At 40.5% G+C, this 102,769-nt stretch overlaps 2 protein-coding genes and 1 long non-coding RNA gene across 5 annotated transcripts; 2 read left to right on the top strand and 1 right to left on the bottom strand.

Annotated features, from left to right (window-relative positions):
• Window positions 1-309: 309 nt before the first annotated feature.
• chst11 (carbohydrate (chondroitin 4) sulfotransferase 11) lies at window positions 310-74,848 on the bottom strand. 2 transcript variants are annotated; one of them, XM_008401508.3, is made up of 4 exons: window positions 74,506-74,848; window positions 25,460-25,545; window positions 2,926-3,155; window positions 310-2,027 (listed from the first exon to the last, which is right to left on the bottom strand). In XM_008401508.3, exons 1-4 carry the CDS (start codon window positions 74,606-74,608, stop codon window positions 1,403-1,405), a joined length of 1,044 nt encoding a protein of 347 aa, XP_008399730.1. In that variant the 5' UTR covers window positions 74,609-74,848; the 3' UTR covers window positions 310-1,402. The 2 variants fall into 2 exon arrangements, with proteins under 2 accessions (XP_008399730.1, XP_008399729.1); XM_008401507.3 differs by having other exon boundaries at window positions 74,491-74,842.
• On the top strand, window positions 68,855-70,715 carry LOC103459713 (uncharacterized). The gene is made up of 3 exons (XR_532797.3): window positions 68,855-69,491; window positions 69,627-69,701; window positions 69,836-70,715. It is a non-coding gene; the product is annotated as an uncharacterized LOC103459713 (long non-coding RNA).
• Window positions 74,849-84,072: 9,224 nt separating the features above from the next.
• On the top strand, window positions 84,073-88,874 carry nfyba (nuclear transcription factor Y, beta a). 2 transcript variants are annotated; one of them, XM_008401509.3, is made up of 7 exons: window positions 84,073-84,219; window positions 85,591-85,684; window positions 85,761-85,891; window positions 86,964-87,161; window positions 87,239-87,317; window positions 87,797-87,879; window positions 88,332-88,874. In XM_008401509.3, exons 2-7 carry the CDS (start codon window positions 85,591-85,593, stop codon window positions 88,362-88,364), a joined length of 618 nt encoding a protein of 205 aa, XP_008399731.1. In that variant the 5' UTR covers window positions 84,073-84,219; the 3' UTR covers window positions 88,365-88,874. The 2 variants fall into 2 exon arrangements, with proteins under 2 accessions (XP_008399731.1, XP_008399732.1); XM_008401510.3 differs by lacking the exon at window positions 84,073-84,219 and adding an exon at window positions 84,243-84,510.
• The last annotated feature ends 13,895 nt before the right edge of the window (window positions 88,875-102,769 follow it).

The following is a 102,769-nucleotide window of genomic DNA, read 5'->3' on the forward strand; positions in this document are numbered from 1 at the left end:
TCTGAACCTATATGAGGGCCCTTCTTTTTCAGACCTGCTCTCTTGAGCTTCTCACAAAGTTGATCTTACAAATTTAGGTAAGTTAAATCCAACGACATCCAGAACTTCTTCCCTGGCTTGTTATCTTCCAGCTGGGACAATGGATGTTCTTGTCAATCTTTGTAAACACAGCACTGAAACCTCATTCTACATCACTTTAAATACCTGGAGACTGCACACACAGCCGGCTGTGCTACTTGCTGTCTGAGTAAAGAAAAGGTTTCAGTGGTTCAAACGCAGCTTAAATCACTCTGAAGTCAGACAACAAAATCAATTAAATATGTTTTTATTATTGCTGCTTGCAGCAATGTTTCATAAGATAAACAGAAACAAAACATAAGAAAGACGACAAAAGGGTAATCTTAATTTACTTAAAGACGTGTTTGGCTGGTAGCCTGGTTGGGTGTGTGCCTGCTTCTGTCCACTGGGCCCCTATGAGGGGCATGGTGGCTATGTGATCCAGTGACTGTCACTCCTGAAAACCTCATTAACTCTCTTTTCTTTAAGGTACACCCAATCACATTCATGCATCCCGTTCTTTAATGCATCCTTGCTGGTTGGCCGGTCTGATCAATCTGTAAAGAACTTTCAAACGTCATTGATGCGTTGATGTCTTTTAAGTCGAAACATTGGATGATCTGTTCTGCCAGCATCGAAAACTGGAAATAAAACTGACTTTGGTAAAACACTTGACTGAAGGCTACACCGCTGTAGTTACTGCCGGTGAGTTCATGGTGGTAAAATAAGGAGCCGTATATTATAAGGCACCCTTGAGGATGTGATAAGCCAATTTTCCTTTGACATGAATCTAATGAAATGGTTCATAGGTAAGGGGTATTAACTCACCATGCTGACAGGGCAGCACAGGACAAGAACTGCTTTACAATTTGACGGAGTTTCTTAGATAAAAGGGGAGAAGGGATGAGCTTAGCTCTCACAATGCATTGGAGTCAGTGTGTTAGGCTGCTGTTTGCTCGGCAGAATGTGAGGCAGCCTCTGATGTAGAGAACATAATCAGAAGAATCCCTCGATTAAGTTCATCTTCTGAAGATAAGTTCTTCTTGAAGACCTGCTTCACCCAGACATTTCAGTTTTTGTAGGTGTTAGGTCCTTCAAGCCCGCTTCCTCCTCCAGTCAGCGCTCTGGCTCTGCTGACTGAACATCCTTCAGCTTATGCTCACACAAGCACGCTTTCCTCTAACCTTTCGGGACTCGTTAAATATCCATTTGCAGACACAACACCAACAAAGCACAACGACAGTTTTTAAAAATCAAGTTTTCTTCCAAAATTTGCACTTCACTCTTTTTTTTTGCCCTTCTGCAAACAAGGCAGCCATTGTCAGAGTACCAGCTCTGCTGTCATTTAGTCCAGCTTCAAGTAGCTGGGTATGGAGTAGTTGAACATGAGGAAGTCCATCTTATAAAGTTGGTAGAGTTGGACCTGCTGTTGAGAACTGATATTGCTGAAGAACTGAGCGGTCATGGCGTCTGTGGTACGAGTGGACTTGGCGTAGCTTGGGAAGCGCAGGGAGTCACCAACACCCACTAGCCGCAGTATGTAGTTTGCATCCTCTTCAAGGGTCTCATACTTGCCCACCATGTCATAGTGGATGTGACATGGGTGACAAAGCTGGTAAACTGTCTGCCAGTGCTCGTTGAGTGGACCATCACGCTGTGTGGCTGGATCCACCAGGTACTCGATAAACTCTTTGAATTTGACATCAGCGCCATTGATCAGGGCGTCCTGGGTGGCATTCTTGCGGTAGCGTCTGATGATCCGGGTGCCAAAGCGCTTATGGAAGGACGAGTTGTACTTCAGGGTGAACTTGTTGCGGTAAGCTGAGACCAGCCTCTCAAAGGGCTCACGGACAAACAGGAACTTGAAGTAGTTCTTGAGGCGATGGTTGATCTCAGCAATGCTGTACTGATTCAGCGTCTTCAGATTGGAAGGGACATGGGCCTGATTGGAGGGGATTTCCATGGGGTCACTGTACAGGAAAGGCACAAGGACAATGAGACGGAATTACTGAACACGCCACATTTGAACAAACAATAGACAACTGAACATTTAAACATAAAAAAAATACAGACACTGATTTAAAATAATCTCAGATGCATCTGATTTCTACAAGAACCTTAAGTCCACCTGTAGTAATTCAGTTGAATGGACATTTTTATCCATGATGTCTCAGAATGGACAGTGCTTAGAGAAAAAATCAAGCAATGAAGTTAAGAGAGCTGTGTGTAAACTTCAGAGGCCAGATTGTGTGAAAGCACAAATCAGGCAAATAACACAAAAAGCTTCTGCAGCACTGAACATCCCACAAAGCACCGTGGTATCTGTTACATGCAGATGGGAGACGTTTGGAACCACCAGGCTGTCCAACCTGAGCAATCAGAGTAAAAGGCCTCAGCCAGTATGGATCTTTTTAGACTAAAAACAGGCACTGCTCTCCATATGGCTAACAATAAATAACTGTAAAGGATGGTGGTGAGACTACAGCGGTGTTTCATAAATGACTCCTGCTCAGGAGTGCTTGGGACCTCGGATTAAGGAGAAAATTGATTTTTCAATGCAACATTGACCCAAAGCACAAAATAACTCAGGAGGAGCTTCTGGGGAATTCTGGGAAAGTCCTTGAGAGACTCAATCAGAGTTTGGGTCTAAATCTAATTCAGAATCTCTGGAATTTTGAATTAACTGAGAACAAATGAAAACATGACCCAAAAACAGGTGTGGCAAACCTTTTGAGGCTCACATCACTGTGTCACCAAATTAGACTGTGACCTTTAGGTTCCACATGTGGTGAATCCTGCATTCTTACAACACAATGCCTGAACTCCAGTATGACTGCAACCCCAGAACCATAAAAATGTGACACCCACCTGTATTTGCCCCGGCCTGTGAGCACCATCATCACGCGTTTCCAGTTGGTGCAGGCCACCTTGGGGACATAGCAGTAGATGAGCTCATGGTCTTCGTCCACCACGAGGTGTTTAAGGTCCCCGGGTGTCAGAACTCTCCGCTTTCGACTGAAAGCGCTGTTAACTCTGCAGGACTCCACCACCTTGTCCCTCCTGGCCTGATGGAGGAGAGCAGCTCCTGATGGGTCCAACTGGACCATTTATGGAGAAAAAGAAGAGAGCAAGAGAGAGATATACATTTAATCCAGAGTAGGAAAATAGTAGAAACCCTTTAAAGGTATTAGACACCAGAGAACAAATCTTAAAAGCATATAGTAGGAATGTCCCAGTCTCAGTCCCAGCTTTGTTCTTACAAATCTAAATTCTCCAGCAGAGTCTTTTTTTTAAATCCTACATATTGACATGAAAAAGAAAGACTGTATCAACTGTTTTGTTTCAACTTCCTGTCTGCGACAAATAATCTGTGTAGAAGAAACACTGCTTCATCTGAAATGTTATCTAGCTTGGGACACAGTCACAGTACTGATGTAGACCATGACATAGTGATGAAGGATAATGTGTTACTTTACTGCACTTTAAAGACACAGAGGTGTTCGTCATACACATGGCCTCTGATTTTATGAACTTTAATGAAGTATTGATCTGGAATTTGATATCAGCAAACAAAAACTGCTTATCAGGAAATAAAGATAATACAGTATAACAGGCACAGTAAAAACCCTTAAGGCTCTCTAGGCATTGATGGTCAGCAGCTCAGCTCAGTGATGTGAAAACTCATGAAAGCACAAAACAATATAACTGGATGGTTCTTAGCTTTGGAGGCAGCCTTCCTAACTTATGCGTCCTTAGCTCTAGTTTAGCAATGAACTCTTAGTGTGCTGCATGTTGGGAAAATCTCTAGGATTTCATTGCCAGCATGCCTGATCTAGCTGTATTTTATTATTAAAAGGGCTCCTCTCCTTCCCTGTAATTCAGGCTCTTTTTCAAGTTCTTCCACCCATCCATTTTCCATACTTATTGTAGAAGATGGCACCTGTTAGTGCAGATCACTTTTCATTTGTGTAGAAAACATGATTTTAGATTAGACTCCCATTTATTATAGTTGTTTTGAACCTGAATCTACAGTGGCCCAGTAGGGTCAACAAAAAGCAAAAGCCACTACACAAAAATAAAAGCCACAATGGAAGCTATGCTAAAGTGAAAGTTATAGGCTAACTTCTGCTGGAGCTTTTGTCAGACTGGATGTATTTAAGAAAAGAATACATTTTTTCTGACTGTGTGTTTATTCTGTCTCAGAAAGGGTGTCGTGTTGGACAACAGTCTTCTGTACAATCCAAGGTAGAATCTTTTTTAATTCTGTTCGGGTTTTCTGTCACTGCACTTTAATTTTCAGACACATCAAAATCATGTGCCTGGAAATGTCCTCAAAGTGTCTGATGTGGCAGAAACCGTTTGGACTGGGACTTTAAAAGGTTAATTTTGATTAATTAATTACACAGATTTTATTGCGTTAAAAATACTAATGCAATTAATCATAATATTTTTTCCCTACAAAGGTAGCTGGAAGCAAAGCTGCTTCTCTTGGCCCAGTGGGGTTCAGTTTTGCTTAAAAAGACCATCTGTTTGGACACTAGAAGACATTATCGTAGTGATCAAGTTGTGCTGTCAGAGACCTGCTCCACAGACCTTTCTGTCTGGACGGATGTAGTAGTTTATATCTACTTTTCAAGAATTTTCACCAAACAAAAGATGAAGCACCCTTCTGAAGCACACAGAGGATTATTATTAAATAATTATTTACTGTCACTTACAGAGTCATTAAAGTTCTAAAGTTAATGAAGTTAGAGAAAAAAGGAAATGGAAGATGGAGAAGGAAAGGTGACTGAACAGCCAGACAGATGGACATGATTAAGCATTTTCTTTATTCCTCTTATTTCTTTATTGACTGCATTCCCCCCCATATTAACTCATGCCTATGATGGAAATATTGATATTAGATAATCAAACCCATATTAAGTATTCAGTATACATAGATCCAGCCACCTGGAGACACATTTCATATTCACAGTGAAGGCTGTAATGGAGTGTGGGATGATGGGAGTTGGCGGATGCAGATGCAGAGGAATAAGCAGACAGAGGCCAGCCTGAGGGTTCTGCATCCACAGCGTTTCCTCCTGCCTCTCTCTGCCTACAGGTCACCGTTCCCCTCCAGGGCAGGTCCTGTTTTCCATACAGAATTTAAAACGATTATACCATGACCTGCATGTCTTCTGCTGCATGCCCTTCCAAACAACAAGTGTGGCCTTTCAGCGATAACATCTACCAGGGCCAAACGGTAGCTTATGACATAAACCACCTGGCACTGTGGACAACGGCTATAAATACATATTTAGGAGGGAAATGTGTGATGTGAATAGTTTGGGGGAAAATCCATTTCTGTTGTGTGTTTATTGGATGGTTTTGGTACAGTTCTAAATGTGGAACGGCTACGCTTCAGAAGCCGTGAAGGAATCAGTCAAACACATGACACTAAATCACATGTCACTGAACAACACTGGGAAAACTTACACTTCACGGTTGGCTTTCACTACTGGACGTCTGGGACAGAGGTCAAAATTTGACCTCGGTATATCCTCAGTGGTAACCTATCTGTGCTTTTCCTTGGAATTTAACTCCAAATTATTGCTGGAAAATTAATTCAATTCTCATCTCAAGGCACTTTACAAATAAATCATTTAGATTCAATCATACGTGCAATTTACAATAGTTATAGTACAGTGTGCTCCATTAACTATTCAAATAGTTTCAAAAGTTTCTATCTAAGGGAAGCCAGCAGGTTGTTTCAAATCATTGACTTGTCAGCTTGTTCGCAGATCTAGAGCTTGAGAAGCTGGAACACTCAGACACAATGCTAAACACAACGGTTAGCATCTGCAATGCAGCCAATCCAGGTGCAGCTTTCATTTTCCTTGGTGCTGATTGTCTGTAACCCCAAGAGTGGAAATAAGGAAGACCCTGGATGCCACTTGTAAGATGGTTTCAACATCAAAAATAACTCAGGGAATGTAAAATGTACAGTTGTTGATATCATTTATAAAGAAGGAAAGCTGTCCAAACGTTGCCTCCTTTGTTAAAACATGAATTAGTTTTGATTACATTTTTTGGACAAATTTCACAAACCACACCCAGGTCAGAATACTGTCAGGCTAAAAAAAAATCCAAATCATATCATGTTCTGATGAAGTATTTCACATTATTAATTATATTTCTAGTCAAAAGATGCATGGATGCAATAGATTGACTGATAATAAATCTATATTGTGGTGCAACTGGCAGCTCATTATAATTCTTCTCATAGTCTCTGAATAACAGATGATTCTCACTGTTTAAACCTGAGGTGTTACTGAGCAGCAGATTCAACTGCTGCACTTTGGAGTGTAGACTCAATGAGCCATTGAGTCTTAATTCGAAATTAAAATAATTCATGTCAAATTGGTAAACAGAAGTATGCATTATGGTGAAATATGTGACAAAGATTAACTTATTAATTATTCCATAGGACAAAGCAATACAGAGTCAAAGCACACCAATATTTCCATCTCCAAATGTTTGAAAAAGTCCTAACTAGAGTTTTTAAAGTGGCTCATTTATGATTCCAAACTTAATTTTAATTAAAAAATCTAAAGATCCTTTAAAAGCAAATATTTGGCTGAATTCAGGCAGAAAACCAGACGCCACAGTGATGAGACTCAGTTAACGCAAATGCTTGAATAAAGTTTTTTTTTTAAGGCATAGGTCCTACATTCAATTATAAGATTTAAGGAGAAATTAAATTTTCTCACAGGGCTAAGTTTGTATGTTTGTTTATTTCCCCCTAAGTGACAAAAATTGCTTGAAAAGTACTTTTTATAATTGCTTGTGTTATCTGGTCGGTGACCTTGACTACAACTCTGCTACTGGCTCCTTGGTTGCCTGTCCTCTCCCACCCACCTTCTTTCCATCCCCTTTCTGTTGGATTTCTTTAAAAATAAAAGCCACTAGTAGCAAAAAAAAAAGTGAAGTTCATGTTATGTTAGGACAGGAGACAAGATGTTTCCGTCCCTGAAATTATGATGCATAGAATCACATATCTAAGTCTAAACCATGTTACAGAGAGTAAACATAATAAAAATATGCTTTATCTGTGGCATTGTTCATTAAAATGGCACATTTCTAATGTATTAAGAGCAACTGGCAGCTCAGAGTTCCCATGCACCACATACCGGTGAAACACCGTTACTGCACCCATCGTAACAAGTAAATTATTATTATTATTATTATTATTATTATTATTATTATCCCATAGACATTTAAATGCTCCTTTTTCACTTTTTTTCACACACCAGTGGGCATCACAAGAGGTTTGTTTGACTCATAGACCGGCCAAGGTCATGTTGTGGTTCCCCTGACATTTGCTCTATGCCTGTTAGGAGATGGAACCCAAATAACAAATAAAAATGGGTGGGCGGTAAGTGGAGGGGCCAATGGTTCCCTGGCCCCTCCTGTTAAGCTGCACAAATCACTGCCAGTTCAGACTTGCGGGAATAATGCATCTAGTGCCCACAGATTAAGTTTTTTTTTCACAGCGCATGCTCACTGCGTGCTATTTTTACCCTTAGCAACAGTTGCCATGCTGCTTACAATGACGTCATCAGCATGACTTCAAATGATGTCTGTGTCATGAGGCCCTTCTGAGGATGACTTTATGATGTCATAGAGTCCATGACATCACCAACTGATCAGTTAATTCTCTGATCAGTTACCACAAATCGGTTAACAAGTCAGTCAACTCTAGATTCATTTGGACGTTTTAGCTCAGCACAATAAAGATGAACGACGAAAGCCCAGAGAGAGAAATGGATGTGAAACCTAAGGTTTCTTTTTGGACGAAAGTGAAAAAGACATTGTCCAGCAAAGTTCATCCTGGTCAAAGAAGCCCAGATTACAAAAAGAGAAACTTTCTCAGTGAACTTCTGTGGGAAGTGATAGAAAAGGCTGCAGATGGACCAACTCTGCATCTTGTCCGACAAGTCTTTGAGGAACAACATAGCAAAATTTTGAAATTGCTTTTGAGAAAAACTGGAGATATAAATGTGAACGTACTCTCGGAGATTTCAGAAGAACTTGGTGAAAGGATTTTCCAGAGTCTTGCGAGAGATGCATTCCACTTTGCCAGTGGACTGCATTTAATCGCACTAGTGGAACACCCAGAAGGACACCAAGTCATCGTGGAAAAATTCAAAAAGCATCTGGAGAATCCTGTTCCTAAAGAGAAAATGTTCACGTCTACCAAAAGAAAGATCCGAAAGACTTTTTTTCCAACTGAAGACTTGTACGCAGATGAAAACTGCCTGAGTGAAGATTATACTCAGGCAACCATGGACCCTGAACAATTTTTGAGGGACGCAAACAGGATGGGATTCAGACGTGGAACAGAAGATGAAAGGAGAATTATGGTTCAAAATATTCTATGGAGATTGATTTATAAGTCCAGTTACAGATCTACCTATGGGCATTACAAAAGGAAGCACACCGAACCGGTCCAGAGAAAGCTTGCTCCAAAAATATGGAAAGAAGTCAAGGACATAGATTTTGTCTTTTATGACAAAATGGAAAAAAAAGCCTGCCGAGACATCCTGCAACTTCTGTGGGGCAATGAAGACGCAGTTAGAGAACTGCTCTTCAAAATGATTAAAAGCAACAACCCAATAGTGATTCACAAGGTTGTGGAATGCTTTAAAAGAACCCTTGCACGACCGAGAAAAATCAATCTCAAAGACACCTTTCTCCAAAAGGCATGGGACCTCATCAAAAAGGCTGCGGGTTGTGGAGACAATCCAGATGAAGAAGAGAGGCAAGAGCCCACCAAGAATGGATCAAATGTTGTGTTTAGTCCACACTTAGCTGGGCCTCTAAATTTGGTCAACTCAGAGGTTGGTACTGACTTGGAGGAGTCAGGGCCGAACTCAGAGTCAGGACCCGCCTCAGAGTCAGATCCCGTCACCGAGTCAGGACAGACGTCTGAGACGGGACCCGTCTCAGAGTCAGGACCCATCCCCGAGTCAGGACCCGTCCCCATCTCCGAGTTAGGATCTGTCTCAGAGTCTGGACCCGCCTCAGCGTCTGGACCCGCCTCAGCGTCAGGACCTGCCTCAGAGTCAGGACCCGCCCCAGAGTCAGGACCCGCCCCAGAGTCTGGACCCGCCCCAGAGTCAGGACCCGCCCCAGAGTCTGGACCCGCCTCAGAGTCTGGACCCGCCTCAGCGTCTGGACCCACCTCAGAGTCTGGACCCGCCTCAGCGTCTGGACCCGCCTCAGAGTCTGGACCCGCCTCAGAGTCGTGGCCTGTCACCGAGTCAGGACAGAACTCTGAGACGGGACCGACCTCTGAGACAGGACCGACCTCTGAGACGGGACCGACCTCTGAGACGGGACCGACTTCTGAGACGGGACCGACCTCTGAGACGGGACCGACCTCTGAGACAGGACCTGCCTCTGAGATGGGACCTGCCTCTGAGATGGGACCCGTCTCCGAGTCAGGACCCGTCCCTGGACCCGTCTCCGAGTCAGGATCCGCCTCAGCATCTGGACAGACCTCTGAGACGGGACAGACCTCTGAGACGGGACCTGCCTCTGAGACAGGACCGACCTCTGAGACGGGACCGACCTCTGAGACGGGACCTGCCTCTGAGACGGGACCTGCCTCTGAGACGGGACCTGCCTCTGAGACGGGACCTGCCTCTGAGACGGGACCTGCCTCAGAGACGGGACCTGCCTCAGAGTCGGGACCTGCCACAGAGTTATGACCTGTCTCTGAGTCAGGACCTGTCTCCGACTCACGACAGACCTCTGAGTCCTCATGCCTAATCTCACCAACCTAGTGACACCTTGTCAGAAGTATCAAAACTGTTCCTCAGAAGAACTTCGCATCTTACCAGAGCGGATGATTATGGCCTTAAAGATTGCTTACAAGTTTTCAACCTGAGAATACCGGAAACCATTAGTCATCTGTTGTTACAGAGAGAGAAAGACGGGTAGATTAACCCGAAGAATCAGAACTGGAGGCCGAGGGAACGATGGCCCACTGGGAGGCTAGAAGGGGTTCGAAGAAGAAGGAGAGAAGGTGGGGGGCTGACGTATCGTTAGAGAGGAGGGGGAAGCGAAGGATTGAACGAAGGAGAGACATTGTGGGGGGGCTAGTGTACGATGAGAGGTACACTAGCCCCCCCTCAATGTAGAGGTAGATGTGAGTGGTCAAAGAGGGTGGTGCTGGTCTAGCGTACCGTTGAGTGCTGGGGGGGCGGATGGACGGCGAATTGCAAGAAGGGGGAGGAGGTTTGGCTGCAGAAGGAGGGGGCGAAGGAGAGACATTGGGGGGCTAGTGTACCATGAGAGGTGCACTAGCCCCCCTTCAATGTACAGGTAGATGTGAGGGGTCGTAGAGGGTGGGGCCAGTCTATCATACCATTGAGTGCTGGGGGCGGCGGCCGGACGGAGAATTGCAAGAAGGGGGAGGAGGGTTGGCTGCAGAAGGAGGGGCGAAGGAGAGACATTGGGCGGCTAGTGTACCCTGAGAGGTGCACTAGCCCCCCCTCAATGCAGAGGTAGATGTGAGGAGTCGAAGAGGGTGGGGCCCGTCAAGCATACCATCTAGTGCTGGGGGGGAGGGGGGTGGGGGGGAGGCCGGACGGCGAATTGCAAGAAGGGGGAGGAGGTCTGGCTGTAGAAGGGGGGGTGAAGGAGAGACATTGGGGGGGCTAGTGTACCATGAGAGGTGCACTAGCCCCCCTTCAATGTAGAGGTAGATGTGAGGGGTCAAAGAGGGTGGGGCCGGTCAAGCGTACCGTTGAGTGCTGGGTGGGGGGGCGGCCGGACAGCAAATTGCAAGAAGGGGGAGGAGGTCTGGCTGTAGAAGGAGGGGGCGAAGGAGAGAATTAATCCCCCCGATCAACCTATAAATCCTATTTTATTTATATAATTAGGGCTATTGTAAACAAATATTTTAGTAATCGCGTAATCTATCGATTATTCTTACGATTAATCGAGTAATGATATAAAAAAAAATTGACAAAATAAAGTTTTGGTTAATCTGGCATAACAGCAGTGTTAGTATCGGATATCAATATCAGTCCAATTTTTCATTTTTGAGCTTCCCTAGCAGTTACTTTTTTGTTGTTTAGAAAACTAACCTGTAATAATAACAACTCGTTTTCTAAGTTAATCTGAGAAAAAGTCATACAAAAATCTAAAATTAATTTCAATTTAATAAAAAGAGGCAGGCTCACAAATACGCTTATTAAAAATATCTATGATTCAGCTTTTAGTTTATGTAGTCAGTCAGTAGATGAACTATCACGTTGCCCCATACATGTCAAGCTTTGAGTTTGAGAATATGGGAAATGTCACCTGAAGTGGTGGTGGGCCATAATTTAACAGTTTGTTCATGTAAAATTATTGGGGAAAAAACTGTTTAATTATGGAAAAATTCTGCTGAAATTCCATAAAAAACAAGAAAGTGTACTGGCAGAAATTACCAGGATATTTCCCTATTTTTTCATGGAAAACTTTGAAATAAAATACTGTTAAATTACGGGAAACTTCTGATGGAAATTCTGTAAAAAACACTGAAAATATCATGGCAGAGAATTAACAGGACATTTTCTGTATTTTTTTTTTTCAGAATTTCCATCAAAATATTTTCCTTATTTTAACAGTTTTTTTTATGTCAAATTTACCAATATTTTGTTAACCCAAAACTGAAATTCTCTCTTTTTACTCTGTTTTTTGTGATGCATTCACAAACTTTTTAAAAAACCTTGGACATTTCCAAATACCATTGAAGTCTGTATTCTATACCATATGTTAATTATAGTGTAAAATATATTACAGTTAATGTATTTAATATATTATTAACATAATTTTGAAACAAAATTAAATTCTAAGTCCACAGGAAATGTAGTTGTAGAACACAAAACACTTAGTTTGAAAGTATCTCATGCAAAGTGATGTAAAAATGAAACCATTCTACAATCAATTTGCAGACTTTATTTTGCAATTTAAGACCATAAATTGACGTCATCTAGTCTTTATAACTAACATTTACTATTATGTATTAAGAGCTAAACATATTCTTGAGCTTGCTATTGTTTATCTTCTGTACATCACAACTAATTTATTGCATTTTACTATACAAATTTTCAATGTATAAATTAAATGTAAAGCAATCTCGACTCTAGTCTTTGAAGTCAAATAAACAGTTTTGTTAAGTTATTACTATAAGATGGAACATAAAAAAATTGCTTTTGAACATGAAAATTATAGTTGTAAACAGGATCAACATACTTCAAAATAAATGCCGAAAGTCAACCATTATTTTTATGAAATACAGGTATAAATATTTTGTTAAAAATCAAATGCTACATAAACCCAGCCGGTAACACTTTACTGAAGGCGGGTGAATAAGACTGACATGACACCGTCATAAACATCTGTCATGGACATGAATAAGTCTTCATAAATATTTATGACTGTTGTCATAAAGCGTCATTCAGTAAATCATGACACTTTTAATACAAAGTTGACATTATTGAAAATGTCTTTGTTTTGACAACTTGACATTAATCTAGACAAAATGATTAATGATTGATTAATAGTATTCAGCAGGTTGTTTTCTAATGTATTAAAATTAAATACGATCGGTACACTTAATGATATTAGCAATTAGGTAATCCATTCAGCAAGCACTTTTACTTTTAATACTTAAGTATTTTTAAAAGCCAGTACTTTTTTACTTTTACTTAAGTACAAATGCTAATGTGGTAGTTTTACTTTTACTTGAGTACATTTTTGTCTGTGTATTTGTACTTTTACTTAAGTACATTTTTTGAGTACTTTCTCCACCACTGGTTATCTTCATATCTCACATTAAAATCAGTCTGACAGACACAAGTGTAACAAAATGTAAAGTAAAGAGGAAATACTTTTTTGCAGTGCAATAACAGAGAGCAATGGTATTAATATTCTGCCCAAAGTTCAAAGCAGAAGTATCACTGATCCAGTTAACCAGGATATGAAAAGGAAATACTTCTGATTGGTCAAATATGTTCGACTGGTTTTCTGAAGCGTTCAGTGTGTTTTCCCAGCAACAGAGGCTGAAATCGGAACAGATGATAAACATTTTTAACTCCTGAGGTCTGCTGTTGTCAGCTGATTTTTTATGCACAAAATAATAAATTTAACCTACAAATAGAGAAACACTGAGAAAACATCACCAGGCAAACACACAGGTGGAAAGTGTAATCATTTAAAACATTATAATTAAACTGAACCCTAATGAGAAAAGTGGAAACTGCAGGGATCCGACACGATATTCATAAAACTCCATTCATCTTAAGACAGTTCTGCTTTGCTCGGGCTCCCTATGGAGAGACAGAAGGAAGAGAGAACGAGAGGAAGGGAGGAAGAGAGACAAAAACAGAAAGAAAGAGAGACAAAAAAGAAAGACAATGAATATATCCAAAGCTGGATAATACTGTAATAATAATATTTCCTGCGTATGGAACGATGCCAGCATCCTGAGCCATAATAAAATGCGGCTTTTCGGCTTCTCTTTATCCCGGATATCAAACTGTATTTCATGTCAGGCCTTATGAGACTTTTCTTCATGGAAACATGCAAAGCTACAGAATCCCTCCTTTGCGTGCCAACACCAACGCTCCTGCCTTTTGTCCCGCTTCAGGAATAGAGAGGAGAAATGTGACAAAGTGTGACGGATGGAGAGGAAGGCCTCGCTTAGCGCCTCTGTCACTTCGCCGCTGTTCAGACGCTCATCACTCCTCGCCTGTTCACGTCAGCGGGAAAACATCAAAAGCCCACAATGGCGCTAAATCTCACAGCAAATAGCAGCTTTGTTGTGATGAAAATCTCCCCTTTCTTTCACTCGGAGGCATAAAGCTATTATTCACACAGATGTGGCAGCGAGCGCGCAGCCCTCCATCCTGCAGCACAAGGCTGTAATTAACACGAGGGGGAAGCGGTGGGGTGGGATCCTGCTGTCGCTCTCTCTGCCTGCTTGTAGCGCCGGCTGCTCCGTCTCCGATTCTCTGGTCACTTCAGATGAATGGATGTGGGCAGGGGGAGCAAGATGAGAGGAGAGATGTGTCGATACAGTTGTGATGGAGGTCACGACCTCTGGCGTGTCAATCTGTTTCCCATGGAGGAGCGGAAAGCATTACTCGGCAATTTGATCGCACATTTGTGGCATGGAGCAGCAGCCAGCGCTGAATAGCAGACAGCAGCGGGCGCTAAAGCGTGACTGTGAGAGCGACTAGCTGGTCAGAGGTTGAGATTAGCAGCTTCCCCGCATACAGAAGCTGCATGTTGATTTAGATATAACACTATGTGTGTCGAACCTGCTTCACTAAGGTACTCTGAAGAAGTATTCACCTTGTTCAGACACAAACGTCAACATATTTTTTGTGGAATTGTATGTGTTAGACCAATAAAATGCAGTGTGTAATTTTGAATTAAAAAGAAAAAGTTCCTTTCATCCCCCTTTACTCTGATGTCCTTAAAAAAACACAGTACAGTATGAGACCTAGTTGGCCTGGCTACTTCCTGTACAGTTCTGACTGAGTTTGAGCTATTTTTACCAAAAAGTGTATAAAATTCAAACCCGGCGGTGAATAAAAAAATATGAATCACACAAAAAAATCCTAGTAAATGCACGAAAATTTGTGACTGAAGGGGCGTGAATACTTCTGGACAGGTTCACTCTGCCTGGGGAATTTCAGATGGAGGACCAGGACAGAGAATGAGTCTGTTCACATGGAAACCTGAGCTCACCTCCATGACCATCACTGAAAACACAAACAGGACGTCTCCACTTCATCACCTGAAGTCACAGCGCTCACCTCCACCGTCTCGTCTCCTCACCTCATGTTTACTGTTGAAATGTGAGCAAAAGTGATGAGATATGCAGAATTCTATGCGTCCGTATCTCAAGCATTCATCCCCCTGCCAACGCTGCATTATTCTCTGAGAGAGCAGCTCGGAGTTTGAAATATGATCTGAGGATCAGCGCTGACCAAGGGTGGTAATGAAAAGCTTCCTTCTGATCCGCTGATGGTTGCAAAGGAAGAGAGATTAAAGAGGGGAGGTGAGGAGTTTCCAGAACGATAGAAGCCGGGGAGGGCGAGTTTGAATCTATAGTTTTCAATAACTCCAGCGGATGGACGGCTCACTGGGGTACATCTAATGTAAGATTAACTTCATCAAAGCAGACAAATGGTTGGGCCCCTTGGCTTTTTGTGAACCAGTCAGCTTTACTTTAGATAATTAGATCATTTATAATCTGATTCTTTTAGGAGGTAGAACTATGCACCTTTAAGCAAAGCCAAGTCGGAGTTTCTTATTCCTGAAATATTACACCAGTAAAGCAAAAGGAAGACTTTTCGACATCGTGTCCTAATGGGCCCTTTCTGGCTGCCCACTCTGGCAGAGGAGTGAAATCACCTGAGAGGACAACTGAAAAGTGCTTTTTCAGCCAACTTCATGTGGAAAAACTATAAAATATATATACATTATATTTTATGTAATGTATAAATAGATGTTCTTTTTTCTAAAGGGATAGTATTATGTACAATTGAATTTTTTTCTGAGCTGTATATCATCATAATGTTATTTTCACATCAAAAACAAACCTGAAGTGTTGCCTCGATTCTTTCATACATGTTTGAGAAGTCCTTCAATCTCCATGGCAACCATTCAGCTGTGTAAAAGGCCTGGGTGGAGCTAACACCGCCTTCAAGCTGCAGCTCCTCCTCAGAGCTGCAGCTTCTAACCTTCTGCCTCACAGAGCAGCCCTCCATCCTCAACTTCTCCACTTGGATCCTTCAGACTAGCCAGCAGCAATTAGCAAACACCTGGTGGAACTTCACATCTCCTGAGTTCATCATAGGAGCTACTTCTCAGTTCAACGCTGGTAAAAATGTTTAACTGTTGTAATAACTTCCTCAAAGGGGATTTTCAGAAAGAGCAGGAGGTTTTAAAGAGACAGAGGTCCAATTTCAAGGGGTTAAATTACAAAGTCTAATTTCTTTTGAGTTATTTGATAAGTATACAAAATACAACCCATTTAAATATTCCTCTTGCTCCAACTTTAATTGCTCAGTATTTGGAAGAGTTGCCAACATGGAGTGATCAGCATCATTCACTTCCTCTGCAGTCAAACTTCAACCTCAAGTAGACAGACTATAATACTAAAACTGACATTCAAATGGAGAAATTGAGCTCAATGGGAGAAATCCCAGACAGAGCACTGAAAGGAGATGAGAACTGAGCAGAATTAAGTAGAAAAGCGATGGCCAAGCAAAGTCAATTTTACTCCTTAAATATTTCCTGATTGGTTGTGCTAGATTGTTCATTGTTCAGATTGTTCTGCTTTTCTTTCCGGAGTCCACTCCTCTGTCTATCTGATACTAAAAAAGACAAAAGATGGCCTCAGATTTGTATTCACAGTCAGAGTGGAGAGGCTGAGGGGAAAATGCTGCAGCTAAATTTGTATTCCATTCAGTTTGGAAGTTGGTAATGTTAGAGATGGGCTTTTTATTTAGTTTCCTCTCCCAAAACAGTGCTCCGTCTCTCTCGCACTAGTGCATTAGCTGTGCTCACTATCTATCTCAACAAAGATCGATAGTGTTCATCAAGGACCTTTCTTCCTCCCATACTGAGCAGACATTCATGCAGCGGCTGGGATAAAGCCGCCAGTGTATAGCGACCATTCCAAACATGCACCTGGACTTCAGCGGGGCAATACCCTCACCCGAGACTGCGTAAAAGGCAACAAGGTGAGGCGCTGCTGTAAAACCTTAACAATGCTAACAGTTTATGAGGCAAATTTATCCTTTCCACCGGGTCAGGCAGAACATTAACTTTCCAATCTGGCATTTATGAGACGCAGGGCCACACGAGAGAGAGCACCTCCAGACTCGGCGGCTAGCTGCTCACAGCGCTTTGCAGGAAATGTTTGCTTAGCTCTATTTATTCAGAGAAATGACTGAAAACACACGTTCTCTTAGAGCACAGCCCCGCTTCTTATTTATGCAGCTTCACAAAACCATAGCATGGGAAAAGCCTCAGCAGAAGCAGAAGCATTTCCCAGGCCAACCAGAGTAAAAGTGCATTAAATAAAGGGCTCAACAAGAAGACCCAACAAAAATCAAAGCTCCATAAATTTCACTCACTCATATATTACACTGTGTAGATGCATTTCTCAGAGTGGCAACAGAAACAAGTGTTTCTTTGTGTTGATGAAAAACTCAAAATGCAGTTTGTGAGAAAATGACAAATAAAACAGAACCAACTATGGGATTTTTATGACATGAAGGGGGTCTGCTGAAAAGTCTGTCCTGTGCAGCACTTCAGCGTCTCTAGCACATCACTCTGATGAGGCATCGGGGTGAACAGTCTGCTGCCGGGCCAGGTTCTGGTTCTGATAGAGCCTTCTTCATGGTCCCCACACTCCACCTCCAGAGTCTACAATCTTGAATTCTAAGTGTGAAATGAACTTCAAGTTGGGACAAAACCATTTTCTACAATATATATATATATATTTTTTTTTTTTACCTGAATTGCTTGAAAAATAACATTTTGATGATATTCTAATTTATTGAAATGCACCTGATAACAGAAACATTTCTGCACTTATTTTCTATGTGATCCATCCATCCATCCATCCATCCATCCATCCATCCATCCATCCATCCATCCATCCATCCATCCATCCATCCATCCATCCATCCATCCATCCATCTTCACTGAATCTTTTGCACATTCTTCCCAGCTGACGTTGATGCAGCTCAATCATGAAGTAACCAGATTATTTTTCTGCCTTGCCTGGTGTCCCAGAACTCAGCAAAAGTAGAAATATGAAAGCAGAGCGTCTACTGAATCTTGATTTGTGTGCTGATGTTGCATAAAGAGAAAGTGAGATGCCAGAGGCTAAGAGCAAAGGCAGCAAACCTGAACTCAGAAACACACCAGCTTGTATCTCTGTCCTCATTATTTGATTTCCTGTCATCCTTTCACAACTTGTTGGATTGTGACCAAGTCTCAAGCAGACTGTAGTTATACGTTGTGTGTTCCCATAGCTTCCATTCCCTCATCTTTTCCAATCTTAAGGTTATTTGATATCTTTGTAGTTATCATCATTGTTACTATTTGTAGTTGTCGAAATCGTGCTTCAAAGCACCATACTGCAGGGTTATATCTTTAAAAGATCTAAACAATGTAGAGAAAGCTAACAAGGGCCCTTTAGACACACACACACACACACACACACACACACACACACACACACACACACACACACACACACACACACACACACACACACATGGGACCCACATGGGTCCAGTATAAAGCAGGGTCAGTGAACTGGCTGCGGCCTCCCCAGGTTGAATTACCAGCATGGGTGTGTCTGGGTCTTCGGGTCCCACGGTAACATTAAACCTGCAGACGCCACCATCTCAGAGTAATGCCCGTCAGAAACGCCAGCATGGCTTTGTCTTTCAGTCTGACAAAACATTCAGGAGGAACAGCGCAGTGAACAACAGAGGAGCAGATGTTGCATCTGCAGAACAAATGGAAAACTCTCCTGCTGATCACTGCAGGCTGTAGCTCACAGTGCTGAGGCTGACCTTGTTCATTCCTAGATCTCAGTTTAAATATGAACAGAAAACCATCAGCAGATGACATCATCATCAGAGCTGAGGCAGATTGGTGGGTTTACAGCGACTCACACCTTAAACCTTTTCACATTTTGTTACACAATAACCACAAACGTCATACTTATCCTGGGACTTTGTGAAATAGACCCACACAAAGAAACACATACCGTATTCTTTGGACTATAAGCCGCTACTTTTTTCCCCGTTTTGAATCATGCGGCTTATAGCCCGGTGTGGCTATAAGCCGCGGTTCCAGCTTTTTTTTTTTTTTTTTTTTTACTTTGTGGGTGCGGCTTATAGTGAGGTGCGCTCTATAGTCAGGAAAATATGGTAATAGTGAAACAATAGAGAAATGATGCACGGTGTTTCTGGAAGCAAAAATACAAAAACCACGGTGTGCACATGTATTCAGCTCATTTTAATCTGATGCCTCTAGATAAAATCTAGTCAGGCTTTTGATATTCAAAACCAGGAGATAATTATTTGAAGTAGACAGCCAAGGTTACCTTGGTAACCATGGTAAGCATGGAGGAGTTGCAGAGCTCTATAGCTCAGGTGAGTGGATCTGTTGTCACAAGCAACATAGGCGACACAGGAAACACGTGAAAGAAGGTGCTTAGGATTAAAATGTGAATTGAGTTTAGGTTGGGTTTAGGGCTAGCAGGTTAGAGGTTATGGTGGTGCTAATGTTACAGGTAGGATAGGGTCAGAGTTAGGGTATAGAAATGAATGGGAGTCATAACGTTTCTCTGTATTTTGCTGAACATGTGTGTGTAGGTGTGCATGCATGTGTGTGTACACTACTGTATGTATGTCAAAGGGAACAGCATAATAACAGGGTATAGCAAACAGGATAATGACAAACTGCCTGGACTTTCCCTCTAAGTCATCAAAGTGTTTCATGTGAGTCTTTTACTCATTTTCTCTGTAGATCCAGAGTTTAACCCCCTGAGTTTAACCCAGAGAGACAGCAAATCTACCCAAACAGACACAGAGACAGAGGTTGACCCGCTCAGGGTTTAACCACTGATGGACACACTGCTCCTACCCTGATGCAGAGACAGCTGCTTGATTTGGAAGATCAAGGAAAAATTGACTGGATATGCAGGCTTTTAATGGCCGTCTAACTCATGAATAGCAGAATACTGATGAACTGATGAGTGAGACATTATATCTCTCTCGTGCTTTAATATTACATCAGTCATATCAATAACTCCATCGTACCATGAACTACCTGCAGTATGCCATCTGCTTGTATCATTTACTTTTATTTATTCATAGCTTTGGGAGAAAGACACATTTTTAAGTTCAGTTGGCTTCTGAGTGCAAAACTATTGACAAAACATTTCAGACATGCTTGAAGTTGCTTGCATACATTTTAGTTCCACCCAATAGAAATAAACAGACTTGTTACATAAAGCCACTTTTCTGCTTTATGTCAGAAACGCCAACATTTCTGATGGCGTTGTTGCCTCAGCAGGGCAACAAAGACCTAAACGTTCTCTGATAAGAGCAGGAGAAGAAGAAAAAGAAAAAGAAAAAGAACAGATGTTGATGTGATTTCTCACAGAATATCAAAGCAATTTTGTATTCTTGTTGATGCTGAGAGATAAACTATCCACCCTGGGGAAACAACAGCTCTGCTCTCACTGCATTTCCTAAAAACAAGAGCTGCTACATTTCTTCTACCTGAAGAAAAGAATCACCACAGCATGATGCTGCCAGCACCAGAGAGATCCACCAGGGTGATAAACGGCCAGTTCAACACAGAACAGATCTTCACCAATCTTACAGCCTGGTCAAGTAGAATGACAGGACAAAAACCAGCTGAAAAGCAGGTGAACATCAGAAAGCCTAGAGAACTGTTGATCTATGCTGTGTAAAAAGCTACAAGATAGTCCAGCACAGTTTGACACACTCCTGACTCCAGAGTCGATTCGGACTGAACGGCACGTCAATCTGACACAGGCCACGTTGCGGGAAAATGCAGAGTAAATCACAGAAATGACAGTTGTCATCCATAGAAACCAGGAGTTTTGAATAGAAAACCTCCATAGGTTGAATTGTGGATGTGACCCTGACGTTCACAGGGACAGAGCTGCTGTCTCATCCCGTCTGCTGGGTGATGCTGCAGCACAGCTCTGCCTTCAGGTCCGAGTTATTAATCAACAAAGTGCTTCATTTATGAAGCAGAAAACAGCTGTGTTTTTTTTTTCTGAACATGATTACATGTAATCAAACAAAAACTCAAACCAAACTCCTCCTTCACAGAGATCCTCCACTCCATGTCAGGTGAGCATCTAATAAGTTTTTATATCTGAATCATAAAGTCGTCTAGAAATCACTGATGAAGCTTCGCGTCTTATTTGAACACTGTAGCAGCTTTATAAAATCGGGTTAAAATGGTTGGAGAAAAAACACTTCCTTTTTACCTTCAAAAAAAACATCCTGGTCATCACTATGATGTGTAACCATGGCAACAAGGTATTGATTTTACAACAGGCAGCAGCTGATTAGCATATTAATACCTGAACTAACAACCCAAATCCCAGGGAAATTGAAAAGCCTCGGCTTTCTAACTATGGCAGAGATTTAAAGCAAAAGCAAATGAGGCGGATTAGCAGTGCTGGCCAATAATTTCTTCAGATTTGTTGGAAGACTGACTGCTACTTTAGATCCTTCCTGCCTGCAGCATCACCATCCACTACAAAGCTTTAAAGATGTTTAGATGTTGAAAGTTACACCAACTTTTAATTTACCTTTGGGATAAATGAAGTATTTTTAACTGAGTTGAGAAATCAGTGAGTTAATAAAACTTTAATTAAACTGGAAGAGTCTTTATTTTACAAAAGGCATAGATTACATATATCATAATATTATTGCTACTATTTAATTACAATTTAATAGAACAGTATACTAAGAGAGAAGTGACTTTTTTTTTAAAACTTGACCAGATCCTTAAATTTCCAAAACATTTGAGTTTTTATATTGAACTGTTGAAATCTGATTACATCAATTCCATAATTATATACTTAAGTTAAATTATGAAGAATGAAAATGGACTTTGGGAAATACTGAGACTGAGTTTGGAAAGATGATGCCCAGCTTCGGTTGTTCTCAGTCATTTTCTTTCTTGTAATCTTTAAGTTTTTCCTCAGTTGTTTTTGTGTCTCGCTTCTCTTTATTTATTTAGTTTATGACTCTCGGTTGTAAAGTAAGGCACTTTTATGTGCTGAGGCATAAAAACACATTATGTTTCAATTTACATTTCTTATTAAGAGCTCTTTATATTTTACTGCCCAACTAAAGTAACTCACAGCTACTTCAGTCTGCAGGTAAAACGCCTGGATTTTGCTTGAAAGTTGATCCAGACCTTCAACCAGGTCTATTGTGAAGCACTTTGGTCAGCTGGGCTAATCTTTGACTTGACTTGACTTGACATGGACCATATGGACATCAGTTCTGGATTTTTCAACATAAAGTTTGTGAATCCCTGCTGTAGCTCACTGACAGCCAGATGTAAAGAAACCATTTCAAACTTTGGCACATTACCAAATATCTGCACCAAGATGACAGTTTTTTTCTCAACCTACATAAAAAGAACCACAGACAACGTATACAAGTTTTCAAACCAAGCTTTTATGAAAGGAGAAGACGCAGCGGACCGCTGCAGCAAACTGCCCACCTCACGTTCTGATAACTTTCAGTTTGGCTTTGCATTTTATTTTCACAGTAGGAAGAGATAAGGAGGTTCTGTCTCTGCACACAGGTCATCAAGTCTTTTTCTCATGAATACATTTTTATAAGTGAGTGTTTTTTTTTGTTGTTGTCATTTGTTTTTACAGTGGATAAAATCTTGATGAATCAATTATTAAAACAATAAAAATCACAAAAATGACTTTGGAACTACCTAAAGGGACAGCAGAGGTTTTAGCAGTGCATCAGCTGGATCTTTCCAACATGCAGTTTGGACTTCAGCTCACCAAAGCTGCTCACCAGGCCGGTTCATTGCATTTTCAAAGTGAAAAAGTGTGAAAACAGAAAAACGAAAAGATGATTCACTTCATGAATCATTTAAAGGGCTTTGAGCTCGATGCTTACACTGAGTACAAAAGCATGTTTACCACCGTGTTGCATCAGTTTCTGTGAGGCGTTGATACGGTGCTGGTCGGGTCGGGTCTCACCCAGACACACAGTCACACGTCTAATCTGACTATCCAGCTTTCACATCCACATCACTGTCATTCATGTTTCCAAATTTTAACCTAATTAAAAAGCACATGGAGAACATAGTTTACACGCCATTTTTTATAGGGAGATGCTGTACATTAACCTAATGGTTCTACCTTATATATGACCTGATGACCCGATCCAGCCATGCAAAGCTGGTAACTGATGCTGATTATCAAAAAAAGGAAGACTACGTCTGTTTAAATCGGCTTCAACAATCATAAGTGGTCAGTCGAATCGTTGCTTCAAAGAGAACAGAATCTTTTTGAAATTTGCAGTGAACAAGTTTGTTAGATCATGAGGCAATTTACCTTTGTATGTTACTGCAAAAACAATAAAATTGGGATTTCTTCATGTGTTCTGTGGCGTTCTGCACCGCCTCCTCCATCAAAGAGAAAAGCAGAGCTATCGTCCCTTTGAAATCTCTCCGCCTCTCGCCGCTTTCATCCTAACCTCTGTTCGAATGGGGAGAGCGAAAACGAATACATCTTCCTCATTTGATGCCCTGGTGTTTAAATCGTTGATTTAAAAAGCTTCCTGCGCAAACAAAGCCTCAGCAGCGTCGTGTGCTTTGGTTTAACAGTGGACTGACACCCCATCAGCTGCTCTGGCTCCTTCTGGCCCAGTGGCATCAGGGTTCCAGGAAGGGGAAGTACAAGAAACATGGGAGGATATAAACCAAAGTGACGGGACTGTTGGCTTGGCTGTGGGTGTAACAATCCAGACAGGTATTATCTCCTGGCACAGATGCACTCAGACACATTCCTCTCCTCACTGATTACATTTATTTGTAAAACACTTCAATTACTTGTCTCTGCAGCCTGATGGAAGTACCTGGATGCCTGCAGGCTAAAGAATAAAAGGCTCGACTTTATGGGAATTATATTTAGCACTATGACAGCAAAATGTGATTAACAAAAACAATGACTCACAGTTTTTTTTTTTTTTTTTAAGGTTGTTGTAATGACAGGAAAAGATAAAAGCAAACAAAATAGACAGACATGTTAATTAAAGTTGCTGAGCCCAACATTTTTTGCGATGGATTTTTTTCTTTTTAATAATGGATATTTTGGTTCGTGGTTTAAAAAAAAGCAGCTATGGAGGAGTCAGATAAGCAACACTGTAATAGCTTTACTCCATCAACAGGTGGTGATAAAGTCAACATTATCCGCATCAAAACTCAAAAGTAATCTGCCCAGCTACCCGGACTGGATCAGGTGAGTTCCTCAAAAGATGCAGCCTCTGAATTTGGACACACCTTGAGTCACCCTATCATGGTTGCCAGGCGACAGGACATAATACTGATGCAGCAATAAATCTAAATGTCAGACCATTTGAATCCATACCCGCTCACATTTTGCCTTTGTGTTCAACAATAATCACAATTCTTCCTTGATATTCTCTCATATTCTAAATATGCTATGATTTACATTTCCATTATCTTTGCTAAGCAACAGGGATTCATTACCAATTTATTGTGTCTTACATTAATATTTTTTTCACTTACATTTTAACTGAACACCAAAATAGACCTGAACTCCAACTGAAACCACAAAGTCTGGGAGTAAAAACCATCTTATCAAAATATTGCAAAAATATTCTGACTCTGAGTACTTGTCAAAGATCACACACTCACACACACACATACACACATGCATACAGAGGTAAGACAGGCAGCTCTCTTGACCGCTTACTTCAAGGACCCTGAGGAGTTTACTCAAGCTACAGTAACTCCCGCTGTGCACACAGAAACATATCAATGGGACTTCACAGGAGGAGGAACGTGTGGAAAAATCCTCCACAGAAAACTAGCTTACCGTGAGTCCATGTGCACCTGGACTAATCATAGCTGTCCAGAGGAGCACTTAAAGCTCCCTGTGTGCAGGGTGATAAATGGCCAGTTCAACACAAAACCGAGCGGCACAGGGTGAGAACGGGAAGCGTTAGAGGATAAAACCAGGATTGGCTTCAGAACGCACAGGGAAGAGGATGAGAGACTGACAGCGGATAACTTTGTGTTAACACCAGGAAGGAAGGAAGGAAGGAAGGAAGGAAGGAAGGAAGGAAGGAAGGAAGGAAGGAAGGAAGGAAGGAAGGAAGGAAGGAAGGAAGGAAGGAAGGAAGGAAGGAAGGAAGGAAGGAAGGAAGGAAGGAAGGAAGGAAGGAAGGAAGGAAGGAAGGAAGAAGGAAGGAAGGAAGGAAGGAAGGAAGGAAGGAAGGAAGGAAGGAAGGAAGGAAGGAAGGAAGGAAGGAAGGAAGGAAGGAAGGAAGGAAGGAAGGAAGGAAGGAAGGAAGGAAGGAAGGAAGGAAGGAAGGAAGGAAGGAAGGAAGGAAGGAAGGAAAGAAATTGTACATTGTGTTTTATATAGGGTTAAGGTTAATGTAAGGTGTTAAGGTTTAGGCTGTAGAAATGAATGGAAGTCAATAGAAAATCCCAACAAAGATAGTCATGCAAACGTGTGTGAGTGTGCGTGTGTGTGTGTGTGTGTTCTTCCTACCTGTGAGGGGCTGTAGAGCTCCTGCAGAGCGTTGCGGGACCCTTTCCGGCAGCAGCCGTCCACCACAAAGGGATTCCTCTGCATGACTGGAAAGAACAGAAAACACTTAGAACAAAGACTGAGGCAGAAAACGGAAAACTTATCTGCTGCTATTATCTCATTCAGTCATATACATTTATGATCACTAGGATTTCAATAATATTGTAATTGTTAAGTTGTTTTTTTCCAACTTCAAGCTGTCTGAACCTGAACGCAAACTGGATTGAAATCATATCAGGGAAATATTTTTGTGTGGTGATGGAGGTTATGGTCAACCCTAACAACTATATTAAAATATGAAGCTTCCTTTCTAAGATAAAATAAGCAAAAAATAAAAAGGTTTTAGAGTGATTGTGTATTCTTTAGAATGTAAAGATAGTGCATGGCAACCACAGAACCTTCAATTTTTTTTTTATTTTGAGTTAACAAAATAAAACAATTAAAAAACCATGTTAAGAAGAAAAGACACAAATTTTCTGCCGTGGATTTATTTGAGATAAATTATGCATACAACAACCAGGTACCCTTTCTCTAGAACTGTATATTCTTGCAACTTCCTTGGGTTGCCCAGAGGCACCAGGTGTTCAGAGCTTTGAGACATTAAGAGGGTAATGAGGGCTGGAACCTGACAGGAGCTGAACCACCTGGACCAACAAATCTAAAGACCTAAAGCCAGTTTATAGACAACCTTTTCTTTAATTGGTGGCACAAGACGAACTCTACAGCACAATGCTTCGTTACAAAGAACTCCAGTGCATGATGTGATCAGCAGAGTAACAGAGGAAACCAGTTCATCTGTCTGAATGGAGTCTCAAAGGTTAAAATAAAAACACACAGCAGCCTTGTTTTGTCATTTTGAATCCATCCACAGGTGTAATATGAAACTAATCAATTTTACTTTTCACAGAAATGTTTCTGTAGATTGGTGCTTTAAGTCTTATTTTGAAGTAAAAGGTGAACTATTGTGTTGACTATTTGTCCTGCTACCAGAATGAGGCAACACCTTTCAACTGACTAGATATGCACTGTAAAAATATACTAATAGGTTAACCATTAGCAACTAGGAAATCTAAGCTGGCCTCTGCTTCATAGCTTTCTATAATAAACCAAATAAACCCAATCCAAGAGAAGGCCTGCTTCACCACTTCTCTTGGATTGGGTTGTATTTGACGTCAGTCTTTTTGAAGCAGTTTGTGATTTATAAAACCTTTGGTGTATTTGTAGCTGGACCTCTGCCTTCCCACACAATTCTGCTCCATTCTCCTCTCCCCCCAGTGCTCTGGCTGGGATTGTTGTCTGCTTATGGTTGTAGTTTGGCAATGGCAGCAGAGGAAGTAGATAAAACCTTTGAGTCTGTGTTTGGCCACGCTTCCAAATACTGAGCAGATAAAATCAGAGAAAGAGGAACATAAGACATTTTATTGCTGACAAACATTTTGTGGCCCTGATCCCCAGTGTTGACAGCACAATTACTGTAAGCTTTACAGAGCTGGAACATTATGTATGTCACATCCAAATGTTAGCACGACTGGGTAAAATCAGATCCAATACAGAGGCCACGCCTCCAGCAATCAGTTGTTTCTCAACAGCCGGGGCCCCGGGCCCTCTGGACATAGAGCAAGAGGCTGGTTTCTACCAAGCTAAGCTATTTGTGAAAAGAAATTTAAAAAGAGCATCAACATTCCCCCTAATTGATCATATCTTTTTTTTATGTCTCACCTCATCAAATGTGTTTTAACTTATCATTATTATTTTTGAATACTAATCTTTAAAGCATATGAGGAATTTCCTAGGTCCGATATTCAACTTTCAACTCACCCAGCTTTAAACCCGAGCTGGAACCCGAGCAGTTCCAGCTCGGGTTTTAGCTAAAAGCTATCCTTTGAGGTTGGTTACCAGTTTAGACACCGATGTGATCTGATGCCAAGCACAAACAGCCTCCGCCGGCTTCAGTGTAACGAAGGAATATCAGCAAATCAAACATGAGATCAGCCCGGTTCACAGCAAACATAGAAATAGAAAAATTTAGGCCGTACATTTCCTAAACTGTCCCAAATTTGTGTCTTATGACATTTCATACCACCATGAATAATAACCATTACTGCAGGTAAGACGCCTGGAGCTACAGGGATGAATAATGAAAGCAAGCAGACTATATGCCAAGGGCAAAGCTGCAGTTCAGCGTTTGTTTGGCAGGATTTCAGCTCCTTATTCAACTCTATGCAGAGCAGCTGCTGGCAGCTGATCAGCAGGATTAGCCAGCGCAACACTTCCATTCCAACACACTTTCTTTAAATTACTCTGTGGAAAGATGATGAAGGACAGCACAGACTTGACAAGCAAGAGAAATACTAAATAATGATGGATGTTCGTCTAGCTTATGGCTGTGGATGAATAGGACTTTGAAAGTGTGGAAAACCGATGATGAATTTAACAAATGATACACATTTATAAGTCCGGACCATCTGTGGAGCTTTAAATTGTCCTGGTTTTTCATTCCCATCACAGAAAAAAGTGACTTGTTGGTAGGGAAAAAGATGAGTATTACTATGCCTGTCGATATCGTATTACTATTTAATATTTATGAAGTGGCCGGCTGATGTTGTTACTGCCATAAAATACAGTTTTTACATTTAAACTATAACCATAATTTAAATAAAAATATATTTTAAAAGACAATATTTAGACACAAAAGTTAATTTATGTATCTGTGATTTCAGAAATAATTTGATGAAATACAGAAACACCATGCAGAGAACTAAGGGGACATGACTGTATGTAGGTCCAACATCGTAACAGGAGATATGTCGGTATAAAATACATCAGGTGACATGAAGACAAGTCAGAGAAATGAAACAAAGACCCTGAAAACATTGTTCCATCAACTGCCTTTAATTACCCATGACTGGGTAAACTGAATGAGACATTTCAACACCTCCACCCCTTCCCCCTAACTGGTGCTCTACTGGACTCATGAATACCATTAAAGTAAAGGGAATTCCTTATGCTTAAGATGATTTGAGCTTCAGGACATGGTGCGTCATGCACCCGTTTCTGGATGTTAGCAAAGCTATGCATCCAGTTTCTACCAAGCTGCTGAATGCATGGACTGAAGTTTGAAATAATTAGATCTGATTTTACCCAATCACTAAGACCCTTATGCATATGTGCCAGCTTCACCATGAAGGCAGCTACTCTATAAACAACCATACCCCACTGTGAAAAGAGAAGTGTTGAGCTGATCGATGTCTTCGGCAGCGTTAAAATGTCTTAAATAGAATAGAAACAACCTTTATTGTCCTACAAAGGGAAAAAATAGGATTAAGCATTAAACCTCCTCCAACTTTATTTGTTCAACATTTTGAAGTGTGACCAACACGGACTGAACAGCAGACTACAATTCTAAAACAGTGAAGAAAATCAAAGTCATGTCCACCTAACTCCTCCATCTGTTTCTTGATTGACCAGGTTAAGATTCTACCGGAAAAATCAAACTCAATGGGAGAAATCCCAGATAGAGCACTGAAGAGATGATGGTGAAGACCATGACCGCTGGTGATGGAATATAGATGCACTACTCTGTTCTACAGCATATTCACAATGGACTATCATTCTCATCTATCTCCTTCTTCACTCTGCCTACTGTGAACCAGATGCCAACATGCTTGAACTGCTCCGATAAAGCACTCACCCTGACCCACAGCACTCCGCCTCTCTATGGGACAGAAAGCAGGAGTAAGGACATGCATAGCAATCACAAACAAAAAAGTCAACTACCCACAAAGAGACTCAAAATGAGCATGTGGGTGTTTAGAGGTTTTCCTCCAGGTCATTAAGGAGACCATATTCTCATTTTCTGCTAATGATCCATGGCTGATTTAGTGGCTATGACTGGACACAGATCATTCTGTAACCATGTTAGCTCGTGTTTGTGGCGAGCGTTCTGGGGTAGTCTGCAGATTTGCACATCTGCTGGGTAACAATGAGAATATCGGAACACACATTTGCTCATCTGTCTACGCATCATCACGATGTGACAAATCTGTTTACCACAAACATAAATCTGGATCTGCCTCTGCACCAAATATTAGCACAGTGAAGATCCACATCTTTGTCTGTCACATTTCCGTCTCATCAGGAAAGAATACGGGCAGCATCAGTGCAGATGAGAGAAAGACACTGCAGATTTATAAGGATTACTGCATGAGAATTAAAGAGCTGATTATGCCAAGGTTGATGCTGACCACAATTTTACTAGGTACCTCCTGCATGAGAACCTTGATCTGTCTGTTGGCAGGACTCTGGACCCTGCTGGGGGACTGAGCTGAGTGCTTGTTAGTGTAATGAGGCAGAACAGACAGTTATGACCTTCAACAGATGAGGGAGAGATAGAAGCAGCAACCAATGCCTCTACATCCTGCTGTACAGAAACGCCTGTGATTGATAGCCTCATCGCCAAAACTGCTCCTCAATGATGCAGTTCAGCACGTTGCTCTGCAGTGTCTATGCTGCCAATCGATGGTTCACACACAAATTAATGCAGTTGTGGAATATCTTCCAATTCCCTCACTCATTTGTGCATCATACTAAGTAGCAGTGGACAGAGCAAACCGACTGAATGACGTGATGAGGATTCACTGATGGGTTCCCGAGCTGCGGTAACGTCGATCTGCTGTGCTAACAACAACCGAAATATATCAGGTTGAACAAGTATGAAGAACATTATTTGCAATTCTCCCATCATATTAGCCCCTCGCTGAGCAACAAACTCGCTCCACTGACACGTTAAGCTTGTTAGAGAAGGACATCAGCCAGGTCGACCCTGGACGTGTCAAGACATCTGGACGGTATCTAAATAAGATTCATGGCCAAGACTTCATAGAAAAGCGTAGCAGCCGTCTGACCAGCAGTGTGCAGCAACAGGTGGGGGAAGGAGGTGTTAGATTGCTCAGTACAGATGCAGAAAAACTTGTTTCACTTTCATTATAGCAACTTTATTCTGGAGGATGATGGTTTACTCTGACCTGGGTAAATGGGCCGCGCTCAATGCCTGACATGTTTCTACGATATGTCCACCTTCTCTAATGAAGAGAAAACAGCCTTTTCCTCACATCATGAATAATCTGCCTAACACACACACACCCATGCACGAGCACGCACACACACACACACACACACACACACGCACGCACGCACTCTGAGGTAAGATTTAAATCCAATCTGTCTGCACAGGACTTATCTCCGTACGGCGGTCCGCTCTGATGCCTCCAGGCATTTCCTCAATTATACACATCATAGACACAGACAGTGAAGCAGACAGCTGAATATTTCCTGATAATCCTGTCTGAGGTCCGTCCGCTGCCTTTGACTAACAGAGAGTGAGTCCGTTCTAGACGCCCTCTGAAGGCACCTGTAGGATGAAATGGAAAAGCAGCCAGTAGAGTTGGGTTGGGTGTGGAGGCCCAGTCAGTCAACAGGAACACCAGGTTTCTTCCATAAGAAGCGACTGGCAACATCTGGCCTTCACCGTCCTCTCACCTGCTTGGACTGACTGGATTCCTCAGCTCAGAGTCAGCTAAGGTCATGGGAAAGTGGAAACTTTTTCATTTCTTTCGTGCTGACAGGTACTGCCTGAGTAAGCTTCAATGAAGCGAACGCGGACTAATAAATTACGGGATAATTACACTCAAATATTGGCAAACGTACAAGGACAGGTTTGTTTTCTTTCAGACTTTTTAGTTTAGATAGAAACCCTTGAGCTCTTTCTTGTTACCGTGCATATTTTGGATTTGGTGCAGCAGCCAGAACAGCACAATAAATAATGCAGAACCCACAAGTGTTATGAAGAGAAACACAAGATGTGAACTATAACAAAGATGCCCTTTTTTTACTTCCAGGGAACGTTTCTGAGCTCATGGTTTCAGTAAAAGCAGGGTGCTGAAGCTGGCTGTAAGAATGATTCTTTATGAAAATTCAGTGGTTATGAGATCGAAAAATAATAATTTAGTGTCATGTGAGAGATTTAATGGCCTTCTTTAAGCCTAAAGAACGTCAAGATTTCCAGTCTAATGATTTTTAAAAATATTCTTTCATCATTTGTACCAAAAGGTTGTAATGGCAAAACAATAATGAGTCTAGCAGAATATCAAAACTAATAAAAGGGACCAGTGTAGACAAGCCAATAAATCTAATGAATAAAGCCAATTAAGAGGCAATATGCCACAGAGCTCTGACTGAAAAAGCCTGTTGCCCTTTGGCTTTTAGCCCAGACTTATGAACTTGTGGGAGCAGCTGACTTCATGAGCTTCAAGTTTACGATTTAAACATCTTAAGGATGCACAGGTGCCTCCCATGAATACTCTTACTAATCAATAACAATGCTTAGAAATGAATTTTAAGTCAGACTAGCAAGGAAGTGCAAGGAAGTGCAAGGAAGCTAAAACAAGATAATTTGGTTAAGTTGCAGCTCTGGATGGATTCTGGGGAACCTCCAGGTAAGGAAGTAAAAACTAACCCAGACCAAAATTAACCGTTAGAATTCCAAAGGTTAAAATCACTTTTTCAAAGTCCTGTAGTGCCAGATAATAAATTTGGCAATCAGCACAGCTGATTTTTTTCCTCATGCCTTAATGGCTTTGATTCAAAATGAGGGTTGAACTTGTGTTAAAGTGGTTGAAAAGCAGGTGTGAAGTGTGGTGTACACAGAGCTGGTTTTCAGTGAAACCACGACATTTCATGATTATGACCGACAACAAATAGAGCCTACACCTTCTGCACCAAATGGAAAAACTGACTGGAACAAGAACCATTCCAAATGCAACTAAAAATCAACACGAGGAACCCTACACACGTTTCAGAAGTCAAACAGTTGATCTTACCTGCCACTATCAGCCAAGCAATCAAAGCTACCCACTAGCATGGAAAAGATTAAGCTAATTACAACTTCATAGTGACTTTGACTATGACGGATTTGCAACTTCCAACAGTCAATAAGAACCAGCTAGAGTGTTGTGTGTTCTAAACGTTTGCAGAAGGCAGCAGATCGCTAAGAAGGATTTACTTTAGTTAGTGATGAAGTGAGAGATCTTGAACTCATTACTATAAAGCATACTGAAGATCAGCAAAACGCCACTACAGAGTTAAAGCTCAGTCAGGGTTAATGTTTGGACTCTGACCAGGAATAAGGAACCTGTCTAAACAACGGCCAACCAGTCCTCTCTGGACGCTCCGTCAGATTATTACCCTGCGTTGCAATTTCACAGGCTGTGATTTCGCTCCATGCGCCTCATATACAACACCTACTCTGTTGAACTCTCAGAACAAGCCTGCAGCCATGCACAACATCTGCCACCATCTATCAGCAGAGGATTACGGGCCGCTGGAGGAGGATTAATTTGTTGCTAATCTTTACTTCTCAGCTGGAGAGAGCCCAACACACACCGACGCAACGCGACACACTGGGCCGTGCGGATCTAAACTCTGACATTCACTCTGGTTTTGTTGCATTGTGTGTGTGTTACCCTGTCGCCCTGCATGGAAAGAAATGACTGTGGTATGAATGAACAATGGAAGCCAAACAGAGGAGAGAGAGATGCACTGATTAGCGATGTTGGCACAACTTCATTAACCTAAGCTCTGTGAGAAAAGTTATTCAGCCCGAATGCTGGCTATTAAACCAATCAACTCTCGAGTGATGATTGGCTCCATGCAGGTCTTTCAAATTAAAGCACCAGATTGAATCACATTAATGATGATTACAGACAAGAGGAAAACACACAGGCAATTAAAACCCCAACCTCAGGCTCATATAGGAAGAAAGTACCAGGTAGTTCACTAAGGCAGACTTTAACTTAACTCTGTCTGCTGGTGGAGAGAAAACCTGACAGTATCAGAGAATATCAGAGACAGTTTTGTCATATTGATCTGCATAATCAAATAAACCATGAAGATTATTTTACTGCCAGTAAGAAAAAAATACCTACTTAATTAATCCAAGATGGTCCTTATTACAGATCTGTCTAGCTGCATTAATACATAGATGACAGTGAAAAACTGTTTTAAATAAATTTATAAACTGCTCATGTTAAAATTGTAATGATGTGAACATAAAGATAATGAACACAATACAATACAACAAATAAATAAACTGAGTTTTGTGTGCCATTAATGTTACAAATATAGTGTCACTAAACTAGAAACTAAGTGCATAAAAAACATACAGAGGATTCCTGTCTTCAGTATTCATGAAGTTTTCTTTGGAACTCCAAATTATTTGTGAAAAATCCACCTGTTTGGGGATTTATTAAAAAAGAATCCATCTTGAAATACCTCGACACACTCCTGTCTGACATTTGTAAAACAGCCAATCCAGAAGTTCCACTGAGCTTCCATGACAGTGATTGGCTGAAACCCCAAGAGGTGAGATAAGGAAGACCAGGGATGTTAGCTTCTGCGTCAGCACGAAGACAATTTTCACTGTGCGAATTAATGCATTTCAAGGTATATTTTGTGCGTAAACTATGAAACTGGACAACAGGAAGTGTTTTTAGAGTGGGGTGAGGGGGACGCTGAAGTTTGGGTGAATCTTTTGTTGGTGGCTGTGATTCCTCAACCCCCACCACACAGTGGGAGGGTGAAGGAGCTCAGCATGTTCTTCCAGACAGAAATGCAACTGAAAATCTGCTGCAACTCTTGAAACTGATTTATTTTGCCATGAAGAATGGACAATCTGAATATGAAAAGCTGGTATGAACATACTTCACAAGACTTACAGCTGAAATGACACTGAGGGTTTTATGAAGCGTTACAAAGAAACCTTAAGCACAGTTTGAGGCATTTCCTGTCAGGAATTTGCAAGAGATGATGGTGTATCGTTTGACTGCAGGAAAATACACTAAGTGGACATAATTGTATCTTTTGATGCTGATGGGCAGTAATCACCAACCAGACTCTCCAAACATAAGGACTCTGAGCGGGAAGCCTGGAGTACAACATTACTTCTACTGAGCATAAAATCAAACAGCTTCACTACCTTCAGTTCAGTCTGAATACATGTGGAGTCTAACCCCTGCAGAGACCCTCAGGAAACCCCACAGGAGGCTCCTCTCAACTGCAAGATATTTACTGGAGTGAAAAAGTTGCACCTGATCACCAGAGAGGAATCCAAGTTGGTAGACTTGGCTGGAGACTGAGAGGTGAACGCTTCGCAGGGCGACTTCATGAAGGAGAGGTAAATAGAAACTCTGTGAAAATAGTAGAGAAACTGCGAAAGTAAAAGTGGATGGTGGTGAGGGTGGAGAAGTGGAACATTTGAATGAACTGCAGTATGGTTCTGTTAGGTCAGACAGTTGCAGATTCCAAAGATTTGGGATGTGAATTTCCATTCTTAAACTAGTGGCAGGCCTGGTGGGTCAAACTCAGACCATATCAAAAATCTGAATGTTCTTAAAGGGCCGGTTGTGACAGATTGTATTGATAGAACCTATTAAATTCCTAAAATATAAAATAAGTAGCTGTTTCAGCATTCCACAAGTGTTTCTTAAAATAAAATAATATTGAACATGTTTTCACACTGATCAGTCCATCCAGGATTTTGTGAATGTTTTTCTTATAATCAAAATCACAGGTTTTGTGGTGCTAATTTAGAAATGTTAGAAATGATTTTTTATGATATTTGCACCCATGTTAAATGTGACTGTTTAACAATTGTGTCAGTCACAGAGTATAGCTTTTGGACAATTTTGAGAAAGAAAATCAGTAAAATCAGAAAAAATGTGGGGATCTGTTTGTTTTGTGTCAATTTTGTGGATTTGTGGAGAAACTGGAGGGCTGTATTTGGAATCTAGAGGGCCACATAAAAACCTGCGGCGGGCCAGATTTGACCCCAGGGCCTCGAGTTTGAAACGTGTGTGGTAGGCTCATACGTTTGCTTTTGTTGTATTTACTCAAAATTCCCTGCACCTACAGTCCACTTCCTGCTTTTGTAGCGGTCTCTGGTCTACTTGGTCTTTACAGATGCATTTGAATGCACCAGAGTTCACTTCAATCAAACTGAAACCCAAGTTTCAGATGGATGAGAGTTTACTTCTTTGGTCCACATCAGAGCTCCATTACACAATCACACCTCCCAAAATGAACCGGACTTTCTAGGCAAACGAATTGGAGTTGGATTAAAGAGAACCAAACGGGGTTGTTGGGAATGTAGCCTAAAAGGCCCTGTTGTTGGAAACTCCACCGGAACATATGGGACACAGTCCAAAACTGTGACAGCTCTGAACATAGCATTGCTAGAATATAGAGTAGAATACACACTCTTTTCTCATCATATGTACCCTCTGAGGAGAAGGGGAAAAAAAGGCAGTGTTCTCTTGCAAACACAAGAACAAGTATAGATTCCTTGTTCTTCATGTGTGTCGTGTTTAATAATTGTTTTCCTGTCATAATTATGACAAGAAAGTAGAAAACTGCATCTATTCCAGCTTTGTGTGTGTGAACCCTTTATGCACGAGGCTCTTTGACATATATGAACATTTGACAAACACACACAAAACCACCAGGATACAAATGGATGAAAAGACAGCAGGTGAACTCTCTGAACTTCCACACAAACGCCCAACGGGAATCACACCCAACACCTCCAACCTGCAAGAAAATCCAAGAAAACACGAGCTAAGTAAAGAAGAAAGGGATTCCGGGATGTGTTGGAGGCTTGTGATCCCTGAGACCTGACGGCAAACTGACAAGCTGAGATATGGTCTGAGAACATCACTGACCAGCAGGCGGGCGGGGAGACAAAGTCATCAGACAACAACAGACAGCAACAATTAGAGCATCTCAACAGGGTACAGCACAGCCTGATCCCCGGCTCCCCTGGTGTCTTTCATCTGGACTCCGGGGGGAAATGCATAAAACATCTGAAGCTGGAGAGCATCTCTCCAGCTTCAGATGTTTTATGCATGTCAGAAAAACAAGAGCTGCTGAGAAATTCATGAGTTTTTTTTTTTTTTTAATACCTTAAGACGACAGGATACGTGCCAATAATGGAGACGTGACGTCAAATAAGTTCTCTTTAAAATCCATTAGTCAAACCCTCTTTCATAAGCTCAATAAGAAATGACAGTTGATGTAATCGGTAGTTATTAAGTTTAATCCATCACTGAACCAGAACACCAATGACATCTGTAAGGTCTGCTTTGTAGCTGCTTGGTCAATTAATGTGCTAATAAAACTTCATCCTTCTCGCTGGTCTCTGGCCCCACTCTGCATCCATGAAGCCTCCTTTTCCAGTTCCTCTGGGGTCAGAGTTCAGCTATTATTTGAGGTTTAAAGATGTTAATAGGATGCTCCTGGTTGTCAATAAAACAAAATAAAACACTTTATGGTGGGCAAACATTGCCACTGGTTACGTATCATATCTGTCAATTGTAAAAACATAAGACTGAAAATCCTTCCAGCTGCACAGCATCCAAAGCCAGAGAGGGTAACTGTCTAATAACAGAGATGTGTTAGCAGAACTGTAATAAAGAAAACTCAAACTAAGACCACAGAGCTACTGCACAGCACAGACCACAAACATAAAAATATGTTTTCTAACTAGCTGCACAATTAAATCAAAGGTAAATTCTGAAAGTATATGTAGATGTATAAGTGTTACCTGATCGATTGTTTCCTCATACAGAAAAACTTTATTGTTTTTTTCTGAATACTTCTTGAATTGCCTAAAACTTAATTTAATTCAGTTTTTCTCAACCCTGGTCCTCAGCACCCCCCTGTCCTGCATGTCTTAGGTATTTCCCTTCCTCCACACACCTGAATTGTATCTCTGGGTGATTAACAGCCTTCTGCACCACTTGATGGTCATGCAATCATTTGAATCAGCTGTTCTGGAATAGAGGCACATCTAAAACATGCAGAGCAGGGGCATTGAGGACCAGGGTTGAGAAACACTGATTTAATTCATCCAATGAATAATATTGTCACATTGTAGTTTCTTCCATTTTTTATTTATTTATGAAAAACAACCCTATTCCTTTAAAAAATGTTGCTGCAGTAACAATTGTTTTAATTCAACATTTTCTGTGTGGATGTATTTGTGTCTTTAATAAAGGTGATGACAAAAGGTTTGTTGGCTTTATTAAAACGTTAAGTCCAAACTTCGCTACTGTACAAACAGCATTAACCACAGAAAAACATCCAGGTGAGTTTATGCTGCACAAAATTAAAACACACACAAACACACAGCACCGGAGTATTGTCGTTCTCATTGAATTACAGGACAATCAGATAGTCATTGTCATAAATTATCATTTTTCCTCCAAGTTTGCAATTATTTCATCAAAGCAGAGGTGACATTGCTGCAGCAGCAGCTTTTTAACTGTAGATCAAACATCCACGGCCATCATTTGTTTTGTGGGTCACCTAGAAAACCATCTTGGCTCTTCCAACTCCGCCTGGTTGAAAAGAAATTTGGACCTTAGGTATGTGTCATTCATAAAAAAAAGAAAGGAAATCATCACTCATCTATTGTGGTAACTAGAAACCACAGGGGTGCCATAATTGTTGAAAACAGGTGAAGTGTTGTGTTGTCCTGCGTGAAGGCAAAGAAGCGCGACGTAAAGACAGATGAGTCAGGCTCCAGCAGAGGAAGAAGGGACGTGAAGTGATTGTTGAGGAGATGAGTAATCGCTCCAAGCTGAGCAGAAGGAGCCAGCGCTGCTAAAAGCTCACCAGAGAAAGCAGAAGAGGAATGAGACCCAGGTGGAGCGATGCGGCGGCTGCTGCAGGCCAGGGAGGGAAGCTTTTGCTGCCAACAGCCTGAATCAAAGAGATCTCCAGAAAATTAACTGAAACTTATTTCCTCACACTCAGTGATTCCTTTGGGGTGTCACTTTTGTTTAATACATTAAAACATGATGAAATCTGTTGTGGTTTTGTACAGTAGAAGTTCACTTTAAAAAACGCTGACTGTGACAAAGATCAGACATGTAAGACTTTAGCGTTCTGTACTTTAGGCAGCAAATGGCCACTGAATTCATCTACAGTTCCACCATTAATGACCTGATAACCCCTGAGGGACACAGCAGACTGCATCACTTTAAAGAGTTTAAAAACAAGACAAATCTGTCTTTTTTTAAAACTGGCTTTTATTTGGCTCAAAAGTTGAAATTTTAACTTTGTTTTTAATCTCCTGTTCTTAAGCTTTTATGTGATGGTCTGTTTGTCTTTTTGATGTACTGATAGTTTTGTTGTCTCTGTTCCCTTGTTCTTCTGCAATCAGGATGTCTATGCATCAACTTGTTCATATGTCTATGTAGCTGTGTAAATTAAGACCTTAAAATGTCTTCATTTCATTAAAGTTTGAATTGAGTATGCTAATTATGGGTCCTAAATTTTGTCATGGCAGGAATGTTCAATCTCATATGATTTATGTAGGGTTTTTTTTCTGTCAGGTCTAAGTTTTAGTCACACACAGACGTACCGCTAACTAGCTGCTAATATTCCCTTGGCGGCTGGTTAACTAGTCTTCTTTTGTCTATCTTGTAAATCTTCTGCCGGTTGGCTGGAATCCGTTTGTCTTTGCCACTGGCTGCCTTCTGTTGTCAACCCATAAAATGTGTTAATTTTGTATATTAATAAAAATTATAATAAATAACTATACAAATAGTGTTAAGAACCATATGCAGTGTGAGAAACACAAAGCCGCTGCCAAGAGATGCACACACAACCCAGAAATGTCACTGTTTTGATTTAATCAGAAAACCTTTTTTATTATTTTAAAGCAATGCTGCTGTATGGATAAATTAGACTTTTCTTGGGTTGACATTGATTATTGAGAAATAATTCCACTGTGCAGCAGACCTTCAGAGATCAACAAGTATATGAAGCTGTTTGAGCTTTTCAGAGACAGGTACGTATGTCACTTTGTGTAACAACGTTTATCTGCCATGCAGAAGACAGAATCCCACCGGTGGAAACAGACTCAGCCAACAGCGACGGGTTTGCCAACGCTGCAGAGCGAACACCTGCAGGTTTACCGCAGTAAAAAATTTACATATTATTTTCATTTAAGCCGCTCTGCTCCTCTCTATTAAAATTCTCAGTTACAGAATAAGGTGCAGAAAGTATGATGATTAGGTAAAATGCACAAAGTTTAATCTGTAAACAGTTCTTTCAAAAATCTCTTACTTTACTATAACTAAGCTATTTAGAGGTGAAACAAATACTCAAGTAATGATTAACTGAGCAAATATTCATCATCTATAATAAATTATTCCATGGGAAAAAGAGATCATTTGTTGAATAATTTGCTTCTTAGGAAATATTACATTTTTGTCTCCCTTTTGTTGTGAAGTATTTATGAATCTCTTGTTTGATTTAGATACCAAGAAAAATGCAGACCATAATAAAGCAAACGGATCATGTTCTCAACAAAAACTCAAGGCAGGCGTCAAAAGAGCTCAGTGTCCCGTGGCTTTGGTCTCTGTCTGCTTATGTTCTTGAGTCAAACTGATCGGTGACATCTGACCTCTTCCATCTCAATGTGGCTCATTAGACACATTGATTTCAGCATAATTAAATAATCATCTATGTAAATGGGTCGATGAGTTCTGACTTCAGCACAGCAGCTTCATTAGGCAGCTTTGTCTGTTGACAGACACGAGAGAAAGGTTAAACTCAGACAAAACACACACACACACGCGCACACACCCACCCCCACACACACGCACACACACACACACACATACACACAGAACATGCTGACATCCAATTTTTCCTTAATGAACTAATCGGCTTAGAGCAAATCACCTTGACGTTGCTATGGAAATTCTGAATGAATGTTATTTTTTCATAGAATCATGTAGTGGAAATCCATAATTCCTTCCCGGCTGTGGTTTTACAAATACGGTGCATTTGTGTGAGAAAACAAAATTGAATGTATATTATTAATTTGATTCCTTTTAGCTTCAGTGCTAATGCAGTCAGAGCAAAGAAAAAATCTATTAGCATAATTTGCCCTATTTTGAATAAAATGACTCCAAACTGTTAATGAAATTGAAATAAACTTTTAATATGTGAGATACTAGATAATACTCTTCCTAGGAAATATGAATACAATTAGATTTATATCAGTGTTTGCTAAAACTGAACAGTTACATTACAGACCTGTTTTAAAATGATCTCGTCTTTTATTTTGACCTTCTCTTCTGACCTTGTATTTTAAACTGTCATTAAAAAAAAATCTTGGAGATATAAATATAGTTTGTCAGTCTGGTTGGCCATTTATTTTTGTCAATGATTCATAAACAATCATCATTGATTGACTTGTTACCTTGAAGCATTCTTTAAAGAATTTTGATTGGTAAAGAAATAAAAACAAAAACAAAAAAAAACGAATACGTATTCAGAATACTTAGTAGAAACTCCCCAAAAACCAAAAATGTGCTGCGTGCTACACTGTCCGTTTGGTAGGTGCAGATCAAAATTTTTTGTAAATACTTCAATATGACATAATATGTAATATTTAATTAAGCATTTCTGAGACTTTTGTCTCCATATTTCATGAACATAGAATGGCAATCGAGCTGATATGCTGTTGGTTTAAGTATATGGAGGCAAAGGGATTTCTTTAAACATACAGGTTGAAGGTAGAAATGTACAAAGTAGCAGTGTGTAGTTTCCAGATGGGGGTCTAAATATGCAAAATGGTAAACTGATCTGGAGCCTGTAAAGTTCATGTAAATGTTAAGCTATCTATAACCATCTGATACCCACGTAAATATGTCACAAGAGAATTGTATTGACTAATAAAAATTTGTCAATACAATTCTCTTGTGACAATACAATTCTCTTCATTCTCCAAAGGATTCTCTTTTTTTCAGATAGCATTTTTATGCTATCTGAAAAAAAGAGAATCCTTTGGAGAATCAAGATTATAAATAACCCTGACGCCTACAGTCAGAGGCCTTTTCATGATGCTGTAATACAGACTGCTACAGGAGATTTTCCTACTCACATCCATCACCATAGCAACTCTGAAGAAACTTGGCTGATAGGAATAACAGCATTTATTATCTCTTTTAGACTAATAAAGCATTTTTGAATTTGAATTCTTATCATGAAGAAAAAGCTGAGCTGATGCCAGAGAATTATTTATTTGTTTGTGGCTGAATAGTTTTGTAAAATGTGACAAAGTGTCATTGCTTAACCTGTATATTTTTTCTACATGATATTTCTTAAGGCCTAATTAATTCAGTATTTCTTTATTTTAAGTTGTTGGCAGATTTAGGATTATAGTTACATGCACCAAATTATTTTCATAACATTTAAGGTCAATGGATCAAAGACTCAACATGATTATAAAGTCAATAACAGCTGATCCAACATTAACAGGGTGGAGTTGAATGTTGGCTCTAGCAAAGTCCTTAATAGCCAGAATAGATATAACGCTGCCCCCGACTGAATGGAGCTTCTGCAACAAGCCCAACAGTCAATATGATGCCAAATGAGAATCAGTTAACATGATGGCCACTTTACCAATTAGTTTATTGCTTACAGTAAAAAAAGGCCAAAGCTACAGAGAAAAACTCTAAAACTTGACTTCCTGCTGCCTACTCTCCAGACTTGAATCCACTTAATAAAACCTTTCTGTCGTCTTCTTCCACCTCGTTTGGATGTATTGAAGTAATGCTGAGGTTTCACATCTGCAAGCTGAACAAAAGCACTCAGACTCAAGCTGTTTATTACCTGCACCCTGCAGTGAAATGCATTGTTTCATGGAAGGACCATCCCTCCCTCTACATCCCTCCTCTTCGTGCCGCCATGGTGCGCTGACACGTGGAACACCAGCACACCAACTGTAAAAGGGCATGAGGTGTTTAACTGTATGCAGACACGTGGTCTGCCTCTGGTTGAAGGTAATTGGGTTCAAATCCACAACCTCCAGTTTCAGCTGAGTGTGAGCGTTTCCTGCTGAGGCCATCAGCTTCACATCAGCCTCTGTTTGAATCTTTGCTGTGTCCAGACAAACGTGTTTGGTATGATGCTTCCATCTTCCTTGAAATGGCTTTGTGTGCTACTTTCCCTGACTTTTAGTCACAGTATGTCATCGCTATTCAGTTATGAATGCTAGGCACTTTTTGATATTCACACTATTGTGGAAAATGTCCCGATTAATGGCCCCTACTGTTGGTGCGATGGGGTGACGGTGGTAGGAGTTTGTCCTGCAATCAGAACGTTTCATCCCATCTATCAATGATAGACGTGTCCTTGCGATCACACACCTTGCCTGTTGTCAATACTTGGTGCATCCTCTGCCAGATTTCCCCCAGGCAGCTGAGGCTCACCATCATAAGTGTGTGAATGGAAATGACTGATTTCATTGTAAAACATCTTTGAGTGTCCTGATGAAACACTATGTAAGTCTGATTTCATTTATGGATGATTAAAGACCTTTCCACCGTCTTATCTGGAAGACAATGGAATGATTTATGACAGAAGATCTCTGTTCCTTCAGCGTTCTTCTGTCATAGCTACCATCAGTTGCCATCGCAGGAGAAGTGGGTAGCTTGTGAAGCTCAAGGCTCATCTTGCTACATCGTTATTCCAATCCTCACACAGGATTCCCAGGAAATATAGATTTTTTGACATTCACCCCAAGATCAGACTGCTCCAGCTGGCTATGCGTTATTGCCATAGATGCCATAGATGGCGGTGGCGGTGGACTTCCTCACCCACCTTCATAAGGTTGTGCACTTAATAGGCAATAATGGAGACGGTGTGTCTGGTTTTCTTGTGCCCCAGTCAACCCAAAATATATTCAACTGATGTGTTTCCTCAACAGACCAGTGCAAGTTCTATGATGCTATACTGGTTTATTGGTTCTTTGTTCAGCTGGCCGGCTTTTTTCTCCAGCCTCGTGATGTCACGGTTCACACAGGAACACTAGTGTGTGTGTGTGTGTGTGTGCGTGTGCGTGCGTGCGTGTGTGTGTGTGTGTGTGTGTTATGCAGCTGACAATAGGGTCTTTCTTGGCAGAAAGCCCTGATAAACAGCTCATCATTCTTGTGCATTTATTGTAAAAGTAGAGTAACAAAAGAGACAACCAACAGGGATCCAACAGTCTGCATATGCAAGTAGACTGCTTACATTTTTCTATTAGTTTTAGATTACTGAAATGTCTCTCCCCACGAGCAACAGACACAGACAACGTGAAAAATACACACTTCTCAAAAAATTCTGTTGTTGCATTTTATACAAGCTGCAGTTTAACTTTAATAAAAATATGTTTTCTCCATATTTGTTAAAGCTGTCACCATGTCGTGACATTTTGCTTTGAGACAGATAATCTGTGAAAACAATCAATCTTCTCCACCTCGTCCCCAGCTAGCTAAAGTAATACAACGTTCTTCCCAAAACAACCAATCAGAACCAGGAGGAGGGTCTTAGTGCTGTCAATCAACTTCATTCACTCACTGCTAAATGTGCAAATAGTGGAGAAACATTATGTCATTACAGGAAAATAGTTTATCTTCGTTCATTGGTAGCTATGCTAACTAGACTGAGCATTCACAACAGGCTATGCTAGCTGCAGCACAGAACAGAGCAAGGGAAGGAAGGATGAGCAGCACCACATGAGATTGCGATTGACAGCATTAAAACTCTCTTGCCACTGACTGATTGTTTCTAGATAGCACTGGGAGAATGCAGAAGACATAGATTTTTCACAGATTATCCCTCATACCATACTGTCACAACATAATGACAATTTTAACAAATATGTGAGAAAAAATATAAAAGTTACTGCAGCTTTAATTTCACTTAGGAGAGAACAGGTCAGGAGGTATATCCTGCTGCTGACTGACTCGTCTGTTGTTAAGTGGTAAAAAGTACAGGGCAAGTTAAATATATGAATATTTTGGTATTTTTTTTCCCTTAATTCATTAAATGCTAGTGAAATGGAGGCAAACAGTAGTCTGTAGCTAACTATGCTAAATGGTTGATAATCTCACACAGTCTACTCAACTCTGAGAAAAACTGAGCTATAAATTGACACTCTTGTCTTTCTCTCTCTCCCTCTCTTTACTTATTTTTCTTTTTTGAAAACCTGATTTTATAATTTTTCTTAGCAGCATAGCAGCTGCCACAGTCATTCTTATCTTCTACTGACTGCTGCTGACGATGCAGTGTCAAGCGCACCAAGCAGGAACGAACCATGTAATGAAAATCCAGGGGGGGTTCAGGGTTTTTTGGTCTGGGAATGGGAACATTACATTTTTACTGCTAAAAACAATCCTTGAAAACACAATATGATTAATTTTGTAACTGACAGGTCCCCAATTTTTATTTCTATGAACAAAAAAAAATAAAAAAATAAAATAAATTGTGGAGGGCCCCCGGTTGGTCAAGGCCCCTAGAATTGTCATCACTTTCCCCACCTATACCGCCCCTGGATGGATGTCTCGAACATGTCAGAATCTTAAGCACAGGTCATCATGAATATAATTCATAACTTTTTGTTATTATTATTTACCCAAATATTGAAGTTATGAGTTATGTCACAATGTGTTGCTGTACAGTCTGTATTTATTCAGTCATTACAGAAAGAAGGAAATTAACTGCATTGCTTTAGATATTGGAGAACATTTAAGCTATGTTTCAATATACCACAAGTCAACAAGATGTTCAAAATGTGCTGATAATTTGGAATAAAAATCAGTAGTAAAGATCCTAAAATTCATTTTAGATTGAGATTATAACATTGGAATGCATACATTTTCAGGCTTATGCAGAATGCCTGTCATTCCAAATCCTTGCACTAGATTTAGTGCCTCCAGCTCTCTAAGCACCCTTTGTTAGTTAATGTCAGCTCAGCATTGCTGTGCTGTTGACACAACACCTAAACCTACGTCACTAAGAGCGATACAGTGAGCCTTTGAGATTGGAGAGAGACGAAGAGAGGAGAGGAAAGAGGTGGAACAGGCCAATGACCGTCCGACAGAGGACAAGTATGTGTGTGAGGTTTGTGTCAGCGGGGTAGAAGACAGAGGAGGCTGCAGTATTTCTACCTGTCAGGAGCTAATACTCCTCCAGCGTCAGCCTTTCACATGAAGAAACGGCTTACAGACAATAAAATATCACTTCTCCATGCTGCCGGTCTCTTTCCCTCCAGGCTAAAAACACACTTTATGAGGTTGGGCAGAAAAAAGGTTAACAGCCAAAACAAGAGTGTTTTCCTTTTGTAACTTAACCCTTGTGAGAATCAGACCTTTGAAGTTCAAAGGATGAGAAATCGCGGTCAGCTACCAGCCAGACCGGCAGCCTAAGGTGTTCTTCTAGGATTGCCCTGGATTCACCTCCATCACTCTGAAAAACCTTTCTACCTCTGCTGAGGAAGAGAATCCCCTGTGGGCATGGTGTTGTAAAGTCTCTGATGCTGGTACCATGGTCTGGTAAAAACCAGCTCCTTGTTCTACGCTTCATTTCATCCAGACAGTCTGGACTCTGCTGTTCAGAAATGATTGAGAAACGTTATCTGCCTTGTGTTCACCAAAGAGACCTTGGAGGTCATGGATTAAGAGAAACCTTACAGCTCTTTGTCCAGTGCCTGGCTGGATGCTCAGTGCCAAACACAGTCTGGAACGGTCCTGTTTTACCCTTCTTGACTTTTCTTGACCCTTCCTGAACCTCCCATATGAACAGACCTCTCCTTCGCCTTTCCTCATACCGTTTAGCTGTTTTAGGGAGTCACCAGACCCAACCAGGTCATGAAGGCTCCCATCTTTAGCCACGTCTCCCTAAAACACCCCACATTCCCCCAAACGGTACGGTTCCTAAAAATATGTGATTGATTGGATACTGGGAGTATCCATGTGCTGCTGGGAAGTTTCCCACACTGCTTCATCTGCCAGCATGTGTTAAAAGTTTGCACCTAATTTTACTACTTGCCTGTTATTTAACCAAAGTTTGAGGTCAGTAGGGTAAAAGGAAACATCCACCCACATTCAAGTGGTCATACATGTGCTGCATATAAACCGTGATGATGACAACCACAGTTATTTCCATTCTGAAATCCTGTAATTAGTTAGTTCTGAGGTCCACACATTCCCTCAATATTTCTCATTTGGTTGTTTTCTTCTTTTTTCCTCGCATTTCCTACACTTCCCACAATGCTTTTTATCAACCTCCACAGTGTGGACTTGAAATCAGATGAAGGAGGACACACATCCACATCCGAAATTAAATAACAAAGATGGCCTCCAGTGCTGAATATAGAATGAAAGCAGATTTAACGACTAATTTCAGCACTATTGTGTGCTATTCTAAGTTCTTTTATTTACATTTGGTTGCAACAGGGAGTTACAATAAAAGATTTATAGACAAACATTAGAAAAGAACGATTTACAGTTTTTGTCCAATGCAAGTTCAAACATGGGTGTGTCGACACGCTTTTTATGGCCAGAGCTGAGGTTCAGCAGGCATGTGTAGAGTCACAGCTAAGCTTTGACCTTGTATGTACACACGGCTGAATACTCTGAAATTTGATCTGTTCAGCTGCGGAGAGAACGTGTAGGTGGAAGGAGCAGCGGGAAGAGAAGAAACGAAAAAATAACCGGTTTCACTTCAGACAAACTGAAGTCCCTGAAAAATGCCAGCAAGTCTGCAGCTATAAATGGCAGGTTTATGGCTGGATGGCTATGAGGCGCATGCAGTGCCACGTACGATTGCAAAAGTATAAATCTTTTCATGTTTTATCACATTCCAAAGACAAAATTCAGTGTGCTTTTGTTGGGATTTCAGACAAACCTCTGAAAGGTGTGGCACACATTTGTATTCAAGAAACACTCTGATACCGCTAAAAACAAAATCCAGTGTAACTGACTGTATTCAGATGTTACCTAGTAGACAGCATCATGAGGAAGATGGGGTTAGGCTATGAAACATCATCAGCATGGCAGTGGCAGCATCATGTTGTGGGGATTTTGTTTAAGCTAGGACAGGTCAGGACCAGGCCAGGATTCATAGAACGATGAATGAAGATGAATGCAGGGACATCTTGGATGAAACCCTGAAACACTCTGAACAACTCAAAGCCCGGGAGGCTATTCAGTCTCCTGCAGGCCAACAAATAGGAAGACAAGTAAGGAATACTGATACGTTAGACAAGATACACTTGGGCATGTAATGCAAGACTTAAACCTAATATTCACTGATGTTTCCCATCAAAATCTTACTGAGCTTGAGCTCATTTGCAAAGAAGGATTGACTAAATCTTTCTACTTGTGCAAAGTTCGAACATTAGTGACAACAAGTGTCAACTCTTGAAACTGAAAATGTTCATGTCTACTTCCCAATTATGTATTATAATTATAATTACATTTTTCTGTAATGACCACACCATCCAACCATTGTCTGTACCAGCTTGTTAGTGACAGGTAGTGGTGGGTTGGGTGGGAGGCTGAGCTCACCTCCACTGGTCATTAGGTAAGAGGCCAGGTAAACTCTGAGCACAGGACAACAGAGACACACAGAGACACACAGGACAAATAACTATGCACACACATGCACGTAATGTACCTAAGAGAAAGTTCTAGAGACCAGTGAACCTGACAGACGTATTTTGGATTATGCATGGGGACAACATGCTAACTCCAGTGGGGCATTGAGAAATCCAAGATGTCGGACAATTGATGTGTATTTTGACCAATAATAATGCAAATGATAATAATAATAATAAAATAGACGGTCTAATTATTTATGTTCTGCTTAACATACATTTATCAGCTGTATGTTCATGGCTGGTCCGCAGGTATTATACACAGAGAATTCAAAATGCATTAAAACACTTATGTAATATATGAATTGATGACTAAATGTTACAAAAAATATTTGCTTTTGTTTAGAGACTATAGAAAAGTAAATATTGACTATAAAAGTTCAACTTGCTGATCTGAAATAACTTTAAATAAGTTCTTCTAGGTTTATGGTGACTGGTGGGCAGTGTTTATATGAAAGTATTATTTAATGAGAAGGAAACTATTCTTGTGGAAATTTTAAACATAGCCATTGGGAGCAAACACAGAAGTCTTTTTTTAGCCAGAAGTAGTGAAATTACAATCTTTTTTCGTTCTTTGCCTGATCTTCTTCTACAGCTTTTTTTTTTTTTTTTTAGCCATACAATCATACAATCGTCTCTTTCTCCTTTGGTACCACGCATCATCTCAGCGATTCTCTCTCATCTCTGGGGTGTGGCCTTTCCAAATAAAGCTTTTGTGGGTAAACTCAGCTGCTGCGAGCAAGATCAGCTCCCTCCTGATGCACAGCTGGCCCCAGGGACTAAATATAGAGAGAATAAGGTTGAAAACCTTCAGGAGAAAGTCAGAGGAAGAGGCAGGCTCTAAGCCGGAGGAGAGGGAGAGTGATTTAGGTAAAACCCAAAAGACTTGTTTCATGAGAGGAAGAGAAGATAAAATAAACCTATGGGCAACAGAGCGAAATGCATCAGGTTTTACAATCCTGAGAGGATTTAAGAAGGAAAGCTAAGGTCAGTCCATACAGAGCTATCTATATGTGCTGTATAGCCTGGAGATAAAAGAATTTCCTAAATCATAACAGCAACAATGTCATAGTATCCTTACACTCTAGTGGGATTTTCTATTGTTGGGTTATGTGACTAGCTTAACCGTGCAGTTTATTTTACATTTAAGCACTGAATAACATCGGTGTTACATTGCTACAAACTACAGTATATGTGAGTATATTTGCTCTCCCATCTGGAACATTGAATTCTTCTACAGTAAATAAATGCAGCATCTAGACATTCAGACTGCTCAGTGAAGTCCAGCGTGGTTCTGTGATAGAACAATGAGTCCGGCCGTGAGATTTCATTAGAGGTCGTTAGTTTCGGAGATTCAATATTATCAGATCACCAAACTCCACGTGGCCTTTAGAGCAATGAGGGAAAATGTCATAGAAAGACTTCATGGCTGGTCCCTTAATTCCAATGGAGGGAACTGCGATCGAATGCTTTAGCATACCAGGACATTTTGGACAGTAGCATGATCCCAACATTATGGGAACAGTTTGGTGGCCCCTTCTTGTTCAAACGTTACTTTCCACAAAATCAAAACAAGTGAAAGATTGAGAAGTCTTTAAAGTTCATTTGTATATGAATATAATGCGTCTGCACAGTGGCACAGTTGGTAGCACTGTTGCCTTGCAGCAAGAAGATCCTGGGTTTGATTCCTGGCCTGGGGTCTTTCTGCATGGTTCATGGTGGATTCTCTCTGGCTTCCCCCCACAGTCCAAAAACATGACTGTCTCCCTAGGTGTGAATGTGTGTGGTTGTGTGTCCTATGTGTCTCTATGTTGCCCTGCGACAGACTGGTGACCTGTCCAGGGTGAACCCCGCCTCTCACCTGAAACATTCACTGGAGATGGGCACCAGCAACCCTCCTATAATGTTTATATCATATATACATTAAATCATGTACCACTGATTTAAAATCCTGAAAATGAGACCATTTGTTTCAATGACATTTACCTGTTTAAATAAAAGTGAAATAACAAAAAAGCGACAACAATGTGATCATCAAAAAAACAGACGTGCATAGAGGAAGATTAACAGTTTAACTTTATGCTTTACATGTGCAGCAGTCATATTGAGTCTGAGGTTTGGGTTGGTGAGAAACCTCAGATCATTGCTGACAGTATCAATTAGTTGTATTAACTACGCCAAGTTGTAGCTGACTTGTAACATGGAAATTCCAACTTCCCAACAAAGCAACGGTTTTGCTGATCTCCATTTACACAGCTGCTATCTTTACATCCCAGCAATGACACAATAACAATATCACTTAGTCTCATGCAGCACCAGGCGGACATTTAGTCTACGCTGGTGAAGATTCACTCCCATTGCGGACTTTGAAACTGAAAGTGAAACTGACAGCTTTCAACTGGTGATCGTCTGACCATCTGCGGACATTCACTGAGCACTGGAAATGAATGATTAAAAAGAGGATATGATGGTGATGATGGTAACGATTGTGATGATGGTGATGATTATGATGATGATAATGACAGGTTGATGGTGGAGCTCTTGAACGACGGTGTGGCTCCTCTACTTTTCAAATCTCAGTCAACTGCCTTTGAAGTGTGAACAAGTTTAGCAAATGTTAGGTTGCAATTACAAAAGCCATAATTGGTAGGGAGCAGAGAGGAAGTGCGTTTTGTGTGTGCGTGTGGGTGTGTGTGTGTGTGTGTATGGATTTAGCTATCATATTTACAACTTTCTGTAGCATAATCTCTAACCCATAGAAGACCGATGGGCCTTACCAGGGCCACAGGATGGTCCTGATGTGATGGGTCATATTTTGTTAGGGTTAAGGGTTAGGCTTAGAGGTAGGCTTGTGTGTGCATGTGTGTGTGTGTGTGTGTGTGTGTGTGTGTGTGTGTGTGTGTGTGTGTGTGTGTGTGTTTGTGTGTGTGCGTGTGTGTGTCCATACCATTTGACTCAGACAGTGCTCATGTTTGCTGAATGCTGACCAACACTGGTTAGGTTTTAGTGGGTTATATTGTTAGTCAGGCTGGGATTTTAATTTTGATTGACTATAAAGCATCAACAATTTTAACAAAATTAATCTAATTTTTTTTCCATCCAAAAGTTAAAAGAGAAACCTTTGAATCTGTGTGTCACTGACACACCAGTGACAATCCACAAATAACAGTGATGGACGACAAAGCTGCTTCTCTTTGCCAAGAATATCAATATGTTCAAGTTGTGGAAAGTTGAATGGCTAGAACATTCTGGTGGTTGAATAACCTAAATAAATTAAAAACAATAAGTGTCATTGTTGTTGAGCTCATATGTATTCAATAATTTAGCTGCAAAAATGGTTTTTGAGTAGAGAATGTTGCTTATTTGGTCAGTATATGTTTTCAATTAAAATGTCATTAATTGTGCCTTGCAATGAACTCAAATAAAAACTGAATGAAGTCCCACCACTAACTGTTAGTATTCCAAACCACACTGATAAAAAAAGAAAAAAAAAGAAAAAGCAAGCCAAAGATGCAACCGCTTAGTTTGTCTCTCGGTTTAAGTACATAACTACTCATTCCATATTTATGTTTTGCTATTTTAGTTTTTGTCATTAAACATTTTAAAATATTTATTTTCATTTTATTTTATTTCTATTTTACTTCTATCGTAACACTGCAATGTTAGCAAGTATCAAACAATTACATGACTGCAGAGTTTAGTCAGTTATGGAGCTCTGTATTTCTATTTGATTTCTTTTGAGATTTCTTTTAGAATTTTTCTATATTTTTTTAAGTCACAAATGAATCTGAATGTTCAAATGCACTTTGGGAGATTGACTTATTAATGTTGCCCTAACATTTTGATTCTAGTCTCTCCTAAGCAGAGGAACTCCTTCCCTGTGTGCGGTATCCGCTCCAGGACTTCTCACCACTTTCCTCTGGCCACTTCCCTCTTCTTCTGCTTTAGTTGCTAAAACCCCAGTGAATGACTTTGAAGTTGTTATGTGTTTGTAAACAGATAAAAACAGATCGGGTTGCGCTTTTCTGTGCAAGGATGTCTAAATGACTGTGCACAGCTGAGGAGGCAGCTCTAAACTCAGTGTGATGTCGGATAATTAATGCGTAGGGCCTCGTGTGACTCCGTGTGTGTGTGTAGTTGAAAATAGCCTCAAAATGAGCGGGTGTGCGGCATCTGGTTACAGCGATGTGAACTGAGAGGTTCAATAAATTTCAGTTTGTCTATATGAGCTTAGACGGTGCTTCGGTGGAATTCTATTTCTATTGGTGTGTGCGTGACTAACGATCATTAAGAGTTCTCCATCATCTAGTGCAGGATCAGGAGCCGATAGCGATGCAAATGCACGTTGTGTATTTCAGCATTTCTCACCTTGTTAAGCCCATTTTTTTCAACAAATATTATGCTGTGAGGACCCGCTGCTCCTTATGGGGCCCACAGGGCTCCATAAGAAGAAGTGCTGTTTATGGGTTATGGCTTACTAAAGTGTGTGTTTTTGATTCAGTGTAAGGGCTATTTTCCTAACAAATGCCTAAATAACATTGTGGACACTGATTGCTCTTTTTGGGGCCCAAACCCTGGAGCCCCATAAGAAAAAGTGCTGCTTGGGTTAGTGGTTAGGTTTAGAACTACGGTATTAATTGAGTTATGTTAGGGTTAGGGCTAGTCAGGTTATGGGTCAGGGTTAGGCTATATCAATGAATGAAGAAAGAATGGAAGACAATGCAAAGTCCTTCTGAAGTTAGAAAGACATAAAAATAGGTTTTCATCCCCATGTGCATTTAAGGAAATCAATTCCTCATTACGCCTGCCAATGAAATGAACCTATTCCGTTTTTGGCTCCCTCTATATTCCCTCCTCATTATGCTTCTGAGATTGTTCGCTTACAACAGCTCTGCTCATTAAATGGCTGCGTGGCAACTTTAAAAACAGCTTTCTTCTGTCTAGCAGTGCAAAGAAAATACTTTGCTCACATTAAATTTACAGACCGAGTGACAGATGCTAGAGTAGATTTTTTTTCTTTAGATGTGTCTATAATAGGCTGAAAAACTTGAAGCAAAAGATCAAAGTCTGAACTCTTCATAACGATTATCTCTGACCTTCTGGGCCACATCCTGTCTGATGACAGTCAATGCAGTTTTCTACCAGGACATTCTCAAGCACTCCATGCTTTATTCTACTCACAAGCTTCATGGAGATGCTGATTTCATTTTCCAGCAGGGCTCCAATGACTCTGGCGGTTCTGTGCTTAACGGGCCAGATTTGGGCCCTACGGCAAAATGATGAAGGGAAATAATAGAGCACAGAAATTCCAGTTATCATTCAGCCTACACAATACTCTTCGTCTCAACATCTCATCATTATCATCAGCTTAACATCTGACATGACATCATCAAGGATTTTCTCCTGCTAGGCTCAGATGTTCGTCCACTCGCTCTGACTCCTACCTGAACACTGTGCAGGTGCCATCTTTGTGTCTAAAGGCTGCAGGCTGGAAAGTCTACATGGTAAAGTCCACACTCAGATGGTAGCTCATCACTGAGCACCTAAAACATCTGGACAGCTCACTGGGCCCTCACCATGCAAGACCCATAATTAACTACCAGCTTTACTCATGCCAGTGAACTTGGTCTGATCTGGATGTAAGCCCTTTTCCTCAGATGAAAAGAATGTCAGTTTTCACTAGATTTTTGGTTTTTATCCGTTACCTTCCAACAGAGTTTTAGTCTGAGCAGATGCAGCTTCTTTCTGATGCTGATGTATGAAATGTTTCCCAGACCTCACCTCACTTTGAGAGCAGAACCACTTCTAAGCACGTACTGCATCAGTGACAGCAGAACTCTGCTGTCCACGGTTCTGCTGTCCAGTAGCCTGCCACCATCAGCGTGTGAATGTGTGTGTGTGAATGACTGAAATGTAGTGCGAAGCGCTGTGGGGTCCTCTGTACAAGCACAAACCATAAACACTGACCATCAACCAAGTAATGGTTCAATACAAGAGGATTTCTATACATTTAAATATTAATACTTTTCCACTGATTGATTATTTTTCAAAAACTTCTAAAACATCCTGGTTAGCTGAGTACAAATAATTTACCCTTTTACGTTGAATCATCCAAAGTCAGCTTCAGACTAAGAAGTTAAGGTCTAATTCATTTTAGTTTGTTTGTTTAGAAGTTCTGGTATCTTTATTAATTTAGACAGGTGCTATTTCAATTTTGTCTATTTAGACTTGTCAGATCCCAGATTAGACTATCTTCCATGAAATATGAGTTCATAAAAGGACACCCTGATATTTAATTTATTCTGTTGGAGTGTAATAAGAAAATAGTCTAAGAGGTTTTACAGCTCATAATGCTATGAAGCAAGCCTTACATAAACTTCAAATGAGGGAGAATAAAACTGATCAGTGGGTTTTACTAGCGCCCAGGTTGTTAAACGAAAGGAAAAAGTGTTTTTTAATTAAAAATCAACATAAAAACCATTACATTTAAAAAAGAAAAAATTCCGATCTCAGTTTTTTAGTCAGGAATCATTTTCCATAGTTTTCCTCTCTCTCTGTGCCTATCAAACCAAACTGAGTAAAGTTTGTGCTAGTTTCCCAGACTTCTAAACACAGTTAGGAACCCTGATAGAGATGTTGAAGGCCAATCAATTCTCAATAAAAGCACCAGCAGCAACGCAAATAACACCCTGTTAAACTTTTACAGCCAAAACCCTGAAAGGCTTCAAACGGCCTGCCTGTTGCTTTTCTGTCTGTTTCCATGCAGCCTAATGTCTACAACAAGACGCCAGAGCTCCACATGTAGGCATGATAAAGAAGGTGAAGTGTAGATTTGTTTGTGTTCCTCTAGAGACCGTTGCTGCTGAAAGCCATTATGAACAGGCGTGTGTTGCTGCAGTGGGTGTGAGGCTCCTTCCTCAGTGCACTCAGGAATCTTTAACGCTGGCTTCAGTTCTGCACTTTAAAATTATAGTCTGTGTAAAATTCATCCTAAAATAGACAGCAGAGAAGAGGACAGCCCCTTTTTCCTTCCCCAAAGCGTGAGTGTTTGTGAGTTATGGCTTATGAGCCAATGAGCTGCGAGACACGGAGCAGGGACCGGAGAAAACATCTGTCTTCTGCAAGTCGCCTCTGAAGCTGAGGTGACTTGGCAGGGAGACGTGTGGGAAATTGATTCAGCTTCACAGCCAGACAGGAACATGTGTCAGACTCAAGCATGTCAGAATTTGAGAGAAGATATATAATGTTAAATAGCGATGAGTTGTTGAAAGGACTGAGATCCTCAGACACCGTAAGGCACCGAGCAGAATCAGTAGGTGAGACCTGAATCAGAGCCAGCTGGTTTTGAAGATTTAAAAAAAAGTGACAATAGGCAAGTTTTTCACCTTTGTTATGAGATGACTATTGCGCTACGAGCCATTCAACAGGCAAAACACATGGAGTCCAGTGGCTTCATCTGGATCAGGATCTTGTATGGGACTGTTTAAGAAGGAGATTTTTTTTTCTGCAAGTATTTGCAGAGATGCACCGATCCACTTTTTTTAAACTTCCAATACCGATATCGGACGATTCCAATCTGATACAGAAAAACAGCAGAATTGACTTTTTTAAAACACAAACATAAATGTACTGAATTATATATTCATTTTCTAACCAGTACAGCACTCTTAAATACACCAACAGCTTCACAAGCTTGGTCAAAGGTAAAAATAAACTGCAACAATAAATATTAAATAATACAGCCTAACGTCGCTCAGAGCATAGAATTAGACTGAATACATCTGACGTTATGAATCGGACACATTGTCACAATGTAGAATTTGATGTTGAATTTTTTAAAAAAAGTTCAATTGAATTTTTTTCAATATCAGCACATATACATATATTGATATTGGACTGATGTTCCTCTGGACTGTTGTAGTAAGAGGTCAGGTCCGGTGATCCGAGCTGAGCTGTGTGGGAGGAAACATGGTGCCTGGAAAGACAGATCATTCTGTGACTCCAGCTCTGTCGAAGACATTCATACAGTTCATTTAAGCCCATAAACGACTGAGCAGCTTTGATGATGGAGTGCAGCTTACGAAGGCAGAATGCAGTCCAAAATCCATTTACCAGAGCCGTAATGAGTTAAGGCTGAATGTAAAGGGAAGTCATCAAAATTCCACTGAAGGAAAATAAACAGTTGCCAGAGAATTTATTTGTTGATTATTCATTTCTTCACTTATTTATGCAGGTGTTTGGTCCAAAGCGACTTGTGGGATTAATGTGAGTGGAGTAATTAACAGTATGACAGAGAAGAGCCCCCTCCTGTTGCTATGTCCAGCCGTCCACAAGCATTGAGAAAGAATAGCATTATGTTGTCCTGAGAGGGAGAGGAGTTTGGGAGGAAATGATCCGAAATGAGTCTTAGAGATCCTTCTGCCTGGTGTCAGTGATGGTAAGTAAGCAAGTCAATAAAAGGATAAAACGGTGAAAGAGTTCAATACATAAATTTGTAATTTATTCTTCATTTTTTATGCTGTATTACTCTGTTAGATATTCTGGTTTCTTCAAGTCTGATCTGCAGATTCAGATTTTTTACTTGTTGACCCATGAAAGTCCATAAAATACATGTTGTAAACATGTGATGCTTTCAGTTTAATAGGAAGACAGAAAGTTCAGATTATTAAATATTTGACGAGAAAACAAACAGTCAGAGCTGATCAATGGGAAACTGGCCCACCAACATTATCTTAAGATAAAAAGATAAAGTTAGAATAGTAATAAGCTACAATAATAAGCTCTTTCATCAGTTTGAACTAGACTGTAGAAATGTCTAAAATATTATTGTTGCTCATAAGTATTATAAATTCTAAAAATATTGAGTACCAATATATCAGACAAAGATCCAAATATGAAATTTTGCAGCGATCGGCGATTACAGGTGATCAGCAGGTCAGTAGTGAAAAAATATGACCTTCCTCTTCATTAAGGACATTAAAACTGAGAACCAACTTTCTAAGTCAGGGGGTCCTGAACCGCTGGTGGCCCCGGGCCCATTTGTGGCTTTGACTGGCCCTGGCTGCAGGCCAAATGGTACACATTTGGCCCTCTGGTGGACACTTTTGTAATTCCTTAGGATGAGGTCTTAAATTTAAAAAAAAAACTTTTTCTTTCATGGAAAAGTTTAGGCTTTAGAAAAAGATTATGACCACTAAAAAAAAATAAAGAAAAGAAATGAATCATTTTGAACTTTCATAATTCTGCTTTATTTCGAAAATGTCAGAGTTCTGAGATTGAAGTCAGATTTGTTTTGTTGCTCTAGTCAGAATATGTTTCTTTTACTCCCTGCGTTTCCTTTTGTTTTCTTTTAAATGTCATAGTAGTACCATAAAAACCATTTTACAGAGAAGTTTTTTGTTCTTGTTGCTGGTAACAGACTAAATGATTTTCTAGACCAACAAAACAGAAAGAATTTACCCAAAAGGTCAGTAAACTATATTACTAAAGCAAAAAAAAGAAAAGTCACATCTTTGTTTCATGAAAATATTGCATCTTAATTTCTTGCTGAACAGGAAAAAATACATGAATTTACATGGGAATAACAGCGTGTCTCCTGAGTACCTGCAACTTTGGGATTTTGGTTCAAGTTGCAAAAAAGTTTTCACACCTTTTCAGTCCCCAGAAAAAATTTAACTTTACAAAATGGGTTAAATTTTAAAGAAATCCATATCAGTGAGAAAAATAAAAAAAATCTGATCATTAATGTGGAGTCATGGCTGTGCAGTTCCAGGTTTCATATTTACATAGCTTTGAACTGCAGGTAAAGGATCATTCCATTCTGTATGAGTGGAGCTAATTATACATGCTGGAGTCAACAAACTCCAATAAAAACCATATTGGGAAACAGCAAAGAAAAAAAAAGTACTCTGAGTCTGGAATAAACAAGTCTCCAACTCAGTGTTGCTAAAGCCTGCGGGTTTTTACTTGACTGCACAGAGTAAACAAGGTCTGGAAAAAGAAAGAGTTTCTCACTCTGGACATCATCTCTTCTTCATCTGCTCACATTTCTGATGAGTTCCAACTCCCACACAGAAAACAGAGCGTGAATAGATTCCTACAGACGCACTCGCCGTCAGAAGTCACATGTCTGCTACACTCTGTTCAGAGGAACCCCCCCATCTCCCACCCAACACACACACACATGCTCACACACACACACACGCACACACACACACGCAACCCCCCCCCACACACGCACACACCCTCGCCCAGAACCAACAGGGACATAGCACTGCTCTCCTCCAAGTCCCGACTCCCCCTTCGCCATGGCAACCCTATCCCACCTGAAAAGCAATCTGGTCGTAGGAGGAAAGTGTGGAAGCATCTGCATTTGTTACCCCACTTCCTCTGCCGTTACTCTTTGTCATTCTCTGTGTCTGACACCCCCCTCACCCTCTCCCCAGTTCTATTAGCCAGCACCAGGTGCTGAGCCAGACATCATAAATATTCCCTAATCACCATCAGTGATGATTCATGAGGCCCACGGATACATAACCTTCAGGTGCATGCAGTCCTCCCACATACGCATGGAGAGGGTACGGATAGTCACCCACAGGCGCTGAGTGACTGATTACTTGCAGCTTCTTCTGGGCAGCCCGGTGAAAGCACCTTGGCGACAAACTGATGGGAGCAGAGGAGGGACAAGGATGCAACGGAAGGAAGGAAGGAAAAGAGATAAAAGCGCAGAGAAGAAGGGGGAAAGTAACAGGAGGAGCCAGAGGTGAGCAGACAGAGGAGGAAAGGTCCGCCACTTCATCGGGTTGTGAACCAAACATGATCCAAATTCTCCGTTTCCAAGCCCTGTTGCTTTCCACATGAAATGGCCCACATGATCTGACAATGTTTTTTCAGCTCAACAAAGAAAAACCACCCTGTGTTCACAAATTACAAGATGCACAAATTTGACCTAAAATCCAGAGTGCTGTGCATACGCCTTGGACTTTATACCACAAACACAAACTCCAGAGCAGTTTGCTTGCATTTGTATTCAGGCCACTTCCACCTTAACCCCCATTGTACTGCAGTAAACAGCTGCAAGTCTTTTAGTGTCCATCTCTACTGGCCAGAAACTAAATCTGTTGTCCATTCTTCTTTTCAAAATCTAAGTCAGTTTAGACAAAGACCTCCTGAGAGCATCTGGTGTGTTCCTCTGTTTTCAGATTACTGTCTGTGTATTAAAGTTCTCTAAAGTTCTCTGCTGTCACCGTTTTTATTTGTCATGCATGATGACATTTTGAAAAACGTGTTACAATGAGACAAAATTTGTGATTCCTGTCATTTCTTTTAGGTAAGCTGTTGCTTTTAAAGCAAGAAAGATAAAAATGGATTATTTGGAAGGAGTTTAGTGTTCTATTGCATCATGACCTGGTTTCATTACTTTTTTTGTGACATCACTATAATTTATTAATTTATCTATAAAATCAACTGACCATGTGGGATTTAAATGTCAACAGTAAAGTCTCCTTCACAAAGGAGCATTTTTTTTTCAAAATGGAAAAGTTTTAAACATTTTTTGGCCCACATCCACATGGAGACAGTGTTTTAGTAGACCAGTTTTGTTTTCTTAAAGAAACTGGCTGTACAGTCAAACTAATAATACATTTTAGAAAATAATAACATTCTTGTGTCGTGGGGAACTAAGAAGTTTCACTTCCAGTTTCAATCATCTCGTTTTCCCAGATAAGAAAATGGGAATATAACATCAGTTAATGGTTATTAAGTGAAGTGTCATTTCTGTAATATTTCTATGCCAATTATGTTGATTCTGAAGCAGAGGTGCAGCGAAAATGATGTGCGGGAGCTGTGCTGTTTATGTGCAGGAATTTCTCGTTCTGGTTTGTGTCATCAGAAGCTACAATGCTATACGTAGGAAGGTGATGTGGGAGCATTATTTTCTGATGGTATTGTGTCTTCTAACCCTATTAAAACGAAAAGCTGGTGTGTATTACAATGTGGGAGTTATTCCAAACCTCACTGGCCTTCAGAGAACAGCTGTAATTAGTCCCAGATTAAAGTAGAGACAAGTGGATTTGCAAAACGATGCAAACCACAAATGATTTCACATCATTCAGGTTATTTCTTATACATTATTTCACTAGGTGAAATATCACAGTTTTTTTCACAGTTCTTTTTAAATAACTATTTTGTCATACAGCTTAGTTGTTTTATAATTTCTTTTAAATTGTGATTTGATTGTCATTGTAAATTCTTTATTGCAATTTTGTTATTTTTCTGCTGTGACACGAATGAATAACATCTATCTATCTATCTATCTATCTATCTATCTATCTATCTATCTATCTATCTATCTATCTATCTATCTATCTATCTATCTATCTATCTATCTATCTATCTATCTATCTATCTATCTATCTATCTATCATATGATCCCAATAAAATGGCGCTTGTGGTTGCCACCTTTGCAGGTTTCTGTAGAAACCATACAGAGAAATAATGTAGAATTCTTCCAGATGAATCTGAAGAGGCTTCAGTGTGACAGCCAGGAATGAGATTATGCTGCAGAGGTATATTGCTATTTTATGAACATCTTAATCCCTTTTCCCACTGTGGTTCCCAGACACAGTTTGAATCCAATATAAATGCTGAAGCTGAATATTTACTCAAAGTGCAGATTAGGAATGACGTGCTTCTCTACAGCACAGACTGCAACAGCTTCTCTGCTCCATCACTAGGTGGGTGGTGCAGAGCTGGTTATTGCAGCATGCTTTGGAATAATGCAGCAAAATGCTTTTTTCCCCCAGATGAATAATGATGAATATGTGAAACACTTGTGGTTCAGACCCAGGGCTTCTCCAATCAGCGTTTGGTCGAGCTGTTGCAAAGTTTTAAATAGGAGAACGACGTGGTGAAGAGAACAGAAACTACAGGAGCTAAATACAACAACTCAATCAAACATTTACTGGAAAACAGATTTTTAGAGAGTATTCACACCTGACATGAACCAGCGTTCATTTCCCCCGTTGGTCTGGACGTTTTGTACAGCTGTGAATTCACTCAAGCGAACCAAACAACCAGACCCAGATCCACTTTGAGGAGGCCCCGGTTCACTTTCGAACAAATTCTGGCACAGTTCGGCTTGGATGTGAATACAGACTGGACTCGATGTGAACCGACGACAAGAAATATATGGACTTGTTCATTTTAGAGCTGCATGTGCTGATTAGACTCATGTCATACCTGATCTTCTTTATTCTGCTCTGTGATACTGCTGCCAGCATGTTGTGAGTCAGGGATCATTCAACATTCAGCATTCAGCAATGGCCGTCGCCCACATTGCTTTGTTTGCAAATTATAGTCTGCTTTCAAAGAAAGCACAATATGAAGGCAAACAGCACCAAACAAAAAAGATAAAGTCCGCTTTTGGTGCGGAAGAAATAAGAGAACCAAAGGACTTTAATGTGTGAATACACCCTTAGTCACTTAGTGGCATGGAGCCAAGCAGCTGTGGAAAACCAAACCAGTTCTATAGAACTAGTTAAGAACCCGGCCCTGTAGAGACCATCCTAACTAGTGTCCTGGTAAAGCAACTGCAGTGTCAATATTACACGTCAACAGCACAATTCTTCTTACCCAGCTGTTTATTTCTTTGGTTGTACATAAAAAAAATGAAAACAACAGAATTCACATGAAGTTTGCTCACATGGAATAAGCCTGCTTTCTGAGAAAATGAAGTCATCTCCACAGGCTCGTCAAATCACTGAGCAGCTCCGTCTTTATGGTTTACAGAGAGTCATGTGCATGAGAGCGCAGGGACGACTGCTTTCTGCTGAGTCAGGAAAATATGGAAAGTTTTGTTTGCTCGGCACTGCCAACATGTCCGCTTTGACCTCGCTTTAGGACCATGAGAGGACTCTTTGAGAATCCATCTGTGTGGCCAGCTGAGCAGGCTCTGTAATGCCATGCTGCACCATGGAGTCTGCAGCAGAACCACCAGGCCTACGAGCCAAACCAGCCATGCTGGCAACACAACCAAAGCTGGGGAAACTCCTCTAATGCCAGATGGAAAATTATGGAAAAGGGATATATGGGGGGAAAAGGAAGCAACATAAGAAAAAAAAGATACTTCCATTTTTTAATTTGGTGGCGAATGTCGAGAATTTTTATCTTTGACTTAGTCTTATATGCTCAAGTCCAAGTCAAGAATGTGCCTGGAAAGCATTCATACCAGATGGATTATAGGTTGACTGAAATGGCTCTAACCAATAAAGAATAGTCCGTCATAGTAAACTCGAACTCATTTGAATTTGTTTAATGGTGCGGTAGCATCAAGTCTTTAGAAACGACTGCACTGCTGGTGTTAATGGAACTCAGTCATGCCATGCCTTTTTAACGGATGTTGGAGAAGTCACAAGATTCCGACCAAAACTCATTCCTCAGCAGCCTGATGTCTTTAGGCTCTCTAAGGAAGACAGAGTAAGTCTTTCATTACTTATCATGCAACCAGCAGCATCCGTTTGTCTCCATCACATTAAAACAGCCTGAGGAGTTTGTGCAGACATTGATCTTCCAGAGTATTTAAAAGCTAAAAATTTTTTTTTTTTTTCAGCCTTGATCAATATCGTGACTTAGTCTTATAGTTCTTCCATGAACAAAAGAAAATTGTTCCATTAACTCTTCTGAAGACCGTACAGCACTCTGTTCTTTAGAGCATCCTAGTCGGGTTATAATCTATAACAGGACAACACAGAAACACACAGGACAAACAATCAAGCACATCACACACACTGTAGCTAAGGACAATTCAATTTGGAGAGAACATTTTCAAACACCAATGTGAGCTGAAAAAGATGTGCTTTTAATTGTAAAATAACTTCTACGAAATTTAGCACGCAGTTTTTCTTTTAAATGTAGCAGCAAAATAAAAAAATACATTTAATGTTTATAAATCATTTATACCTGCTAAAAATCCGATTTCATTCTGGCTGATCACTGGTTACCGATCTTTAAGAAGGCAGACCAGCCAATTCCAATTTGGCAGGTGGGCCGATTCTTTTTGTTGGAAATATTGCTAAATATAGCAGGAAAGTCGCTGAGTTGGTAACAACAGGGTGACTATTGTTAACTGCAAATGGGCAGACATGACCTGGTGGGCCGGTCTGTCAGCCAACCCTCTCACACAGCAGAGCAATAGAGGACAGTGGTTGAGTTTTAGGCCTTAGAGGCCCAATCATCCCAACAATAATTGGTTAACGACCAATCATCGTTCTCCCAAAATTAAGGAAATTGAGGATAATTAATGTAATTAATAAATTTACTGCTGCACCATTATATTCTATTACATTAGCAACAGAGAGAATCATTTCATTTGTAAGTAAAAGCAATTACATCATTTTTGTGTAAATACCACCAAGCCATGAAATGTCAAGAAAATGTGTCCCCAGCTGAAGTATGACCATGTTCAAAATCCACAGAAGTGGAGACGTGGAAACCCCTCCCAGTGGTTGTGTTTAAAGGAGCTTTTAAATTACAGATTCATTTGTTAACTCTGCATCAGTACACAACACTGAAATACACCAACAGGTTCACCAATTTGGTCCAACATGTAAAAACGATTTTCATTTGTTCAGTCAGAGCAGTCAGGAGTAGAACAGCCAATGTAAAATCAATAATAAAGAACGTGAAAACCTCAACAGCTTAACTACTTTGGTTAAAAATGTTCAGAAAGTCCAATTAAGAATTCCAAATATAATGTAAATTAAATAATGAAGCATGATGTCGCTCGGAGAACAAAGCATAGAATTAGAATGAATAGATCTGCCTTATGGATTGGGAACATTGTCATCAATGCCCAATCTAGAAATTTTTTTCAGTATTGGAACCTATGTGGATATTGATGTTGAATCAGTGAATCACTAGTAGAGATAATAATGTATAATGCACCCTGGAGATTTCATCCATCCATCCATTTTCTTACACCCTGGTCCCTACTGGAGTCGGAGGGGTGCTGGTGCCCATCTCCAGCTAACTTTTGGGCGAGAGGCGGGGTCACCCTGGACAGGTCGCCAGTCTGTCACAGAGCAAAGACAGAACAAACAACCATGCGCACACGCACACACACACACACGCACGCACGCACACACGCACGCACGCACGCACGCACACCTAGAGAGAATTTAGAGAACCCAATTAACCTGACAGGCAAGATTTTGGACTGTGGGAGGAAGCCAGTATTAATGTGCACCAAAATTTAAAAAAGTTAGTTTTGAAACAGACTTTGACACATCATGTAATGTTCTTCCAGAAGAGCTTTACGCATGTTCTCTCATGAGCTGAAGCAGACTGGCTGCTGCAGCTGATCGACTAACTAACCAAATATCAGCATCTTATACTTGAGTTATTCTATAAAATGCAGATCTGAAAACAACACACGTTAAAACTATTAGTACGGAGTAAAATACTGTAGTAAAATAAATCAGCTATGTTTAAAGACATTTTTACTTGCTAATGTGTGAGTGTGATGCTCAGACTCTGATCCTCAGACTCAAGAAAGTCCAGATTCTTTCTGTGTGAACTTAGCCTGTCCTTTACGTGTTTAAGTTCATGATCTGCCTCTGCACAATGAACTGACATGTAAAACTGGAAAACTGTGTTGTTGCCTTTAAATCTAGGGGTGTTCAACGGTTCTTTTAGTAAGAAAGATCTTCTCTTCTTGTAGACTATCCAGATGTCACTGCGGAACATGAAGTCTTACACATGTTAACATTGTTTCTGTTTAGTGCTGAACAGGGATTAGTCTAGTCACATGCACACTTGGGGGGGAAAGATTAGATCTATTTGGCACATTTCAGTCCTTGCCTCAGGGAAAACGACTGAACATAAGTCGGATGGGTTGCAGTCAAAACATCCATTTAGCAATCTGACTGAGTTGAGCTGCTGTTTCCGTGGCAGGCAGATGCTCAGGCCTGAAAAGGACTTTTCCTATCGTAAATGCAACAGCCTGGGTAGAAATCTATTAACAACATGAACACTTTTAATGAAGAATAGTTGGATTCCAAATGTATTTGTTTGCAGCTAAACAAGACTCTCTCAGGGTGTGAGGTCCACTCAGGCCATCTCTTGAACAGATTTTCCTTCACCTTTTTAAGCAAACAAAAGCAGAAAATGAAGACTGTCTGGTAAGTACAATCATATGTGTTATTCCATCAGTGTCTCAGCACGTTTCACATCTGCATGCAGTTTAATTTTAGAGTCTCATTGCAGTCGCACACGGTTTCGTTAGGTAAGGAGAACCACAGACAGTAGACTCCTGTTCTCCAGACACATGTGGGTTTCTCAGACGGGAGAAGAAAGCGGGGGTGACTGCAGATTTCCCTTGCTGAAGTCCACTGCTATGACTCCGCTGTGAGACATCCAGCGAGTGTGTCTCTTAATGCCCCCAGGCAGGACCGGCTCACTGATGACGCAGACTTGAAGTTATCAGGATTGCAAAAGTAGAGGGGAATATGACCTTAGGGCCACTTTGCTCACTTCTCTGCCTTTTTTTCCATTTAGAATAAGCCTGTTTGCTGGTCTGAGCTGAGGAAATGTGTCACAGTGTCTGGTGTTGGTAGAAAGAGTTCTGTGTTTGGTGATGGAATGTCTTCCACAAGAGCAGATAATGACCTTGCCTGGCCTAGGTAACTAAGTCATGCGGCCTTGCGAAGGACTTAGTTACCTGCTTTCATAGGTCACTCCAGGTCTCAGAGCCAAACAGTGCATGCTTGTATGTGTTCTTGAGGCCGAGCTCTTTCATCGCCTGTGTAATGAAGTCCAGATGCTCACGCAGATGGTCACCAGCTCAGCCTAACAATGGAGCCGTCCTTAGCAGCTGCCTGAACCAAAGTCCAGATGTGTCTGAGCGACGCTGAGAAACGAACGGACAGAATCTGGGACACTCAGCAAAAAGAAGATGAGAAAGGATTCAAACTGCACCAGAGATGGATGACATGCTGCCTATTAAATGTTCACAGCAAAGGAACATTTATGATTAAGTGGCCCATAAATCAGCTTCCTGACAATATTTACAAATGCCAAAATATGAGCTATTAGCCTAATCTGAGCAAGCATTTGTTTCAATGGTGACATATATCACTACTGATATCACCCTCTGATACATTAACACTGTAACACACAGAAGCTAAACAAGGCTACCACTGATTCCTTTGATGTGGAAAAATTGTGCGAGTGTTGCTGCTCTCACATGCTATGCAAACCAAACAGGTGCAGCACTGCAACTGACATTGAACTATCCATTTTTCAACCATCCATCCATTTTCTTTACACACTTGTCCCTTAGTGACAAGGGTGTAAAGAAAGGGCAACACAGAGACACACAGGACAAACAACCATGCACACACACCTAGGAGCAATTTGGAGAAGCCAATTAACCTGACAGTCATGTTTTTGGACTGTGGGAGGAAACTGAGGTACCTGGAGAAAACCCACCATGCACAGGGAGAACATGCAAACTCCATGCTGAGGGACCCTGGCTGGGAATTGAACCCAGGGCCTTCTTGCTGCAAGACAACAGCTCCACCAACTGCGCCACTATTCAGCCCCCCATTTTTATCATTTTTCAACCACTTGGGGTTAGTCACAGAGGATCAATATCATAATCGCAGATGGTTAGTTGATAGTTTGATATGAAGAAAATTAAAACGAGGCGGAAATATCAAAGAAAAGAAACACAATAGAACCCTGAATTCCACACTGCTGATTCCAATAGACATGCTCTATTCAGAACAGACAAGCATGAAAGGAAACATGCATCCTTCAAAGATTTAACAGGACCTGACGTCCCATGAAATGAATTTCCTTTTAACATTATTTATAACTATACCAGTTACTGCAGTCATGTGACAAAATTAAACTAGATAAACATAAATACCGTCACAGTGCTGATGAAGGTCGAGGCAGAGTAAGATGGATGCAGCAAACTTTTATTTATCTCTAGAACAGCATCAAGAACAAACCAAAGGTAGAACTGCAGCCTCAAATGGTCTCAACTGTGAAGAACCAAACCACCTTTAATTCACAGGCGACTTCACCAATTTACCATCTGTAGAAATAAAATGCATTTTACCAAATACAAATATTTAATGTTTTATCCTTACACCATAAGCACCATTATGAAACAATAACCACCACAAACAATTCCCCTCCTGCCCCACTTTTCCATGGGCTCTTCCAGAACCTATAAATGGTGTCTGTATCCCCGGGGAAGTGTTTGTCCAAACACCCTGGAGGAGTCACAGAAAAGACAGGTGAGTCACTCCAGCTTAGCACCTCCACACTTAACAGATTCTACACAAATATTTGTTTAAGTTTTACTAGCCGGCAGCCCTTCTTTATTTTAGGTAACAATTATCCTGCCCTCACAGGCAGCTGTGCAGATTGTTATTGATGTGCAAATCTATGCTTAATGTGCAGCGCTAAATAAAGTGCTAGTTAAAGTTTTAGTTTTAAAGTGCTATGCTAGTTACTTAAGTAAAAATAGTCCCAGTAATGAAGGCCTTTTCAAAATTTCCGTCTTCATGCACAAGAAAACACATGCTGTGTTTCCATTTGAAAAGTCCGCCAGCCTTTGTCGATATTCTGTCAATATTGTGCTAAAAAGCGCAATTTTGAAATTACGTTGTTTGAATTAAACAAGAAATAAAATTAAAATCACACGTATAAGCTTTGTCACGTGATAAGTCATTAAAAAGCACGGCAGCGACAGATGTAAACAGTTACAAGAGTAATATTTATATTTCAGACATGATGCTAAGCACTCATCATCAACCAATCAGAGGAGAGCTCAGTGTCTGACTCAGGCATTAGAACAACAAGTCCCGCCTTCTTGGGAGAGGCTACATGAGCTGCGTTTTGGGGAAGGGGTATTCCACAAGTGCTGTTGATTCAACATCAAATGATGAATGGATGGAATGGCACGCAACTTTTTATAAACTGTGATGCTGCGAGAGCTCGGCTGGAGTCAGCTGCACATTGAAAATCCCCAAAACAAACAATCATCCTCCTGCTTTTTTGTCTTCTTTCTCATTTATGCCATGTAGTATCATCCAGATGTTTCCATTTCAGTTTTGTGAAATACACCAACTTCGATGCGGCTGAACAAACCACCTCATCCTATTGCAAAATGTTTTGTCGGAAAATTTTAGCCTTTTCGGTGTTGCCGTTTTTCCATTAAGCCAATTTATTTTTGTAATTTCAAATTATGCAAATCGGAATTATAAAAATAACTTTGCTTAACAGAAACACACCAGCTTTGACAAAGCTTGACAAAACGTTTTGGTGCTGGGATGAGGAGAGTTTTCAGCATTATCTAACTTTGTGTATTTCGCAAAACTGCAATGGAGACACTTTTTTTCATGAATCACTCCAGTTTATGTCTAACAGCAAAGTGCTTATTTTTAGCCACTGGCTTTCTTGGACAATTATATTTTATTTGTGGGTTATAGTCCTAAACTGACTGTGGTCACTAAAGTCACAGTAGGACACAGCAGATGTTTTGGATGTTTGATCTGGGGTTCAGCAGCAGAGCAGGGAAGGAAGACAGCAGCACTAAGGTTACACAAACAGGACATCCGGGATTCATTCTCACAATACACACACAGATACATAACAGGCCGGGAAATGAGCTGGGCTCAGAGACAATGACTCAAACTGTCAGAGAGAGGTGCGCAGGAATCAGTGCAATTATGAAAACAAAACAACTTCCTTAAATCTCCTTCTGTGGTCGGGTAAATACTGTAAAGGGTTTTTACAGAGACAAATTAACTCCTTCTGTAGAAAATATACCTTTAAGTCATGCATTTTGAAAAAGCATATTTGAACATTTGGTTTTGTAATATTTCTTACATTTTATACAGTCAGAGCTTCACAAAGCAAAACCTGCTCTAAAAATAAAAGCTAAAAATAAATTATTATGCCGGTCACATATAGTACGGCTCCTCTGGGAAACAGTGTGAATTCACTATAATTGCCGTCCACAAAAAAAAAGTTCAAACAGCAAAATCTACAATATAAGCAAGTTTTTGTTTCCCAGTTATTAATAATTACTATTCTCAACAGTTTAATTCCTTCATTTGCTGTTGGATTCACCTCAATGAAACAGAAAGGAGCACATTACTCTTTTGTTTTGTTGGGTTACAGTGAGAATCTGAGTTAGACCTGGAAGGTCAGACCTCAGATAAAACTGATCGGTCAGTCAGCAAACACCAGAACCAGATACAATAGTTGGAACCAATTTTAGTTTATATGACATTTGTTGTAAATCGACGCTTAAGAAATGACTGAATCTTCATATTACAGGTTCTTATACTGGAGTTGAATTGCTGCAACTTTGCGTGTTTTCCTTGCATTAGCTCCAGCTGACTCTGCCACCGCCGACCAAAGGAGGTGAGGAATTTCAAGTTTCCTTTAGAAATTCCAGATTGGAGAATTTTGCTGTTTTTTAAGTCTTTCCCCCTATTTCTTTCCTCCACCCGGAATATCTTGCCGTATTTCCATCTGAAAAGTTCCTTGTTTGTACAGACAAAGCGCGGTCAGTCAAGTCTGCAGCTGACTGACCGCTCTGGAGGCGCGGCGGCTTTTGGGGAGACGGGAAATGTGAGTTTTAACTTTGCGGCAGTTTTGTAGACCCAAGATGAAAAAAAGACAAGGTAAACTGAGCTGCCATTGTTTTCTCTCTCTCTTTCTCTCACATACACACATACACACACCATGGTTCAAAATTACCCCAGTGGCCCTTCACAAAGACACAAAACAAGCAACCCGCAGAGCTAACTGCCTGATTAGCTGTGCTGCTCTCTGGAGCTACAATACCTTAAAGGACCAGAGACTCGACTGATGAGACAGAAAAGATCCATCACAGCCACTAAGTGACCTTAAGCCCAGAGGGAGCGCAGAGACACGGGACTGAACACAGGTCCTCTCTCACAGCTGTCAGCAAGTAGCAGCTAAAAACTAAACAAGCGGGACCATTCAGATGAAGTATAACAGCAGGCGTGAAAATCTCCTTTTAACACGAATCCCTTCTGTTCCACTGATCAGCCACGCCAGAGGAGATGCATCAGCCACCTGCAGCTTGTCTTCTGAAACCGAACCGGCTCATTGGGCCTAACGAGCATTTTGCATTTCACGTTCATTAATCAGTGTTTAAAAGGCAGCAAGAAAGACTACTGTCAGGTGGCGTTGCTTTTTAACGTGTGCTTTCTCACTCCACTGCCAGTCACACAGTCCAATTAATGCCTTTCCAGATTCCCTTTCTTTTGGATTGCAAATGGGAGCAGAATATTTTAGGTTTTCTGAAAATGCTTGGATTTATTTCCGAACTGGCATGGGCCGGCTCGTCATTAAATGATTTTGTTTCTTACCAAATCCAGTTCTTTCCTCTCTTTCTTTTCTTCAAGGATATAAATGCAAAATCCACTTTTTTTTTTTAGCTCTTAGATACATTTTGTTGTGTACTTGGAGACTCTTGTAAAAGTTTAATTTAGTTTCTCCTGAGTTGAGTTCTGCTCCTGGACAAGGGATTTTAAAGACACCAGCCACCGACTACAATGTTTAAAATAAAAAAAATATTCAGCAAACACCAGAGAAATATACATTGTTGTGCTCACATGACCCAGGTTAGTTTAGTCAGATATTTTAAAAAATTATATTTTGTGTATATTTTATTCAAATTTTGTGCTTTATCCATAGGACCTGTTTTGTCCCTATTCTCAAGAATCACTGCCAGCTAGTATTATCAGCTAACACTGATTTCACCATAAACAAACATTTAGGAGTGACAAAAAAGAGATTATTCTACAGCATTGACCATAAAAAGTCCCAATTGCTTTCAAATTAGCCAACTGGCATTTCTGTCCCCCCTCCTACCCAACCTGCTTGTGTTTTCTACAAGAGGTCATGACCCCGGAGGTCCTGGGAGAGAGGTGAGAGTTTACACTGGGGGGCCGAGGAGGATTCCCAGGCCAGCCAAACATGCCTCAACCATAGAGACTCTGCAAGACACTTCATCTGATGGACGGCAGCGGTGCTGCTGTGTGTTTGTCCCCCAGACAAAGGCCAAAACGGAGAGTGAAGGACAGAGTGGAGTCAGGACGGAGCAGTTCGCTGGGTGATTAAGTCTTTTCTCAAAAAAGGCAAATAGCCAATGACAGAGGCAGGAACAAGAGTTTTAGGGGAAGTAAACCTCACTAAACACACACTCCTCTATGGTCCCAGTGCCACCAGTATAATAAAGCATAAATACATGGTGCCGGGTTTAAATCCAGACTCCTGCGCAAACATCCTGCTGAGGACGGTTCCTTTGGAATCAGAGAGGAGCACCCTATCATCGCTGAGTAAGACATCAGCTTTGTGACCTGTGTGTACAAAGTGCGTGTGTGTTTGTGTGTGTGTGTCGATGCTGATGCAATGTCTGTAAAGATTGGCACACCCCTGAGAGCCAGATCCAGGGGTGTTCAAGAGCGACTTCATAGAGTCTAAGTTCAATTTTAGAATCAATTCTCCCCTGGAGGATAATTTAAATATGTTTAACAAAGGAAACGTCTCACTGCTGAAGGTCGCAGCAGTTATAAAATTATTTTCAGTTGCTTGTGTGTGTCCTGGGTAAATTTATAAAAAATATATTGTTTTCTTCCTTATATTCCTGGCAGTCTTTGTAAAACAGGGAAATTATACAATATTATAATTAAACTGAACAGTATGGCTAAGATTAGGTAACTGTAGAACTGTATGGCTAACATTAGAGATGTATAGTATGAGCGGATTTTTGTGTGATTGGCTGAGATTGGTGATCAGCCAATCACCTTGATCAAAAATCACATTTTCCTACTTTATGTGCTTTAGCCACATTAAAAAGTGAAAATCAGCCAAAAGAAAACCAAAAGTCAACAGGCCAGGCCATTACTACAGTAATTTATGCTGTTATAACAAGCCCTTTTTTACAGTTTAAGTTAGGAAATAGTGTTTTAAATGTCTTAATAATATGAAATTGAGCTTCTCAACCACAAAAAATCTGTTTTACCAGTCAGTAGCAGTCATCCCCAGTGACTACAATTCTCCCAAAGTACAGCATCATGGTGATTTTCCTTCAAGGGATTAGAAATAATAAGTGACTGTTGCTGCCAGCGGCAAAACCGTTGAGTCATAAAAGAAAACAAAAAAAAAAAACTGGTAGATCTGCACACACTGGATCTCCCTGGATCTGTGGGAGCAAATCTGCTCCGTCTCACACCGTGGAGCCTGAAATGTCCCTCTGTTCTCTGCTGTCATGTCATGTTTCATCTCACACTGAATCACAACGTCGCTCTGAAAGCAGGAGGAGAAGGTTTCACTCTGCTGGTGAAAACTGTATAGGAAACGAATACAGTTTCCTATACTGAATTCGTATAGGAAACTATACAAATACAGTATAGTATTCGTATAGTTCGTATAGTCTCATGTCCTTTTCTCCCTTCTGTTCTTCTTCCTTTTCATTTCCCTTCAAAAGGAAGAAGGGAAATGAAAAGGAAGAAGAACACAAGGGAGAAAAGGAGGTAGGTAGGAAGGAAGGAAGGAAGGAAGGAAGGAAGGAAGGAAGGAAGGAAGGAAGGAAGGAAGGAAGGAAGGAAGGAAGGAAGGAAGGAAGGAAGGAAGGAAGGAAGGAAGGAAGGAAGGAAGGAAGGAAGGAAGGAAGGAAGGAAGGAAGGAAGGAAGGAAGGAAGGAAGAAAGGAAGGAAGGAAGGACACCAAAGATTTGAGGGAGTTCAGCAAACTTTATAAAGTCTCTGAAATAATAATAATAATAATAATAATAATAATAATAATAATAATAATAATAATAATAATAATAATAAACTGGATAAACCTTTGAAGAAAATCCAAACTCTCATGTTTTCAAATGTACAAAATACAAAAACTTGTTTTTATGGTAAATTTAAAGGTTTTAGATCAAAGGGCCGTCAACTTTTATTAAAAAAAGGACAATAAATTTAATGTTTGCAGACAATATTAGAGTCTTTCTGTAAAGAAATGTTATGAAAACACCAAGAGAAATCGCTTGATTTCTTAATTTCTTAATTAATACCATTCAGGTTTAGAGTTTTGGAAAAACAGGAGCCAACATGAGGAGACCAAAGAGCCACATTTGTCTGGACTTTGACTGGGCCATTATGACACATCGAATGCTCTGTAGCTGTAGCTCTATGTTTGACATGTACGGTGTTCAGTCAGCCGGCTCTTCTTCAGGATCACTCTGTATTTAGCCCCGCCCCTCTTCACATGAACAAATCAGCTCCTGATAAAGAAAAGAACCGCCCCCCTTCCCCTGCAATGATGCTGCCACCACCATCAGGTTTCACAGTGATGCTCAGCCATGGTTTTCTATTAGACTGTCTCATGTGAGCAGAACCTTCTGTTGTTCCTACGTGGTTTCTGGTTTTACAGTTATACCGTTTGTTACCTGCTCAGCCTTTAATTTTTTTTTATGTTTTTTTAGACTTAATTATATTTCTTTAAAAATCCCCAATAAAGTCTTTTCAACTGATTTCCAACTGTAAGGAGGAGTAACTGTGTAGCGGGGAAGCCGCCATGTGCGCCGGAGTTCTGCGCGTCCGAGCGCCTTCTTCCATTCAGCTCAAAGCCACGCCGCCTCGCTGTACCTGATCCGTACTGGGGCGTGGATTCAACCGAAGACACAAAACCAGAGCTCCCAATTTAAACCCGATTCTAACAAATCCCCACAGAGACGACCCCCCGCTCCCCTCCAGCTCCCCCGCTCCGGGCTGCCTCGGAGAGGATTCCCTTTGTTGTGATGTTTTTTCACATCAGAATGAACAGACGATCCCTAAATGCTCCCCGGGGATAGTTAAAGCCCAGACAGACTCTCCGTGGTGATCAGCGCTCAGTCTGCGCTCCTTTGGTCACATCCGGTGCCCACGCGGTGCCACAGCTCCGCCGCTGCTCCCCGCAGTGCTTCCCGTCGCCAAGACACGTTTTTTTTTCCCTCTCTCTCATTATACCAAGGACAAAGCCTCCCTCCTTCACCGCTGTCCTCCGCTACCCGGCGCAAGCATGCCCCCATGCCACTTGTCTGATGAGAGGCAGCAAGTCCGGCCACATCACAGCGCGCCGTCTCCAACACTTCAGCAACCAAAAGGGCAAACAAAAGCGCAACAAGACAGCGCAACGAGCGCTGTGGATGCGCCACACCAACTGCTCCGCGATCTGCGCCTTCAAGCGGGATAATTACTCACCCGCTTGCTTTACTGTACAACCCGAGCATCGACGTGTCAGCGTGCCAAGAGGCCACACACACTCTCTCTCAGACACACACACACACACGCATCCTCACACACAGACAGCTGTAAACACACAGGAGAGTAACAGAAAGAAGACATGAAGCTCCTACCTGGCTGGAACATACTTTGAAAATAAAAGATGACCAAAATAAAGGATCCCAAACAAGTGGCAAAAAGCATCCGGCATATCCTGCTCATCCTCATCAGCTCGCCCAGAGTCTGCTTCATCAGGACGGAGAGGCTGCGGGCTGCGGGAGGGGGGACCAAGGGGAAGTTCCGGGGGCTCTGCTTGGTACTGATGAGGACTGTTCGCCGGTCAATGAGCCAAACGCATCCAGCTTGGACCGTACCACAGCGGCGCTGCTGGACGGGTGTCCGTCCCCCTGCTCTGAGGAAATGAGCTCGTCCACATGTGCTTTCTCTCTCTCTCTCTCTCTCTCTCTCTCTCTCTCTCTCTCTCTCTCTCTCTCTCTCTCTCTCTCTCTCTCTCTCTCTCTTTCTCTTTCTCTCTCTTTTTCTCTCTCTTTTTCTCTCTCTCTCTCTCTCTCTCTCTTTTTTTTTCTCTCTCTCAGGTTCTGCTCGCTCAGAAACTATTTTTTTCCTTATTAGGTGAACATTTCCAATACCTATTTCTAAATGGATGAAATTATTACTTAAGCCGTAAAGATACAAAGTAAAGTAAAACATTTAACCTGTTTTACTTTATTTACCTGCCAGAGTTCTGGAAGTTACACTGTATTATTTAGAAATAGAAAAACAAGAAACAGAATGTGGAGAAAAAAACCCATGAACTATTGTCTGAGTTGAATCAAGTTTAGAACATTTCAGCATCAAGACGTTTCAAAGTGTTTTTCATCACACAGTCACCAACTATGAAACTAAAATAAACCATCACATTTTGACATCAAGTAAATATACATCAGATAAGTTGATCGATGTTCCACTTACTACTAATCAAAGGCAACTCTCATCATCAGGTTGGTTTTAGCCGTTTTTTGGCTTGGCTCATTAATTAAAAAGCAGCGAGCCAAGCTGCTGTCAGAACACTGCAAGGATGTTTTTCAGAGACAGACTAGAGCAGCAGGAGGATGATACTGGACACAACCAGGAGGACTGAGCTGACACAGCGGCCGTCTCCTGGCAACCTGGACTGGAATGTGTTGCTGCTATCACTCACAATTTTTACCATTTAAATTGACATTAACATTTTGTTGATATCTCTATGGCGTCTTTAGAAACTTCATTGATCGACTTAACAGACTTATGCTAAGTAAAAAAAAAAGAAAATAAAAACATAGTTAGAATACCACCAACCTGCAGCGTTGGTGGTATTTACAGCAAGAACCTGAACTAAATGAATTCCAGTTTGATCAGGTAACCAGTGCAAAGACATTAAAATATCATGTGTTCAACCTGAAAAAGTTGAAGTATCTTTATGTGTCGTTGAGAGGTGGAGTTTGGAGCAGGGCGTGGGTAAACGAGTTGGAGCTTCATCTACGATAACATGACCATTGCCGATCAAGAGGGAAAAAAAGAGTTAAGCCAAAAAATAAATAAAATAAATCCCCAAAGCTCTTTATTAACTGGTCTGTCTCTGTTCCAATTCAGGAGATTTGGATCTTGACTAAAAGATTCCAGAAAGCAGCAGCGGCAGATAACAACAAAAATACTGGTGGGTATTTCTGATGTTGTGTTAAACATATTTAGTTTAACACAACATTTGATGTGGAATATATGTGTGTTGCATGAGTACTTGGGTAACTGGAGGCTGGTTAGTGTTTTCTAAATGAGGTGGATGCTAAGGGTCAGCTGGTAGCGTTCGTGCATCTGATTTGGATTCCTACTTGGAGCTTCCCTTTGAAAGTTTTCCAGGGACATCCCACCGGGAGGAGATCCTGGGACAGACCCAGCTCACACTGGAGGGACTGAACCCTTTCTTGCCTAAGAACACCATTGGGATTCAACAGAAAGAGCTGGAAGGCGTTACCATGGAGACAGAGTTGTGGGTTTCCCTGGCTCCTAGACCGAGTGCTTCAGCAACCCAATCTGAGATGAATGAAAGACAGCGGACGAACCGAAGTGAGCTGACCTGAAGGTGTCAGGTTTCAGAGCTGCATGTGTTGTACGTGGACATGTTCTAAAGACGTGACAGAAAAACTAATAATGATTATTGATTATTACCAACAGGACTGGTCGTCACTATTTAACCACAGCAGAGGAACTTCCAGCTTTCAGTCTCGGTAGAAGACGCAGAGTTGAGACAAAAAATACACCTACATTTATGAACCAGCTGCTAAAAATATGGGCTACTTTCAGATATGATTGATTGGTTGTATTTTAGTACATGAGCAAAGGAAATGCTGTGTAAAAATGTTTCCTTCATACATTTTGGGTTTTGTCCTCAAAGACAAAGCAAAAGTCTTTCCGTTTTCTCCCATCAATTTACCCTACTGAAGTTTAAATATGGATCTTTAAACATATAGTAGTTCATTTATCCCAAATTTTTTCCACAGCAATTTCTTCTACTTGCAGTATTGCTGGGGTTTTGGGGTAATTTCACAGCCATCTCCTGGTTTCTGCCAGTTGATGAAGACGGATGTGAGGAAATTCAGAAAATGAGCAAGAGGACAATACCGAGAGTAGACACAAAAAAAGTTTCCCAATAACTTCAGCCAGTCATAATAAATGTTCTGTTCTGTTGCATTGTTTGCTGTTCCTCGCTACATTTGTTCCACATAAACCTCACATACAAAGCAGAGGATGTGAAAAGGTTTGCAGCACAGAGGAGCTGCAGTGGTTGTTATGAGCTGTCAGTCACAGCAACAACTCGGCACTGTGTCTGACTCCTGTTGATAAGAAACTGAATTGACCCTTCATAACGGCTCCGTTCACTTGGCTGCTCTGCAGCATGAATGTCTCTGCTGATATGTTTCAGATTCGGGCTTCACAAACAAGAAGTCTGGTAGCCCAAATCAGCATGAGGCATTATTAACGGCAAAGACCTCATCACTGCAAGAATCAGCTCATATCCAGTTCAACCATTTTATCTTTGTACCATTTAGACAAAGTGATGTGTTATCTTGGTGTAGATTATGTGTTTCTAGATCAGGCATGCGCAGAGGATGGGGGTGGGGGTGCTTGAGCACCTGCCCCTTTTGCTCCTTGCCCCCAAGTGCCCTTTTGGTCAAATTAGTTTAGTTTGTTGTTGTTGTTGTTGTTGTTTTTTTTGTACAACATAATAAGCCCTCTGGTCACCTTGTTACCTTTGACCTTTTGCCCGTGACGCATGACGCAATTGTCTCTCGCAGTGAGATAAAGCGGCTAACTGCAGAGCTCAACGTAGCGAACGTTCCAGATTACAGAACAGTTTTCGGTGAATAAAAAAAAACGTTTTTGGTGAATAAAGTGGAGTAGACTTGCTACTTGTCAGATGACGGAAAACGTTGAAGTATCGTTTCTGCTTCAGCTCGGAGTAGCGGCTTAAGCAGAGAGGTAATGAAATACAACATCTGATCAAAAGAATCAAAATAACAGATTCTGGTTATTCAATGATTTAGCAACAAAAATGGTTTTTGAATTTAAAATGTAAATTATTCTGGTAATGTCTAGTTTACAATCGAAAATGTGATTTATTACATTTAATTAATCACATAACCTGCAATTAACTTTATTAAAAAATTCTTAGTCCAGCCAATGTAAAAGACCATATTCCCTCAAGATCTGACTAGACCTTTTCTGTTTTAGGTCAGTTAAGTTGACCAGAATTATGTTTTTTTTGCAAAATGCCAATTTAACTTTCTTCAAATCTGGAATTTGACATACTATTTTCTTAGTATTTAGGCTCATTTTAAACTTCAGTCAGATATTCTGGGTTTCCTCTATTGAACAAAGAACAAAATGACACCCAGGTTTTCAGTCATTTTATGAGCCTCACATTTCCCTTGTGAACAAAGGTTATGTATGTTATGAGTGCATATATGAATTTTGTGTCTACTAAAGTTTTGAAATCTTCTCCACATTCAGCTGCATGACCACCTACACTCTGAACGCTATCCAAGGGCAGTGGGCATTGATGGATGGACCTCATTGTAAAATGTTAACCTTGCTGTGAGCCGTGCTCAAGGTTTTACCAGCGCTGCACTCTAATGGAATTTTTTTAGCAGATGCCAAAAGAAAAAGCCCCTTGGAAGTTTTTTAATTAGAATATCTGCCTTAGAAAAAGAAGGTCTAACGCTGAGATATTCAACAAAGGAGAGTAATGTGGACATTTTTTTTTTTGTTTTTAAGATTTTTGTTACCATCGGCAGAATCCCAGGAGACAAACAGGTAAATGGAGAGCGTGGATCTGTGGTGGGTGGGGGGGATGGAGGGCTTAAATCCTCCATTTATTTGAGACACTAAATTTACTAGATCAGGCACGATTTCATGTGATAAGTGATTTCATGATAGAGGATGACAAAGAACATAAAAGAAGCTTGTCAAGATCCCCAGCCTAATGCCTAAATATAGATCCAGGATATTTCAATAAACTTTCAAACAATAAATCTGATTCATTTTAATCAAACATTCTGTTAAACTGTGGTATTGTGTCTGAGCCGGAGGCCTGTGGGTTTGTTTCTCTCTGACAGAACAGAACGTCTGTCAGCAGCAAAGCTCCTCTGTCAGATTTCACCAGGCAAACTGACCTGCAAACCGTTTCCACTCCTTCCTGCTTCCTTGCATCAGGTAACTATGTCTGACAGCAGGATGATGCCTTCAGCTGTTTCCCCTCGATGTGAAGATGCTGGGCCTTTGCTGGGTTTGTGTCAAATGAGGTCTGTCCTCATATGTCCTTATGTCCAAAGAAATTCCTCTCTGGGACTTTAAGTTTAGCTAGAAATAGCTTTCAGTTCTTAAGTCATTTTGTGCAAAAATATCAAATTCTGGTCTGTCACTCAGTTCAGTTCAGCTGAGATAAAATGAAAAACAATTCACACAACACACTGAGGCCACAGAACAGTAACGAACCCAGGCGAGACGCAGCAGAAAACTGTGATTTCCACCCCGTCGATCTCAGGATAAAAACAATGTTCAAAATGAGACGCATCAAAAGTGACACATAAAACTCTCTTCTCGTGAGCCGGATGTTTTGTATCATCTAACCACCATGTGTGGCACATTTCCATCTGTAGAAATGAAACAAAGCACAGCTGAAACATGAGTGATTGCAGTATAATCCCTCTCATGAAGCCAACTGGGAAATAACAGAAAAATTAGTTTATTAGTAATAATTTGCAAAATGGTGCTATCTTGAGTCAACTCTGAAAATAACTTCTATGTGTGTTTTAATTATATGCCAGGCCTTTGCAATGTGAACTCACATCCAAGGAGGAAAAGCTGTTATGTTACTAAAGTGTGTTATGCTAATGACCCTGATGGGAGTCCTTAATTTGATTTGCGTGTGTCCAATACCATCACTTCACTACATGTTTAGTAGCATGTCTCCAGATATTGTGACCTTCCTAAATCACTTTTTGCCAAAAGTTTTGTTGTTTTTTTTTTGCCTGAAACATCTATTGGAAAGAAAGAGGTGATGATTTTTTTTAAAAGTAAATTTTGCCATTATTTTAGGAAGGTGACAATATGAAATGACACAACACTCTGCTGGCCACAGTGGTTCGGCTAGCTTTCATCAATCATACAATCAGTCCTACAAACTAGGTCAAGTACAGATTTTAAGCTTAAATTTAACAAGGGCCAAAATGTGCTCATTACAGGTCCAGGATGGCATCTCCCTGACTGCAGCTCCAGCTGGATGTCACCATCGTTTGAGATCAGCTCAGCAGCTAAAACAAATGCAACCTGGATTGTTTTTTTATTATTATTATTTGCTTGTTTCTTTCATCCAACATAACACCAGAGCACCAAAGCATTTCTAACCCATTCACAGTTAGAGAACAAGAGTGTCACAATGTGATCAGAGACATATCACACACCTTCAGAGAGTGGTCACAGTGGATGTCAATAAACACGTCATCACCAAAGCGCCAGCACGGCAAGAGGACTAATTAAAGCCCGAAAACAAGCAGACATCTGTTTCTGGGGGAGGACAGCCTTACAGTACGTGGTGAAGGAATGTCAGCTGCTTTATTTTCTACAACAGTCAAAACAGCAGAGGTGAAACACACACACGCACGCACACGCACGCACGCACGCACACACACGCACACACACGCACACATACACACACTTCCATCCGTCTGAGAGCTTTGTATTGATTCCATTCATAACCCAGACATTTTTTGCCAACCCTAAACCGTTCCAGTCAGTCCAACTTTGTGTTCATGGTTAAGATACTTGACCCGCCTTGCCTGCTGGTGTCGGTCAGAGGCCAACAGGTGGCGCTGATGTGTGGCAGCCTCCCCTCTTTCAGACTGCTCCAGGGCTACAATGTAGCTCACCACTTTAACAGTGTGTAAATGTGTGCATGAATGGGAGGATGTTGTGTAGATTGTAAAGTTTTTCTGAACCGTAACAACTCCAGCTTAAATGATATGTTTTTAAAACTCCAAATACCCAGTTTTGGAGGCGATAAGAGCAGAGAAAACAAAAGAAACAATAATAAAAAAAAGAAATGAGATGACTGATGAGGAGCAAGCTCACCCTGTTGGCATCTCTAGAAGAGGAGTCAATGGGGTCGAGGATAAGCACTTTGCTTCTCAACCCCAAGCCTCCTGAGGCAAAAGTCACACAGCGACTGAGACGAGAAAAATTAAATATTTATACAGGTTAAGTAGTGTCCTTCTCAACATTCCCAGATCTGCTCTTTAATCTCATTTACACTTGGCTTGAAGATCATCCTATTACCATAAACCTCATTATTATGATAATTATCTGAGCTGTGCTTCTGCAGGGAGCACATTTCCTGAGCAGGTCGGCCATAATGATGGTGTTTTGCTGGTTAAATGTCCCCTAGTCAATAGTGTGATGTTGTTGCAAACACCCAAACTCACAGTCCATAATAATGAAATGAGAAGAACAGGAAGTGAATCACAAGCAGAGAGAATCTGCACACAAACTGAAACAATGGTTATTAAATCGCTTAAACCTGCAACTTTCACACGCCTGCAGTGGCTGCAAAGCGTTGATGCTGCTCGGTGACCTTTGACTTTCTGATTTGAGATTTCGACTTCAGGTGGGACTCATGTTGTTTTGCAGATTGCAAACTTTAAAACTGCAAGTAGAATGTACTGAAACCATCAGAGCCACTTTTTAGCAAAAGAGAAAGAAGATTGGGTTGTTGATACCTGGTAGTGAATGAGAATCATTATGTTTAGGTTTTCAGTCATTATTTGCTTTAAAAATGGAATGAGAGAGATGGAAACCAAACCTATTCATATAAATCACGCTGACATTACATTTTTAACCTTAGTTGTCCCATGAGAAAAAAAATTTTCCCTGAAGGATGTCAAGAATGAGCTGTGAGATCTCTAAAACTACGGCGTCGCCCTTTTCCTGCAGCCCTGAGATGGATATCACATGTAGTAGTTTTTGCAGCATTTGCAAGAATAACTAGGGTCAGTTTCTGAGAAAACTGATTTACAAAATTGGTTGTCTGCAGCCAATCACTTCCAACACCAGCAGTTCAAACAGCTGTACAGATGCAGTGAGACCTGGAGTTGTATGAAATCACACAGAATCGTTTCTTTTCTAGTAATTTTCCCATCTGAGTCTTCACTGGAGCTTTTGGTTCAGCTCTCTGATTATAGATCCGACTTTGGGAAGAGTTCCCAGACAAAGATTTGTGCTGGTCTGGGATTAATAAGGTCATTAAATATAGACTAACCAAAATCTGCTTTTTGGTCATGATGGAAAGTAGTTGCAGACTCAATTTAGTCCTGGAGTAAGATTAAAGCTCACAAGATTATTTTGTGGTTTTATTAATTAAAGCCCACAGGAGAAAGGTTTAAAGTCAAATTAATTCTGGTTGCCAGTAAAAATGAGTGATTACCGCTAGCTGGACCAATAAAAGTAACAGTTCCAATATGACAAAAAAAATCATCTTTGGCTTGTTACACCAATGCAAAACTGAAAGGCTCCTCTACCCTTTTTCACTTTCAGAAGCAATGCTTACATTTGTCACACAGTCAGTCCTGAGTCCAGGTCGTCTGCTGCTGCTCACAACCTTTTTTTTTTTTTTTTTGGCATGTGGAACCTGACAACCTTTCAGAGTGTAGCTAGAGATTCATGTGGTGTCATGAATCTCTAGCTACACATTAACAATATGTTAATTCATTCGCAGAATTTTCATCACTATTATAAAGAATCACATAAAGTTAATCTGAGCCAACAACTTGACTGAAGACTCCAGAGATTACAGAGTGGAAAGGCAGACCTCTAAATTACTGAATGTCAAGTACTATTTTCAGTGTATGTTTTTAGGATTTTATGTGACATAAAACAACAAAGTGTGGCATTTGCATTCTTGCTGGTAGGAGAACCTTTACAACTGGGTCTCAGTTCTTCAGGCAAAGCTTGATGCTGCCATGTTTTACTGAGCATATTGTGTGTTCAAGGCATTATTATTGTATATAGATCCATTTTATCTGGTCTGATTAGATGTAAATAGGACGTTATATGGCTTTCTTCTCATCAATCTTTCATTAAGGCCAGATTTATGGAGTGATTGATGAATATTGGTTCAGTCGGTCATTTTTCCACCAGAGATGTGGGTGTCTGCAGCCGGCAACATTTACTGCCCAGACCAAAACTTACAATGGTGGAATCTGGTATGAACACTGCTGCAGATTCAAAGATCACCAATAAACATGCATGTAAGTATAAATTGTTTGGATATAGCCTTTTTTAAATTCAGTTATAAATTCAATGATGTTCACATAAATTGATTTGCTGAGCATAAAGAGCTTTACTTATTTATGAAATAATTTATTTTTAAGATTAGTTGTGCTAATGGCAGCTTTATTTAAACTTTTAAAAACAATCACATTTAACATGGCAAACTGCAATGAACTGGTTTATAAGGGAAAGGTCAAGAATTTAATAAAATATTCAATCAAAATACTGAATTCCTAACAATGTTCTATTTTTTTATATGAATATAGGATTTTAAGAAAATCTTCGACTATTAAAGATTCAAGGTTTTAAAATATAATGGCGCCATCTAGTGACAAAATACTTCAATATAAAATCTCAAAATTTTCATTTGTGGGGTAGTGTCCAATAGGTTTTAACACGCACGTTGCTTAATTATATCATTTATCACAGGTTAGTAAAAACGCAAGCAGCAAGACGCTGATTGTACTGTCTACGTGTTTCTTTGAAGTCTATTACAGAGATTATTGCTTTAATTAACTCTAATTTTATTCCATATAAAACTCTGCTTTTATAGATATTTCTTTTAAATAATTATATCTGACATCATACTTCACAAAATGAATCAAACAATAAAGTAATACACGTTTTGGCGTGAGCAGGTGCGTTCAAATGTTATTTTAAAAGTAGGGATTTAAAAGCCAAACGTGAATAAAGAAATCATGTTCAATATGGTATCTGTCATTTTTATTCAGCTCCTTTGTCTGTGCGATGAAAAAAAATCAGAAAAACGTTTTATTTTACACGTTATTTCTAAAAAGAACTCTTTTTTGACTAAATAAAAGCTTTCATATTTCAGTTTTCTAATATCAGAGTTTACAAGAAGTCCTGGAATGCAGCACGGCCCCCTGCTGTCCAGCGGGGGTAATGCAGCCACGGCTCCGCGCTGGGACTGGTCGTTTCGCAGCCATTTTCTGTCCAACCAAACAGCCGCTTCAGGAAGGTAACCAACCAGGGCTTCATTGCAGGTTTGTGCCGGGCTCCGGCCAATGATTGCTAACGGATTGCTTGTTAGCTCGAATGGAAATGTCCGTCACTGCCTGATTTTTTCATTTGTTGTCTGAGTGAATGAGTGCTGCTCATCAGGAAGTCTGTGCTTGGCGAAACTTAAAAAATAAGCGTTAAACATTCCGGCCTGGTTACGTCTTTCTCTGCTGTGCGTGACAAAGAGCAGGCCGACGCAGACGCGGGTTCCAGTGGATTTGCAATAAGAACGTCCGCGAGGAACATTATGTACTCGAATAATTTACCTTCAGAAGGTAATATCCCATTGGACAGAAGCTTTTTAATTTGCTAAAATAGTTGGCTCTTTGGAGACAGTCTCATCAACAAAGCTAGCTCAGGGGTTTTGGCCTCTCAGGAGCTAACATTAGCAGGCTAACAGCTGCTAGCTAGCACACAAAACAACATATTACTGCTTTTAAGTCTAACAACAAATACTGGGTCTTTTTATGGCACATACCTACAATTTTCCAAATAAACTACAGCGCTAAGTACTGTAGAGAGCTTACTCTATCATGTTTTCATTAACTAGAATAAAAAACCGATGGGAATTTTCCAAGACAACAGTAAATGTGTCGAGCGCCCTGTTGCTAGGGTGATTTTTTAATTGTAATTCCATGTTGGGTACATGCCCAACTGGCTAGTCATGGTGTTGTTGAGCTTTGACAGATACTGTAGAATAGAAACAGCAACTCAGTTTGTCCGATAGAAAACACTAAATAGGTCAGACTAAGATGTGAAAATGTTCCCCCAAAAAGAGAATTATTTTCCTTTTACTTTATCTTGTCACACGAATATATTCCAGATCATTCCGTCAATTTTATAACCAGAATAAATACAACATTTTCGGGTGGGGAACGTTTTCAGAAATGTGTTCCTACCTCTTTCCTCCTTATGGAGACATTTTTTCTAATAAGTCAGCTTTTTGGATGATCAAGATTATTTTGAGGTCATGCAAAACTGCTCTTTATGTGATATTTTTGTCTGTATATTTTTCTCTTGCTGTTGAATGATGAACGGTGATGTTAATAGTGAGGCCTGCAGCGCTGCGTGGTGCTCCTGGTTGTCTGATGCTCTTTTTGGAGAAAAGCCCCAGCGCCGCTCCACAGAACATTCAGAGCAGCTCCATGTTTTCTCCTCTGTTGTATAACAGCTCTCAGTGTTGCTCAGGACTGGAGTTGCAGCTCTTCCAGGTGCCACATTGGAACCTCTGCTGGCCCTGAGTGAAAGTGTAGTGATGCCAATAAAATGTTTATGAGACACTGATTCCAGCATGGCTGTAAAGGTGTGTGACTTGAGACTGCTAAAGTGTGTGTATGTATGTTTTTTTTTTTCAGATGGACGGAGACAGCTCAACCACAGACGCCTCTCAGCTGGGCATGACTGGAGAATACATGGCGTCCAGTCATTATGTTCTCCACCCCCAGGACGGTAGGAGGAGCAAAGCTTTCGCTCAGCCCTTCGCTCATGAAACAGCTGATAGATTTAGTCTAATTGTGCTTTGCAGATGATGGGGAAGAGAACATGAATGACCATGAAGACGGCGGAACCAAGGAGAACTACAGGGAGCAGGACATCTACCTCCCCATCGCTAATGTGGCTCGCATCATGAAGAACGCCGTTCCACAGACTGGGAAGGTTGGTCAGGGAGGGGAAGAAACGAACCCAATTAATTCAGCTTCTTTCTGCTGCGCCAATTCACAACACGTGATAAATCAGCCCAGATTTCCTTCATTTTGGGAGATCAGATACAAGTGAAACCAATCTTCTCTTATCTCATCTTTCCCCACAAAGGTCTGAAAATCAGTCACTGTTACCTTCTGCTCAGCTGTGAGAGGTTCAGCCCACCGGGTCACATCTACACCTCAGTGGTTAACACAAGTCTCTCCACTGATGCTAACTGATTCAACTTTGTCACTATATTTAGCAACTTTTCTAACAAAGAAATCTGAATCTGCAAAGATCGTCCAGAAAACTGCAGTCGGTGCCTCAATGCACTTTACAAAGTCATTCCATCCATTAATACATATATCTCAACTAATCCTAGTTATCAAATAGTGCATTAAGTTCAGTTTATTATTCTGATTAGCTTAAAGAGTTTTCAGTCTTAAGGAAACCCAGCAGATTGCATCTAGTCGTTGATTCTCCTGGACCAGCAGGGGGCGACAGACAATCACTCTCCTTGTGATGTTTACTGTCCAGAAATCCTTGGTGCTCATCTCCATTGGCAGAGCTGCACTGATTGCAGCTCCCCGGCCGATCACCGATCTATTAATAGCCTAGTGTGCCGACACAGATTTAATTTTTGTCTGAAAAGTTTCTAAATGTAGCAACAAAGTTTTTAAGTTGGCAACAGACGTGAGCGGGTCGGTCAGCAGAATAGAAAAGGACAGTGGCTGATTTTCATACATTTGGGGAGGGAGATAAGATGAGATGGACTTCTTGTGTACAAAATGTTAATGTTAAAAATATAGAAACCTGAAGTCAAATACAATGAGAATGCTTTTGAAGTAAACAAAAGCAGGAATCAGTTCAGTCAGAGGTGCAACTTTAAAGAGAAAATGTCCCCAATAAACAATTCAGTCAAAAATCAGAACATTTTTGTCTAGATATTTTCCACCGACTCCAGAAACGTTCTTCAGATCAGTCCAGTTCCTACTGAGCAGCAGACACTGAAGCTCTGAGTCTCTGTTCCTCTTCCAACCCACAGATCGCTAAAGACGCCAAAGAGTGTGTGCAGGAGTGTGTGAGCGAGTTCATCAGCTTCATCACGTCGGAAGCCAGCGAGCGCTGCCACCAGGAGAAGAGGAAGACCATCAACGGGGAGGACATCCTGTTCGCCATGTCCACGCTGGGCTTCGACATGTACGTCGACCCCCTCAAGCTCTACCTGCAGAAGTTCAGAGAGGTGAGGCCGCGTTTGCAGCGCCGCCGTGGTAACGCTTCACTGTTGCCATAGTAACACAGATTGCTTTTTTCCCCCAGGCGATGAAGGGGGAGAAAGGGATGCCGGGGGTGGCAGTGGGAGAAAGTCTGGGTGAGGATCTGACAGACGACGGCTTCGGTAAGAGAATCGCTGTCCTCTGGGTGACCAGCAGCTAGAGCAGGGCATTTATCATGTCAGTTATCTTTTATCGTGAAAAGATGAGACTTTTGATTCATTGTTGTCACAATAAGCTTCAGTAAAAAAACAAAAAATTTTTACCGTTTTCTCCACTCAATAAATTTTAGTAAATTCAAAAATCTATAAATTTTAGTAAATTCAAAAATCTGAATAAATGCATTTAGTGTGTGCAACTTATTGACAGAAAGCCCTTTTTAAAAGTAAGTGGTGTCCTGATGAAGCCTGTTCCAAATGAGAATGTTTTTGTTTGTGGCACTATGCAGCCATACAGTTAGCTAAAAGATAAGTAATGAATAGTTTTTTTAAATCGGTGCTGCAAAATAAGACGATAAGGCCAAGTCTGTTTCTCCCACTCCTACCAACAGCTGAGGTTTTCCAGTTCATGCTCCTGTTTTCTGACTTTTCTTCTTTCCCCTCAGCCAATCCGCTTCCAGCTGGGATTATCACAGCAGATGGTCAGCAGCAGAACGTCATGGTGTACACCACCACCGCATACCCACAGGTACAGCCCCCAGTTCTCATTTGAAATCTTTGCTATGTGGGGTAAATTGATTCATTTCACACATTTATTGCTGTAGATTCAGAGGTAATGAAAACCCAGGATTCAGTTTCCGCCTCAGTTCTTCCTTCCTCTCAACTTTCCACCAATATTAAATCAGGGGTTTTTATCTATGACAATGAAGTCCAGTTGATTCACTCATTAAGTTCACAATGGTGAATATATAGTGGTGCACATACATAAAAAAAACAATTAAAAGCCTAAAACTGAATGTGATGTAGAGTAGGTTAATAGTTTTATAGCAACAAACAAAACAAAAATAATGATTGTGAATAAGACATAACTCTTTCATCTAATGCAGTACCTGTGTGTACAAACCAACCAGAGTTGGGTCTGATCCTTCAGGAACAGCTGAGTGGATTAAATACCGTTCCCATCGTTCCCACCTGTTTCAGATTCCCACCGTACAGCAGATCCAGTTTTCATGACGAGCGCCAACACCAGGCCCTCCTGCCGGGCTCTTACCCGGGGCTCACGCTCACCTGATGACCTCTGACCCTTCCGCTGGGAAAGGCCATCCAGTCGACTGGAAGGGAAGCATCCGGAGAAGCCCTCATGTACAGAGAAATCACTACCTGTTTCGTAGAGTGTGTAGTTTCTAGTCGTCAGGTACCAAACGTTTGGAGAACTTCCAAGTCAGCTGGGAGATGCAAGGCTTTATTTTAAAAACTAGTCCTCTTACCTGGTTTAGTGTTGGATTATGTTTGTGCTTGTGTATCAATGTGTTTTGCTTTAAAGCGTTTTTGACGTGTTTCAGTTCGGGGGGAGGATCAGGGTGGGTCTGTGAAAGGAGGGGTTTCTGTCCAGGCTGGTTTTTGAACACCTGCGTTCAGAAGGAGCCACGTTGTCACCTTCACATTAGATCAACAGCTCTTTTTGTAAGTGATCACATGTGCTTTAATGTTATGGAAACCTTTTGAATAAAAATTCAGAAGTGATCTTTCAAGCGTCCGTTCTTTAACTTCTGTCATTTACCTTGAAAATTAGAGTATCTAAGCACTGTCTGTGAATGTTTAGTGGAAGGAAAAAGTGTGCACAGCTGTCCTAATGTGTACAAATAGGGAAGACCCCCAATCAGGAGAATGAAGGCCTTTAATTTCACTGTTTTTTTTAACAGTAATATGAGAGAGACCTTATGCTCTCTCTCATATTACTGTGAATAAAATGTATTAAAACTTGTGGCTGTGTCATAAAAATCAAAAAGCTCAATGGGTTGGAGTTTAGCTTCCATCAAGTGCTACATATTGGTTCATTTAACACAACTACAGAACAGGCTGAGCATATGGATGTAAGGATTCGGTCACCATAAATGATTTAATTTGACATATTTGATTAAATTAAGCATTTAGGGTTGGGCAGGAAGTGAATTTTATCAATCAAATGTTTGTCTTTTAAGATTTAGTTTTAGGAAAATCTGGATTTTTTGGTTCCTCACTGATGTATCTCATGGTTACCTACCATCTTGTTGGACAAATGTGTTTTACAGCTCATAAAAGGGATGACTGGAAAAAAAAGCCAATTTTTGAAAATATTTTCTGTCACTTCTATTTGTTTCTTTCAGCAAGAAAAAAAAACTCTTAAAATCAGAAATTGAATTAGGTGTGAAAAATTCAGAGATGTTAATTCTAAGTTAAATCGACCCAGCCCTAGCATAACGTTTCTAAAAATTCCAGAAAGGTGTTTCTGAAACAGCAGCTGCTTGGGTCAAAACTTGTCAAGATAAACTAGACAAGATGTCCAGCAGAGATGACTGCAGGACACACTGAGCAGGTCAACATGGTCCACTGGAGACTTTATCACTCCACCATCCATAAAAGTTTCAGATCATCAAAAACATTTTGAAATCAAAAATTAACAAAAACTTTTAATTACATAGACTGATACAAACATACTGATGTTTTCAAGCCTTTGATTATGATGGTTTTCTGCAAGCAGCTATTCAGTGTGTTCAAATGTTACATCAGACCAATGAAGAACATTTTAAAAAGCAGAAATGTGGGTTTAGTGTAAACCATGATTAACGCCTTCTTAAAAGTTATTTTGAAATTATACTTTTAATCTGACATGATTCTCATGAATATGACAACAGGCCCATTCAATGAATTGAAATATTATTAAAAAGTCTTAATTTCAGGAACTTTATCACAAAGTGATAAAATCTTCTGTTTGGATACAGAAAGTCTTGTAATGTTTCTGTAACCAAAGCTTTACTCTGGAAACCTGCCGTGGATCAACACACTCTGATTAAAACACTTTCATCTAATTATTCATTTCTCATGTAAACGTCTTAAAAGTATGTGGAAGTGAACTGTGGGAACATTAAGAGTAATAATCTGCTAGAAGAGTTTCAGTCAGATTTGAGAGCTGATTGTAGAACTGAAGGAACACTGGCTAAATTCAATAAACTAGAACATACTGTATATTCCAATGAAGCTCATTTGTCAGATTAAAACCTTTTGATAATAATAACCTTTAAACAGGTATTGAATACACTGTTCATCAAATCCACATTTCTGTTTCTAATTTTAAATGTCATGTTTTTATGAGCTGTAGTGGAAATAAAGGTTTTCAGGATTTCATCTGTGTTTTTCACTTACTGATTAAGTTCCTTAAAATAAATAAATATTCTAATTTTAATTTATTGAATGTGTACAGGAGTTCAACATTTGTAGCTCCTCATGTATCTCCTCACTTTGGTCCTGCTGTCATTCTTGAGACGATAAATTCCTTCTGATATATTCTACATATAAAATATCAGGTTTCCTGTGGGTGGTCCCACTTCCAGCATTCCAGTTATGGAAGCAACTCCTGTAAAGCCCCATCAGTGCCCCGTCAGACTCTGTCAGGCCCCTCATAGATCCTGTTAGGCCCCCGTCAGGCTCCCGCCCCACCAGGCTCATTTCCTCCTATAGAAGCTCAGGGATCGGCCCTTAGACTTTTCCCCAGGAAGCTCCTGTTGGCTGTTTCCTGAGCCTCTCCCACTCTGTGAATAAACAGCACACTGTCTGCCAGCCGACTTTCACATGCCTACAGAGATGTTCATTCAAGTAGACACACACACACACACAAACACGCACACGCACACACACAAACACACACACATTAACCCAAGAACATCTATCACCTCCAAAAAAAAAAATAGATTCACACACAGAACCTGACCACCTCCCTTTCCTTTTTCTCCCTTCCTCATTTGCCTCCTCATCCTCATTCTCTGACCTCCCCCTCCCCGTCTACCTAGTGAGACTATAAATAAGAAAAGACAATACAGGTTAAATATACTGGATGTCACAGAGCACAGCTCAACATGACCTTTTTCTATAAGGCCACATACTGGAATATATTCCCACATTTAAATCATGGAAGTATTTAAACGTTACAGCAACAGTTACAGCATCATTGTTTCTATAAAGGATGTACGACTCAAACAAGTTTTATGAATTACAGTCACATCACATTCCTCACATCTAATCCTCCCTACCTGATGGATTACCAATCGTATCACATAACCGCTTTTTAAAAGTATCCATACGTCTGAACGTTTTCACCCGTTGCCATGTTATAGCCACACACTTCATTGCAATTTAAGGGATTTGATGTGAAAGATCAACACAAAGCAGAGCATAGATGAAAAACTGACAGATGATGATCTGTCTATAAACCTTGACAGATAATAATGTGAAAGGTTTGTATTCAACCTGGCCATCGTCTCCCTACACATTTGCTCAATTCTCATCTCCCTTCATTGGGATTTCTGACATTGAACTTGATTTCTCCAGTTGAATTTCAACCCAGCCAATCAGTGAGAAGTTCAGAATGATGTCATCGGTTAACAGTTCACTGAAGGAGTCTCAGCCGTATTGCAAAGGAGAACAGACAGAACTTTGATGAAGATTGTTGTTCATAAGAAAATGAAAACCATGAATTAAGGTGTTTCTTCTTGACAGATATGTATTACTTGCAGCATACAACAAAGTGATTACTTTAGATAGCAAATAAATGTTTAGCAATAAATAGTCATAGAGTTGTTTACATTAATACGTTATTTTCTCATCATGAATAAAGGCATAGCAACCGTTGAAATGTAGGGAACTGATTGCTGTTCTCTGGTTCCTGAGGAGTTTACCAATAAATCTGATTCAAATATACGATGAAAAGTTCAGTCAGGGCAGAATGAGGTTAGGCCATCAAACAAATGAGCAGAGAAAATATTAAAGTGACTCAGTTAGCAGTGCAGAATCCTTACAGTGAGGTGGTTTATGGGTGGAGCAGCTGTGAATGCCAGCACCGTTTCCCCAACAGAACATAGCAGTGCAGTGAGGTCATCAACGTAGGATTTACATTTATGTCATTCCCCAAATATAGTCACTTTGTCCAGACAGTGGCATGTCAAAGTGTTGTATTCAGCCACATTTACTATAATACCCACAGATCCAGAGATTAATGCTACATACTGTCCACTATCAGTATCAGAATCAGCCTCTTTAACACTGAAAATAAATAAACAGGAGGCATATTTAAATGGATACACGACTCTTCAGAAACTGGTTGGTTTCTTGAGACTTAAAAATCTGAATCCTGCCTCAGAGGATCAGGATTTTACAGAGTCCTTTATGGGACATGGGGAGTTTTTCTTTTGTTTTGCGTTCCCTCACTATAGATTTTGAGTTCTCCCGCAATAATGTACAAATTAGTTAATGCAGCATAACTAAATATGTCACACAGTAGAAATTTGTTTTTACTTTTTAAGTGTGGATTTTATTGAGTGTTTTTTCGCTGCATGTTTTTATTCACTGTGGACTCCGAGAACTAATAGCTGATGCCAGTCACCTGTGCGAGGTGGGCGTGCCCATAGGTAGCGTACCTGGAACCTGCAAGATGCTGGCAGTGTGTTTTTTAAAAGGCAGAGGACTTCACGTTGCAGAAGAAGGAAGAAAGAGCAAGAAGAAGGAAGAAAGAGTAAGGGAAGGAAGAAAAGCAAGAAGAATCTAAGAAGGGTCGTGACGGAGGACTGCGACCCCGAACGAGTTGACAGCGGAGATGCAGTCAGTGGGAACGACGTGTAGAGCCGACAGTGGGCAGAGGGGGAACTCTGCCCTGGTCGGTAAGTAACGTTTCCACTGATTATCCGCAGATGACCCTTGCTGGGACAGATAAGACTTCCGCTGTTTAGCGATCGCTCTCCTGGCCAGGTGCTTTTGTCCCAACAGGACGCCAGCGGGGCGGAATCATGAGGAGCGCCGGATTTGCCGTCCTAACCGGATGTTGTGGACGTGGACCCTCTTGGACAATTTTAGTTGGCTCTGATCGGAACCTTTTAGTACATTTTTTATTGTGATTTTTACAAGAAGAAAACGGAGCATTTTTATTTTGTTGGGGAATAAAACAAAAACCTAACTAATTGACCTCCCTCTCCTCCCTTGGTGCTGTGTTACTGTCTCCCTCCTTGTTGTCCGAGAACCTATAGTTACCAGCTGACGTTAAGCGCGGCCGGTCTACAAATACTGCAAGCCTTTCTTATGGTGGTCATTGTACTTTCTGCTATTATATAAGGTTTTCTTGAGGTTTTTCCATGTGTCTTAATATCTTGTTGTGAAATATCAGAAGTTTTATATCTTTTTTTTTTTTTAGAAATGCACAACAAACCGGGGATATAAATAGAAACTTTAAATAAGAAAGAGAAAATAGATCCAAACTATTTGGACTATTTCTGAGTTATTAATGCAATGTTCTAAGTCATCTGACTTATTACCCTGTGACTGCACATTACTACATTCACATTACTATGACTGCAGTAATATCTACTGCAGTCATAGTCATTAGACAATATGGGCTTTAGACGAGGGTTGGAACTTTAACAAATCAAATTTGAATAACTCATTCTATTGATTTTAACTTGTTAAAATTTTTTAATGCATATAATTGCATTTTCAGAGTGGATTTATGCATTTGCATGTTTCTGGTACACCTGTAAATCTGACACACAAACAATATTGGCAAATAACAGCGATGGATAACAAAGCTGCTTCTCTTGGCCACTTGGGTTCATTTTTGCTCCAAAAACTGATCTTATGGGAAAAAACAAAAACACTGTTGTGTTGAAATTGTTCTAAAAGCAGTGAAGCTAATCCAGCTTAAAATAGCATCTTAATGCTAACCATGTAGCAGCAGACAATGCTAATGTGAGTGACTACAGTCCTCCTTTATGAAGAAGTTCCATGAATGATCAGGAGTTCCTGAAACTCTGGAAAGATGAATAACACTTTGCTCCAATCTGATGACTGAAAAACCTGAAAAACAGACTAAAAACAACCAAGGGCTTTGTTGTTAAACTCATGTCTATCAATTCTACAATTTAGCAACAAAAGGGTTTTTTTGAATTGTACATATCAATTTAAGGTTTTCAATTATCCATCCATTTTCTTTACACCCTTGTCCCTCAGTGGGGTCAGGAGGGTTGCTGGTGCCCATCTCCAGCTAACGTTCCGGGCGAGAGGCGGGGTCACCTGTACAGGTCGCCAGTCTGTCACAGGGCGACACAGAGACACACAGGACACACAACCATGCACACACACACTCACACCTAGGGACAATTTGGAGAGGCCAATTAACCTGGCAGTGATGTTTTTGGACTGTGGGAGGAAACCGGAGTACCCGGAGAGAACCCACACATGCACAGGGAGAACATGGAGACTCCATGCAGAAAGACCGGGGCCGGGAATCGAACCCAGAACCTTCTTGCTGCAAGGCAACAGCTCTACCAACTGCGCCACTGTGCAGCCCCTGAGGTGAACCAATCAGGCCTTTTTGATGGAGATTTGGTGTCGTAGATAAAAGAAGAAATTAACACTTGTGGCCACAAAGTTTCAAGATTTCTTCTAAAATTGTACCGTTGTGCAGCCCCGGTACACTGTGCAGCCCCGGTTTTCAATTAAAATGCTATTAATTATTTATCTCAATTAAATGTTTAAATGAGTCCCATCGTTATTTTAAATTGATTTGAGTCAATTATGTTGAAAAAAAAATCTACTAATTGCAATTACCCAGCACTTTCTGTCCAAAACCTTCATCAGAAAGTACTCTCTCCCATGCTGGGCCATTGAATGGGGTTATATTTCTATAATGATCATTTGTTGTTAACAAGGTAAATGCAGAAGAAATAGAAAACTTATCTGGACCATCTGTCTTGTAAAAGCCATTACAGAACTTCCTGGTCATCACTCTACAAAGTGGTCATTTGATCTGTGTTTGGGCAGAGGTCACTGACTGAAGTCATCAGTGTGTGAGGTTGAAATCCTCATTCCTCACCAAATGCTCCGGAGTGTGTTTGAGAGAGAGAAAAAAAATGCATGTGCTTGCAATATTTTAATAGTGTGTATGTGAAATTTTAGTATTTTGTGTCTGTGTGTGTGAGAGAAAAATTGTATGTGTGTGGGACATTTTAATAGTATACATATGCAATTTTAATATTTTGTGTGTGTGTATGAGTCTTTAGCAGTGTGTGAGTCGGCCCCTTGTAGGTTTTCTTTCCACTGAAGGCAGAAACGTACTGGTGGAGGTTTACAGTCCGCCGTGTCAGACGGCGATGGATCCTCTCTGTCAGCCAGCCTGACCTCTGCTGTCACTCTGGACCTCCATGGACTGATACCTTCCTGTCATTCCTCATGTCTGGGGAATGTCTCTTCCACACACACACACTCACACCGTCCCTCATCCTCTCACTCTTTTCTTGACATATCCTACGTCGCCTCCTTCCTTCCTTCAGTCTCTGACTCTGTGAGGGTCCATGGAGGAATCCTGAAAACATCATGTGGATGGATCCGACCCAGCCCCCTTAAAGTTCGATGGAGTGACGTGTGCATGCCTGGTTCAGGCTGCAGCTCCGCCTGGTACCAGGCTGCTGATAACAAGGTGAGGAGTGTTCTGTGTCATGTCATATCTTTACTCTCATGTCATGGCATCTCCCACACGGGACACGTGATGCAGAACAGAGAGGCAAAAACAAGAGAAGCTCCCGCCGATGAAAGATGAGCAGTTCACAAGTCAGAGCCGAACGAAATGAAAAAAAACTGTAAACAACCCGAGTTCACTGATGGGATACGGAAAACCTGGCAAACAGTCACAACCTTTGGGCTGTTTCACCATCTGAAAAAAATCTCATTACATTTCATTGGGTTTTATGTGTTTAAGCTGCATCAAGTAGGACGACGATACATGGCCTTCAAAACTAAACTAAAAAAAACAAAAATCTGAAAAGTGTGGTGTGTAGATTTTTATTTGGTCCCTGCGAGTCTGTGAGAATGTCTAGAAACAGCAGTTTTCAAGTCACAGTTGGATTTAGGTTTGGCCTTTGAGTGGGCCGTTCTAACTCGTGATGATGCTTTTACCTGAACTGATTTTGAGAAAATACTTCATTCTGATGCTACTGCCTAAAATTATAACAATAATATCAATATCAATAAACATGATTTATAAACTGAAGGAAACTAATTGATGATTTTTCTTCTGATGGAACATGGTGGTGGTTCGAGTGGTTCGAGTTGAGAGAAGACCTGTTGATGAGATCAACAGGTCTTCAGTTTATTCAATTTATCTAGTTATGTCACATTAAGACACCTGACCAGGTCATTTATCTACAGAATGTCTCTGTATCAGTTGAGTCATATAGCTTCTAATATGATGCAGTCAAGTGGAGTTAATTTTGCTAATTTGAGCAAGTATCCTAAAGAAACCCAGCAAACTGCATCCACTCATCTCCTCTTGAGCAAAGATGTACACAGTTAGTTGCATCACGTTGGTACCTCTGTACCATTCTCTTATACTGAGAATGAACATAGTGACAGTGGAGAGCAATGACTCCCAGATAACAAGAAGAAACATCCAGATGAACACAGCTGGAGTGAGCGGCTGTGGTTTGAGAAGACAGAGGAGAGATCATAAAGTTAAAGGCAGAATGACTGCAGATCACACTTAGTTCTAGAGTAGTAGGAGAAAGAATAGTTTGTCTAAACCGATAGCAGCATGACCACAGAAATAGCTGAGGATAACCTCAGCCAGTCTGACTACAGGCTTCATTATGTTTCAGTCTTGTCTTTAAAGCAGGCAGAGAGTCTGTCATGGACTAAAACTGGGAGCTGATAGCTGAACGCCACAGTTTGCTCCAGAGCTGCTGGTGCTATGATCCATTATGACAGAGCTAATTATTGAAGGTCTTCACTTTTAACTCTACAGTATGCTGGATCTGGAACCTGAACGTTTATGGGATGCATTGAGCTTCCTGATACTGAAGAACGACAACCTCAACAAATCAAGAGGACTGGTCCTCCTGCGTCGCTCTGGGACAGAATAGTGCCAGCTGTTGTAACACTGCGAAGGCAAACAAAGGAAATCTCTGTGAGATGTTTAAATGATACTGGCCTCCTGCACCATTGCTGGAGTCCATGTAGCATCATCCAGATTCAGCAGTTTGCTTCTCAGGGGGTTCTGGTCCAACATTGACAACTTTGTTTTGTCTCAATTTGAAAGCAGAAATGTTGAAGTCTTCTGGGGTTTTTTATGCATTGAAAACATTCCTGTAATCTCATGAACTGATTGGATTCACCAGGTTTTATTAATAAATGCAGCAGAATATCATCAGCATAACAGCTGATCATTTTACAGTGTAGAAGCAGATTTATAAGAAATAGTATTGGACAAAGCACTAACCCTGTGGTACTCCATTAGTAACCCATATAAGTGACTTCATCACATCAGTTTTCTGTTTTTTATTTTTTTTATTTTTCTTTATTTTGGTCTCTAACAAGGGAAATAAATGTCCAGAATGTGAATGTTCACTAAATCACAAGGAGGATTAGTTCCTTATCTCCTTAGAATGTATTTTCCAAAATGTCAGCAACCTCTGATAGTTGGAGGGTGAAGCAGTGAGGAGCGCTGGAGTGGGAGGTTTAATCTTGGTGAAGAGGAGGGGATGAAGAGACGGGTACGCTATGTGCCATGCAGAGAAGGGAGAGAGGGGGCTGGGGAGTAGAGAAGAGTGTGAAGGAGACGGAGAAGGTTCTGATGAGGTTACTGGGGATGAGATGGGGTGTCAAAGGAGGGGAGGGGGGTGAGAGGGAAGAATGTGCTCCTACATTGCTGAGATTCCTGCCTCATTGTGACAGGCTAATGAAACTCAGGGATGCTGCATGGAGCCCAGAGACAAGTGCAGGAGCAGAGCCGGCTAACAGATGCTGAACTTACAGACTGAAACCATAGAGAAGCATCACTGCTCTGATGAAGATGGGCCCATGTGAAAAATCTGGTATAAAACACCTACAGGATGGGGGGAAATAAAGATTTGTTTAGGCTTTATTACACATGATTTTGTTTCTTGTTTTCTTATATGTATTTCTTTGTCCTTTGATATGTTTTATTTGTTTATTTTTGTTGAATCATATGGATCATAATTTTCTTGAAAAGTTTTCAAAAGTCCGACATACAAAACTCTGGACTGATATCAGAAGAGACAGCACAGCATGGGAAGATATTTCCATTTCCACACTTTCTGTGCCTCAAAATAATTGAACAATCAAAATGTTTAGACATGAGCACGACCAACCTGGAGCTGAAGGAAAATGATTCAACTTTAAAATAATAAATAAATAAATAAATAAATAAATAAATAAATAAATAAATAAATAAATAAATAAATAAATAAATAAATAAATGCTTCACATATAAATCTGAAAAGTGCGTTTGTTTTCAACAACTGGAACACCTGCATTAAAACGAATGTTAACCCTTTAAGAAAAAGCCACAGCTGAGGTTTAAATGTAACTTTAAGGAAATACTGTTGGCCACACATACAGCAGTAACTTATGAATGAAGTTTAAAAATGTCAGTTATTCTTCCCCTGAACAGAGAAAGAAATGTTTTAAATATTTTTATCTTGAGCTTTAAAATCATCATTAAAGCAAAGCCGTCTCTGTTTTTATGAAGGTTGAACTGCAACTTAATGAAAAGGCACACAAGAAACGTAATTATTTATTATTCACTAAGCAATTCAAAAATATACAAACACCAGATGCTAACTTGGAAAACTACCTAATTGGAGAAGAGAATAACATTTTGGGAGTTCTGGTGTGTAAACTAGTTTTTGTTGATCTATTGTGAAGCAATTAGATTTTTCTATTTTAATAGGTGAATATATCTATAAATAGTTTTCCTTCCTTTACTTCTTTCTTTGTGTAGTTTTGCTGATGGTGTTTAGCAGCCGCTCGTCTTCAGTCTGTACATCTCTACAGTGACCATCAAAGGGAATGGAGAGCATCCTGCTGTCCTCAAACATCTCAACTTCCTGTTAACTCAGTGACACATCCTTCCCCTTCTCCAGTTTCTGTCTGTCATTTTGTCTTTGATGCAGAACGCGGCACTGCTAACCACAGCAGACCCTGTGGGCCCCGGACTCCTGGGGCCCGGCTGAGCTCCACTGGGCCAGTCACATGGCAGCGGTGGAGGGTCAAACATCTGCTAAGCTCAGCTAACGTTGCTAATACATGTTATCCTATATGTGATGTAGTCTACATCACATATAGGATAACATATAGGAGCAAAAAGACGGCCTATATACACATAGCATCTGGATGTCTAAATACTTCAAGTCGCTGCCATGTGATTGGATATTGCCTGTGTGTTAGCATGCAATTACATACACATAGTGAATTAAACGACCTGGATGTTGAGCGAGAAATGCTTTTTGTGAATTAAGTCACACTGAGATACAGTAATATAAACACTGATATGCATTACATCCAATCCACCAATAATCACCAAGTGTTTCTTGGATGATAGGATCTTCTATGAATGCAGACATTCAGACTTTAATCTAACAGTCACTTCCAGATCTGCCACCCAAGCATGACTCCTGACTTCAAACGCGTCTTTGAAGCTTCATCTCAAAAACTTTTGAACAACTCGTCACAGTTCCAAAGGCAGGAAACCCCACGGAGTCTCCCACACCCTGATGCTTATCTCATCTCTCTGCCTTCGTCCAGACGTCCCATAGAAGGCCAGTGGAGCTTAAATGACATCCCCTGAAGCAGTTAGCAGTTACATGCTAACACAGTGTTCTAACACTGAAAGTGTTTAGCTTATGTGCTTAGCATTAAGAAAAGGATCTGGAGGAGGGCCAGTTATTTCCTGTCAGTCAGAGATTTGGAGCCACATGAATGGAAACTCTGCAAAAAGAAAAGGGCAGTGGAAGCAATTCCTGGAACAGTTGGGAATATTCGTTGCCGTGGATATAAGCAGCCAAATGAACTCAGAGGTTCCTGCAGAGCAGAACTTTAGATGAATTTCATCTGAAGTCAAACATGGAGTCAGTTGGACCAACAAGAACATTTCTGTAAGAAGTCACGTTGCTGTTGTTGCTGGATAAAAGGCTCACCTTTTAAAATCCATCTGTAGATAAAACATGTGAATCTCCTCAGTTTAGATCACACTGACAGACTGTCCTGATGTGACACCGTTCCAAAACGCAACTTCTAACTTCCGACCAAATGAAAACACTTTCAGACATTCTGCCTGCTGATCTCTGAAAACGTATTTGTCTTTCTAAAGCTTCATGGACTGTTAGCTCAAAACACGTTAATGTTTGGTCTGAACCAGATGTTGCTCTGTCTCTTAAAGATACATTCAGAAAGATTTTAGTCTTCACACATTTTCTTTTTGTCCTTTACTTGAAGAGTTTCCTCTAACATCACTGAAAAACAAAATTTTAGGTTTTGCATAACTGACTGGGTTAACAAAATAAGCAGGTAATTTCTGTCAAGTATCTCAGCTATAGATGAGTCACTGTGTCATATTCCAGGCCGGTGCTGAGGGACAGTTAGAGGACAAATTTAAAGGATGATTCCATTAATTTTAATTTGACCATTATGTTTTTTTTCCATATCTTTCTTTTTCTAAAGTTTTGCTGTTTTCTTTGGAAATGAAGCATTTCATATGTGAATATGGACCAATGAAACTCATTATAGCTTTCATAGAACTTAAACCTTTCCACATTCTGTCCCACTACAACCTCAAGTTGTACTTTATGAAATTTTATGTGACAGACAAACAAGTAGCATAATTTCATAGTGTAAAATAATATAAAATGTTTTGCTTTTTTTCTTATTTTTCATAACTATACTATGGAAGTCCATTTCTGCCAATAAATAACAATTCAAAGCCCAACAGGAAGTTATCAATGCAGGTTTTAAACTTATAATTATGAAAATAATTTTGATTGATTATATTCAGATTCTGAATCATAATTATGAGATAGGAAGTTACACTGTTTCTCTAAGAAGACTTGTCAATACATGCAAGCCTTCAGAGGAGTCAAAAATGTTTAACTCTTGAAATGTCCATGTTTTGTTTTTATTTTTTTCTTGAAAATGTAAGAGATTAATTGCAAAATTGTCTTATTTTTTCTAGTAAATTTGGGACTTTTCAATTTTGGATTTTTCCTTGTTTTTCCTAGAATATTTCTGCTATTTTTTTTTTAGCAGAAATGCGCTCCTAATTTTGATTTTTTTAATCAATCAGTCAATCAATCAAATTTTATTTGTATAGCACATTTCAGCAGTAAGGCATTTCAAAGTGCTTTACATAATTAAAATAAAAACAGAAATAATCAGTGAGAAAGAGATTTAAAAAAATAAAATAAAAAAATATAAAAATAAAAACAAAAAACATTACATCATTAAAACGTCGAAAAGAAAGAAGAAGAAATTAAAAACATTAAAGACATAAAAACATGGAAGACATCAAAACCCGCACTCTAACCCTAATTTAGCCATAAGCAACTCTAAACAGGTGGGTTTTAAGTTGAGATTTAAAGGCACTCAGTGTTTCAGCTGTTTTACAGTTTTCTGGAAGTTTGTTCCAAATCTGTGGTGCATAGAAACTGAATGCTGCTTCTCCTCGTTTGGTTCTGGTTCTGGGGATGCAGAGCAGAACCAGAACCAGAAGATCTGATGGGTCTAAGTGGTTGGTACAGCAACAACAGATTTTTAATGTATTGTGGTGCTAAACTGTTCAGTGATTTATAAACTAACATCAGTATTTTAAAGTCTATTCTCTGAGCTACAGGGAGCCAGTGTAGGGACTTTAAAACTGGTGTTATGTGCTTTATCTTCCTGGTTTTAGTGAGAACCCGAGCAGCAGCGTTCTGGATCAGCTGCAGCTGTTTGATTGATTTATTAGTCAGACCTGTGAAGACGCTGTTGCAGTAATCAATGCGGCTAAAGATAAACGCATGGATGAGCTTCTCTAGATCGTGCTGAGACATCAGTCCTCTAACCCTGGAGATGTTCTTCAGGTGATAGAAGGCCGACTTTGTGACTGTCTTAATGTGGTTCTGAAGGTTCAGGTCAGAGTCCATCACTACTCCCAGGTTTCGGGCCTGAGCGCTGGTTTTTAGTTGTAATAACTGAAGCTGTGCATTGACTCTGGTTCGCTCATCTTTAGGTCCAAAGATAATAACTTCAGTTTTGTTTCTGTTTAGCTGGAGAAAGTTTTGGCACATCCACACATTTATCTGTTCTAAGCATCTATTCAGTGATTGGATAGGTTCAGAGTCACCTGGTGACATCGTGATGTAGAGCTGTGTATCATCCGCATAATTGTGGTAGCTAATCCTATGTCCTGTTATAATCTTTGCCAGTGGGAGAATATAAATATTGAAAAGAAAGGGTCCTAGGATTGAACCTTGGGGTACCCCACATGTGACCATTGACCTCTCTGATGAGAAGTTTCCGATTGAAACAAAGAAATCCCTGTTCTTTATGTAAGATTCAAACCAGTTGAGCAC

The sequence above is a fragment of the Poecilia reticulata genome, chromosome 23 (genome assembly GCF_904066995.2).
Source record: "Poecilia reticulata chromosome 23, P_reticulata-male-v2, whole genome shotgun sequence".
Taxonomy (NCBI): Eukaryota; Metazoa; Chordata; class Actinopteri; order Cyprinodontiformes; family Poeciliidae; genus Poecilia; species Poecilia reticulata.

Bases quoted from the DNA above. Each gene is read 5' to 3' on its own strand.
- nfyba (XM_008401509.3), top strand. From the start codon at position 85,591: ATGGACGGAGACAGCTCAACCACAGACGCCTCTCAGCTGGGCATGACT. The intron at 85,892-86,963 runs GTTGGTCAGGGA...TCCAACCCACAG, and splicing joins CCGTTCCACAGACTGGGAAG to ATCGCTAAAGACGCCAAAGA. The intron at 87,318-87,796 runs GTAAGAGAATCG...CTTTCCCCTCAG, and splicing joins TCTGACAGACGACGGCTTCG to CCAATCCGCTTCCAGCTGGG.
- chst11 (XM_008401507.3), bottom strand. From the start codon at position 74,608: ATGAAGCAGACTCTGGGCGAGCTGATGAGGATGAGCAGGATATGCCGG. The intron at 25,546-74,490 runs GTAGGAGCTTCA...TGTTCTTTCCAG, and splicing joins TCAAAGTATGTTCCAGCCAG to TCATGCAGAGGAATCCCTTT. The intron at 2,028-2,925 runs GTGGGTGTCACA...TTTCCTGTACAG, and splicing joins ACAGGCCGGGGCAAATACAG to TGACCCCATGGAAATCCCCT.